This window comes from Rhineura floridana, chromosome 16 (assembly GCF_030035675.1).
Source record: "Rhineura floridana isolate rRhiFlo1 chromosome 16, rRhiFlo1.hap2, whole genome shotgun sequence".
Lineage (NCBI taxonomy): Eukaryota > Metazoa > Chordata > Lepidosauria > Squamata > Rhineuridae > Rhineura > Rhineura floridana.
This window is the reverse complement of record NC_084495.1, coordinates 38622419-38762058: the sequence shown is the minus strand read 5'-3', so window position 1 is coordinate 38762058 and position 139640 is coordinate 38622419. Positions and strand designations below refer to the sequence as shown.

Genomic DNA, 139640 nt, shown 5'->3' with positions numbered 1-139640 from the left:
AATGATATCGGAAACATTTATCATGAGGTAGAGCGCATTGGAAACTTCTCTTTGTTCTCTGGGTTTTCTGACTGGTTTTCTGCATGGCCTGACTGGCACAAAATTATATTTTACATTGTTATGGTACTTGCTTTGTTGATTTCTGTTTGCTGTTGTTTGCAATGTATTCCTAATTTGATGCAATTGGCCTCGGTCTATTTGGGCAAGCTCACATTGTCCTTTTCCCAAAAACCACAACCGACTTACATGGAAATGGCTTTGAGACCGATTTGGCAACTCAAGCAAGGAAATACAGCTACCTGAGAGACTAGTCAGTCTCTCAGGGCTGAAAGGGGGGACTGTTAGGGATAAATTGAAACCCCCCAGTGCTTGCAAAACTATAATTCACTTGTCCTACCTAAACCAGCTTGGGCTTCACGGGAAATAGAACCAAAGTGGCCTTTATTTGACTTTTGATATAAAATGTCGGTTTATTTCCTGGTGACCTGACCCTTACCTACATTCCAGTGGCTCGCATAATAAAAGCCGGTTTAAGCTGGAAACTTCCCTACTATGCATTTCTGTATCACATTTATGCTTATGGCCTTGCTTATAGTTGCTAATGTGCCTTGCATAGGAATGTCAAACGCTATTCCAATGCCCCTCATATCCTTGACTTGTAATACTCCTTTGATATGTAAGCAAAGTAATATCATGTCTGTCTCCAGTTTAGGGGGCGCCCGGTTGCAGCTGGGCCTCCCCTCAATAGTTGCCTTTGTCTGTTCCTGCATAGTGCTTATCTCAAGGACATGCGAAATATGCAGACATAGAGTCTAAGAGATAGTCTTGATGTTTCCACATTGTCCTTCCCCCTGTACCCCTTTACCTCCTTACATATGCCCCAAAGCTATGACAGTTGGCAATTGCTTCTTTTGTATCTTATGACGTGAACCTGATATTGTAAACTTCGGGGTAAGCCTATATAAACTCTTGAACACCAATAAACGAGGTTCCCATGCTGGCCTGCTTCGGCTTGTAAGTATTGGGTCCCCTTTGCAAAGGTTTTTGTCTCGTGTTACTTGACCTCTGATAGTGGGTTCATTTGCACTCAACTCCGCACTCTTCCCGGGTGTAATAAGCGAGTTGGGGTTGACAGGGCGACTTGCGTGTTGGATTTGGACCTAACACTTTGCACAGTGCACACTTGTGGGTCCACAAACAGGGGGCAAAGGCAACAGCCCTCTGCCCTCCCATGCTACCCTCTAGCACCTGCTACTCCAAGGTAGACTGCCTCTGGGTCTGGAGGACACATATAGCCATCATGGCTAGCAGCCACTTCCAGATCCCTCCTCCTCCTCTTGCGTAATCTCCTTCCACAGCTTGCTGAAGACTGGAAGCACCTTGGGCTGCCCCTCTCTGGAGATCCGCCGCCTGGACATAGGGGAACATCTCACCCCCTCTGCTCTCCTGGTCGCTTTGCTAACCACCCCAATACTCTCCAAACGGTGCAAGTCTCTAGCCTCTTCTTGAAAGGAAGCCAAGGCCAGGGAGCTCGGTCTCTGCCATGTCCCTCTGCTCACAGGAGCAAGGGGGAAAGCACAGCAGTGCCGACTCTTAACCATCCATGAGAAGAGGCTGGTTGACTCGAGCACCCCAGCCAAGCAGAGGGTTGTCAGGCAGGGCACTTGGGGGTTCAGGGCTGCCTTGGTGCCCTCTCGCTCTGGCTCCGGCTCCAAGGACGCCCCTCATGGCTTCCTCTGCTGCCAATAAAGGGGAACTGGGTACTGGGGACGCTATGGCAGAGGTGGCCGACTCCACAAAGTTTGAAAGCTGTGTTCACTGGGGGGGGGGGAATGTGCCTGAGAGCCTCTTAAAGCAGGCTTGCTTTTGCAGGAAAGAGGCAGGCCCCTGGTGGGGGTGGGAGATGAGAGGGTGGGGGAAAGATCCAGGCAGCCTTGACCACCTTCACCACCTGGGCCAGAGTGCAGACAGGGAGAAAACACCAAAAAAAACACATTCAAGCAAGGGGAGATCCTCCCAGCGGCCCTCACTGGCAGGAGAGAAGCTGGCGATGCAGAGTTGCACTGCATCACTTTGATCCTGAGCCTACAAAGATCCTTCTTCTTGGCAAAGGACCCCTCCCCCATTGGGGGAGTCAATGCATTGCTGTTCCCCATGAGGCTGACAGCTCTGTTATCTGTTTCTCCCACTAGAGAAGGGAAGGGGTGGGCTGCTGCCAGTGCACTCCTCTTCCAAGGCTGCAGTTGTATTCCTGCTCAACAAAAGATTAGATGGCCTTTCTGGCCTTCCATGGACCAGATCACAATGGCTGTGTTCAGACATAATGCTAAACCATGGTTTAGTGTTACAAGAATAAGCCTCAGGCACGCACCCTCCGCCCTCCTCCACCCTGGGGTGCCTGTGAAGAAACCAGACGCTTTTGCTTCCATTTTAGGTTAACTGTAGTTTAGCAGTACATCTGAACTCAGGATAACTGTGGTTAATATTAGCTATGATAGTACAAACCAAATTCATAATCTATGGTATAATGGTGGTTTGTTTCCACTAGCCACAATTAAGATTAACCACTGTTTGGATGGTTCAGATATAATGCAGTTAATCTAAAATGGAAGCAACAGCTCCTGAACTCCTCAAGGCTGCACAGGAGGAGGAAGGGACAAGTCCAAAGCTCACTGCAGCTCATCCTTGTTACACTTATTTATTGTTTATTTATTAAATGTATATCCCGCCCTTGTGGGAGTCCAGGGCAACAAACAAAAACACTGAAAACACCAAAACATCTCAAAAACAGACATTAAAATATACTAAAACAAAACATCTTCAAAAACATCCTTTTTTAAAAAAGCTTTTAAAATATCTTAAATTAATTAAGTTAGTATGTGTTGGAACTGTTTTAATTTTTAACATTTTAAAATTTTAATGTTTTATATTGTCATAAGTGTATTGTATTTTTGATGTTGTTCTTGTAAACCGCCCAGAGAGCTTCGGCTATGGGGCAGTCTATAAGTTTAATGAAATAAATAAATAAATAAATAAATCTTAAAAAGCAGTTCCAACACAGACGCAGACTGCGATTAGGTCTCTACTTAAAAGGCTTGTTGAAAGAGGAAGGTCTTCAGTAGGCTCTGAAAAGATGGTGCCTGTCTAATATTTAAAAGGAGGGAATGGAACAGAAAGACCCCTGCCTGAAGCCCCGGAGTGCCACTGCCAGTCAGTGCAGACAGTACTGAGCTAGATGGGCCATTGGCCTAACCTAATTTAATGCAGCCTCTGCTGTTCTTCCTGCACATTTCTGCAGAGGGAAGGAAACAGTGTCGTCGTCCCCCCGATTCCTGCCTTTGAAAGGCAGCCTCTGTGGGTTAGGCCAGCAAGGTGTAACGGCAGCTGCCTTGCAGGGTACAATTTCCCCACCACCCCTCACCATCCTTTGACCTGCAAACCCTGATGAGCACATTATTCCACCCCTGAGGGTGAGATCCAGCTACCTGCGTGCTTCATATATAACAGGGGCAGCCGTGGGAAGCCATTTTCTAACAAGTGGCAACATTAATTGGTGCCCACAACCTGAGAGGTCTCCAGAAGAGCCCTGCCAAGGACTCCTTTGGCACAAGCATTTATGGGAGGGAACAACTGCTTAGGACTCCATCGGTTTTGGCAGGAGGGTCTCAGCAGCCAGCCAAGGGAGTAGCATCCATTACAAGAACATTAATTGTGGCATCCATAATGTAGCAGGAGCCTCCGTGCTTTGCTCTTTCAGGCAGGATGATTAATAAAATCCACCTGCGGTTGAAATGGCCCAGCGTGAGAGCCAGGCAGCCTCTCTTGGAGAATCAATAGCGCTCAAGGCAGGAGCAGAAGTGGCAAGCACCAGGCAGGGGCTGCAGGGGGTCCCGCTTGCCCACAGGACGAAGGAGGCCAGAGGCTGCTGCTGCGGGGTGTCACCCTAGCCCAGAGAACCAATGCACCATTCCCTGCCTCTTCAGCTGCAGATCACGTCTTGATTCTGGAGGCTGTGCGGCTCTCAGAAGACGCCCTCAGACTGGGCATATGTCGCTGACATAACCTTCAGCTATCGAAAGCAGTCTTCACCATCCCGGTGCCCTCCAGATCTTTTGGACAACATCTCCCATCTGTATGACACTGGAGACGATGAGAGCCCAGCCATGATGGGAGTTGTAGTCTAAAACCTCTGGAAGGCATCAGGCTGGGGAAGGCTTGCCGGAATTTCTATTGAGTAGCGTAGCGGAATGGAGAGTTTTTGAGCGAGCTGTGTGTGTGTGTTTGAATCTTTGCTAAGATTCTACCTTCCCTGCAAATTAGTCAGAGACTTTAAGCTGTAAAACAAGAAAGAACTACTTTATTCTGGAAGTACATGCTTGATAGGAAAGAGTTCTATATCTAGCTAACCAGCTATGCTGGAGCAACGAGCACTGGTCCCAGTACTCACCCTCATGCTGGTGGAGAGGAGAGAGACAAAGGGAAGATCTCTGCTCCCCTCTGGAGAGAAAGAGAACACTGGGAAGGAACTGGGATCAATATTCCTTTGCTTATCAGCCTAGCAGGAAGGGGAGAGACGGCAGAGGATCAAAGGGATAGGTATAGCCTAGCAATGAAGAGGTCTAGCTCTCTAGTTACCCTTATTAACCCCATGCAGCCTCAACCCACCAAGCTGGAGTTGAACCTCATACATTCCAACGAGGCTGACCCAAACAAAAAGATCTGGATTGGGGCTAGCACTGGGGGTCACACAGCCATGCAGATATAAGGTGGCCATGGCCCGGGAAAAACATCCCCGGCTGCCATTTTTACTCACAACTGTGTTTTGGCGGCCCAGATCAGCTGCTTGGATTAGAACCAAAAGGCAGGGCTGATATTTGTGTCTGCACATGACATAAGCCAGACAATGGGAGGCTGAGCCGAGACTCTCAGCTTCTCAGCAAGCATTTGCCAGCCTCTGCAGCAGACACATGCTCAGATCCTTCCCTTGGTGGGATTTTTTATCAATGGGTGGAGAAACACAGGGAGGCCTTTTTTGTGAATCAACATTGTTCACACGGGCCTCAGCCTTGCAGCTGCCTTGAAAAAAGTATTCTCAGTGCCTCTGTGGAGCAGCAGCCTCCCTGGGGACATCCAGCCCTCCAGCTGGAAAAAAATGGTGGGTCAAGGCCTCCTCTTGCTGCTGCTCTCATCCTCTGGCCCCTCAGCAGACTGGCAGCGGCAGCAGCAGCAGCAGGGTCCTGTCCTGGAACTGAAGACTAGTGGGAAGAGCTGCCATGCTTGCTCTGTTGCTGCAGCCGCCACAGGCCCCCAAATGCTTCTGCTCCCAGCAGCTGTATAATAGGGGGGGAGCACAGAGCCTCTTTTGCATAAGCCTCCTGTTGTCCAGGCAACAGGACACAGGAGCTGGTTGGTCAGGCTAGCTAGCACATCCATCCATCGGAAGGATCCACCTTGCAAATGGGTAGAACCTCCCCTGCATCTCTCTCATGGACCTTGCAGTGCAAATGTCAACAGTGGGGCAGGAGGGGCAATGGGCAGAACAAAGGAGGGGGGAGCAAATGCAGCACCACGGGGATGAGGGGTTCAGCCAAAGGCTCCACAGAAAAGGTGGACTTTGACCTGGAGCCGAAAGGGAGACAGGTGTGCCGGCCAGTTCCGTGCAGGCCAGCTGGGCAGTGCTGGAGACAGACAAGGAGCTGCTGAGTCCCTGGACTGCCCGCCCCTGCCAGAAAGGCCCCTGCCTTTCTCTGCTCTGGCCAGCTGGCCTCATGGCTGCTCCTGCTCCTCCTCATTCAGGCGCTTGGTTCATTTTGCCTTCCTTGCAGTGCTCTTAATCCTGGCCCTCCTCCCCTCCCTGCCAACAGCTGTTACTGCTTCTCTGACCTCAAGACCATCAATCTTCCACCAGCACTGCTCAGCTCTGCCCCAAGAGCGGCTGAGAGTGGGCCATGCAGAAAGGAAATTGAGATTTGGGTGTTTTCGCTGCACTTGGTTGCCACCCGCTCAATATTTCCCCTTCCATGGCATGCATTTCATTTTGATTTAGCATGGCCTGTGTCTGGCTGACAGAGACTCAGAGACTCACTCGTCAAGACTGGCAGCCACAGGGACTGTCCTGGAAAAAAGGCCACCCATAAGCACCACTGATTTGGTCTGACCCACCTTCATCCATGGCAAGTCTGCCAGCACCGGCCCATCCAAAGGAGGAGTTGGAAATGGAAAGCTACCCCTCCCCACAGACTGTCCACAGATCCACAGCCAAAGGCAGCACTGCCTCATACATCTATATCAAGCATTTAGACACTGGGGCCACCGACGTAAAACAGAGCCCCCAAACTAAGACTATCAATGACTACAAGCCACAACTGTTGGAGGCAGTAGCCCTCAGAGTGCCCGTTGCTGGGAATCCAAAGCGGGGAGAGCGCTGCTCCTGTGCCCGTCACGCTTGCATCCGGTTGGCCACGGCGAGAAGAGAGGACTGGACCAGATGGACCCCCTTTGGCCTGATCCAGTAGCCTCTCATGTTCTAACTGGAGTTTCATTTCAAGAGCAGAAGAGCAGCCCGACATCCTCTTTCCAGGAGGGGCAAACTGGCCTCTTCTGGAAAGCCCACAAGGAGGGCATGAAGAGAAGAGCCCCCTGTGATGCATCCTTCCCTGGCTCTCCCTGTCAGGTTCCTACCTGCTCGTGGTTACTGCCTGTCTCTAGGCACCACCAGGGACTCCACCAGTCCGGACCGCACTCTCTTATGGTTTACCTATCCGCTCTAGCACAGATCTCAACAGATCCCCCTGCTAGGCAACCACCAGTAACGTCCCAATACTAGTATTCCCAGAGACTCTGAATACTGGTATTGTTATTCTCTTCACCGCTGCCACCATTTGTTACAGTTCTTCTTAAGGCACATAAGCATATGGTTTTACTCAATACTAATCCGAACTCCACCTTCCTCCTTCTTCACGCTCTCCTGGCAAACAACTCTCTCAAACCCCACCAAGCAATCCACTCTTTCTCTTCTCCCCCCCAGATTCCACTCTCACTCTTCCTTTTATACATTCAGCCATTTTAAACACTCAGCCAATCATCTCGCATTCTACTGCCCATTCACTCCCCCTCTTTCACTCCACTTACCATGTATCTTCTAAAACAACAACACTTACCATATATACATTAATATAGGAACATCACGTTTCCCCCCCCCTTAAACAACAGCAGAGTATTATTCCTGTTCCAGGATTTATACGTCGCGTTAACAAATAAAAGTCTCTATGGGGAAAATGTCTTTCTTTGTTCCTCTGTCTGGTCACGTCACTGCAGTCCCAGCCACTTGCCTGGAAGGTCCATCGGCCAGTACATTGTCCTTGCCTTTTATGAACTGGAAGTCCACTTGATAGTCCTGTAGGGCCCAGGACCACCTCTGCAGCATAGTGTTATGGTTTCTCATAGTCTGCAACCATAACAAGGCCCGATGATCCGTAGTCACTGTGAATCTTCGTCCCCACACGTATGGGCGCAACTTGTTCAGTCCCCACACGACCGCTAGGCACTCCTTCTGGACCGACGAATAGTTTTTCTCCCTCGGCGTCAGCTTGCGACTCAGGTACGCCACTGGATGTCTGGTGCCTTCTCTCTCCTGTAGCAAGACGACTCCCAGCGCCAGGTCCGACGCATCTGTAGCCACGATGAATGGTTTCTCATAGTCTGGTGCTATTAATATGGGTCCTTGGCACAAGGCTTGTTTCAGTAGATCAAAAGCCTTCTGACATTCATCCGTCCATACCACACGCTCAGAACACTTCTTCTTTGTTAATTCATGCAAGGGGGTTGCTATTTCCCCAAAATTTCTCACAAACTTCCTATAAAATCCAGCCACACCCAGAAATGCCCTTACTTGTTTTTTTGGTTAAGGGGATCGGCCACGCTTGTATTGCCTCCACCTTGCTCCAAAAGGGGGTGATTTTCCCACTCCCCACCTTATGTCCTAAATAGATTACTTCCTTTAGTCCAAACTGGCATTTCTTAGCTTTTATTGTGAGGCCTGCTTTTCTTAAGGCCTCCAATACTGTTGTCAGGTGTTGGACATGCTCAGGCACTGACTTGCTAAAAATGGCCACGTCATCGATATAGGCCACTGCAAAATCTGACATGCCTTGCAACACAGTATTGATTAGCCTCTGAAACGAACTTGGTGAGTTCCTTAGTCCCATGGGTAAGGTCACAAACTCATATAACCCATCTGGTGTACTGAAGGCAGTTTTGGCTCTGGATTGCTCGTCTAGTTCCATTTGCCAAAATCCTTTACAGAGATCTAGTGTAGAGATAATGGTTGCTGCCCCCAATAACTCTAACATAGCGTCTACCCTAGGCATAGAATACGCATCTGGGACAGTAATTTTATTGATTAGCCGATAATCAATGCAAAACCTTGTCGTTCCATCTTTTTTCGGAACCAGGACAATACTTGAGGCCCAGGGACTGATGGATTCCCTGATCACTCCTAATTCCAGCATATCTTCCACCTCCTTTTTGATCTCATTCAAAACTTTCCCATTCACATGGTACGGAACAGATCTGATTGGGGCATGAACTCCAGTATCAATGGAATGTATAACTATACTGGTTCGGCCAGGTTTGTTGCTAAAGAGATTCCTATAGGTTTTCAAAACTCTCAGAATCTCTTCTTTTACTTCCTCCTTCACCTCCTCTGACCATTCCACTTGATCTACCCCTCCTTTGTCTTTGCTTTCCTGTACCAAATCTGGAAGTTCAGGCCCACTTCCCTCAGGGAATAAGGTAACTTGTAACACCTTTGCATCCCTGGTATGGTAAGGCTTTAACATATTTACATGAACCACTTTGCTTTTGTTTAATTGGTCTGTGGTAATTACATACGTCACTGTGTCAAGCCTTTCTCTGATGGTATATGGTCCTTCCCAGTTAGCCTGTAATTTGTCATGTTTCCTGGGTATGAACGCCATAACCATATCTCCCACATCATACACACGTTCTCTGGCTGTTCTGTCATACCAGTAACTTTGCTTCTCCTGTACATGACTCAAATTCTCTTTCACTACTTCCATCATTGATGTTAATTTATTGCGGAATTCCAATACAAAATCTACTACAGAAGTTTTGTACTCTCCCAGAGTTCCTTCCCATGAATTTTTTAATAGTTCCAAAGGTCCCCTCACTTTTCTAGTGAACATGAGTTCAAAGGGTGAGAAGCCTGTTGACTCTTGAGGGACTTCTCTGTATGCAAACAAGAAGCATCCCATCATGCCCTTCAAAACTCCATTAAATCTGGTTCTGTATTTGCTAGGTACTATCAATTGCTTCTTGGGTTCACATTCATCCTTTCTCTCAGCAGGCATCCACAGTCTATATAAAATCCCATTCTCACACACAACTTGATTCCTCAGTTTGTCAGTGAAAGGAATCTGTTGGGTCAGAGCTTGTTCCTTTATCTGCTTCAAACTTATATCTTTATGCAGCTCTTCCCTGAATTGCTCTGCTTCTTTCCCAGAGACCACTTGATACATTTTGTCTCCTTCAGCAGGCCTGCTAGTGGTTGCTATGGTGACCTGAGGCTGGTTAACAGATTCCACCCTGTTTGTTTCAGCCCCCCTTAATATGGCTTCTTTTTCTCTGCCAAGTTGCTGTCTGGTCACTACATAGATCTTTCCTTGGGTGCCCATTACATCCCTTCCCAGTATTACTGGTTCTTGTTGCTGGGCATTAATGCCTACTTTATATCAGCCCTCTCGGCCTCTCCAAGTCATATCCACCAGGGCCACAGGCAAACTTTCTGGTTGACCTCTCACTCCTTGGATAGTCACAGTTTCCTGAGGTAATATTTCTTCAGATTTTATTAAATCTGGCCTCAGTAATGTCTGAGCGGCACCAGTATCAAGCAATGCCCAATAATTTGCCCCTTGTACACTCACTTCCTCTCTCAGACTTGAATCAAGGTCTGTTACTTCTGTCCAGTTTATCTGGCAGAACTGAACCTTTTTTGCTGTTTCTAAAGCCTTGGGCTCTGTTTTCACTGCCCTTGGCTGAGCAGGATTACTAATGGGGTTGGCAACCTCACATTGAAAACGTAGGTGCCCCGGTCTACCACATTTGTAGCATAATTTCTCCTCACTTTTAGGGTACACAGATCCACTCTGGGGTGTCCTGTGCCCTTCAGATTTTACTGGAGGACTCACTCTCTGTGGTACCACATCCCTTCTGCCAGCGTTATATGGTCTGGGTTTAAAATCTCTTGATGTTTTCCCCACCCAGCCAGTTCTGTTGGAGGCAAAGTGATCCGCCATCTCTGCGGCCTCCTGCACAGATGTAGGGGAACGGTCTTTGACCAGGAGCCTTATTTCTGGTGGTAACTGATGGAATAATTGATCCAGTATCATGAGGCTTTTCACCTCTTCTACTGACTGAGCTTTGGCACTACTCATCCACTTTCCAAATATATCCATCAATTTTGCTCCCAGTTCCACAAAAGACCTCCCTGCTTGGATCTGACAGTTTCTGAAAAGCTTTCTAAAATAATCAGGCCCCAGTCTGAATCTTTTAAACACTGCTTCTTTGAATTCAGCATAGGTGACGGGCCTGTCTGAGGGGAAATATTGGTATACCTCAGCCAATTCCCCTTTAATCAGGTTTGATAAATACTGCATGTATTTATCTTCAGGTAGCCCCCACAACTGAGCTGCTTTTTCAAAGGTGCTGAGGTAAATTTGAGGATCTTGACCAGGCTCATAGACAGCAAAGTCCTTTGGAGTAATTTTTATTTTTGCTCCATCTCTGTCCTTTCTTGTTTCATCAGAATGAAACTTCTCTCTTTCAAATTTTAACTTTTCTACTTGTAATTCGGCATCCACTGCTCGTTGCTTCTCCCTCTCCTCAAACCCCAATCTCATTCTCTCAGCTTCCATCTTCAATCTCTCAGCTTCCAACTCTCGCTGTTTATCTTTTTCCTCAGCCTCAAAGACCCACTGTTTATCTTTCTCATCAGCCTCTCTCCTCAACTTCTCTCTCAGGTACTCTATATAAGCGGGATTGCTTAAGTATCCTTCTGGGATCTCTTCTCTGACAGGTTGTTTTTTCTGGGCAGTTGCAAATCCTATAAGTGCTACCCTCAATTCATCTACCCCTTTACCCTCGTGAGGTAAATTGAATGTTATGCACTTCTCCACCAGCTCCTCTCTTTTCATTTTTATATATTCAGCCATGGTGTTTGAGTTCACTCACTCTTTGCCACACACTCTTTGCCAGTCACTCTCACAAGTAATCTTGTTTTGTTATTTCTGTTTGCCACACCACTGTTAGGGATTCTCTAGTATTCGTATCTCACTGCTACAGCCAACACCTGTGACGTAGTCTCCTTTGTCACCACGTGTCTTTGGGACTCTCTTTGGTTCGTATCTGGATTCTCTGTTGTTCGTATCCCACCGCTACTGACACCACATGTGAGGCGTCCTTCCCTGGCTCTCCCTGTCAGGTTCCTACCTGCTCGTGGTTACTGCCTGTCTCTAGGCACCACCAGGGACTCCACCAGTCCGGACCGCACTCTCTTATGGTTTACCTATCCGCTCTAGCACAGATCTCAACAGATCCCCCTGCTAGGCAACCACCAGTAACGTCCCAATACTAGTATTCCCAGAGACTCTGAATACTGGTATTGTTATTCTCTTCACCGCTGCCACCATTTGTTACAGTTCCCCTTCAGCCTTGGTCATTACCTTACCCTCCCTTCTGGTCTGTGAAACCCCAGCCAAGGATCAGGCCTTTGGTAAACCAAATTAAGTATTTATTACAGATAACAAAGCTAACAAGATTAACAAGCTTTCTTCTTAAGGCACATAAGCATATGGTTTTACTCAATACTAATCCGAACTCCACCTTCCTCCTTCTTCACGCTCTCCTGGCAAACAACTCTCTCAAACCCCACCAAGCAATCCACTCTTTCTCTTCTTCTCCCCAGATTCCACTCTCACTCTTCCTTTTATACATTCAGCCATTTTAAACACTCAGCCAATCATCTCGCATTCTACTGCCCATTCACTCCCCCTCTTTCACTCCACTTACCATGTATCTTCTAAAACAACAACACTTACCATATATACATTAATATAGGAACATCACACCCCCTCCTGCACCAGATCCCCAGGTGAGAACCCGTAGCCCAGAGGTAGATGGCCCCACACTGACTCGACTGGCTTCCTGTTTCTATATACCCATTTCATCACCACACCTAATTGTCATCTCCACCGCCACCACCCCACACACCTTTCCCCCCCTCAAAACTAAAAAGCCCCAGAAGCATTTGCTTTCTTCCAAGGGAGATGCTCCAAATTTGTGGTAATTTGGGTTGCCTCTCTCTCTCTCTCTCTCATTTTTCCCAGACCTAAAATGCCCTTTTTGACATAAAATCACTGGAGCTCTACCTCTCAGCATTCCATAGAGTTATATAAAGGCATTAGGATACTGAGTGTTTTATTTTCAATCTCTTTGTCTACCGGGCCCAATTCAAGGTGTTGGTACTAACCTTTAAAGCCCTATACGGTCTCGGACCAGCTTATCTGAAGGAACGCCTCCAGCATCACCAAGTATGCCGCCTGACAAGATCAGCCACTCAAGACCTTCTCTCGGTCCCACCAGTGAAAACAGCTAGACTGGTGCAGACCAGAGAGAGGGCCTTTTCGATCGTGGCCCCCACCCTCTGGAACTCTCTCCGTTATGATCTTCGCCATGCCCCCTCCCTGCCAAGTTTTCACCAAGCCTTGAAAACCTGGCTATTCAGGCAGGCCTACAAGATCCCTGGGGTAGCCTAATTTTATTGGTTTTAGCTATGGGTGGGTTCGGTTTCGTTTTATATTGTAGTTCTTGGGTTTTTATGTAGTTTGTATGTTGTATTTTACTTGATCTTGTACGCCGCCTAGAGTGGCCGCTTGTGCAGCCAGATAGGCGGCCTAGAAATAAAATTCATTATTATTATTATTATTATTATTATTTCCTAATAAATCCAAGCATGGAATTGGTCTTTTCTCCTGCCACTTTGCTGACATTTTTATTGAATTATTCAGAATGGCCAATTGTCACAACCAACTAAAGATGTAAAGTTAGGATTCTGGACCAGCACATCTGCCTAAACTGACCTGATTTGCCATTTTATTACCCATACACTCAGTTTGGTGGGGTCCTTTCTGGATTTCCTTGCAGTTTGGTGTAAATGTTTGCTACAAATGTGGCTTCTTTCATGTTCACTCGACTCCAGGCCATTTATGAGGATGTTAAGTAGCACAGACCCTCTTGGGGACCCCACTGCTTATGTGCTTCCATTGTGATGATTACCCATTTATTTATTTATTTATTCTATTTCTATACCGCCCAATACCCAAAGCTCTCTGGGTGGTTTACAGCATAAAAACATCCAGTATACAATTAAAAACATATATCAAACACATTGAAACAATATAACAAAATAACTAAACATAGTTAAACGCATGGACACGACAGACACAATCCTAAAATGTTAAGTATAAAAATGTATTAAATCAGTTAAAATATGAAGCTGTTTAAGATGTTAATGTTAAAATTACTAAAATTAAGATTGTGAGTGATAGATGTACATGTTAAAAGTAGATATTAAAATGTTAAAATGCCTGGGAGAACAAGGTTTTTACCTGGCGCCGAAAGGATAACAATGTTGGCGCCAGGCGTACCTCATCAGGGAGAGAATTCCATAATTCGGGGGCCACCACTCTCTGCAAACAATCTGGTGTGCAGCTCTATAGAAACAGAATGAATTAAATGGCATAGGCTCAGAGTGGGAGAACCTTCCTGAATGGAACACAGCAGGAATCTCTTCCCAATTGCCCCTCATTCCTGCACTGAGTCATGCCAAAAGCACCAGCCTGGCATCTCAGAGACCTGCCTTTGGACTCCAGCTGTGCCCTCACTTCTCATACCTTGGCATCTCTGTTTCTTCTGCTGCACAGAGGAAAGCGATTATCCCAGCCTTTCTAATCTGGCTAAATCCTTTGCACTAACAAACTGTTCAAAAAACCTGCAGAGTTGCAACATTCTGAATGATGAGTGAAAGATGCTGTCCTGACAGTGAGGCAGGCGGACCCAGAGCAGCCTCTGCCATCCCATCGCCTTCTTCCTCCAGGGCACCCACAGCCAGAACAATGGAGACGGGGGTGGGGGGTGGTAATAATAAAATGCTATTTTTATTCATTATTATTTAATTAAAAAACAACTTCCAGAGAGGAAGCGGCAGTGGTAGTCTGTAACTGCAAAGCTCAACAAGTCTCACGTCACCTTGAAGATGAACAGATTGATCACAGCAGATCACAGCATGGACCAGAGTCCTCTTTGCCTGCTGCATGAAGGGGCAGCCTCATCTGGCAGGGAGAGGTTGCTCCAAAGACTCAGGCACAAAAATGGGCACTGCTGGAGCCAAATGGGCATGAAAAGCCAGCAACCCAGATCATTCTGTGTGAAGTTCAATAAGCTTAAGAGTTTTGTGGAAGTGTCAGGATGCAACTCAGAGTGATGGGATTTTCATGGGAAAGAGTACAGCTCCACAAGCTGTCTTTCTGACCTGACCTGTGCTGGACTGATGCCCTTAGGGTTGCTGACCTCCTTTCCTGCTCCTCACTGTCTTCTTCATCCCTCCTCCTCCTCTCTCGCTCTCTCTCTTGGGATCTTGGGGCTGAAGCCCAGGGCCCCATAGTCCGGGGGCTCCCAGAGTGGCAGATGATGGGGCAATGGCAAACAGGCCCAGCATCAGCGCTTGGGCACACAGAGACCAGCACCCCTCACTGCAGAGCCCTTTCTTGGATGGGGACAGCCAGCAGCAGAGTTACAAGGGCTCAGGTAATCACCTGCACACACAGTGTCCTTCTTAAACAAGAACAGGGTGCCCCTTATCTCCAAGTAAATGTGTACATTGTCAGGGCAGTACAAACTCCATTTTATTCCTCTAGTCCATGTGGAGCTGTGAAGTTTTAAGCATGGGATGGGGGAGCAGTGAAGGAAGAGAAAAGAGAAGTTTTAACTGGGCACTTCACAGCTGAAGAAAGACCATCTAAAGCCCCCCCCCCTGCTGCCTGCCATAAAACCATTTGGTCCAGGCTCTAAAATCCCCTCATTCCACAACTGCTTTCACCCCCAGGCCTGCTGGTAAGGAGAAAGGAGTTGGGGGGCAGGACAGGAGCCATTTCCTTCAGGCCTGGCCTCCTCAGCCAGGCCAGGCTAACTCAGGGCCAGTGCCTGGCCTGCAGCCATGAAGGCACAGAGGACATGCAACCGGGCACAACAGCCCTGGGGTAGAAACACACTTGCTGTTCTGCTGGGTCTGGGGCGTCTCCACCTCTCTTTTCTGACCCTAGTCAAACCTCACCCCTTTTTACTGTAAAACTTGGTGGGAGCCGCTTGAGCGCATTTTTTTTTTAAATTCAGCATCTTCAAAGAGATTTCACAACTGATCAGCAGATCAACCGGTTCTCCCTCCAGGTGCGGCCAATGAAAAAGACTTGAGCCCGCGGCCAGTGTGTTTACAGCCCTGGACTTGCTGGCGGGGTCAAATCGTTTCAGACTCTGCCCAACAGTCGGGTGGGGGTGGAGAGGGCTCTTCTCCAGCCCTCCCGCATTTGGGGCTGGGGGTGTTTCCCCGGCGCATTCAGCGGAGTGGGACCCGGAAGAGTTGCCTGAAGGCCATCATCGCTGGCCTGTGGAGGGTGCGGGGGAGGGGTGACCGGCGGAGCCGAAGAAAGCAGCAGCCTCTGCACGAAGGAGGAGAAGGTCCTGATCGGCGTCTCTCCCGCGAGGGCAAAGGCCGGAAGGGGAAGCGGGGCTGCGCTACTCCGGTGAGGCCGCCACGCCGCCGCTTTTCTGGTGGCTCTGCAGACGCGCGCACCCGCGCAAGCCTGGAAGGAGCCACTGAAGGAGAGGCCTCTCTGGAAAACCGGGACAGGCCAAGGAAGGCAAGCGGAGGCAGGGGGCGAGCGGGGCGGGCGAGAGCCCTTCATGGGGCGTAACCGCCAGGTCTCCTTGAGACGGGGCCGGGAAGGCCCGCGCCAACCCAGCACCAGAGGCCAGGCGGGGAGGGGCGGGGGTCGCCGCCGGCAGGACCAATCTGGAGCGGGCTGGCCGGGGGGCACCCGCAGAGCCGAGCAAGGAGAGAGCATACTCGCTTTACGCCGGGGGAACCGGGGAGGCGGCGCGGCTCCAGCCCACCCCTTGGCTTCTCGGACCCAAAGCGGAGGAGGAACCTTTCCTCGGCTCTGCCCGGTGCCCTCCGTGCACGGACGCAGGGCCGACCGACGGCTGCGCAACCCGGGAGCAGGGCCGGAAGAAAGGAGGCTGGGCGGGTGGCCTTGGGGTGGCTGTTCCGAGGGGGCGGCGGCGGCTCGCCCCTTCTAGGGGCAGCGCTCCCGGGAAAGGGAGGGGGCCGCGCGGGGCTTAAGAGAAGGCGGCGCCTTCGCCTGGGCGCGACTCCCCCCGTGGTCACCCCCGTCAGCGCTCACAGATGCGACCTGCACACTCGCGAGCGTCCCAGAGAGAGGGGAAACCTCGCGCTCTGGGAGCCAAAAATAGCTGGGGAGGGGCCGGAGCAGATGCTGCTTGCGCCAACTCACCCGCCCAGTGCGGGGAGGGGGCACTCGTGCATCGAGACGCTGCCGCTCGCAATGGCGGGGGGGGGGTGGACGTGCTCGCCCTGCTGATTGAGGGGGTCCTGCTGATGAGACGCCTGCAGCCCGCCTGAGGGGACGCCCCCTTCTCTCCTGCCTGTGCCCGGCAGTCCTTGAAGAAACTACAAAGACAAGAGTCCGCCGAGAAGCGGTGCCTTTAGCCGCGGGTTTGCCTTGCAATATATTCTAGGTCACTGGAACCTCCACCTCCGGGGGCAGTCTACCTCGCGACACAACCGCAGGCTCGTCTGTGCAAAAGACAAAGAGGAGGCCGCCAATTGTGTGTGTGTGGGGGGGGGGGGAAGCTACGTTAGTGCAGTCGCAGCTTTCTTGCCGACAGTCATGCAAGACAGACGTCACCCCGATTGGGGAGGGGCAACCCTTCCTCGCAGCCCCCTCCCCCCAGGTTTAAGGAAGCCCGATGCCAGCCCTTGAGGGGAGAGGCCGCCTGAGGAAGCGGGACAAGCTGTTTTTCGGGCAGGCTGCCTCGGGAGGATCTTCTCCCCGGAGTATCAAAGGCAGCATCGAGGGTGCCCACTGCCCAGCAGGACGCAGCGGGTCCCGACGCACCACCCTCAGCGGCCTGGGTCCCGGCAGGCTCCCGTCTCCTCCTCCCAAGCCCCGAGACCTGCCGGAGAGACCCTTCTCGGCGTCCTGACATGAGTGCACTGGGACGGGCGCGGGCATCCTCAGCGGCTGCAGCCTGGCTGTGGAAGTCTCCTCACGTGGGGCCCCTTACCTCGCTCCCCCTCCGCGCCCCATTTTTGATACCACCGCCTGGTGAAGACGATTCTGTTTAGGGCTATAACCCAAGACACACTTAGCAGGGAGTAAGTCCCATTGACCCCAATGGAGCTTACTCCTGAGTAGACATGTATTGGATTGCGGCCTAGGTCTGCTTTGAGTTTTGACTAGTATTTTTAATGCTGACTCTGATGTTTTAATGATCTGCCATTCTGACTTTTAAAGCTGATTAACCGTTTTAATTGTTCCTTATTTGCATTTGAGAAGGTGTTCTGTGCTGCCTTGGGCACTATTTTTATACTGAAAAGGGGAGGGAGACGTTTTCTTAAGGAATCAAAGAGCCCCCAGCAGCAGAGGCTGGCTGGTGTGGGGCTCAGGAGCGCCCCTTACAAGGGGGCCAAGCAGGGCTGAGGTGAGGTAGGAATGGGTCTCCCCCACTCCGGAGAGGAGGGAGCCTGCTGCCGTTTGGGCAGGTCCTGAGGTGGGAATTAGCTCCAGCAGGCACTGGCGCTGGGGGGCTTTCGGGAAAGGGCCTTCGCCCTAGCACACACTGCGCGCTGCTTTCTGCAGCAAGCACTGGATTTCCTTCCAGGGAAGGGCCGGAGCAGGAATCGCTCTTTGCCTGTGGGGCTGGTAGGGTAGACAAGTCGGGGGCTGCAGCCATCAAGGTCTGTGCTGTGCTGCCTGTGGCCATGGACGTGGCTCCCTGCTCAAAGCAGATGGCGAAAAGAGTTCGGTCGGCGGCACCCTGCCTGGGGGCACTGTCCCTCTTCTTCGCTCCTGCCTGCCTGCTCCCGCCAGCAGGACAGGAGAGGCCCTCCACCCCCACCGCCCTTGGCCCTCCACAGGCGCCTGCTTTGTCGAGTGAGGGCGCGCATGCTGACAGGGGACAGATGTGGCGCACGCTTATTTGTTCTGTGGCACTTACCGAGCACCCACTTAACCATACCCTTGGGATGGCTCACAAATTAAAGCGGTAACACGCAAGTGCAACTCTTCCGCCTCCGTCGTGCCTGTTGAACAGAAATACTGTTTGCACCCTTGGGCTGCCTTAAACCCCCCCCCTTGAATGTTACAGGCAGATTTTGCTTCAATGCAACATTCATTTCAGGTCAGAGAGGGAATTGGAGGCCCTGCTGAAGTCTCTGGCCACCCCACCCCAAGCAAACTGCAAGCCTCTCGCTTTGCCCGAGGGTCGGCCGCCGCAGGCCTTTCTCCACTGAGGACTTTGCCCCCAATTCAGGAAGCGCTAGCAGAAGATGCTGCAAATTATCCTGATGGAGAGGACAGAATGAAGCAAAGTTCCCCCCTCCACCTCGCGCCCCACACACGGTGGACTGCTGTAGCTACAGCCCAGACAAAAGGCATATGCTCGAAATGCTGTTGTCTTCCTTGCGGGTGGTGCTGCTAGTCTGAGCTGTCAAGCTCCATTTGACGTGTTTGACAAAAGAAGCTTCATGTTCCTTGCCGGCCCAGCCATTTGAACCGTGGCACCCATCCAAGGTCGGGGGGTAGAGAAGAGGAACAGCGAATGGAGCGGAGGTTTCTTCGGAGCTGCGAGCTGAGCGGCTGGAGGCAAAGCACCTCGGGGTGCAGGAGGGCCCCTCCCGGGAATGGCTGCCTGCTGAAGGCGCCCCGGGGTCATCACGACAGCGCTTGGGAAAATCAAGCGAGCCTTGCAAAGGGACCCTCCAAACGCCCTCACTCGAAAGACCCCCGACACTGCCTCTTCCACCCCGTGGGAAGTAAGCAAAGCTGGGCAAGAGTCCGTGCTGGGGTGCCGGTACCGGTCACTGGCAGGGCAGCCAAAGCAGGGCCCAGCACTGCCTACTGCAGCAAAAGGCCGTCTGTGTCCCTCGGGCGGCGGCGTCCTCCCTCGCTGGAGAGCAGAGTCCGAGAGGAGAGACGAGGAGGGGCGGTGCTGTTGCCGCGGTATCCCCCCCTCGGCGCGCGCTCCCTCTCTCCGCCCCCTCCCCACCTGTGCCCACGCGCTCTCCCGCTCACTCCCTCTCCCCAGCCCGGCTGCCTTTTGGCGAGTCTCGCACACCCGCTCGGCCTTTGGCTGCTGCTGCAGCTGCAGTGCTGAGAGCTGAGCGAGAGGCGGACGAGGATGGAGCCGCCGAAGCCGGGAGGCGAGCTCCCCTTCGCGCCCTCCCCGTCGTAGCAGAGGCACCGGATTTGGCCAAGCCTGAAGCGCCGCGGGAGAGAGTCACGGTAAGCCTCTTGCCCCCGACGGGAAAACGGCCTCTGCCCGGCCCGGGGCGCATTCGCGGGTGTCCGACGAAGTGTGCCATTCAAATTCAGACGCTTCTCTCTCCCCCGCCGTTAGTGGCCAGGCACGCGCCGGAGCTGGGGAGCGAGTTGGTCGGGCTCCTAGGCAGCCCACCTCTGGTGGCGCAGGCAGGCAACCGCCCCGCACGCCGCCTTCCCTTTCCCAGGGAGCCGCCACACCCCCTTCCCGGGCAGCCTCGCTGCGTCCGGCGACACCTCGGGGGCCACCGCTTCTGCGAACCTCTGCCTCTTCGCGGACCAAGACCGAGGGGAGGAGGGCAGGCGGGGGCGTTCTTTCCTACCTCCCCAGACTGTTGGTGCCGGAGTTCCTGGGAAAGGCGAGAAAGCGCTCTTTCCTGGCAGCTGGGGTTGCAGAGACCCCGAGCGAGACAGCGCCGCATCCAGCCGCTCCACCTCCGCGCTTCACCCGCTACCAGTGTCTTCCGGGCGGCAGCAGCTCGGCTGTAGGTGCGGACGTCTGGCCCGCGCCCCCTTGTGCCGCTGCCGCGGTGGGCGCGCACCCAGCTGGCCTCTCGCAGCCTCGGGGTTCGCGGCAGATGCGGCGGCGGCGGGGTGCGTGAGTGAGCTGCTCTTCTCGCTGGTTCGGCCTGCGGTGGCAACCGAGGAGGGCCCGCTCAGGCGGGGCAGCGATGCTCCTGCATCACCGTTTGGATGGGGAGCGGCGGGTGCTGGTTCCCGGAGGCTGCTGCAGCCCGGTTTGCGTGCAGGAAGCCTGAAAAGCGGCCCGTCTTCCCGGCGCCCTGCCGAGGCTGCCAGCCCTGATGCAGGCAGGAACTTGCTACTTCCCGCTAGCCCGGGGCGTCGCACTCTTCCCCACCACTCCTCCCAGAACTGCATTCTCACGGTCGCTCCCGGGACCCGTCCCTTCTCCAGCTGCTCACAATCGTGCAGGCTAACGAAAGAGCCGGTTGTCGCGCGCCGTAGGCTGCCTGCAATCAGTGGCGAGATTGGCCGCGCGGGGGAAAGGCAGAGCAAAGAGCGCTGCTGGCGAAGCGGGAGAAAACAGGCGAGGCTAAGGTCTTTATTTATTTATTTATTTATTTATTTATTGTATTTATATACCGCCCCATAGCCGAAGCTCTCTGGGCGGTTTACAGTAAGGGTCGGCCTTGCTCTGAGATCCCCTCGCTCCCTCCCTCTACAGTTTAGAGGGCCCAGGCACTCCTTTCTGAAATCCTGCGCTCCATCTTTCATCTTTAGCAGCAGATTATCCGCCTCTTCTGGGCAGAGAAAGCCAACCACCATTTCACAACAGGTGTCGGTCAGCTTGCCGGAGGTCGCCAGGGGCACCTGGAGGCTGCTATGCCAAAGCTGAGAAGGAGTTTAAAATGCTGCGGTGCTAAGTGAGCTTTTTCGCTGGGGAAAATGTGGATGCTCATGACGGAGGCACAGCAGATGCTTTGGCTATGGAAGGGCTCCCCTCAGTCCCTACCCTCTCCAGTCAAAGGGGTCCAGAGTAGGCCCTTCTCTGCCAGAGAGCCTGGAGAAGTGATGCTAGGGAGAGTAGAGCAGCCTCCCATCAGCCCTGACCAGCACAGCCAATGGTCAGGGCAGTGGGCTTTTTTGTGATGGTGGTCACCTTTTTTTTTCTCCCCCCCCCCACCACGTCAACCATTTTGTGCTGGCACCCACAGCCAGTGTAAGCCCCGGCACCACATTTTTTACCAAAAAAAAAAAAAAGCACTGGTCAGGCGTGATGGGAATTGGGGTCCAGTGGCAGCCTTCCAGAAGGCTGGAGTAGCCATGCCAGGTCCTTGGACAGGCCAGTTGACAGGAAACCCTCAGGGTGATGTGGTGGGTGGGGCACCTGCTGTTCTGCACCATCCTCAACAGCCACTTGCTCATTCAGCCAAGAGGATTCAGACAAGCCCTTAATGTGCCCTTCCTGTTTGGCTCTGCTGCCTCAAGGGTATTGTGGCAAGGGGTGCAGCCTTCAAGAGCCCCAGAATAACGGGTGCCCTTATGTGACATTTTGCTCTGGAGCACCCCCTTTAAGATCTTGAGTGAACAGCATCTCTCACCCTCCGTTCCAGAGGGTTGTTCCATGCAAACTGGAGGGTGGAGGAACCCACATGCCCAGCTTGCTCTTCCTCCTTGCTAAGGGGAAATATTTGGATGGAGGCCATTGCCTTAAGCCCAGATTCTGCAGGTTGAATGGGCTGCCAGGGACTTGGCTCCCTGGTATACGTACATCTAACTGAGCAGACTGATCCAGGGCACTTTCAGGGTTTGTGTGAATGCTGCAGGGAAAGTGAGGCAGCTGACCATGTTAGGGTAACCATAGAAAAGCCATGAAAACAGGAAGAACAGACAGACCAGCAGATGGTGGGGCGGGAAAGGAATTGTACCAGCCTCTTCTGTTCTCAGCTTTAGCTCATCCTGCCTAGAGAATCTTCAGCAGACACCGCCCATTTCTTCCTGGGCCTTTCATTGATTCCTTTAAAAAAGAAAAGTCTTCTGTTAGGCCAAACCTTCTGCAGACAAGACCCTGGTGTTGCATTGGATTTGGCCGGAAAGAGAACTAATCAATGCTCAGAGAGCACAGAGTGGGGAGTCCAGCAGATCTGTCCTTGGTTCTGCCACTAGCTTTCTCAATGATCTTGGGTAAGTCGCTTATAAGAGGCGTCCTTCTTTCATGTCTACATGTGGGTCACTGCAAGGGCCACTTTGCAGAGAAGAGAGGCCTGATAGCGGTGTTTGTAGCAGGTCTTGGGGGAGCACTGGGAGTTTTGCAGTTGCTAGAAAGGGGGAGGGGGAGTGAATTCTGATGGCAGCAGCGGAGCACACAGCAAAGGGCTGGCAAACATTACTTACTATGAGCCATGAACATTGGAGGATCCCAGGCTGGTGTAACAAGAAACTATGACTGTACATTCTGCAGGATGAGGGTGTGTCTGGATCTTCCTTAGTTATGGGCATCTGACTGTCTGTGGTTCATTTTTTCTATCTGGGTTATTTCTCCCCCCCCCCCATGCACACACACATGATGGCGGACAGAAAAAAATAGCATGTTTTTGTAGTATGGGGGGATGTCAGCATGTTAGGCATCTTGGGGTGCAGGCTAGAATCCTGTGATATCTGGGGTTTTTTTACCCCCTCAGCCTTTTGACAGGCTTCCTCTCTTGGTCTCCCCAAAATGGTAGTTTATTTTCCACAACCAAAAGGTGCTCAAATGAGCTGCCACATGGCTATATTCTGGTTTCTGGAGTGGCTTCATTTCTTTGTTTGTAGTAAAAGCAATCAGTTAACAAATGGTGATAATCACAGTTGTTGCATCTAATGGGAGACATTTGCAAAGAGAAAAAACATTCCACTAACATCAGGACAAGATGCTGCTTGTCTGCGTTGGGTGTATTCTAGGATCTGAGCTAATTTTGCCTATTGTTTAGAGGCTGGAGATCAGGTGGATCTGCGCTATGCTCACATGTCCAGAAATAAAGTGGAAATGGCCAGCCTGTCCTTCTCATCAACCACAGCCTTCCTCCAGGGTTTGCTAAATTGAAAGCTGACCAGCTGAGTTTGTATGGAAGACAGTTGGAGGAACTGAACTGACTGCTTGCTCCCTGGAGGCTTTGTGGTTCAGTTTGGGCTGTTCTGGAAAGGGGCAAATGTGCTTGCAGCACTTGGAAAGGGGCAGGCAGAAGCCCCACATCAGCCCCCAATGCAGTTGTGTCAGGGAAGTCATCATATTGTGGTCTTGCATTATTATATTTTTTCCCACAATATGGAAAATTATCTGTGCATCACATGTAAACAATTATTTGCCTGCTCTTGGTTTTTATTCCCATATACAGTTACACCTTTCTTTGGGGTTTGAGTGGTGTGTGCTTGTGTTCTTAGAAAGGGAGGGTCCCTGCTCTTGAACAGCAAAGGATGGACAACTCCACAGCCTTCATGGCTGGTCCATCCCATGGTAGGGCCCTGCAGTGCTGACGGGTGAGGTGAAGTTGCTGTTGTCTTTGGCTTTCCTGGGCAGGGGGGTGGGGGGCTCTTCTGGGAAGTTGGAGAACTCCCTTAGAAGAGATCTCGAGTATGGAGAGCCTTCAGGAAGCAGCTGAGCAACATCCTATTTTGATTTTCTTCAAAAGTCAACAGCCCCATCTGGGAGGGAGCCAGGAGCCTGGGTGCAACATAAAGACAGGCCAGCAGAGAAATGGAGCCAAAGAGAGTGGCCCTTTGCTTCTCCTGCCTGTGCGCCAGTCCCAGCCTTGTCAGGGGCTCCCTTACCAACACCTGGGCCGGACTCAGCAGGCTTCTTGGCAAACAAGACCAACACTCAACCCCCAGTGAGGCGGATTCTTGCCTGACACAGGCAACCTAGGCTTGTCTCCAAGAACATTGATGGTTGCCTTGTGCTGGGCGCACTTCCCCTTCATGTAGTCAGCAGCAAACCCTGTTTTGATTGCAGCTCAAGCAGCAGCGTGGTGCCATTTCATTAATTCTCCCTCAGAAACATCTCTGTATGAAGATGTACTCCCCAATTAAATCCAAGACAGAGGGGACGGGATGCTGTCCTTGCCGCCACCTGCAGGACTCAGGGTGTCAGGCTTAGGCCCTCCCCCTGCCCTCCCCCAGAGCAAGTCTGCTGGGTTGAGCAGAGTGCAGAGAGCAGGTGGTATTGTAGGAGAGGGACTCAAGGCTTATATAGGCTATGGGCCGGGGGGTGGAGGGGGGGACATGTGAAAACATCCCAAACAGGGATAACCAGATGTGCAGTAAGACATGAGCATTGGGAAGGACCACAGATCACTGGCAGAGCACGTGCCCTGCATGCAGAAGGCCCTTGTTTAATCTCCAGCATCTCCACATAGGGGAGAGCTGCTGCCAGTCAGTGTACACAGTACTGAGCTAGATGGACCGATGGTGCTGACTTGCACAAGGCAGGTGCTTCCTGTTTCCAACTCTTCCAGCCTTCAGCCTGAACACAGAAGGCAAACAGTGTGTAAGGGGGCTGGAACACGGTCTCCACACCCCTCACCCTTCAGTGTCGCTATGCACCAGGCGTGCTGGTGCCATGCACAACCTTCCCACATCGAGCAGGAAGGGCTTGCATGTGTCAGGAGCCTACAAGCTGCATGTCTTTCAAAATGGTTCACAGACTTTCCTCTTTTTTTTGGAATTCAAACCATCTGCAGTGCCTCCTAAGCACAATAAATCAGTTTTCCTGTTGCTTAGCGATCTTGTTTGCTCTGCTCTAAAGTCACATAACATCCAGTCCTTTTCTCTGCGTGCCGTATTAGAGGTCCCTGCCTGGAGGTTGTGACGGATATTTGCTTGGTCACTTCATTAGCAAATAATGACCAGGAGGGTCAAAGACTACCACTTGGTATCTTCTGGGCCCTCGCGGAGGTCAATCGCCTGGCATAAGTGGCAAAGGGGAATCTGCATGGTCAGACTTAAGGGAATGGTCAGGAAGACTAAAGGGGACAGTCAATCTCATTGAGACATTGAAGCCATGAGTAACTCTTTGATGGTGGGGGTGGGGTGGGAGGATTGGCCAGATTTGGAGAGAGGGGGACCCTGTGCAGGAGCCCCTAGTGTGCAAGATAAGATCGCTGTGCCCCAAATGAGGAGGCAAGATTTTGATTCTCAACAAATTCTTTGCAACAACATTCTCAGCCTACCTTGTGCAATTTTGCAAGATTAGATTACAAGGAGAGTGTTACTCTATTATTGTGGTTATTATTTATTATAATTAACATTTTCATAGTGGTTTAAAGGGTTCAGAGCACTTCACAGGAATTATGTAGTTCTAGTCCTTATGGCAACGCTGCTAGGCAGCCCTGTTTTGTCTCCATTCCATAGATTGGGGGATGGTGTTGGGGACAGAGTTGAGGCCACGAGAGATTGGCTTGCCTAAAGCCACCCCTGGAATTATTTGTTCATTTCATTTATGAATAGCTTCCCACAAGGTATGTGTTGCACCACCTCCCTGAAGTACTTCTCTGTTCAAACATATTTTGCTTTAGGATTGAAGAAACTTGCGAAAGGGGTTCTGAACTGCAAAGGGCATTTGGTCGTCCATGGGATCAGGACCGCCCTTTTGAGCAGCCTACTCATCCACCTTTAAAAAAGAAGTAATAATTTAAAATTATAACATTGAAAGGGTACCAGGCTCCTGGCAGTCCAGAGAAAGTGCTGCTATCTCTCAGCTTCCTTATCTTGGTGAGCATCCCGGTAGACAAGCCTTTTTCAACCTGCTGCCATGCAGATGCTGTTGGGCTGCAACTTCCGCCCAGCCCTGACCACTGGCCATGCAGGCTGCTGGGAGCTGGAGTCCAGCAACATCAGGGGAGGCACCAGGTTGGGGAAGGCTGCAGTAAACAATAATGGGCTCCCTCCATCTACCCGTCAGTCATTTTCTAGTTCCATTCACGTCCTTGGAGCTTGAGGGTTTTTTCAGGTTAGGCTGAGAGGTCCTGGCTAGCCCAGGGTCACCTCATGGATTTTGAACCAGGTCACCCCAGCCCAAAAGCAGCCCTCTCCCCTCTGTGCCCTGCTGATGAAGAGAGCGAACAGCGCTTTTTTCATTTGACTGACTTCATTAAGAGCCACACTAATGTGCCCCGTGATGAGGCAGCTGGTCGTTCCTGAGGAAACCTGGCAATTGGATTGCTGTGAATTTTGGAGAATTTTTTTAAAGCTTCTGGGAACCTCTGGAGTCAAGGCTGTTTATAATTTGAAAAAGGAGTTCTTAACAGTCATGCATGCACACACAGCAGGGCAAGTCCACTTTTCCAGCCTGTTCCAGGCTGCTGGGGGGGAGGACTGGCACCTCTCTTGGGGTGGCCTCTTCTTGCTGCTGGCCAGTGAGGGATGAGTCCTCCCTGCACATGCCCCCCAAGGGGTCCCCTGTGTCTGGGAGAGGCCTCCGTGCTGCTCCCTGGCCAGACTGGCCCCTTGCACCACCATCAGCCCAGGGCCAGGGTGCCGAGTGACATTCTTTCCCTTTTCCTGTAAGCAGGCATGCCTGGCATTTGCCCAGACCATCCAAGCACAGAGCAAATGGAGCCCTGGCATCAGTGAGGCATGCGAGGAGCTGCTAGCCCTGTGCTGGTGAGCCAACAGCGGCAGTTTGCCAAGGATGAAGCTGCCATGAGGGGCTCTTTGGCAGGGGGGGCACCTTTCCTGCCCCTTTCTGGGCCTTCCTGTGTAACATCTTCCAAGTGGTTTTACGACTCAGCCCGGCCGAATGGAACCTCGAGGCTGTTCCAAACCAGTTCTGCGGATGGGTCCAAAGAGCAGCTGCAGCGACGTGGGAGCTGCATGCCTGAGTGTCCCCAGAGAGGAGGAGGCAGAAGCTGATGCTGCCCTTGCTGCCTCCTTAACTTTGCAAATGGCCAGTCACAGGAAGGCCATTGCTACCTGAGACGCTGCGAAGGGGCAAGTGAGGCTCCCTACTCATGTTGTTGGGCAGGTTCCAAATGGAGGTTTGGGAACAAAACCTCTTGCGGTGAGTGGCAAAGGAGAGGAGAACGTTGGGGTTCCTCCCGGGCTCCTGGCATGTTCCTCACCTGCTTCACAGACCAGAACCTGCTCCTCAACTCTGGTCCTCCTGACACAGGCAATGAGGACTCATTTGCTGAGCTGCACAGAGCCTGGTGGGTTGGGGCAGATTGCCCTTCTCCAGGCCAGAGATCCCACTTGGGCCTTTGGGGACGGACGGACACTGATTTGTTCAGACACTAGTTGGAAATGAAAGCTGTTGGTAACAACCCTGAATGCTCTTTCTCCCTCCCCCCCCTCCCCCCCACCCACTAGTCTCTCGTTCCCTCTCAGGCCCCCAAGTCCTCATTGCCAGCCACCTCGTCTGGACGTTCCCCCATCACCCACAGAATGCTTCCTGGTGCCTCTCTGCAAACTACAGATGGGCCGATTACAGAGCAGGTCTGTGTGAGGATCCCACCTCAGACCTCCACCTGCCAGGTCCCTCCAGTCAGGATCCTGGTTTTTATTTGTTCTCTCACCGGCTCTAGCACAGATCTCGTCCCCTTCTGGCTTATTGTTACTTTGTGTCTGGGTGAACTTGCAGGCCACAACCCCCCTGTATCTTTGTGCCAATAAAGCATACAGCCCTGGCTTGCCCTGGATACTTGATGATACACTATCTTTTCACTGCTGCCACCATTGATACTGTTTCTCCACCTTGGTAATTACTCTGCCCACCCTTCTGGTCTGTGTAAACCCCAGCCGAGGATCAGGCCTTTGGTAAACCAAGAAAATATTTATTTATAAACACCAGGAAATAACAAGATTACTTATGGGATATTTAACAAGCGTATGGTTTCATATATTGTGTTCCTCTTTATGTTTCTAGTCATATATAATCTGCCTCAATACCAGCCAAATATAATACAACCCACAACCAACTCCAAATCCCAAAACTCCACCAACAGAACCCTTTCTCAACTGTCATCCTCTCATTTATACCTTCAGCCACTCAAACGCTCAGCCAATCACAATACAGCATTCTCTAGCATTCTAGCCCATGTACTCCCCCCTCTCACTCAATCCACTTACCATGTATACTTTAATAAACCTGCACTTACCATATTTACAGTTATCAAAATACAGGGGTGTCACAGTCTGCCCTCTGGGCTCCTTAATCCAGCAAAATTGCTGCCCCTTAGTTCTGAGTCCACAATATTAAAAGGACCCCCATTTCATCTGCCCACATGTATTGAAAGGGCAGGGGAAGTGCTTCCTCCCTCCCACAAAGGATGCTTTTGAATTTTTGCAATGGCAAAAGAGTCTTTTAAGTGGTAATTGGAAGTCTGTGGCAAGTGATCCTTGGTTATGCACAACCCAGGCCCATTCACTAACTCCACCAGACATCAGTGGTTTCATTTGGTGAGTGAAATGAAGTATTAAGGCAAGGAGGGGGGACCTCTTTGGCCCTCCAGATGTGGTTGGACTCCAGCTCCCATCAGCCCCAGCTAGCATGGCCAATGGTCAGAGTCTGTGGGGGGGAGCAATAGTCCAGCAACATCTGGAGAGCAATAGGTGCTCCCTCCCAGTATTCAGAGGTTATGGTCAACTGATTGATTCACATTCCTCTGCTGCTCTATGTCTGCTCAGAAACCACACTGGGGGCTCTGTGTGCTCATGTGGTGCTCTAGGAAGCACCGTGGCTGGAATGGAATCGCCACATGCTGTTGCAATGACACTGAGAGTGGCATCTGGTGGTGGGCAGGACCCGCTCTTCAGGCTCTCAAGCCCCTCTTTCTTGTGGTTTTATGGGCTTTGTGGAAAGGCAAGAGTTCCGCCCTTTGGGAAGTGCCACCAACTGTGCTCGGGTCAGAAAATGTCTTGGAGGGTTAATGAGGCTGGGATGGTGGGTCGATGTTTCCTGTAGAGCAGCCACATATTTTGGACTATAACTCCCATCAGTCCCAACATCGTATGGCCATGCTGACTGGGGCTGATGGAACCAGTAGCCCAAAACATCTGGAGGGCACCAGGTTGGGGAAGGCTACTGCAGGTTGACATGCCTGGCTGAGGGGCAGGTGCTGTGCTTGGTCTCCCTTTTGTGGCGTTTGCAGTAGTCAGTCACCATCCAAAGTGTTGCCATTTACTTCTCTCCTGCGGTTCCAGCGAGTGGTGGCTTCTTCCTTTAGCTGTCTCCTCCTGGAGTGTGTTTGCAGCTTCTCAGCTCTTCTGATTTTTCTCTTTATTCTGCAAAGTTGGTCAATGTATTTGGAATTGTATGGAGTGCATTAAGTCAGAGAGATACAAGCGGAGGGCATCAACTCCAGTGACAGCTTTGAATTTTTTTCTGTGGGTCCAGGAAATTGATATTGCTGTGAAGTATGGATTTTAGGTGAGATATTTTGATGGCTTCCATAAGAGAATTTGTAAAAAGTCCTTACTGTATTGATGGGTCAAGTAGTGAATATCCACCACTCCCTTTGTAAGGCTTAAAAATATGTGTGAAAAAGTAAATGCAAAGCACATAACAGAAGCAAATGAAGGAAAAGTAAAAGGCAAGAGGAAGAGAATTCCTGGGGGACCCTTCTCACAATAAGAGCTGTTTTATTGGCATTGACTCGGAGGGGGACCCCAAATCTCCCAAATTGCAGAAGCATTTTATGATAACCCACAAATTGAAAGAAATACCTTATTCATAAAGTATTTATGTTGGCGATTCTAAGGCACTGCACGGCTGAGGCTCCAGTGAGATTTCTGCATAATGCAAAACTGAAGCCCTTCCGTTTTATACTTTAATGAGTGGATTAAATGTCCAAATTTGGTTCAGTGGCTCTTCTGGAATCAGCTGCTTGTTTGGGGAAGTCATTATAATGTTTGCTGAAAGAAGGCTTGGAAGGATCCAGGGGGGCCTTCTTCCACCAGTAGCTCCCAATTCTCACCTGCAGAGTCTTTGGGTGGGACCACCCCCACAGAAGCTATCATTCTCAATGGAAAAGCAATGGATAGGGGCTCTGGGGTGGTGTTCTGTGCCACCCCCTTTGCAGCCACCCCCCCTCACATGCATACACACATGCGCGTTGGGGGGGACAATTGAGGCAACCTCTCAGGGCTGCCTCTCACTCTTCTGCTGGCACTTGGTACTGTGATGCTATGGGAGAAGGTGATGAGCTTTGGCCACCACCTCCTGCTGAGAAGAATGGAAGTCATTCCTCCCAAGAGCCTCCTGTTTTTCCTCTGGGGTGTCTGCAGCCTAGATTGGGTTTAATGGGGCATTTCTACTGGCAGCTGTGGAGCTGGTCATGGTAGGGGCAAGCTGTGTTCCGTCCTAGGAGGACCCGGTCTGGGGAGGTGTGGAGAGTTTGTGTCCTTATTCCTGTTGCTTCTGCTGCTTCTGGGAAGAGCAAGGAGCCTTGGACTCACTAGCTGCCCTGTAGGAGGTGCTCCAGCCCAGGGACAAAATCATGTTGGGGGGGGGGATACCATTTTTCACTTGAAAGAGCAATGATTAGACAACAGGAGCTTTTCTAGTCACCTTCATCTTATTTCTTAATGTTTATTGAGTATTAGTTTTCTTTTATTGTGGCCACTTTGAAGGCCTGATGTTAAAGTTGCATTTATGTATATGTATGTAGTATGTGTGTGTATATACATACACACACACACACACACACATTGTGCACATGTCATAAGAATTACCATGTTCTGAATGACAGCCTTAAAATAAAGTAATTGCAATTTGGGGTGCTTGGTATCCTGATTCAAGTAAAGATTGCAGGAAAACTAGGATGTCATGAAGATTGCAGTGATGCAAGAGCAGGCTCCAGGGTGAAGAGCCACACACAGTGCTGTACAGAGGTCGATCCAGAGCCACATCTGGAAGTAACAAGCAGGTGATCGGTAGGGTCTACACTGACAGGCAGCAATGGCTGTCCAGAGTTTCCAGCAGGCCCTACCTGGAGGTGTCAAGAATCAAATCTGGGCTTCTCTCCTTGCAGAGTGTGTCCTTACCATTGAGCCACAGTCCTTCCCCTTACCTGCTCATTGTTGCAAAAGTTGCTCTATGCACATATCTGGTCTGTTGTTTGTTTTAAGAAAGCTGCTGTCCTAACACACAGTTGGGTCCACCATCAGCAAAGGTGATGGCCCAAGCAGGGTGGACATCAAGAGGCACAGGGCTCTGGAACAGATGGAGAGGCAAACAAGGCAAGGTTAGGACCTTGGGTAAGGACCAAAGTGCTGTCTCAGGATCATGGTCAGTGGCCCTGCCAGTGAGACAGAACAGGCAAGTTCCCTCAGTGGTGTATTGGAGCAACTGACAGGCTTTATAGTCTGGTCCAGCTAGTCAGGATGGAAGATGCACCCACCAATCTGGCCTGGTAAAGGGCTAATGCCTTTTTGTAGGAAGTGGAGCTTCAGGGATTTCCTGATCTCCTGAGGAGTCTGTAATACCGTTATCAACACTTCAACTGTCTCAGATGAAATAGAGAGGTAGAACTGGGTGTCATCTGCAGATTGATGGCACCTCACTCCATATCTCCTGATGACAGCTCCCTGAGGCATCATATAGACGTTAAATAGCATGGGGGACAAGATAGAACCCTACTGAACATCACAGGATAATTGCCGTGGTGCTCAACAGTAGCCTCCCATAACTACTTTTTGGAAGTGGCTCTGGAGGTATGAGCGGAACCACTGAAGTACACTGCCCTCAACCCCCATCTTCTTGAGATGTTCCAGAAGTGTACCATGGTCAAAGCCACTGAGAGATCAAAGAGGCTACATTCCCCTATCTCTTTTCCAACAAATGCCATCAACCAGATGAAGCTGATCTTTGCAACTGATTTAATTTAGGGAGGAGTCAGAATAAAAAGCCAAAGCAGCACTGGATGGGTCTGGGGAGGGGGCCAGTCTTAAGGAACATGCAGGAAAGAGGAGAATGAGAACATTTGGCCACGCTGAGTTTGCAGTGCTGATGAGCCATTTGGGCAGAAATGGAAGAGGAAAACTTGAGGGGTTAGGATAGCAAGTTATATTTAGGTGTCATCACAGTAGAGGCAGTACTGGAAGCTGCAGGTCGTGATGAATTTCTCACCCTCGGGATGAAAATGTCTGGAATAGCAACATAAATATTTTGCCAGCATTCTGCAATTTCCTTGGGTTGATAAGGAACTGACTTTCAAGCAACCACACACTGCTCGCAGTCAAACAGTTCAAGAATTTGTCGCAATGAATAGTTAGTTTCCAGGCAACCCTGTTGGCTGGTGATCTAAAACAATGGTCTATTAAATGCATGCAAAATAAAGTGAATTAATGGAAAGAAGGGGAAACAGGACAGTGGCTGCAAAAGAAGCAAAAGGAAATGGTGTCGTTCAGTCCAGATAAGACAAAGGTATGCTAGTTGGCATTTGGCAATAAAGGTGGTTGACTAAGAAATGGGGGTTCAGCTTGCCCTGGGTGGAGATGCAATCCCCACAAGGGGTGAAGCTTTAAGTATGGGGGTGTGACTAGATCTTGCTTTGCAGATAGGTGTGCAACTGTCAAGGCACATGAGCACCTGGTGGTTGGCTGGTCAGCAGTTGGAGGGGCCACTTGCTTGGCTCTCTTTAGAACCCACTTCTGCTTCTCTGACCTGTGGTTCATGGCCCAGATGATGAGGAGGAGCTGCTGCCTCCTCCCAGGAGCTTCTGTTAGCTTCCCAGCAGAGCGACAGCAGAGGATAGCAGCAGAACATGCTGTCCTACTGGGTGGATCATAGAGGGGAAGCACAATTATCAGCTTCATGAAGCTTATTTTGCTGGTAGGTCTTCAGGTTAATGCATTGTCGCAGTTGCTTGTGCCGGAGGGTGAAGCCAACCAAGAGAAGCGGATGCTGGATTCATCCCCAAATCAGCCTTCCCTTTCCCAGATATATTGTTGCTTAGATTCTTAAGGGGACCTGGGCACACTTCTCATGGAGTGTCTGATAATATCAGTGGGAAATGAGACCACAAGGCTGGTCTGTGCTGGATGCAGTTCTTGAGGCATCAGCATGCCAAGATTGATCAAAACTTCTCATTCATTCATTCTGGGCATTCAGCACTGAGTGACGTCCACTTAATTAATTAATTAATTAATTAATGAAGGGATCCATTGGCTTATCAAACACTTTTCATCAGCTACGCTTACCTTCTCCCCATCCAGAAAGCTGTGCTTCCCAGTGTTGTCCCCAGAACATTTCTGCATTTGATGTTGCTGGGTTCTAGTCCTCTGGATTCTAGCAGCCTAGATAGGGTCCAATTCTGACCATCCCTTCGCTGTTCCCTTTGCCCCACAGTCCTTGCAAGCATATTCCCATCTCTTCAGCCTTCAAATTATTGTAAAGAATAAATTGGTGTGGATTGCTGCTAATGTGTTGAGCACAGAATGTCTATATCTTGGTGTGGAGTCTGGAGCTTTAGTGCAGAGGTCAACTGGTGCTACTGGAGGGCAGGGGCCCCTTTCAAAGGCAGCTACAACTTAGTTGGCTATGCTGACAATCGGTGCTCTCTGGAGCCCTGGGCTGCACAAGGTGATCTTTCCTTCTGCAACTGTGACTGATCTTTGAGTGGAAGTGGCTCTCAGTGTCCTGGCATGATGGTGAGAGACATCGGAAGCCAGTGGAGGCTAGTCCATTAGGGCAACTGGGCATTGCTTCATCAACTTCACCTCAGCCTGCCCTCAGCTAGCCCCCAATTGCATTTTTGCCTACAACCAGTCCAGGGGGGGTGCACTTCCTGTCAGACCATTGGGCCTTACAGCTCAATATTGCTACCAGGTGCCCTCCAGAAGTTGTTGGACTGCGGCTGTCATCCTCCCTGACCGTTGGCCATGCTGCTGGCTGCTGAGGCTCATAAGAGTTGAAGCCCAGCATATCTGGAGGGCACCACGTTGGGTACCCCACTGACCCAAAGGCAGGGGACTTTTAGTCAGCCCTCTCTGGAGGCACCAAGGACTGACTGAGACCCTTTGCATGCAAAGCAGATGCTCTGCCACTGAACTAGATGACCTGCAAGTTCATGTTTTATCATGATAATCATTACTTGGTTGCCTAAATGCAGTGCTGTCTTAAATTCTACCTTATGTCCTTGTGAGCTGTTCTCAGGACTATTTTGTATGGGAAAGCTGCATAAACTTAATAACGAAGAATTATTGTTCTGAATGGCTTGGACTCCATTATCTCCCACTTGTTGGAAGTGGGGCAAGAGCAACTCCAGTTTTGTTCCTTTGTTCATGTTCCAGAAGGGAGATAGAGTTAGGGTCCTCCAGATGGATAGGCTTGACTACCTTTACCTGGGATGCTCTGACTGACTTCCTTCCGTTGTTAGACTGATATTCTTAGGGAAGCTTATCTGCCCCTCTTCCACCCTTTCCTCTCTTCTTCAACTGTCTGAGAGAGAGGAGACACCTTTGTCCAGGGAGGCTTGTGTGGTGCTTTTTCTTGATGTCTTTTGGGCAGTGTTAGTTTGGCCAGGCTGTTAGGTACTATGTATTTTTAGCACTGTTTACACCTAGCTTATTTCCTCTCCCTACTGCTCCCTTTTTACTCTGGATTTATTTGCTTGTTTGTTTGTTTACATGAAGCATTTTAACCCTTTTCTTCAGCCAAAAACAGCCTCCAGAGCAGCTTTCAAATATCAGTAATAACACAATCCTTGACCTCAAGCTTATAATCTAAAAGGCATAATCTAAAAGGAAAAGAGTTTGGGAGTAAAACTCGGGAACTCCTCCTTAGTTGCTTAACTAAGTTATTATAATGACCAGCTGGGATGAAGACAGTTCAGGGAGAGAAGGAGCCAAATGTAGTTGGTTTCTCAGCAGAGCCGAAGGAGCGGCCCTGCTTCCCTTCTCTCCCTTAGCTGGCTCCTGATGGAATGCCTACTGGCCAGTGACAGTTGATTGTGGGAGGAGCCTGGTGGAACTGGTCTCTCAGCAGAGCCGATGGAGCGGCCCTGCTTCCCTTCTCTCCCTCTGCTGCAGCCTAATGGAATGGCTGCTGACAGGTGACAGAATATCATGGATCCTGTTGTATTATTGCATTATTAGAATGGTAGTTCTAAGAAGCTTTTGCCAGAGTAATTTTAAAAAGACCAGGGGGAGACCACCTTGCCAAGCACCCTCTTCCCAACAGATGCCTCTGGAGAAGCCACAAGCAGGGCCTGGAGGCATGGGCCCTCCTTCTTGGTATGTCCCTAGCCTCTTGCTGTTCAGAGGTACACCGCCCCTGAACCTGGAGGTTCCATTTAGCTTTAATGGCTTACCACTATTTATTTATTTATTTATTTATTTATTTATTTATTTATTTATTTATTTATTTATTCAATTTATATACCGCCCCATAGCTGAAGCTCTCTGGGTGGTTTACAACAGGTAAAAAAAATCTGACATACAATTAAAACCACATATTAAGCAGTTTAAAAATAAGTTAAAATATTGATAGAACTCTCCTCTTCTTCCCAACGAATTGTGTACTGAAGAGCTTTTTCTGCTGCTGGAGGCCACCATCCAGCAGGGCCTGGCTGACACAGCAATCCCACCCCACAGTAAGCGTAGCCTTGCTCTTGAAAATGCTAAAAGAGCCTTGAAAAACGAGCAGTTCTCATGGATATGGCTTGTTTTTTCTGCTGAATTTAAAGTGCTTGTCTGTGGCCACTTTTGAGGTTTCTTTTTCCACAGTTCAGCTCAGCTGCACACACGACTCGCTCTGTTGGGGGGCAGCCGTGGCTTCAGAGCCTCCAGTGGAGCAGCTCTGCACTATGGAAGGGAGTTGGGCACCCAGCAGCCTTGTGGCATGCGAAGGGCACCCGTCCCTCCTCTTGGCAAGCAGTGCCACTGCCCAAAGGGAGCCCTGCTTTTGCTTGTGTCTTGGGCCTGGCCAAAGCACCTGAAACCTGATCCTGGGTCGAAATGGGAAGGACAAAGTCCAGTGCTCCAGGAGGACCTGCTGTTGCTCCAGGGTGGGAGCTCCTGCTCAGCTTGATGCTCCTGAGCCCCATGGGGGCTGCAGTGTGCTCCCAGAGCCCCAGACATTGTACCCTCGGCCTGTGAATCAGTTGCACCCCTCCCTAAGGCAGTGTGCAGAGCTAAGGCTGGTGCGGTGGCTCATCCCAGGTGAGACAAGAACCCCAAATCTACCTCAGGGGTCCCTGATTCCACCCCGGTGCCTGTCAACCCCCAATCACCCCTCAAGTGCCAGAAGTCCGTTCATGGGTTCTTGTCTGTGAGGAGATCAGTCTGTGTGAGCAGAGTCTGGCTGTTTTGGCCACCAGGGCTGTCGCTAGGCTGAATGTGCTCCCTGCTGCCCCTGCCACACACCCCTGATCTGCTTCCTGCATTCTGGTCACCCAGAAAGACCCTCGTTTTTTCAGTGGTTAATGTGGGCAGGAGTGGAAGAGCTGACAAGGCTCATTTCCTGCCCCCTCCAAAAGCGAGATGGCAATGGCACAAGGCAAGGTGACATTTAGTGTGCCACAATGAGTTACTCTCTGCCTGTGGGACGAGGTGGTGCAGGTGACAAGGCAGGAATGAAACGGTGAGCCCCGACATGAGCCTGTCTTTGAGGGGAGCTGCAGCTGTGGCAGGCGTGAGTCTCACACACACACAGCTCCCCCTTCCCACCCAGCCAGAGCACCAGAAGATTCGGGGGGGGGAGGAGCACCACCTCCTGCCCTGCTCTGCGGTGACGTTGTTGGCCATCTCCCAGGGGCATGGAGGGTAAGGCTATCAGTAGCTAGTAGCCAGGATGGCTGCGCTCTGCCTCCATAGTCAGAGGTGGTATGCTTCCAAATTCCAGTTGCCAGAAGCTGCAGGGGGGAGTGTGTTCTTGGGCTGGGGTCCTGCTTGCGGGCTTCCCTTTGTGGCATCTGGTTAGCCCCTGTGAGAGCGGATGCTGGACTCGATGGGCCACTGGCCTCGTCCTACTGCTGTAGGGCTCTTGTGTTCTTGTGGCAGGCCCTGCGCTTGGTCTCATCATCCAAGTGGCAATGCTAGAAAAGCCCCCCCAGCACAACAACCTGTGCTGCTGCCAGGTTGCTTTTGCTCTCCTTGAGGCCTCTAGACTTGGGCAGGCAAGGAGTAAAGGAACAAGCCCACCATCTTTTTTGGAAGGAGGCTGTCTGTAAATATCTCCTCAAATTCAAATGCCTGAAAAATGTAGGGCTTTTATGTTTTGGTAAAGAGGTTCTATTTCTTACAAATAGTGTCAGAGCCTGAGGGCTTCTTCCTGAAGTGAGGCCTGCCCACCTAGCCCCGCTCTGCAAAAGAACATTGGAAGGAGCTAACAAAATTCACCCCTCCCCTTGCCAAGGGGAACTGCAGCCGCTTTTGCCCACGGGTCTGGCTCTGGCCACTAGAGAGGGAGCCTGGCCGGGATGCAAGTCGCACCTGCCCTGACAAAGGGGGGGGAGGGGGGACGGAGGGGTGCTGTCCAGGGCCTAGAGCCAGCTATCACTTCTACTGAATTGCATGGCCACCACTTGCTCAGGCCCAGTGATTAAGCATCAACCTCAAAAGTTGCCATAAAGTGTTTTCCAGATAGTTTGCTTCACCTAAGAGTTTACAGTAGCTCCAGACATGTGGTGTTATGAAGTGCCCTTTCATTGATGTGTTAAATAAGCCAATGTGTAGGCTTGCCTCATCATTTTGGATCCCCGTTGTCTGTCTCCATTGAGTATTTCAAAGCTCAGACTCCATTGTAGGAGATACAAAATAGGGGAAACACTTTTTTCCCTTGGCCCCTCTGGTGTCAGAGTAGGTAAGCCTCTGGTTTCACAGAACTCTTCCTCAGCCCACAGCATCACCATCTCTGAACTTAAAAAACTGGCCCTCGTGGCCACCTGCCTATGAGGGGCCAAGGAGGGAGACTTTCCTCTTGCATTTTATTTTTTGTCCTCTGGAACTGGGGTGCCAAACCCTTCTAATGTTAGAGGAAGAGGCGGCAGCAGCAGCAGCAGCTCTAACAGCAGATGCACCAGCTATGAGCGGCACTTTTTAGAATGAAGCTTGCAAAAATTGGCCGGTGTGGGCAGGGAAAGGGAGATCAGGGTGTGTCTTCCTGGAATCCATTCTCCCTTCCTTCTCTCTTGCATGCTGAAAGCTGCCTTGTGCTCTGGATGCAGCATCAGAGTCTGTGGTGGCTGTGGTCTGCCTGTGCTGCAGGCTACTGGGCAAAGGTGCAGAGGCTGTGTTTCCCTCCTGCTGCTCTGCTAGCTGGGATTAGAGCTTGCTCCCTGTGTGCCTTTCTGCTCTGAGAGCCAAGAGGCTCGTTCTGTCTGGAAAGTCAAGGACTGGAACCAAACAGGCACTCGCAGCTTCTTTGATGAGGCTGAGAAGAGGCAGTGGCATCTCCAAGTAAGAGTGCTTCCCAATATTCCCACCTGACAAGCCTTAAACTCCCCTCTTCCGCTTGCTACATGCGCCAGTGGAGCTGTGGCAGAAACTTGGCAGCACCGCATGACTGTCCGTACATTACTTTGCAACCCTTTTGCAGAGAGATATACACACACAAGCAGGACAATACAGGAGAGAGAAACAGGAAGGGTGTGTGTAAAAGTAAAAAAGCAACAGCGCTGATGGCAGAGATGTCCAAGTCTTTTCACTGAGGAAATTAGAGCAGTCCAGATCCCCTTCAAGGCAAAGAACACCAAAGGATCTGCAAGGGCTTTGGGAACTTTTCTCCCTAGAGCAAGTCTGTTTAGAAACAAGCAGAGAGGATAAAGGCAACTTCATTTCAAAGTCTAAACGGAGGATGTTTAGTGGGTTGGACTATAATGTACATAATACAATCTGGCACATCATAAAATGCATTTGCACCCTCCACTAAGTACTGTTGAGTCATCAAGGGATGCTGAAAGGCTTGAGCTGACTCCAAAGGGATGGCAGTGACTGGATAGGGGTGGGGAAGTTTTCCCTCAGTGAAGGTGAAGTCGAGGGAGCAGGTAATGTATGCATGTTGTATTGTTTAATCTAGATCCTCTGTAACGATGAAGCATTCCCCTGATCAGGTGTGCAAACGGACCACAGGAGGGAAGGCTAATAAAAAGAGGAGGCCTGTCCCCAAATGTTTGCAAGCACAGTTTTTTCTTTGCAAGGTGCCTAGCTGGTCACCCCTTTGAATTTCAAGACTTTTTTAAAATCAAGTTTTATACAAGAAATGAAGGCAGCCTCATAATACATGGGACAAACAGCTGGGAAGTCCAGGTAAGATGTGCTTGTCCGGTGAAGTCTGGTCTCTGGAGGATATCTCATTAGCAAGGTGGTGGTGATGGTAGTGGGATGTGGGGGGGGCAAACTGCTGGGGGCAATTGCTGCACTGTGCTCTGAACTGGGATTGGTGTGGGGTTGTCACCTCTGCTCATCCCAGCTGTCTCATCTGGTCCACAGAGGAATTCGTGTTGTGTCCTTCCAGAGGAAGTTTGTGCAACAGCGACTCTCTCATACAAAGAGCTGACAGTCTCTGTTCAAACATTTCCCAGCTAATGAGACACAAGTAGACAAGCAGAGGGCTGGAGGGCAATGGAAAGGCATGGATAAACTGCCTCATGTCTCAGCTACTTGGGACTGGCACCATCCACTGGCCACCTGGCAGAATCTGGTCCTTGAGAAGGAGATCCTGCATTTCTTTTGAGAGAGAGATTTTGGGGAGGGAGCTGTCCAGGAGCACTCCAGACCAATCAGGTTGGCTATGGTGGACTCTGGTGTCAGTGGGAGAGGAGGTCTAGGGTGCCATTTGTAGATAAAATAGGAAATGTGGAGGGGGAGGGGCAGCAGCTCTTACTCAGCTGTGAAGCAAGCAATGGGGGAGAAGTGGCTCCCTGGCCAAGAATGCAGGTGCAGAGTGGCTGCCAGCAGTGCCATGGGGATCGGAACAGGAAGGGCGGGTGGCCAGCCAGCCTGCTAGCCAGCCAGGGAGGTGACTGTGGGCTGCTTGAACCCTTGCCCCAACCTCCTTTCCCTCTGGGCCTCATCTGTATTCCTGTGATGTTTCCATACCCAGGCTAGGATGGAGCACCTCAGCAGTCCTTTTCTGCCTGTTAGGTCCCTCCCCCACTTTCCAGTTGGAAAGGGCCCCACAAACTGGGATGAAGCCAAACTTGGTGGTTTGTGAACATCAGAAGAACCCTGCAGTGCTGGATCAGGCCAAAGGGGGCCCATCCAGTCTAGCAAGCATCCTGCTCCCACAGTAGCCAACCAGATGCCCCAAAGGGAAGAAGCCCACAAGCAGGACCTGAGCGCAACAGAACTCTCCCTCCTGCAGCTACTGGCAACTGGTCTGCAGGTGCCTCTGACTATGGCGGCAGAGCACAGCCGTCATGGCTACTAGCCTTCGATAGCCTTATCCTCTATGGATTTGTCTAATCTTGCCAGGCTGCCTTTGTCTCTTTTTTGATATTGAACTAGCCTGGCAGATTGGAGGGATGTGGAAGATGCAGGACAACAGGGACCTTGTGCATGGCCAGCATGCCCTCTGCCACTGAGGCACAGCCTTCCCCAGAACGTGCCTTAATTTCAAGAAGGCCTTCAGCAAGGCTTCCCATTACATTCTTGTTGGCAAGGGGCTGCTGCTGCTAGGTGGGCTGCTACTGCTAGGTGGGCTGTTAGACAGCCGATGGGCTGCACCCAAAGACTGCTCATCCACAGTTCCTCATCACCCTGGAAAGAAGTGGCAGGTGGGTTGCCACAAGGTTGCCTCTCTCCTGTCCTGGCTTGGCTCAAGGCTCCCACGGAGGCTGGGTTGGAGCAGTGGCACTTATCAGAAGGGGAAGGTCACACCCAGAAGGGCAGAATCATGTCTGATGGAGAGGTTAGGAAAGGCTATGCCAGGCTGGCCTCCCAGGAGTCTGGACAGACCACTAAGGCTGGAACTCCTCACCCAAGATGAGCTGTTGTCTAAGCAGCACTCAGAGGGCCTTTGAAGGCTGGCTGCTCTAGACCTGTGGTTAGCCCTGCCCTCTTTGAGGGGTGGTCTGTGTTTCTTAAAGGGCTATTGCCCAGTTCTGTTCCTACTGTGTGGAGATAGCAAAGAGTGAGTTTGCAGAGATGGGTAAAGCCTTGTCCCCTGGCCTGGATGGTCCTGGAGTAAGGGATTATGGCTTTCTGACCGATGCTGCCTCCTCCACCTCTGAGTCTTCCTCTGACTCAGCGGGAAGATGGAGGCCAGACAACATGGCACTTTCTTGGGTCCAATGCTGCCTCTTTACACATCCTTTGCATGAACTAATAGAGAGGACACTACGATTTCCAGATGATACCAGACAGAGTGGGATAGCTAGTGCTTTTGAAGACAAAATCAGGATTGAAGATAACAGGATGGAGAGCTGTGACAAAACTAACAAAATGAACTTCAACAAATGTAAAGTTCTTCATTTGGGTAGGCAGAACCAGATGCTGCAATCCAGAGTGGGGTGACCGTGGCTTGACATGTGAAAAGGATCCAAGAGACCATAAGCTAAACACAAGTCAGCAGTGCGATGCAGTAGCAATAAAAGTTTAGTGTAAAAGTCAAGCAAAGTGCAGTGTCCAGATTATGAGAAGTAAAAGGGCCCCCTCTGTTCTGCTTAGGTGAGGCCTCCCCTGGAGTGCCCCATTTTGGGCATTGCAGTTTAAGAAGGATGTTGGCAAGCTGGAAGATGTCCAGAGGAGGAGGACAAAGAGGGGAAGGGGGCCTAGAGACCAAGTCCTGTGAGGAGGAAAGGCTGAAGGGGTTGGGTGTGTTAAAGTCTGGAGACCAAGCAAATTAGAGGTGGCAGGCGAGCCGCCTTCAACTCTTTGAAGGGCTGTCAGGTTGATGTGGGAGCAAATTTGTTTTCTTTTTCTCCCGTGGACAGAATCTGAATTAATGAGTTCAATATACAAGAAAACAGATTTCAGCTAAACATTTGGAAGAATTTCCTGGTGGTGCAAGCTGTTTAAGCCTCAGAAGGCAGAGGGCTCTCCTTGGTTAGAAGTGTTGTTAGGCAGAGGCTAAATGGCTACCCATCAGGGATGCTTGTGATAATGGGCTTCCTGCACCTGCAGGGGATTGGACTAGATGACCTTTGAGATCCCTTCCAGCCCTAGGATTCTCTGGCTCTATAGGGCAGCTTCACATGCCCTCTCCCTGTCTCTTCTTCCCTTTCTCCCACCTCCAATTTTCTTCTGACCTTGTGGTAGCTGGTGGGGAAGAAGATCCACTGGGGGTCTATGACGAGATGTGCCTGGCGCCAACACTGTTATCTTTTCGGCACCAGGTCAAGACTTTCCTCTTCTCCCAGGCATTTTAGCATGTGTTTTATATTGTTTTAAATTTTTAAATTGTGTTTTAAATTGTTTTTTAAAAAGATATATTTTAAATTGTATTTGTTTTTAGTTACTGTAAACCGCCTAGAGAGCTTAGGCTGTGGGGCGGTACACAAGTATAATAAATAAATAAATAAATCCTACCAGCTGTTTTTCCCCTGCTAAGAAAGCTCATTTTTCACATTTAGCCCCAGTTGTCTAGACACATCCACCCCCAGTCTGGCCAGGGAAAGCGAGGGACTTGGCACCAGCTGCAGCTGCACAGCTTCATCTTCCCCCTGCAGCTGAAAGGCTGATGGCCACCCAGTGAGTGATGGGGGACATATGGCATAAGAACATAAGAACATCAGAAGAGCCTGCTGGATCAGGCCAGTGGCCCATCTAGTCCAGCATCCTGTTCTCACAGTGGCCAACCAGGTGCCTGGGGGAAGCCCGCAAGCAGGACCCGAGTGCAAGAACACTCTCCCCTCCTGGGGCTTCCGGCAACTGGTTTTCAGAAGCATGCTGCCTCTGACTAGGGTGGCAGAGCACAGCCGTCATGGCTAGTAGCCATTGATAGCCCTGTCCTCCATGAATTGGTCTAATCTTCTTTTAAAGCCGTCCAAGCTGGTGGCCATTACTGCATCTTGTGGGAGCAAATTCCATAGTTTAACTATGTGCTGAGTAAAGAAGTACTTCCTTTTGTCTGTCCTGAATCTTCCAACATTCAGCTTCTTTGAATGTCCACGAGTTCTAGTATTATGAGAGAGGGAGAAGAACTTTTCTCTATCCACTTTCTCAACGCCATGCATAATTTTATACACTTCTATCATGTCTCCTCTGACCCGCCTTTTCTCTAAACTAAAAAGCCCCAAATGCTGCAACCTTTCCTCGTAAGGGAGTCGCTCCATCCCCTTGATCATTCTGGTCGCCCGCTTCTGAACCTTTTCCAACTCTAGAATATCCTTTTTGAGATGAGGCGACCAGAACTGTACACAGTATTCCAAATGCGGCCGCACCATAGATTTATACAACGGGATGATGATATCGGCTGTTTTATTTTCAATACCTTTCCTAATTATCGCTAGCATGGAATTTGCCTTTTTCACAGCTGCCGCACACTGGGTTGACATTTTCATCGTGCTGTCCACTACAACCCCGAGGTCTCTCTCCTGGTCGGTCACCGCCAGTTCAGACCCCATGAGCGTATGGCATGTGAGGAATGATCCAAACGGGCCTGCAGATGACACAGAATGTGGGAGAGCGCCTCCCTTAGGGGAGGGGGGCTCTGGAGGAGGGGCGGAGCTCTCTTACAGGAGTCCGCAACTGAAGCTGCTCTCTAAGCTTAGGACAACAGGGATGTAGGTGTTCCAGCTGTTCTGCTCCTGTATCGCAGGTGGCACCTCAGGGGCAGGGCCGTCACTGGCCAGACTACTGAAGTCTTCTCCGGTTTCAACCCCCACCTGTTGCAGACCACTGGGCCCTTCCCCGAGATCCCAGGTTCTCTTCCTCCTCCTGACCACTATGCCAGGAGCTCTCGATAAGGCTCATGACCAATCTGGAGGGCACCAGATTGGCAAAGGCCGACCTAGAGAAATATGTATTTCCAGCTGTAGTTAGGTTAAGCTGTGTTTATTGCTATAAGGGGGGGCTGGGAATTTAATTGGATTGGTTGGGAAGTGTATTTTGGGAAGCGCCATAGCGCAGTGGTGGAGCATCTGCCTTTTTATTCAAGTAGAGCCGCGATAACCTCCTGCCTGAAACCCTGGAGAGCTTATATATACTGTATAGCAAAGAGGTTGTTCGATTTACTTGTTAATTGTGTTTTATATAAAGTAGAAATTCCCTGGTGTGATGTTTAGTTATGTTATGTTTTCATTTTTATATTTGTTTATTTGTTTTAACACATTGTAAACTGCTTGGATTTTTTAAAAAATATAAGTGGTATAGAAATTGTCCAAATAAATAAAATTAAATTAGCGTGTTACTCGGCTCAGCTGCGCAGAGCTTCCTAACCATGGGGGCCTCTCACTCCCCACATCTTGAGCCCATCCTGAAGGAAGTTGCAGTCTTCCCCATTCAAAGCTGATTTGCATATGCAAATCTCTGAATAATGCCTAGATTCCCTTTGGACACTTTCGTGTGACAGGAGGACTAAGCTGAAGAAACAGCTTCAGGGAAAAGCAGGCAAGTGTGAGACGGGTTCATAGGGAGGGGAGAACAGAATGGCTCTCCATTGAGAATTGAGCAGAATATGAGAGTTGGCCCATTGGACAAAGAAGAATTTGGCCCAGGATCCTAGTTGCCCCCTTTTTTCTGTGATCAGCTACCCTAGGAGGAACGAGCTCTTTAACACTGGCCCACCATCCAGCGTAGTCTAATGCTGTTTTATGTAAATGAGGGTGATTTGCATATACATATATCTGCCTTTTCAGCTACCTTTAAAATCTGAAACCTGAAAGACTGATCTGTGTGATAACTTCTTGGGCAAATATGGTGTATATCAGATTAAATAATGAATGGTTCCAATCGGCATTGATTTGCATGGGCTGATCAAGCTAATTACTTCAGCGTCTGCAGGAACTCGGCAAATGACAGTATTTTTATGCAGAAGGAATGCAAAGCTCGGTTGCTATGAAACTTGGCGTATGCATTGCCAGGGAGCATTGCAACTCTACTCCAAGGGAGAGCACTTTTGGGGAGCCTTGAATGGGGTGGGGGCATTTGGTGGTGAGCTGAAGGCATGCCAGGGGGGGCATTCTTGCCACAGAAGCAGCAGGCTGCCAAAATAGCACTACGGCTGCTGAACTGCCTTTGCCCAGACGGTTAATGCACTGACAAGTTTTTTCTAGTGTTTGACATGAGAATAAGCCCTCCACCTTCCATTAATAATTCATATATCATTTAGCAGACCAGTTTTTGCTTCCTTTTGGTGCATTTAAAAGGTGGCATGATTTTAAATGATTAATGTATGTGGAAAAGCTTTGCTGTATATGTAAAAATTAAATGAAGCTTCAAGGGCTGGGTGACTAGGAGCCATCAAGAAAGGCAACCCTCTGTTATCAATGCACACATAGGGCAGTATCCTGTTCTCTGTCTGCTAGTGCAAGGGCTCCAGTGCTAGCAGATGGGTGAGCTTTAATACTCCACAACAGAGGAGTCCACCACAACCGTGGCACTCACAGATTACACAATCTCTTGTGCAACAAAGTTACCAGCAACCTGCTTATGCATTCTATTGCACAGCCACATTCCACTGGTGCAAACATTTCACCAGTGGAACAATTATACTGCTAAGTGAGTTTAAGATAGTGCTACATTGGACGATGCAACCCATACCGTTTTAGCATGGGAAGATCCCTCAAGGGGCACCGAGCAGAATATGAGTCTCTCAGTGTCCAGTCTAATGTGATGATTGCCACCAGTGAAATGTTGCCTGCCCACTTGCTATCTTCAGTGCTTCTCATTTAGTCCCTTGAGAACAACCGGGGGCCAAGAAGCCCCAAGGAAGGAGTCTGAGGGCTGCAGCCATTTGAGACCTATGATGGAAAGAACTTCAAATGTGCAAGAGAGGCAAAATGTGAGGTCACTTCCAGCAATGGCTGGTCCTTGCTTCAGCCTCTGGATGTTGGTGTAGGAAGTTCTGCTTTAAATCTCTCTTCCTTTTAAGACCTGCGCAGAACGTGGCTGTATAGGTTGACAGGATATGAAAGACAGAAGCAATAAATTATCTGGAATTCCATTAGGTTCTTCATAAAACAAGTTCCTCACCCAGCAACATCAGCAAAGCAGCAGAAAGGGGCAATCTTTCCGGTGACACAGATGGCGCTCTTTGCATTGCTTCCTAACATACATCTTGTCCAGCGTTCAGCCACCAAGTACTGTAGATAAGCCAGAAACTCTTCCTGTTGGGTTTTTCCTGGAGATTATGCTGATTCGTTTTTATTTTATGTGAGTGTTCAGCAGCAGCACACGGGCCCAGCAACAGCCAAGAGCCAGAGGGTCGTTAGTAATGGCTGTTGATGATGCCTGCTTTTCTCTCCATGGCTGTTGCAAATGCTGCTCCAGGCAGGCAAGCAGGGAGGCAGCCCAGTGCTGTTCCCCACCCTGCCCACGCCATGACAAACTGTAATAAACTGGGCTCCTGCTGGGAGGAAGGGTGGGATATAAATCAAATAATAAATAAATAAAATACTAGAGCCATCTTTGCCTTATCTTCCATCAGCTGAAGATGTGGCTTTTGCTTCAGAGCCTAACTGGGGGCTGCAAATAGCTGGATTGGACTGAAATGGTCTTTTTTTGTTTTGATCATGGTGGCATCCCTCAGCTGTGGCTGTTCTGCCCTGGCTGGTTGCAGTCACCCCCAGGAGTGTTGTGGCTAAGCTTGGTAGCTTTTAAGGACATCTTGTCTTTTTGATCCTCCTTTCCTACTCAGTGTGAATGATAAAATTAACTTCTGACATTTCCTGGGAAGCCTGCAAACCGGGATGATTTCCCCTCAGAGGACACACACCTGTTGGCCACTGTCAGACTCTTAAAAGGAAGCTGAGACCTCCTTCACACATCCCCCTTGGAGAAACACTCAGGCCATTTGCACTTTGCAGTTAGTCCCCCGAGGGTGAGGCTCTGTTTCGGGAGAGGGGAGGGGAGGGGAGCCATCGCTCAGAGCATCTGCCTTGCATGTAGAAGGTCCCAAGCGCAGGCCCCAATGGCATGTCCATGTGGGGTGGGGAGAGATTCCCTGCCTGAAACCCTGGGCAGCCACTGCCAGCCAGTGTGGACAATACTGAGCTAGATGCACCAAAGGCCTGCTTTATTTTTTTCATTTTTCATTTCATTTTATTAAATTTATATACCGCCCATAGCCGAAGCTCCCTGGGCGGTTCACAACAATCAGCATAAAATACAATGAAACACATATTTAAAACAGTTATTTTAAAAGCTTAAAATTTAAATTTAAAAACATAAACATTTTTACACATACTAAAATGCCTGGGAAAAGAGGAAAGTTTTAATCTGGCGCCAAAAAGATAGTAATGTCAGCGCCAGGCGTACCTCGTCAGGAAGAGTAGTAGAAGGCAGCTTCGTGTCCTCCTGTGTTTCTCCCAGGGACTCTTTTGAGGGGCAACAATGGAGGCCCACCTTGTCATGTGTTTATTTATTTATTAAATTTATATGCTGCTCTTCCTCCCAGAAGGAGTCCAGAACAGCAAACAAAAACATTGAAAGGCGTTCTAAAACATCTTAAAAACAAAAGACTTTAAAAACATATTAAAACAAAGCATCTTTAAAAAACATCTTAAAAAAAAAAGCAATGAAAGCATCTAAAAAAGCAATTCCAACACAGACGCAGACGGGGATAAGGTCTCTTCCAAGAGAGATTCAGCAGGCGCCCATCGGGTTTAACCTTTAAACAGTCGCTGAAAACTTTTCTATGCCACCAGGCTTATGCAGACAATTAAGAAAACATCATCTGCAGTAGTCAGCTGATGATCTGTGATTCTTTTAAAAATATGCCATTTTTATTGTATGGATATCATTGCTGTACACCACTTTGATTTTTTAAAATGAAGTTGCAGCATACAAGTATTTTAATAAATAAATAAATAAATTTATATCCTGCCCTTCCTCCCAGTAGGAGTCCAAGGTGGCAAACAAAAGCACTAAAAACACTCTAAAACGTCATAAAAACAGACTTTAAAATATGTTACAACAAAACATCCTTAAAACATATTCAAACATCTTTAAAAACATTATTTTTAAAAAAGCTTTAAAAACATCTTTTTAAAAAAGCTTTTAAAAAGTATTAAAAAGCAATTCCAACACAGACACAGACTGGGATAAGGTTTCTGCTTAAAAGGCTTGTTGAAAGAGGAAGGTCTTCAGTAGGTGCTGAAAAGATAACAGAGATGGTGCCTGTGTAATATTTAAAGGGAGGGAATTCCAAAAGGTTGGTGCCACTACTCTAAAGGTCTGCTTGGAAAGTTGTGTGGAACTGACCTCCTGATAAGATGGTATCTGCAAGAGGCCCTCACCTGCAGAGCGCAATGATTGACTGGGTATATAAGGGTTAAGACGGTCTTTCAGGTATCCTGGTCCCAAGCTATGTAGGGCTTTGTACACCAAAACTAGAACTTTGAACTTAGCCCGGTAGCAAATGGGCAGCCAGTGCAATTCTTTTAGCAGTGGGGTGAAATGTTGGCCATACCTTGTCTCAGTGAGCAACCTTGCCGCCACATTTTTCACCAGCTGCAGCTTCCAGACCAACCTCAAGGGCAGCCCCACATAGAGCACATTACAGTAATCCAGCCTGGAGGTTACCAGTGCATGGACAACAGTGGTCAGGCTGCCGTAGTCCAGCAACGGCCACAGCTGCCTCATCAGCCAAAGCTGGTAAAAGGCACTCCTAGCCACTGAAGCCACCTGGGCCTCTAGTGACAAAGATGGATCCAGGAGCACCCTCAGACTATGGACCTGGTCTTTCAGAGGGAGAATGACCCCATCCAAAGCAGGCAACTGACCAATTATCTGAACCTGGAAACCACCAACCCACAGCGCCTCCATCTTGCTAAGATTCAGAGTCAGTTTATTGGCCCTCATCCAGTCCACCACCGAGTCCAGGCACCAGTCCAGGGCTTAGGTGACCTTTCCTGATTCAGATGATGCAGAGAAATAGAGCTGGGTATCATCAGCATGCAGTGGATCAAGTGGAGGGCCATCACTGGAGTCTCCAGTGTTCTGGAGGGCCCTTCATTTCCCAAGTCTGGTTCACACATGAACAACTCCTTCCCTGACCGTCTCTGAGTTGCTCATCCACACTCTGTGTTTGGACTAGGACATTTTAAGACTTATTTGCACACGACAGACACAGCAAAGAAAATCGCGATTCTAGGGCTTGAGGTTTCCTGTTGTGTCCACATGTTGCATTTGTACAAGTTCATTGTTCAAATGGTCTGTGGAGCTGTTTGCTGGTCCTTGTTGTAATGTACGAATGTCCCACAGATAATTGAACAGTCCACCACCACAAAGTTTATTGAGCTGCCTATATCAAGATGAACGTGTAATATTGAAACAAGGCCTATGGCAGCAAGAGCCTGGGCAACCCTGTAGCCTTTTTAAATCTCTACAATGGAGTTTGAATTCAGCTGCAGCAAAAAGTGGTGAAGTTAGGAGCAGCTGGCAAACAATATCAAATTGGGATGGCCCATCAAAGGCTTCCCAATGCAGAGACAGCTTTTTGTCATTGCCTTAGGAGAGGCAGGGAGCCTGCCCTGGGCGTACAGAAAAGAACCCCCTCATCAGAATCAGTTGCACAATCCCTCACCAGCTGCTTCATAACTCTGCTGCCAGTGCCCACTAATTCTGCCACTGCCACTGCTGTGCAAGTGACTCTTTCAACTCCTAGACACACCGACAGGCAGAGACATCTGTGTGGGCTGAGCGGAGGGATTTACGCTCCCCTGATAATGTGTTCCTCACCTCACTATCTGAGTTCTGCCCAGAAGAACATAAGAAGAGCCTGCTGGATCAGACCAAAGGGGTCCCACCTAATCCAGCATCCTGGTCTCACTGGCCAACCAGATGCCCCAATGGAAGGGCTGGAAACTGGGCACTAGGTCAGCACCCCTCCCCTCTAAGGCAATAGACCATGTGTCCCCCCCAGGAGGCATCCTGTGCTCAGCATATGGACGTTCCCATTTCGAACTGTGAAGGCTGACCAGAACATGGGATCAGCCCTGCTGGCTCAGGCCAAAGGGGCCCACCTGGTCCAGCATCCTGGTCTCACAGTGGCCAGCCAGGTGCTCCAAGGGGGCACCTGAAAGTAGGCAGGGCCTGAGCGCAAGAGCACTCTCTCCTTCTGTGAGTTCCAGCAACTGGCATTCAGCCGCACCCTGCCTCCGATAGGGGAGGCAGAACATAGTCATTAGTAGCCCTGGATATTCCTCCATAAATAGGCTGATCCTCCTATAAAGCCATCCAAGTTGGTGGCCATCTCTGCCTCTTGTGGAAGCAAATTCCACAGTCTGACTCTGTGCTGTGTGAAGAAGTCCTTTCTTTTGTCTGTCCTGAATCTTCCCAACAATCAGCTTCATTAGAGAGCCCCAAGTTCCAGGGTAGCAAAGAACAGGGTGGATCTGCCCATTCTTCCGGCAAGGGTGTGATTTTTTCCACATGGACACAGCTTGAGCAGAGTCAGGGTGGGAATTAGCAACCTCTTCCTTGACTTCTGCACTGGCTCTAGCCTGTCCTTGCATCCTCCTACAGCTGACTCTACCTTTTGTGCCTAGATGAGCCACCTTCCCACCAGCTTTAGACTGTTGTTTTTATATGCCTCCTTTTTTCCTTTTTGCATTTTGGCCACTTCTTGCACTAATGCACAATTTTTGGGTGCCTCACCTCTAGGGTGGTACAAATGTGCCACTTAGCATTTGTCCTTAAGATGGGGGTTGGGAAGGAGTGGGAGGAATGATTTAAAGAGGGTGATCTTGCAACTGACATGTGAAGCAAGCCCATCTAGAAAGCCTTCCTAAGAGGCTAGGGCTTCGTTGCACTCCCAGATGAAGTTGTTTTCTAGTTTAGCACTGCTTAGAAGAGCTGCCAGGACAAGGGTATCATCCCTGTGAAGTAAATGCTTGATGGCTTTGAGTTCTCAAACTGCACTGTAGTGTAGTCAAGATTGCCTACTTCCCCTCCAGACATTTTGTTGCTGGAAAGTGAAGATGACCCCTACCCCCACCCCTACTAAGGTTCTTGCCCTCCCCGTGACAGGAGCCTTGGGTACCTGGCTGGCTGTCAGCTACACTACTGGCTCCCCATCGTTGATCACATCTTCTCTCCCTTTCTGGTTCTGTCTTTCCCCTGTCTACTTCCAGTAGGCCCAAATCAAACAGCAGAGCCCTGAAAAGTTGCCAGACTGATGACAAGAAAGTCTGTATGATGCATCTGCAGGCAGGAGTCGGGGTGATTTACACCATCCGTGGAAGATCTGGGCCAATGTGCTTCATTTAGTTAGTGCAGAAAAGTGGACGCAGTCGCTCAAGTCTGGAAGCTCAAACGGCAGCATTAATTGCGATGCGCTTTTGCATGCTGTACGTTTTATGGAAGGGAGGAATTTTACTTGGGGAACATGGGCTGCAGCCAAAACATCAAGAGTGGAAGGAGAAAAGGTGGGTGCAGATTTTAATTCATTGCCCAAGTAATGGCTGTTGAGTTAAGGCAACACAGAAAATCTTGATGGGAGGTTTAAGCATTTGCTGCTTGCAAAAGGTAGGACTATATAATGTTGAAAATCCAATGTACTGGAGAAATTGGTAGCTCTAGATTTTCTGGCTAGGTTTTTAGAAAAATTCAACTGGCAAATGGTTTAAAATACAAGGGCATAGAGCCTGTAGGTTTTGTACTGCTTCTACTGAATGGGGGCTGCTAAAGGGATTCAGTGGAGAAACTTCTAGAGAATGAAGGTTGCTTGGATTTGATGTTTGGAGGTTATGACTTTAAGAAAGAAAGCCCTGTGCTTTTGTTGCATCAGAATAGTAAGTTAGTGATCTATGAAATCTGTTTGCAAGAACTGCAGTTCATTGTCAGTCATAAGAGTTAGGGTTATGTATCCTGCTGATAAATGCAAAATGTGGTGGTTGCATATAGTGTTGATAAATAAAAAATATGTTTCTATGAAGTTGCATAATCCAGCACATATATAGACATACATAATTTCATTGATTTCAGTGGATTGTGAGTGCCCAAGTCTGCATGGGACTGTGGCCAGTTGATGGAATGATGTGATATACTACTGAAAATCTGGTGGATTAGTAAATGTAATGTGAAGTATCTTCACTTTGGACATGCTGATTTGCTGATATGAAATTATTATGGTTTGGATTAAACAAATGTAGTGGTTTATGTCTGAAAGAGCATTATGACAGGATCTAGATTTGGGGGAGCCAGGCTTCAACTGTTGCCCAGAAATAATACTTTTTCCTGGAAATTCCATTTGTTTTTCCAGAGAACTGAAGCTATGTTGTTGTGACCTTGTGTCTTGACTACATCATCCTTATAGACCTTCCTCTGTAAACATTCTTCTCAGCACCATTGGTTGAACCCATCCTCCCCCCATGCAAATGGAAGACCCCTTGGCTCTGCACATAGGAAGCCTTGGCGTATACTATATTAGACCCTTGCTCCCCCTAGCCGGCTACGACTGGCACTGGCTCTTAATGACCCCTGGCTGGAAGAAGAAGTCTTTCCCAGCTATGATACCTTTAACTGGAGATGCTGGGGGCTGAGCTGCCGCATGCAAAGGAGGTGCTGTACTCACTGAGCTATGGACTCCTCCTCCTCTTTTACTAAAGCCGTTCCAGAACCATCACAGACTGGACTTTTCTGTGCCTTCTGCTGCTGTCAATCAGATCAGACAATGTGAAAGAAGTCATAAAAATTAAGTCTAGCTATTTTTTATACTCTTTTTATCAACACAAGTTACTAACCAAGCCCAATACCCTTTAGTTCTATGGCTGTTTCTCTGTTCCCGAGACTTCCACTCATTTCAGCACCTTGGCTAGTTCCCAGGTTCCTCTTGCAAGTTCAAGGCTGCCCTTCTTTCAGATGATCTCCTGTCCCCCTTTGATGCACAGCCAGCCTGGTGTCTCTCTCACTCACCAGCTTGTTCCCAAGATGAATTATTCACGTCAATTTCAGCCCAAACCAGTCAGATGGGTTCTACTGAAGTTACTTGCCCATAGGGAATTTTTGACTGACAGAGAGAATTTCTAGAGGCTAGCGAGGATGAAAGGTTAAGCTTAGAATGGCTCATGGTTGCAATTTGTTTACTCTAAATCTTTTTGACCTAATTTGTTGTAGTTTGGGCTGTAGGGATGCATACAAGATTTTAAAAAATAAGACTTATTTGGATTAGGCAGAGAGACTGGCAATGAGCATGAATCTAAACACAGAGATAGTGCTGCTTTGACCAGTTGGCTTCCTGCTTTGTTTTGAGTGTGAGGCAATTCAGAGTTAGAACCAGAACCCTGGTCCAATGGAAGCAGATAATGGAAGCTTCACACAATTTCCTCCCCTTTTCTCCTTTGTTGCTGGCCTTTCTCTCTGCCCCTGGCCTATCTGACTGATCTCAAGCATGTTACTTGGAGAAAGTCCATTGATTTTGAAGGAGCTTGCTTCTTAGTAAGTACACCAAAGTTTTGTGGTAGAATGTTCAGGGTCTTTGTATTAATCTACAGAGCCTTGAACAACTTAGATCCAGGGTAGCTGAGCGGCCTCCTGAATCTTATATCCCAGCTCAATCACTGAGATCACTTACTGCAGGAGCTTCATTGGTCTGACCCCAAGTTGGTGAACCTCACTTGACATAGACATGAAACCGACCCTTTAGTGTCAATGTTAATTTTAATTTTTTTGTTGCAATCTTGTTTTCACATATGTTTTATAGTGCATTTTATTTATACTCACTTGTATTTTAACCTGTTTTTATTGTTGTACACAGCCCTGAGAGCTTATTGCTAAAGGGCAGTATAAAAGCACAATTAATAAAAATAAAATAAATAAATTAGCCGGCTTCTGTGAAATGCTCTTCCAACAGAGATTCAGCAGGCTCCCATTGGTTTTAACTTTTAAACAGTTGCTGAAAACTTTTCTATGCCACCAGGCTTATGCAGACAATTAAGAAAACATCATCTGTAATAGTCAGCTGATGATCTGTGATTTTTTTAAAAAATATGCAGTTTTTATTGTATAGATACGATTGCTGTAAACCACTTTGATTTTTTTAATGAAATTGCCGTATACAAGTATTTTAATAAATAAACAAATTATTTATTTATTTATTAGATTTATATCCCACCCTGTCTCCCAGTAGGAGCCTAGGGTGGCAAACAAAAGCACTAAAAACACTCTAAAACGTCATAAAAACAGACTTTAAAATATATTATAGCAAAACATCCTTAAAAACATATTAGAACAAAACATCTTTAAAAACATTATCTTAAAAAAAAGCTTTTAAAATGTATTAAAAAGCAATTCCAACACAGACACAGACTGGGATAAGGTCTCTGCTTAAAAGGCTTGTTGAAAGAGGAAGGTCTTCAGTAGGTGCTGAAAAGAAAACAGAGGTGGCACCTATCTAATATTTAAGGCGAGGGAATTCCAAAGGGTTGGCACCACTACACTAAAGGTCCATTTCCTATGTTGTGCAGAACAGACCTCCTGATAAGATGGTATCTGCAGGAAGCCCTCTCCTGCAGAGCGCACTGATCGATTGGGTATATAAGCATCTTTCAGGTATCCTGGTCCCAAGCTGTATAGGACTTTGTACACCAAAACCAGAACCTTGAACTTAGCCCCAGGGCCGGCTCCAGGCATGCGGGGGCCCTTGGGCATCAGCTTGCCCTGGCCTCCCGGTGTGTGTGTGTGTGTGCACGTACGCCCCCCCGCGTGGCCCCCAGCGTGGCCCCCTACCTGTCTAGTCTTTACCATTGCCCTTAATGAAGATGGCAGCTGCGATTTCCCTAAGGAGAATGAAGCCTCTGCTGCCATCTTTGTTGATGACTACGCGCGCACATCTCTGCCATCAACTAAGATGGCGGCAGCGGCTTCAGTACCTTAGGGAAACCACGGCTGCCATCTTCATTAAGGGCAATGCTAAAAAGCCAGCTGACAGGTAAGTGGGGGGTGTGGGGGGGTGCGGATCGTGGAAGGGGAGCGGAGGGCCCCTCAGGGGCCCCTCAGGGGCCCCTCAGGGGCTCCTGTAACTCCAGGGCCCTCAGGCCAGTGCCCAACCTGGCCGCCCTTTAGAACCGGCCCTGCTTAGCCCAGTAGCTAATTGGTAGCCAGTGCAATTCTTTCAGAAGCAGGACAAAGTCCACTATTGTTCCCCTCTCCTCTATGCACAGGCCAGGCCAAAGACACTGTGCTACTCTGCAGGGGGGCAAGGAATCAATACATTCCTCAAAGGTGGACAGTGAAGAGATGGAGGCTAGGAAGGCAAACCAGCCACTTTTCACAGAGCATCTCTGTGTAGGCTATTCTGTATGCATTAACATAAATTGTTGTGTGCAAAAATACCAGAGAGAGCTAGTGTTGGCTTTGGGTCTAAAAGATCTGGATTCAGGTCTCACCTTTGTCATAAAGCCATTCTCTCTTGGCCTCAGTTCCTTATCTGTAAAATGGGAACAACAGTGGGTAAACCAGGCTGTATTTCGAGCACTGGGCAAGTTTAAAATAGGGCTGAAATGAATTCTAGTGGTGGTAAGTTCTCCCTTATAACCCCTCATTATCCCACCTAGGAACAGCAGCTGCCTCCTTGGGGGGTCACAATGGGTCCAGAAGGAGAGCTACTCCCCTCTTCAAAAAAAGGAGGCCAGGATCAGGGGTGAGGGGTGAGTGTTGGGGGGACAGGATCCCTTTCTCAGGGCCCTAGGTCAGGAGGAATTGCTGGCTCTGTTGCTTCCCAGCTGCTGTGGGGCTGCAGCAAGCTGACCAGCTCCTCTGGCAGGCAGGCGCCTGCTTGATGCTCGCAAGAGCATGTCTTCCCTGATCTGGGGCTGAGCCAGGCAGCTTCTTTAAGATTCCGATCACAGGCAGTGCTGAATTTCGAAGGCTTGAGTGCTCAGAGTCTGTCTGTCTGTCTGTCTCTCTCTCTCTCTCTCTCTCTCTGCACAGACGCCGCCATCGCCCTTGCCGGGCAAAAGGAGAGGAGGGGACAGGGCCGGAGGTCATCTGGGCGAAGACAGTGAGTATCTTACTCCTCAAAGTAGCTCCTAAGTAGGCAACAGTCTCTCCTTCTGCTACTGTGGTCTTATTTGCCGGGGGGAATGAGGGGTGTCCAGATCGTAGGCAGCTTTTTCTTCTTGAGGAGAGGGCGGCTGCAGCATCGGGCTCCGGTCCCTCCCTGCACCTGGACCCCAGACTGTGACGGCTGGGTTGTCACTGTGTGAGCTGTGAAGTGGACACTCCACAGCATGATCGATCCCTGGCAATTACAGTCAGATTTATTATAAGGAGACGGAAGGTATAACAGATTGATTTGCCGCCTATTTAACCCCACAGCAAAAGCATAACAGAGGAAACAAAAACAGGCGGAGGAGATTTTAACATTTTTAAATGGCTCTTTCTTCCAAAAATGTGGGAGGGGCCAGGAGGAAACCGTGTCAGTCATGCTCATAGTTGCTTCTCTGGCCTGACGCTTCTGGTCATTCCCAGATTGCTCATAACAAGCAAGCTGGCGTTCCGCCCTCTTGCAAGGAAGAGGATCCACTTCACAGAGCTGCCACTTCTCCTGGCTTTTTATTGCAACGTCTTGTAGTTTTGCAAATGTCGATACTGTAGTTTCTGGGACTTTCCATTCTCAGTGTTTGGCTCTTGTTGGTGTGGACATAAAGCTGGATCATGAGCTCCTGGTGTGACTCTCACAACACGTAGCTCAATCAAACATGTGGAAGATCCAGACACTATTGAGGAGCTTGTGGTGTTTCAGACAGCCTTGTATTGAGCTGTTTAGTTTGAGGTTGGTGTGTTTCATCTTTCTTAGCCTTTCAGCATGGATTTGTATGGTTGCCACCATCAGTAGTGTCCCATTCTGTGAGATTTGGACTCTGGCCTAATGTTGGGGTTGGCCTGAATGGCCTTTGGGATGCCTTCCTCCGGGTAGCTTGCTGATATGGGGACAACATCTCCCCATTGCGCACATTGAGCCTTCCTACTTAACCTTGGTTAGACCGTTCCGAAAGGGTGTGGAAGAATTAAGGGAGATGGCCGTTTCAAAGGACCCCCAGTGCATTCAAGGCTGCCTCAATCTCAGGTTTAGCTCCACTTAGCCCACAGGTCAATCTGGGAAATAAGTGGGCACAGCATGAGAGACACATGCAGAAGTGGTTAACCTGTGCCCCTCCAGATGTTGTTGGGTTCATAGAATCAAAGAATAGTAGAGTTGGAATGGGCCTGTAAGGCCATGGAGTCCAACCCCCTGCTCAGTGCAGGATCCATCTTAAAGCATCTGCTGTCCAGCTGCCTCTTGAAGGCCTCCAGTGCTGGAGAGCCCACCATCTCCCATCAGCCCCAGCCAACATGGTCAATGATCAGGGATGATGGGAGTTGGTGTTCAGCAACATCTGGAGGCCCGCTGGTTACTGCCGCCGCCGCCACCACCATCCCTGGTCCAAGGGAAGGATTTCTGTGGGATCCTTGTACAAACCCCCATATGGTGCTCGCTCGCTCACTCGCTGGTTGTCCTTTCTGCTTCTCCCCACTTTTCTCTGAGTCCTACAATTGGCAATTGCAATGGGCTGAAAGGGGGCTTAATCTTTTAGGTAGAGCAGGATTTCTGAATAATTTCCCTCTGATCCTGAGCTTGGCAAGAGCACAGCAAACAAAAGCTTTAAACAAAGCATAATCACAGGCAAATCCAAGAAGCAATGTTAGTGGCCTCCAGGTCAAAGGGATTTGCATTGATGGAAAGAGGTTTAGCTGAAGGGAAATGCAAACACCTGCAAATTAGCCATACTCTGTTACTGCCTAGGAGAGAGGAATTCACACAGGTGTCATTTGGACGTGCACCTGCACCCAGCAAGCCCTCACCTAAGGAGCCTGAAGCCCAGGATATGGACCTCATATGAGCAATATCATGGTGTACTGTTGGGTCTGTCAGTGCAAGTATACACACTGCCAGGGATTAGCTATCTAACTTGATTTCAGATCAGCCCTGCTCAGTCCCCATTTGTATACTTGCAACCAACCTGTTGGGTTGGGTTGGTCCAGCTGTGACAACATTGTTGTCTCCCTTCATAACATACACACACACCCTGGTATGGCTGGCAATGCCCTGATGGCAGAGAGACTCCAGGCTGGAGAAGAGGGTTTGCTCCAGACAGGGGATTCCCTGCTAGACACACTTTTGCATTGCAGCAGAGGACGCTTACAGCTGGGAAGTTGGCCATGGGTGCCACAAGACAGTGGGGAAGAAGCAGCTGCCTGCCATGCAACTGGAGCATTGTGGCAAGGCTGGCAGGCCTGGGAACAGTTCCAAAGCTCGGCAGCCCATTCCTGGGCTGACGCCTGTCACTTCTGGATCTTGAAAGAGGAATTGGCACAGGCATGCTGCAATGGCACAGCACATGGTGCTCACAACCAGCTATGGAGCCTGGGCTTGAGTTTGGGGTCTCCAATATCCAAGAGATACAGCCTCCCCCAGAGGATTCTGAGTAGAATTGTTGTTGTGTAAATTTGTATATTTCATGGAATCATAGAATAGTAGAGTTGGAAGGGGCCTACGAGACCATCGAGTCCAACCCCCTGCTCAGAGAACAACAGAGCAGAGAACAACAGCAGTCCGAGATGCGTGTGTGCCAGTGTGTGCACTTACCTAAGTGGCAGGCTTTTACCCTACATTAAGATCACTGAGTCTTAAGACTTAGTAAAATAAGAAAAGCTACTTTATTTATAGAAATACACAGTAGATAGAAAGGCATATCTAGTTCTAACTAACTAACTAAGTTGGAGGCGCAACACCCAGGTTTGGGAGTTGCCCTCATGGCTAGGAGAGAGAGAGCAGAGACAAAAGGTGTCTCCTCTCTCCTGGACAGTCGTGGAAGAAAGGAATGGAAAGGGCAGAAGGAGGAGGGGCAGGTAAGCTTCCCTAAAGACGTAACAGTCTAGCGATGGAAGGAAGTCAGAGCATCACAGGTAAAGGTAGTCAAGCCTATCCATCTGGAGGACCCGAACTCTATCTCCCTTCTGGAACATCAACAGAAGAACAAAGCAGGAGTTGCTCTTGCCCCACTTCCTACAAAAATAAGAGCAAGATGGTGCTTGACAGCCCTCAGCTCCTGCATGTGGTGCAGCTGCTGCAGGCTGGATGTGCCTCAGGGCCCACCTGGAATGGCCAGATCTCCAGGAAGCCCTCATGGAGACGCAGCCATCACAGCAGGGCAGGGCAGGGAAAGGGGTGGCGCTGGGGCTGCTCTGGAGCTTCTTTGGGAACTGGCCAAGTTAGGGAAACTCAGGATCCTTCTCCTGGCCCTGGGAGTTTCTGCCTTCTTGTTGTGTGCCTTTTGAAACATGGCCTGCCGAGCACCTTGGCACTGGCAAGAACCATTCCTCACATTCAGCAGCTTTAAAGTTCCCCATCAGAAAGACCCAAGGGCAGCGTGAAAGTGCAGATGCTTCCCTGAGCCCCCCAGCACCAGCAGCACGTGCAATAGAGCTGCAGGGGGGGGGTCGAAATGCTGCTCTCTTGTCCATTCAAGCACCTTCCCCAACAGCTGCTTAGACATCCTCACTGGCCAGAGAGCTCAGCCATAAGCCCTTGAGTGGTCCCTGAATGGTTTTGGCCCCTTCCCCACCTTGAAGAAAGAGCCCCATGCTGGCTGCACATCAGCAGCCCCTTCATCAGTTTTCACTGAAGGCCTCCCAGGACACTGCGGCTGAGCACACACCATACATTTAAAGCACACTTAAATCACACACAGCCCAACAATCCTGGGAACTGCCGTTTACCCCTCACAGAGCTACAATTCCCAGCACCCTGAACAAACTACACCTCCCAGGATTCTTTGGGGTGGGGAGAATTGTGCTTAAAGTGTCAGGTGTGTTTGCAGCCTCAGTGCAGGGTGACAGGAAGGAGATGAAAAGCTTTTGCTGAAAAGCAACATCCCCAGTGGGGAGAAGCAACCGGTGGCCCCTTGCCCCCCCCCCCGTGGCCTCCTACACCTATTTTATCCAGTATGCTCATTAATGGCATGGGGACAGAAGGAGGGGTGCATTGGTAACATTTTCAGTGGCACCAATCCCGGAGAGTTAATAGAGGGAAGAGGCAGGGAAGTGAATTAGGCAGGATGGGACGGATGGGGTTGCCTCTGACCTGGAGGAGGCACAGACCTACCCATTGGGACTTTGCTGCTGCCATGCTGCGGTTTCCAGGGCATAGGTGATGAGGCACAGGGCGCAGGTGGAGTCTCACCTGGCACTAATTAGCTGTACAGAAAAGTGGGTCATGAGGGCTTTCCAAAAGCAAATTAATGAAGAAGTCTCAACTAGTTTTGTGGCATGTCTGACTTAGCCCATCAAAGTCAACAGGCTCTGTTCCCCTCCTGCAGATCAGCTGTGCTGCCCCTTGATTTAACTCCCACCCCACATTTAGCTAGTTGGGCATCAAGTGTATTTATCTATCTGAAACATTTGTACACCAGCCTTCCATTCAAAATCTCCAGGATGGTTTACAATAACTAATAAAAACACAGTAAATTGATGCAAGAAACAATCTCAGCAGAGGGTTAAAAGCTTGGAGGAGGGGAGGTCTTTAGTGCCTAAAAGACTTCAAGGTTGGCACTGAATGAGAATTCCTCAAGTGAGGACCCCCCCCCCCCAGAAAAAAAGGACTTCTGTGGGAGTAATGAAAGAGCCAGGTTTAAAAGTGGCCACTTGACTTCAGGACCTCTGAAGCTGACTTACTGGCAAGGGAAGACAATTGTGAAGTAGACTTCTTAAGACATCTGGGCAGCTCACAACTAGCCTCTTGTATGGTCTGCATACAAAGCCCTCGATCTGAGCTACTCATGTTGATGTTAACTTGCAGCTGAGCTGCAACGTGTGCAAGAGAAGACAGAGTTGAGATCCAAAGTGCTTTGCTTTGACCCAAGCAGCTCATATCAGCTTTGGGAAAATTTATCTCAATTGCCATCAGCATTCAAGGACAGCTTTTTTAGGCTGCGAGGAGATCAGCCTTGAGTTCTGGTGTTTGCCGCCAGGATGAGTAAGCTGGCACGTCTGCTGTTGTGTTTCGTTCTGAGATGCTACAAATGGATTCACAGGATGGTATCTTCTCTGCTGAGACAGAAGTTCTTGCATGAGAGCCAGGGCTGGTTTATCCATCTCACCCAGCATATCACACACACACACACACACACACACACACACACACACACACACCTCTTGCAGGTGGTGAGAGAAGCCCCACACAGCATCCTCAGACACACACACTCATCTCTGGCCTCATGACTGTTGATAAAGAGAGTGGAGTTGGAGGCACTGAGCTGTCCTTGCAGGGGGCTTTGGCCAATGTACCAACAGGAAGAGGGTGGCTTGCCCCAGAGATGTGGGCGTGCATGTGCAGCTCCTTCTGATCCATGGACAGGCTGCCCGATCAGTTGCCATCATGGCTTCTTGTGCGGCCTAGCTTGGACCCTGTCCACTGAGGCCACATCAGGCCCTCCAAAGCTATGACTCACTCCTGCCTTTGCAGTGGTTGCCACCACTCCAGCTACTCACCCGCAGCTTGGCTAGTGGCTAAAGGAAGGCAGCAGCGTAGCAGCAGGGCCACCAGGAGTGATGGGTGCATCACAGGAGCGTTGCCAGCCCCCAAGGATGGGAGAGGCAGCTCAGGAGGTGCACTGACTCCCTGCAGAAGTGGACTCAGTAAAAACTGCCTAGGCGTTGTCTGGCCAAGCACAGGGGTCAGGAGGCTCAGGCACTTCACATCTGAAGCTGGGGACACAAGCCATGCCCAGTGGTCAGCAGCTGCCCACAAACGGGCAGAGCTGAGAACAGCAACTTTGGTCTCTGACAGGGCCATCTGGACTCCTCCGGGCAGGATCCCATCATGTGGCCAGCGAGGTAGTCCCTGCGGCTTGAGACCAGGCTGGCTGGGAGGAGCCATCTGGGGCAGCTCCTGATCTGGCTGCCAGTTCCAGGTGTCTGGGTGGAGAGGCGGCAATGGCTCTCTCTAAGAGCATTGGAAAAGCTCTGCAAGTGGCCTGGCCAAGGATCAGGGGGACTTGTGCCTCCCCTGAGTAGTAAGTGGGAAGGCGGGCTGCTGCTTGCCAAAGTAGCCACAGGGGCCAAAGCTGATCCTGGAGACCCAACTGCTTGTCTATGGACACTCCTAGAGGAGCCAGTCGGAGTCAAGGGAAGTGCGGGGGGGGAGGGAGACCCCTCACTTCTTTATTGTTGTTGCTGGTATCATTCGTTCTTTTTTTTTTTCAATTAATTTTTATTCAAATTTTCAAAACCAAAACAATACAAAAAGAAAAAACATAAATCCATAAATACAATATAATACAATAAAAAGAAAAAATATATAAAAAAATTGACTTCCGATTTGTCGTAGTTCAGCTATAAGTCTATAATATATAACTAGCCTGTATCTTATAGATTATAAAATCACCTTCCTCCAGCGGTTATCTTAATTGGTTACAAATCTCATTAACATCATATCATTTTATTCTTCCACAAAAAGTCAAAGAGAAGTTTCCAATCCTTGAGATATATGTCCATCAATTTTTTTTCTAGATAAACATGTCAATTAATCCAACTCATCAAGTCTACTAAGTCCAGTAATTTCAAATCGCTCTTCTTCCATTATCCGTATTGGTTCCATCTTCCATCTTCCATCTTTACGCGCCCAATAATCTTGCTGTCATAGTCATATAATAAGAGTCTGATAGGAATTTCCTTTTTCACAGATATTTTATTGCTATCAGTTCCGAACGTATCACTGAAGTATTGTTGCAAAGCCGCATCTCTGTTCCTCTTTTTTATATGATACACTAGCACATCTCTTGAAGATTTTTCCATTGACACAAAACAGGGATTAATTCTGTTAGCTTTCTCCATTTCAAGTTCCATCAAATCCTTCCAGTCCAGGAATTTTTTTGAACCGATAATATCTTTATCTTCAATCTCTTCAATTCCTTCAGGGACAGCGCTGAGTTCCAAACCGTAATATTTATCTCCAGGATCCATCACAGCCAGGAAATCCAAATCTTTTTCCATATCCATATTTAATCCAATCTCCATAGTTTGAACCTTGCCTTTAATTTCTCTTTCATCCTTTTTTGGTTTTCCAGATCCATCTTTATTCTCCTTTCTCATAGAATCCTGAATTTCTTTCAGCTCCTGTCTCATTTCGTCAAATTCAATTCTCAACGCTTGACTATTATTTCTCAGTTCTTGTTTTATTGAGTTAATCCCATTCATTATTTTCTGAAACATGTCTAAAGATAAAGTCCCTTCTTGTACATCCATGATCTTCTTAATTGTCATTCTTAAACCCAAAGGAACAAAACTCCTTCAATTTTCAATGTCCCAAGCAAAGAGCAGTTTATTTCTTTATCCAGTTACAAAGGAGTTAATCTTTCAAACCAACTGGCGTCACACTCTAGACAGCCCTTATCTCTTATATGCCCAGAAGTGCAAAAACAGCTTTAGTTCACAGCATCCAAATAACTAGTAGCAGAAAAAATGACCAGATTCGTCAAAAAAAAAAAAGTAGATCAGAAAAAATAGTCCCAGACATATATTACACAAAAGTCTTATAAGTCAAAAAGAAAACCCTCATCCGTTGTAATCTTTATAATGCTATTTTCCATGTCAGCTTTTTGCAATAAAAAAAGATAGGCTATTTTTATTTTCTTCCCCCTTAGTTCCGTGAGTAAAAGAGAAGGAAAGTTTTGGCTCACCCAGGTTTTCTTAATTGCTGGTTCTTTGACAAATCTCTTTAGCTGTGTAGATAAGAAAGTAATAAGCGTAGACAGGAGAATGCTTGCCTGTTAGACCGTTTTTCTTTAAAGAAAAAAAACGGGTCACTTTTTCAGCTGAGCTAGCTAGAAATCCTCGCTCCGTCCGAGCTGCTGGAAGACCTTCTTTCACAGACAATTCTGACGAATTCCAGTCTCCAACAATCACAACAAAGCTGTGTGGGAAATCTCACGTTTCTTCCTTATCCGGAAGAAATTATCCCCAGTCAAAAAAGACCCTTCTGACTGGATTTAAAACTGAAAAAGTTTCATCCAAGACGGGAGCCGTCTCAGAGGCTGCACAGGCGGAGGGATCCTCCTGGGAAGTCCGGTATCATTCGTTCTTAGACTTGTTAGTCGCTTGCTGTCCAAAGGTCTCCAAGCAACCAGCAACACTTGATAAACACATAAAAGTAAGTGCATTATACCATTAATAGCATTCGCACAACCCCCTTGCAGTTCGTAGCACCGAGACATAGCACCATCTCAGGGCACCTTCTCCTTGGACATCCCGACATCGCCCCAGTGAGATGCTTCGCTTAGGACAGGTGGGCCTTTTGCGTTCCACTTTTCCCTGGTCTTTTCTGGCTGACATCATTCCTCAGAGACCGGACTGCAGGCAAAGGTGCCTCTGGGCTGTGGGCAGGTGGAGGCTGAGCCCTTAGGAAGGAGAGGCCCTGGAGACTCAGGCAGTGGTGGTGGATGTGGCTGGGCTTTTGAACCCATGGCCAGGAGGGTAGGGAGAGGTGCTTTTGCCAGAATAGTTTTGCAAAGTCCATCTGGTGCTGGAGTGGTGGCCTCCTGATTGCACTTTGCTGGGGCTTCTTTTTCCTCGCCCAGCTGGCAAGGGCTGTTCTCACAGTGCTATTATCTTTTGTTCTCACCTTGCCAGCATGGTTTGTCCTCTGCTCTGCCTTCACCCATACGTATAAATGAAAACCCACCAGCTTTTGTTTTTATTGTTTTTAATTGCTGTAAACCACCCAGAGAGCTTCGGCTATGGGGTGGTATATCAATGTAATAAATAAATAAACCCATGAAAAAGGTGCCGGTATTTATCAGGGCTGCCTGTGCCACTGCAAACAAACTGGCTTTCTGGGTACCTCTGGATTTTCCTGCCATTTCCACAATGGCTTTTAGCAGATCACAGATGTGCAAATCTTAGTGGCTCTGCTAAAGCAAAATACACAGCCAAGTTTGCTCGTTATTTCTTTCCAGACTTGGGAGAATTTATACACACACCCCATTTTCCATCTGTGCCAATGCTTGGGCTTCCATAGGAAGAGTGCAGCGATGCCATAGTTGCATCTGTCACCAGAGCACCATGTGGTGAATTGGGACCTCCTACGCTTCTTATTCCTTTTGCTTTGTTGCTACCATTATTATAACTCTCTGATGTTTCTGAACTTTGATCTGCTTCATATGAAGAAAGACTCAAGGACAGAGAGGAAATCAAAGTCTTTCAGGCTCATGTTTGCCATTTCTGCCCATCCCTCTTCCCCAGCTCTGAGGTGTTTGATTTGCACAGAACTCTAATTAGATCCACTGATTATGCAAGCCTGGCACAATAAATTAACCTGTGTCATTTGCATAGTTTATGCTGGGTGCTTTCTCCCAGCCAGGGACGGGACAAAGGAAGGGCATCTCTGCCCAAGCGTGCTTGCGTGATGGGGGGGGTGGCAGCGGTAGCCATGGGCAGGCTCCTTTGCCCAGACAGGGGCACAAGTGCTCTGCTGATATCTCCCTGGGGCCGCTGCTTCTTCCGAATCACAAACAGATTAGGAAAAAGAAGATATTATCTTTTCCCCAGATATGCACTGTAGGTGAGTGTGAAAACAAAGCCAGCCTGGAGGTGAAGGATTAGAAGGAAATGAGGGCACTGCCACAGACCATGGCCGGGGTGTGTGTGTGTCACCTTGTGGCACAGAGATGGACGGAGTTTCCTAACTCTGTCCATCTCTCCCAGCATTATCTCCCCTCCCTGGCTGGTCTCCCGACACCCAGCAGAGCCTCTTCATTGAGGTTGCCACAATATGCTGGACACAGACCCGGAAAACTGTGGCAACTCTTTATTGCCTGAGAGGTCATTAGGAACAAGTGGCAAAAGTCTCTCTCACCGCATTTTCTGAACTTTTTTTAAATGTTGGTGTTTTAAATATTGTCAGCTTTTGTGGGTGCTCTTGCCCCATCTTCTGGAGTAAACAGACATTCTAGCCCATTTTAAACACCGAAGCAGCTCAGCCTTCCTCCCCCCTCCTCCTCCACCCCACCCCACCCACATGCACACCCTGATGTGGAGCTGGGTGTTACAGTGTTGGTGTTTGGTCTGCAGAGCTTTGCCCTAAAGATGCAAGGACTGACAGGTCACCTGATTTACGATCCAGTAGAAAGACTTTTAACCAACACATCCCAAGGTAGGCTGTTTGTCATCCAGCTATTAAAGTCACAGGAGCTCATCGAAGACAAAATATTGGCAACCCCATTTTGCACAAGACATGTAATGTGGGGTCTGGATGACAACTTTATTGAACAATGAGTGGGGTGGGGTGGGGTGGGGAATCAATAAATGGAACAGGATTAATGAGAAAAGGGGTCCTGTTTGTAGCTTGGACGAGCTAGCAGAGGGCTTGCAAACCAAGAGGTCCAGTTGGTGTCAGGGCTCTGGCTGAAGAGAGGCTCAGATCCAGAGTGTGGGCATCACTTCTGTTGCCCCAGTCTGTTCGGGGAGTTGTGTGTTAACACAGGTGGCCTGAGGAAGCTGCTTACAGCAACGTGAGGAGAGAATGGGGGAGGGGAAATGAGACGCAGCCTCGCGATATCATCAGCAAGAACTTGTCATCTAAGATCTAACAGAGGAATCTGCAAGGCAGCCCGAGCGCAGGTGGTTTGTTCAGCACCTGCAACCTGGAAGCCTAAAAATACAACATCTCCTGGGAGGAGGGAGAGAGAGCTCTGCAGAGCAGGAAGAAACTGATAAAACCTTCCTTAAAATGTGACTAAAAGCACTTTCTTCAGGCCCAAAGGCAGCATAGCGTCTCCCAGGTTAGCAGCTGATTCGGTGTGTCTTTACTCAAAAGTAAGCCAAGCTGCATTCAGTGGGACTCCCTTTCTAGATGAGTGTATTACCAGGGAGCAGGATGCATGGAAACTCATGAGAGCTACTTCTGAGGAGAGTTTCACTAACTGCGTGAAGTGGGGCAAAAGCACAGGCACCCCAGTGGCCTGGGGCATGTGGGGGGATGTGAGAATCAAGGTGCAGCTCTAGGCTCCTGGAGGCTGTTCCTCTTTAGGTCTCCCCTCCCCACGTTCCCCCCATAGTGCCCTTCCAGCCTCTGGCAGGTGACATTGCTGGGGCAATCGAGTCCCAGATGGTCATCCGTGGAACATCCTGTCCATGTGGCTTTGAACAGAGCTTGATTTTAAGCAAGGGATGAGGCCCCCTGGAGCTCACTGAAGGACACACACCCCCCAATCCCAAGGCTGGATCTCTGCAGAGCTGCCCTCTTGCCAAAATGTCAGTGTGGAACAGGCAGGCTTTGGCACTGAATTAACGGCGGGTGGTTTTTCTTGTTGTGTTTTTCAGTTGCATTTTTGTCTTGTTTTTAGATTGTACTTATGTCTTGTACACCTTTGCAGAAAGATGGGGTATGCATTCATTAATACTAAAAGTTAATACATCGCTATTGTTGTTATTCTCGGGAGAGGATGGCAGGGCCCGCTGCTGCTGCTGCTGCTCAGGTCAACAACTCCCATACCTGGAATACAGGCCCCCCCCGTCCCCTACCAATCCGAGTGAGGAGGGAGAGCCTGTGAATGGACTGAGTGGCCCCTGAGCGAGCCAGAGGTGCTTGAGGCCTATGATGTGGGCTTGTGCAATGATACGTTCTGTTTGGTCTGAAGCTGTTGTCCATATCAGTTTTGTACTGGCAAAATCCTTGATATTTGCAGATGTTGCCGTCCTCCTGAATTATATTCCTGTGCCCTGGCTACATTTGAACATGTTTCTTATAAACATCAATTTTATGCGGATCCCTGTCTCAGCATTTGGATGGCTTATATCAGTTTGTATGTTTAAATTAGGATGGATTATATGGACAGTTATTGCATTCTTAATGTGATCTGACGGGGAGGCTCTTCCATTCCCTTTTCATTCCCCCCCCCGCCAATTTGTGCATCTTTTTCTTTTCTGTCTTTGACAAATTTGATATGAAAACTTGATCCCAAGAAAGAGATGGACCTCTGGCCTGGCTCTCTGAGGTGCCCTGCAGGGCAAAGGGGGAGGGCAGGCGCCCTTTCCAAGCGGGCACAGTGGCTGATCTGAAGAAACTGGATCCAAGGCTGGGAGGGCACCTGCCTGCAACTGTGTCCCCCCCCCCGCTCAGTGCTTGTCCCGTTTTGTGTCTCCTCCGCTGCCCGCAGCCTGCCCAGACATGTGATGCAGGAGGGGCCTTGGGATGATATGGAATGTGGCCAGCTGCCTTCAGATGCCCTCCGACAGGTGAAGATCCAGCGTGACCCCATCTACGGATTTGGCTTTGTGGCTGGCAGTGCGAGGCCTGTAGTGGTTCGCTCTGTGACGCCAGGTGAGCCAAGGAAAGCCAGGAAGTAGAGGGCAGCCAGGAGGGAGGGAGGGCAGGAGGCGTATGCGGGAAGCGTGCTGCCACTTTGTTGAGTCCTCCCTTGGGGAATCTGTGGCTAGTAGGGTTGGGGCCCCACTCAGGTACCAGAGAGAGGAGGAGGAAAGGTGTCGTTAGCGGGAGGCAGGCGGCACAAACGCTTGCCCAGGAGGCAGCCACATGGGACAGGCTGGCTTGCTGCTGCACACAGGCCACAGGCAGGGCTGCCCTCCCCAGCTGCCCCCCCTTTGGCAGCAGCGGCTGACTGCAGAGGCCCTTTCCTTGGCAGGTGGGCCTTCTGAGGACAAGCTCTTGGCAGGCGACCAGATCTTGGCCATAAACAATGAAGATGTGAGTGATGCCCCCAGAGAGAGATTCATAGAACTTGTGAGGTAAGGAGGGGGGGTGAGAAGGGGAGGGGAGGGCACTGAGTCCCCTGCCGCTCTCTACCACCATCACCACCAGAAGCAGCAACAGCAGCAGCAACAGGCTTTGTTGGCCCCAGACACCTCGACCCCACTGTGAGTTGCAGAAAGGGCAAGGCGAAAGGTCATTCAAAGCTGAGCATGCGCCAAGCTTTCATGGGGAGGGCTGGGCCAGGGCACTGGATCAGGCAAAACCCCCCAATAGTCCAGCACTCTGTTTCCACAGTGGATAATCAGAATTATTTGTTTTAATGCTACACTGCCTTGTTTTCCAAGAGGTTCAAGGTAGCTTACAGCAGCAGCAGCAGTAATAATATTTATTTATTTATTAGATTGCTATCCTGCCCTTCCTCCCAGTAGGAGCCCAGGGCAGCAATCATCATGATCATCATCATCACCCAAACTAAATCCAATGCAATAAAACGCAGATTAACAAGTCCAGAAGATGCCTCTCAGAAGCTCACAAGCAGGAGTATAAGAGGCGCCACAGGGGTGGGAGGAGGCCCACGCTGGCTGGCCCTGCCTGTGGGCAGAGGCAGTGACTGTGTGTGTAGGTGCAGAGGTGGCTCTTGCTCTTTGGCCCCCAGGGAACAACCTGAGGGTGGGAGGAGCAGGCTCGGGAAGTCCAAATCTGCTTCCTGTGTTGCAAACGCCCTTGGCCACTATGAGGGCAGGACCCACACAGCTCTCTCTTTTCCCTTCTGTCCTGCAGAAGCACAAAGGAGTCTGTCATCTTCACTGTGCTACAGACCCATCAGGTGAGAGGCAAGACTTGATGTCGGGGTGGAGGACAAGAGGGGGGGAGTCTGCATGATGGTGAAGCACCGTATCCAGTTCAAGGTTCTGGTCCTTATTGTTGAGCCCTCTCATCTCTTTGGCCCTGACTGTGCCACTTATCTTGTCTCTTCTCCTTACGCCCCTCTTGGATGCTTCACTCGAGGTTTCCTCGTTCACCTCTTCATGCCTGAGACTGGCAGCTTCCACTGAATGCAAGAAAAATTAGGCATAATAAAAGCAAGTCAGGAAATGGCCTGGGCCCCCGAGTGGAGATTGCACCTCTAGTCACTGATGGGGGCACAGGCAGCATCCTCCAGCAGCTGCTCTCTGTTCCAGGTGAGGCCCTGCTGGAAAGGGAAAGTGGGACGGGCTGCCCTCTTCCCCCTGCTGAGACTCCACTCCATCACCTGTAGCCGGGCAGCAGGATCCAGTGGCCTCTACGAGGTCCACCTTGCCCTTCAACAGTCTGGAGGCAGTGCTTGATTTCTGCTTGGCCAGTTTCTTGCAGGCAGGGCAGGTTGAGAGGACTTTTTCCTGCAGCAAAGTCTTTACTTGACTGATCCACCCATTACGTTGCAGCATTTCATACAAACCAGGCCTGAGCGCAGGTGGTCTGTGGCCTCCCTGCCCCCTTGCCAAACTCCCTGCCTCTTTTCCCCCTCTTGGTGCTGCGCAAGGCTGAGCAAACGTCTCCTTAGGAGAGGAAATAAAGAACTGGATCCAGGCTCTGGTTAGGAGAGCCACCGCCTGAGCCAGAGGGAGGGTCCTTTGACCTCTGGCCCTTGGCAGGGAACCTTAGCCTTTATTTTATTATTTATTTATTTAATTAAAATATTTCTATCTTGCCCTTCTATTCTACAGTAGGGCTCTTTGCCAGAGCCTGGAGTGTGGCTGTGGTGCCTAGGCCTGAATAGACATACATTCACGCACATGCGCCAGCAGTGGAAAAAGAAGAGAGGGAGCATTAACGTTGGAGGGGGGGCTGCTGTACTGTGTAGGGTGAGCCCCAGTGGAAGCCCCCCACCAAAACTCCCCCTCCCTCAAGAAGCTGGCTGCCTGCCTCATTTGCATTCAGTGCAAGGCAGACGTGCTGGAGCCTTTGCCTGGCCATGGCAACTGAGCAGGGAAAGTGTGCTGGCGCTCTAGAGCCCAGAGCGGTGGAACAGACTGAACTGTCACAGCAACAGCAAAGAAGACGGGCTGTCATTTCTGCCTTGCTGAGCCTTTTGATCTTGGTGAGAGGGATCAGCGTGAGAATCCTTTGGGCTCCCTCTCCCTTTCTTCCTCCCTTGGGGGGAGGGGGAGGAGGAGGAAGAGTCACTGCTGCTGGGTTGAGCCCCATGAAGAGCAAGTGGCCAGCTGGCCCCAGCAAGCAGGCAGGTGGCTTTCCTCCACCCCCCCAGCCAGGCCCGTCTCAGGCCTTCTCAGGAAGGTCCCTGTCAGCAGAGGAGGAGGAAGATTGCAGCAGCTGCCCCTCTCCTCTCAGGATCCCTCTGCCTCACCCTGGCATGTTTCATCCTGAATTGGGCACCAAGGGGACCCGCTTTCTGTGCTCATGTTCCACCCTGAGGGTGAGGCTGCCTTGTGGGATTCCAGTCAGTGGCAGGGGTGGCCCCAGTTGCTTGCCAGAGAACTTGCTTGCTTGGTCCCGCTATTCTTTCAAGGGCCTGATGGCAGCATAAATGAGATCCTCTCTCTCCATCCTCGCAACAACCCTGTGTGGTAGGCTAGGCTGAGAGAGAGACTAGCCCAAGGTCACCCAGGGAGCAGGGATTTGCACCTGGGATCTCAACCCCTCTAGCCTTGGCACCCTGCTGGCCACCCCAATCTGGCCACGTTCTGCACACAGACAGCCTGTTCTGCCTGGTCTCTGCTCATCAAGCTCCTCCTCCTCCTCCGCCCCTCTGCTGTCTTGGGCTGCTTCCCCAAGAAGTCTGCATGACTGGGAGGAGCCAATTCAACAGGGGGCTCTCTGGCACTTCCTGCTGGTGCTGAGGGCCAGCAAGCCAGGCGAGGGCTTGCCCAGATTGCCTGCCTGGACCTTTGGAGGACTGGCCTGGAGAAATCCAGCCATTCTGAGGGCACGGCCATGCGTGGTGGCGAGCACCGTGTGCCATGCAGCCAAACCTTCAAAGACCCAAATTCCTGCCCACCCTCTGCTGCTGGATGCCGCCCACACACAGCCCTCCCTCTGCCCCTTGGACGAGGCGGGCAGGCTGACTTGAGCCCCTTTGTGGCTTGCGAAGGGCTTGGATGATGCTCTTGCTTCATGGCGGGGAGGGAGGGGCGTGGCCTGACTTTGCATTCTTTTTCCAGTCCCCAAAGTCAGCCTTCATCAGCGCAGCCAAAAAGGCGAAGCTGCGGTCCAATCCCGTGAAGGTTCGCTTTTCAGAGCAGGTCACCATCGGAGAGACAGATCCAGTGAGTTCCCCTCCCTGCCGCCTTTCTGCTCCTCTCTGCCCTGCTTGTTCCTCCAGCTGCCCTTAGCAAGTCTCCCACTCTCTCTCTGCGCTCCCATCTGAGGAGGAACTCCAGAACAGCGGGGACTGAATACCAGGCTGTGGTGGCCCAGCGCTGCAGCTCTGTGTCAGGATCAGACTGGAGGCGGGGGGAGGTCCCTTTGACCTTCTGTGATGCCCTGACCCATGTGCTCCTGGTGAGCTTGGAAGGAAGGCATTTCACTGTGCATGTGGATAAGGGGGAAAGGGCGTCTGAAGTCATGGTGGAGCCATGTGATTGGTCCCCATCTGGCTGTGCTCGGGCATGACTGGGTTTGGCAGGGTGTCGGAGCCCTTGGGCCAGGATTGCTCTGGCAGATTCAGCTGCTGATCGGAAGCATGCCTGGCTCTAAGGGGAGAAGAAGCTCAATGGGGTGGGGCGGAGGGATCCTTTGCCTTACCTTTGGATGGCACAGATGGCTCAGAAGGACCTCAAGGATCTGGCGAGAAGGAATTGTGCTGCATTTCCAGCTGCTTGCCTCTGTCCTCTGAATCTGCCAAGGTGCTGGTGACAGAGGCAGGCGGGTGTCCATGTTCTTCTGGGATGATTTCAGAATTGGGGGCTGACTGGATGAAGAATCCTATTGGAGGCTCTTGCCTGCTTCGTGGATCCACTGGAGAGGGGCCAACTGTGGAAGAAAACAGAGCTTCACTTTATGAGCTCTGTTTTGTTCTACAGTTCATGGCCATGATCGTATTGTGGCTAGTACTCTGCGTTGTGTCCGCAGCAACCTTGGTTCGTATCCAAGTCACAGCACCGTGAACTGTGGAAGAAAACAGAGCTTCACTTTGTGAGCTCTGTTTTCTTCCACACAACCAACTGTCCTGCTGGAGAGAGATGGCCTGCCTGGCTGTGGGAGTTAGATGCCAAGGAGCTTTTGACAGGCTCAGCTCAGGCTCTGTGATGAGAGTTGCAAATTCAGTGACAAAGCACCCCACAGTTGAGGCTCTTGTGATCTGCAAGTCACACTGGAGGCTTCTACACAGTGTTGAAAAGTTTGGGGAGGAGTGAGCAGGAAGGGCGAGGCAGGAAAAACTGGGAGCCAAGCAAGCCCACATCTCTCCTCTTCAGCCTAGGATTCGGCTTTGACCTCCTTCCCACACACAGTAAAAGGGACCTGTGGAGGCGGGGGAAGTCCTGGCAGGTAGAGGGGGAATCAACTGTAAAAGTCCAGATAGGTCTGGAGGCAACTGTTTGCTTGCAAGGTCAAATCCGTTTTAAGGGCAGCCTGTGGCCCTGCACGGTGGTTTGCAATGAAGCAGACTGAGTAGGGTGCCTGGATAGATACCTCTCTTGGCAAGAGCTCTGTGTGCGTGTGTGTGTGAGAGAGAGCATATTATGGTGGGCAGCTGATGCCACCCCAAGCAGATGGTCTGCCCGGGCTCTTGCTCTGCCTGGGACCTGCAGGCTTCATCCAAGCACCTTGCAGAGGTAGCAGACCAGAAGGCACCAGCCCAGGGCAGCCACTTTCCCAGCCCTGCAAAAACCCCAGAGAGAATGGAGGCCATTCTCTTCCAAAAGCATCCTTCTATCACAGTAGCATCATCTCTTAATTGCACAAAGATGTGATTAAGCAGCGTGGCCAAAGTGAATCACAAGACACTTGTACAAGGCCTATTTTTAAACAAATCAGTAAAAGTTCTTCTCTGATGGGGACACTGCATGCTAAATCAACATCTGCCTTTGCCAACTGTTGCACAGAGGCAGAGGGTCAGGAAAGGAGAGCAAGCAGTGAAGTGGAGAATGGGGGGGGGTCTAGAAAGGCTCTGGCAAGTGGCAGTGAGACGGAGGCAGCTGTGTGTGCAGATGGAGGGGAGGAATCACCCGAAGGTGTGGCGAGGCTCTGGCAGATTCCTTCAGGGTGAGGTGCTCTTTAGGCTTGGCTGGGGGGATGGAGGAGCTACAGGGGTCTGGCTGCCCTTACACCGTCAGAGCTTTGCTGCGTTGCGAGGCAGAGCACCCGAGGCCTACACCGTCTCTGCTGCGTGGCCAGGTATGCCAGGCGGCATGCAGCTGATCTTGGCAGGGCCCCTGCCTAGCCACAGCAGGGGTGCTCCTTCTGCAGCTGGTTCCGTGAAGCCCTGCGATGTCCTCCTGGCTCCGCCCCTCTCCTGCCCTCCAAGCACACCACTGAGAGGTTGTGGGGCTGATGCAGCCACTAATGTATTCAAGTGTTGCCCTCTTAAGGAGCAAATGGGTGGGGCCCTCACTGCATTGGCCCATGGAAGGGGGAGGCTTCTTTGCCCACTCCCACCCCTCAGCAATTAGCGTGCGCTCCAGCATCTGGAAGTGCCAATTTGTCCACAGACCCCTTTCTAGGCACCCCATTCCTAGAAGCAGAGCTGCCACGAGATGACTGACAGGTCTCTCTCTCTCCTCTCTGTGCCCACCTCCATCCCCCCCCCATTCTCGGCCCCGCTGGTGTTTTTGCTGCCCCGGATTGGGGGTGGGGTGTCGGCCCCTCCTCACTCTTAGGACATGCTGAAGAAGGAAGCGCTCCTCCTCATTCCGAATGTGCTGAAGGTTTTCCTAGAGAACGGGCAAATCAAGTCTTTCACCTTTGATGGGCGAACCACCGTCAAGGTAGGGGGCTGGCGAGGGAGAGGGTTCTGCAGCCTGGCCAGTAATGCCATCCAGTGAGGCCCCATGGTCCCCCTAGCCAGTGCCATCTCTCCTTACCAAGCCCTTAACGGCCTCGCTGGGGCAATCCGTGGTGCTTTTTTTCACCAAAGCTCACCTCCAACCCACCAGCTGTCAAAGGTGTCACTTTTTTCTGGTCAATGAGCTGCCATTCAATTCAATTAAATTAACATGCCAGCTACCTTTCTCCCATGGATGAGACTCACACTTGCAAGCAACAAGAGACGAAATTGAGACAATGGCCACCTAATGAAGTGCCTGCTACCCACTTCTTGCAGTGTGCTGCAACTTTGCTGTCTGTTTCTCAGGGTCAGAGAGGTGCCACGCATAGATATGAATAATCATCATTGGGGCTGCTCTCCCCAATTGAGTGTACTCCTGGGGGGGGCTGCCTCAGTCCCCTGGGTCAAGAAGGAGGGGAGAGGGAGCTGCAGCAAGAAGGACCCCACTCCCCTCTCCTCCCCAGACTCTCAGCCCTTCTCTTTCTCTCTCCTGCTAGGACGTGATGATGACTCTGCAGGATCGCCTCTCCCTGAGGCACATTGAGCATTTTTCCCTGGTCTTGGAGTACTCCAGCCCTGAGCAAAGCCACAAGTTCCTCCTGCTGCAGGACAAGCAGCCCCTGGCCCACGTAAGCTGCCACAGCGGCCTGGGTGGTCTTTCTCTCCCACCCGACCAACTCATGTTGCTCTTTCATGGCTCCTGCCATCCTGGGCACGCAGGGAGGGAGGGAGGGAGGGAGGGAGGGAGAGATCTCGCTGCTGAGAGCGGTTTTTATCCAGGAGGTGGCCAGCCACTTCATAGAACTGCCGTTCCCAGAGTTCCTCCCCTGCAGGGAGAGAGCCAAGGCCACTAAATAGGCAAAAAGCTGGTTTCATTCACAACATCAGTCCTGACTTCAGCCACTGGGCGACCAAGCCAGAACCACAGCTGAGGGTAGCTGGGTGGTTCGGACCTTGCAAAAGGCTTGCCTGACGTGGTCCCCGTTGCTCTGTAGCAAAATCTACCAGGCAGACCCCCCCAACTTGGGTGATGCCACTGAAACAGGAAGCGGTTGGAGGGGGACCACAAATGCGCTCCCTATTGCAGGCCAGGGGACACTCAGGGAGTCCCAGGCGCATCTCTCTGGTGATCCCTATGGTAGAACCAGCCAGATGGTTCGTTTCTCCCTCCCCCACCCCCAGCATCCTCTATGTTTTGCCTTGGCGATCCAGTGCAATGGGTGGATTCCACGCCTGACAGGCTCCCCAGAGCATGCTTTGCACATCAGAGTTGCCCGAGGAAGCCCTGTCCTACTCTGGCCCTTCTGACGGACCAGCTCCCCCTGAGTGCCAGAATCAAAGACATCTAAGGGGAAAGGGAAGCAGCCTCTGCCTTCATTGCTTTCAGGAAAGGGGGGCTGGGGGGTCAATTCTGAGCAGAGCCAAGCAAGGGAAACCAGAGGGAAGAAGTCCTTCCCTGACAAGTGGGTCAACCCCACGGTGAAAAGGTAAGGTCGCAGCCTCACAGGAGCTCATGGGTGGAACTCCCACCTCCCGGGAGGGACTTCAAAAGTCACCTTCTGGATGCTGACTGACTGGCTCCCTCACATGGCCTCCTTCAGCCACAGGAGGCTGTTGCTCAAGGCCAACCTGGTGCCTTCCAGGTATTTTGGACTACAACTCCCATCAGCCCCAGCCAGTTGAAGAACAAGCCGTGTTGCTTGTTGGAAGTGCGACGAGAGCAACTCCCATGTGGTCCTCTGGATGGTCAGACAGACAGACAGACAGACAGACAGAGTCCTCCTGGCTGGCTGGGCTGCCACTGACCTGCGCTCATCTTTCCTGTCCGTCTTCCTTTCATGTAAACTGATGTGTCTCCCGGAGCTCTTCACACCTCCGACTCCCCTTCCTGTTCCTCTCTTCTCTGCTGGCCACCGGAGGAGAAGGAGCCCCTCTCTCTCTGCCTCCTCTCCTCCAGCATGAGGGCAATGCCCAGGCATGGCCACTGCAGCCTCCCACTTGGCTAGCCAGGCAGAAGTGGCACCTTTCCTCCAGTGGGTATTTCTATTAATAAAGTGGTCTTTTCTTATTTGGAAACCAAGTCTAAGTCCAAGTGATTTAAAGCAAGGAAAAAGCTGGCTTTCTCTCCGGTAGAATCACACCCCTGCAGCACAGAGCGCTTGGCAAGCAATGCTAAGCTCAACGCTGCTAATCTACTGAAACTCTCGTTAGCATGCCAGCCATTGGAGAAGCCAGCATTGCTCACAAGCTTGCTCTGCCTTGCCTCGCCTGACCCGCTCCTCCTCCTCCTCATCTCTCTTTCCAGGTGGTGCAAAGGACCCACTACCAGGGGATGAGATGCCTCTTCCGGGTGAGCTTCTTCCCCAAAGACCCGGTGGAGCTGCTGCGGCGAGACCCGGCAGCATTTGAGTACCTGTACATCCAGGTGAGGGGGTGGAGGAGTCCAAAGGACAGGGGCCCTGCCAGGGCGTCATTCCTTCCTTGCACCCCACCCCAAGGCACCCACTTGGACGCCTCCTCCTCCTGCATTGGCATTGTAGGAACCTTGGAGTGGGCTTGCACTGAGTCAGACCATTGGCCTGTCTAGCCCAGTACTCTCTACACAGACGGGCAGCAGCTCACCAGGGCTTTTAGGCAGGGAGTCTCTCCCAGCCCTGTTTGGAGACGTGGTTGACAAGTGATCCCGGGGCCTTCTGCATGCAAGGCAGGTGCTCTGCCACTGAGCAGTGGCCCTTCCCTGTCAGGGCCACAGAGTGGGTTTTATTGGCTTGGCCATTAGCCATCACCAAGTCATGGCTGTGTCAGGAAGCCTCCTTCGTCATGAGCTTCCTGCACTGGTGCCGCTGCCAGCAGATGTGAGGGCACCTCTCCGCTCAGCAGCACTCTCACTCCCCCCTCAGCAAGGAGGTTTGGCTTGTGATGAAGATGCCCAAGATAATTGCCTTTGTCTGCGTCATCCGTGAGGGCAGATGGCAGGTGGAGACGTCAGCCGGTTAGCTGCTTCCCACATGGCTGTGGGCCTCCCTGCAGTAATGCAGCATGGAGCTGGGGGGGGGCTTGGCTGAGGTGGAGCCTGCCATGGAGGATCCTGCGCTGAGTCATCCCCCTTTCTTTCCACCCCAGAGCCGCAATGATGTGATCCGGGAGCGGTTTGGGATGGAGCCCAAGCCAGAGATGCTGCTTGGCCTGACTGCCCTTCATATCTACATCACTGTCTCTGCCACGCGGCCAAGCCAGAAGGTCTCCCTCAAAAACGTGGAGTGAGTTCTGCCGCCACCACTCAGGCGTCCTCTGGATCTGGGCCCTTTGGGGGAGGGGCCTGCAGCAAGGGAAGATCCCTTCTCCTTGGGATTTGGCCAATTCTGGGCCTGAAGGGGGCCTGGGTGGGCTTGGGAGCTGGCTGGCAAGATGTGGGTGGGAGGGGAAGGGGGGAGCCTCGTTTGGGCTTGGAGGCCACAGCTATGCAACATTCGCCGAGCAGCCATGGTCATGGATGGGGCAATGCAAACAATGCTCCCGCCGCCCTTTCCAAACACATGTCCTGTAAGGGCTTGGGGGTGGCAATCCTTCTGGGGTGCTCTGAGAGTCCTTGAGAGCTGCTGCTGCTGGATGGATTCTGGCGCTCCTTCCTTCCTTCCTTCCTTCCTTCCTCACTGAAGTGAAGTGGGCCTGAAGGCTGCTTTACCTCTCTTGCTCCACTTGGTGACAAGCAGCGCCTGTGAGCCCCCTGGCCTCCCCTTCGCCTGCCCACTCGCTGCTCCTGAGTGGCTCTTTCTAGAGGCATTTTGGCAGTGTCTTTGGCTCCCCCTAGTGACTGGTTCTGTGCCCACGTCCTGGACATGGTTTCTGCCTGTGCATCCCCTCCTCCACCCCCCACCCTACCCCCATGCCCTGAACTCTCTCTTTCCAAACTTTCCCTTAATGTCAACAGCCCACAAACCCCCACACTGGCTCTGTATGACCCTAAAACGTATATCGGATATTGAAGTTACTTAGTAACATGTGTGTGTATTAACATATAGTATTTTTAGAAATAGCATTTGTATTAGTGGCATGAAAGAAATGTCCCAGCTTTGCAAATGTTGGCCTCGCTTTGCTTTTTCCTCTTCCCTCCCTGCTTCTTTCCCCTCGTGTGTCATGCTTTTTAGATTGTAAGCCTGTAAGGCAGGGACTGTCTTGTACTAACTGATTTTCTGTAAGCCACTCGGGGAGCCTTTTTGGCTGAAGAGTGGGTACAAGAACACTAAATAAATAATTGGTGGAAGTGTGAGCAGGGAGGATGTGCCTCCCCCTCCCCCACTTAGCCCTCTCCTTCTCTCCTCCTGGGGCATTTCCTGGATCTTCTTTTTGTCCCTGGAGCTGCTCCATGCAGGCTCCCGCCCATCCCACCCCCATCCTCTCATGGCTCCAGTCTCTGCCCTCCTTGACTGACTTTATTGCTTCCTTCCAGGAAAGAGTGGGGCTTGGAGCCATTCCTGCCACCCTCGCTGCTGCAGGGCATCAAAGACAAGAGCTTGCGGAAGTCTCTTTCCCAGCAGCTGAAGGCCCACCAGAACCAGCCATGCGGCACCAAGGCAAGGCGACAGGGCCGGCCAGCAGGGAGTCCATGGCTGGGGCCCAAACCCTGATGGGCTTCCTTGCTCTTAGTGAGCAAGCGTGTGTGGATGGTCAGCGGGATGCACCTTGGGGTCAGGGCCTGAAGTTCAAACCCTCACCAGAGAGAGGCATGTGTGGCTGCCAGGCCTGAGCTGGTCTCGAGTTACTGGGAGTTCAGGCACTGCATCAGTTCAGGTTTTGCCAAAAGGATTCACCCAGCAAGCGTAGGATTTCACCTCCAATAAATTGCAAGAAAATGGTATCTCACCACCCAAAATCTTTTCTGCAAACTGTTTAGAGGTTTTTTTTACAATCAAGTGATATATAAATTTTATTTTTAAAAAATGCTCTGGGAGAAAGGTGACCTCTTTCACAAGTCAAGTCTCCTGGAATGGGACTCCAAGTTGTTTCTACCACCTCCCTTTCTGGGGCAGCCATCGTTTCATTTTCCCCTTCTTCTGTGCACAAGCTGGTGTCTCCTCCTTGGAATAACAAATGACTCCAAAGCCACCTGGAAAAAAACAACCTTAAATTGTAGTTTAGATTTGTGTGCAGTCCAGGGTGTATCAAAAGCACAGCAAGCTGAAATGTAAAAATATTGCATTATCAAACTTTGGGAATTAATATAGTTTTGCTTAGTAAAAATGTTTGTACCACAGCTAATTAGATGCAATTTTAGAGTACACTGTGTGAACATTTTTCTTGCAATTTGTTTTAAGATTTGGATCCAGATGGTGAACTCTCTGTAGCCAAGATTTAGGAGCCTTTACTTACTAAGTATGGGGCCACTCTACAATGTCTGGAAGCATCTATAGGCTGTGCCTGCATCATCAGCCTGTCCAGGGCTTGGTGCAATGGCGCTCTTCTTCAGAAGAACTGCCATCCAACCAGCTGCACCACGAGTAGATCCTCCCATTAAGGCAGCAAAGAACAATAAAGAGGCTTTATTTGTATGACATAAGCTTTTGACTATGGAGTAGAGTCTATTTCATCAAAATGCATGACTGTTATAAGGTGTGTGTGTGTGTGTGTGTGTGTGTGTGTGTGTGTGTGTGTGTGTGTGTGTGTGTGTGTGTGTGTGTGTGTGTGTGTGTGTGTGTGTGTGTGTGTGTGTGTGTGTGTGTGTGTGTGTGTGTGTGTGTGTGTGTGTGAGAGAGAGAGAGAGAGAGAGAGAGAGAGAGAGAGAGAGAGAGAGAGAGAGAGAGAGAGAGAGAGAGAGAGAGAGAGAGAGAGAGAGAGAGTTATATAGAACGGGGGAAGGGGTCAGATGACCAGGGATTGCAAAAAGGAGTCTGAGGCCATTCTACATAAAGCTTAAGAAGCAAAATGACTGTTCACAACAGTTGTTGGTGGCAATACAATCACCTGAGCTTGGTGTGTTCATTAACATCTGTAGTGGGACCAGTTGTGTTCATTCAGACCCAACTGAATTGAATCAAGCTTCCTGAAAAGTTCTAATTCAGCCCTTTCGCACTGGAGTCTTCCCGTGCAATTCCTCTTTGGAGAAAGGGCAACTTTCAGATCAGCAGCAGAGTGTCCTGGGAGACTGAAGTGTTCAGACAGGTGCTCCACAGGCAACCCAGCCAAGACAAGCCCGTGTAGAACAGCCCTTGTCCAAGCCAGCAACTGCCTGGAGAAGCCCATGCCATGCTCAGTGCTGCAGGGGCTGAGCTAGTCTCAGAGGTCCCCGAGGGCTCTGCAGGGAGGGAACCTGAAGACTCTTCTAAGAGCACAAAGGCTTATTCAGGGCTGGGGAACTGTGTGCAGTGGGCAGGCCACATCCTCTCCCCCACCTCTTGCAGGCCGTGCAACCCCCCTTTGACCCAACTGTGTCTTCCCCCGCCCCGCCCTTGGAGTGACTGTCAGGTAGGTCCGTCTGATGGGCCAAATGGAAGAGGTCTGGAGGGAGCCCTTGGGCTGGAGGTTCCTCACCTGCTCTGAAAGAAGGAGCAGCAGCTGAGCCCTTGGTTGCAGGGAAGTGGCTCTGGGTGCCGTGGCATACTGGCACTCCTGCTGATAGGGGTGTGATGTGTCTCCTCAGGTCTCCACAACCCAAGCAAAGCTCCAGTACTTGCGCATCCTGAATGAGCTGCCGACCTTTGCCGGCGTCCTCTTCAACACCGTGGGACTGGTACGGTGGATTCCAGGGAGGGAGGGAAGGCAGGAGAGGACGAGCAGGAGCCTGTGCCCCAGAGTATGTGGGCTGCAGACTCTCAACATCTCAGCAACTCGTACCCAACATTCCCTTGGGCCTTCCCTAGAGACTGGACCTGACAGGCCAGCCAGCCACTCTCTGGCTCTCTTCCACCCCTTCGTTTTCAAAACACACACACGCCCCTCCCTCTGCCAGAGATCTTCTGGGGATCCCATGGATTCTCAACTGAGCCCCTTTGAAGAAAGACGGGGGAGGAAATGTTTCACATGGGCATGTTGCTTGGCTGGTCAAGGGAAGGGATCCCAGGTCTTCCCATCCAAATGGTGAATACACACCTACCGCAAGTGCCACAGCAACAAGCCTCTCGTGACTACCTCTGTGGCGGCCGGTTGTGAAGTTGAGAGGCCGCATGGCCAAAGACAGTGGTGTGCAATGTTGTGTGCAATTGCGGGCAGGAAGGAGCTCCATGAACACACGCCTTTTTGGCAGTGACAGTGACCTGTTACGCTCGCACACCATTGCTCACAATGCAGGATGCCATTTTGTGTGGGGTGAACCCAGTCCTGCCCCCTCCCCAGATGCTTGCAAATGCTGCCCACCTTTCATGCCCCCTCACTCACACAGGTACACCCCAGAGGGGGCCTCCCCTTTCTCCTCATCCTCTTCATCCAAACGGCCCCACAGCCGAGCTGGGGAGGCTTCTGGTCCCGTTCTCCATCCTGCCATCTCCATCTCTAGTGCTGACCCAGACCCCGTCTCCTCCTCTGGGAATGGCAGCACTTGCACTTGTGTTGCAGCACCTACAACAATGCACCTGCATGATTTCCAACCAGCCTTGGCACCTCATGTGAAAGGAGCCATTGTGAGCACTGCAGAGCCAGGATCAGAGCTGCCTGGGAGTTTTGTTCCAGGCATGTCCTCTGGGCTATCCATGAGTGCTGCCTTCTACACAGAAGCAGCCTCTGGCACAGTGGCCTCCGGCCCAGCTGGCACCCAGGGTGGAAGGCAACCAGCTGTGCAAGCAGGGTAGCACAGGGCCAGACCAGGCCAAGGGGGCAGGAATGAGCCACCAACCACTTTCACAGGCTAAATTCTGACAATCCCCCTCCCTCCCTCTGCATAGGATGAGAAGCAACCAGCCACCACACTTCTGGTGGGACCCCGCCACGGGATCAGCCACGTCATTGACCTGAAGACCAACCTCACCACTGTGCTGTCGGAGTTCAGCAAGGTCAGCAAGATCCAGCTCTTCAGGGAAAACCAGGGTGTGGCGAGGGTGGAAACGAGCATCCTGGATGCCAAGGTATGTCTGGCTGCCTCTGCTTTTCTCTCCCTTGTGGAAGGGCAGAAGGAGAAGTCACCTCTGTGTGGGTGAAGACTGGGCAAGTCCCTTGGGGAGGCAGCAACAAACGGGGATGAATTTGTTGGCCCCAACCTGGTGATGATAAATAAATATGTCCCAGCCTTTATTTGCATGTACATTCCACCTTTTCTACAAAGAGCCCGAGGTGGCGCACACAGTTCCTCCCCCCTCTTCTTATCAAACAACAACCTGTGAGGCAGGTCAGGTTGAGAGAGAGGGTGAGCAGCCTAAGGTCCCACCCTTCCAAATATATTCCCTGACAACTGACGTTAAGGGAGCCCAGCATGGATTTGTTGAAATGGAGCTTGATCTAAAAGGAAGCAAATGACTTGAGCTTTATTTCTAGGCTGTGGCTAGAAATCTAAGACTGGGGCTGAATCTGTGCCTGATTCAGGGGGCCTTGCTGTTAGGGAAATATGCAAAGTAACTCAGCATTGGAGCTGCATGTGCCAGTGTGTGTATTGACGTTACACAATTTTACCCTGCATTTAGATCACCAGCAAGGTCTGGGATGAAAAAGGAAGCCAAGAAGCATCTGGGCCACTTCAAGCACTCTGTGGGCATGAGGGCCGCCCAAGCGTCTCCTCTTCCACCAGCAGCATAAATGCTGCCCCTGGAAGTGAAAAGCACCACCTGGAGCTTTCTTTCAGTTGCAAGGCTCATTTTGGGCGGGGCTTGCAGGAGGTTCAAGGGGAGCCAGTGTGAAGCGGTGGCAAGAGTGTTGGACTTGGACCAGGGAGACCCGGGTGCAGATCCCCACGCAGCCATGAAGCTCACTGGGTGACCTTGGGCCAGTCACAATCTCTCAGCCTAACCTACCTCACAGGGTTGCTGTGAGGATAAAATGGAGATGGAGGAGAACCATATGTGCCACCTTGAGCTCCTTGGAGGAAAGGTGGGATATAAATGAAATAAATAAGTAAATAAATATTGTGCTGGGAGCCAATATAGCACCAGCTGGGTCTGCGGGGTGGGAGCGACTGCAATGGTTTTCCTTTCTGCCAAGGTTCTTTCAGAGCCTCTGTTCTTGGAGGTGACCTGATGAGGCTCTTAGGCCTGCAGGACATCCCAGGCTTTTCTCATTGTGAAGAACTTAAGTGTCAAATAATGTTGTTTTACCACCTCATTTGTTTAATTTTTAAATATCAATAATTTAAGATATGCAGACGATACCATACTACTAGCAGAAACAGTAATGATTTAAAGAGGAAAGTACAAAAGCAGGACTACAACTGAATGTCAAGAAGACTAAAGGAATGACAACAGAAGATTTGTGTAACTTTAAAGTTGACAACGAAGATGTTGAACTTGTCAAGGATTATCAATACCTTGGCACAGCCATTAACCAAAATAGAGACAATAGTCAAGAAATCAGAAGAAGGCTAGGACTGGGGAGGGCAGCTGTGAGAGAACTAGAAAAGGTCCTCAAATGCAAAGATGTATCACTGAACACCAAAGTCAGGATCATTCAGACCATGGTATTCCCGATCTCTATGTATGGAGGTGAAAGTCAGACAGTGAAAAAAGTAGATAAGAAAAAAATCAACTCATTGGAAATGTGGTGTCGGAGAAGAGCTTTGCGCATACCATGGACTGCAAAAAAGACAAATAATTGGGTGTTAGAACAAATTAAACCAGAACTGTCACTAGAAGCTAAAATGATGAAACTGAGGTTATCATACTTTGGACACATCATGAGAAGACATGATTCACTAGGAAAGACAATAATGCTGGGAAAAACAGAAGGAGTAAAAAAAGGAAGGCCAAACAAGAGATGGATTGACTCCATAAAGGAAGCCACAGACCTGAACTTACAAGATCTGAACAGGGTGGTTCATGACAGATGTTACTGGAGGTCGCTGATTCATAGGGTCGCCATAAGTCATAGTCGACTTGAAGGCACATAGCAACAACAACAAAAGTTTGATTTCTCTCTTATTCTCCTCCCTGCACACACACACCAGGCTTCCTCCTCCGCAGAGCTATGGAATTCCACCACTTGCAGTCTCTGCCTGACTTCTCCCCTAGCCTTCCCAAGCTTTAGTTTGCTTTCCTCCCCACCGCCCCCCTCCAGGAAAGGGTTCTAGGGGCTAGCTTTTGTGGGCCATGAAGCTTCCCAATTATTAAATGGCTGCTGCTTCCCCTCTTTTGTCTGAGTCTTTATCGACTGATAATTCCCATTCCCGTCCTGTCACCACACCAACCAGTGTCCACCCCAGCTGTGTTTCTCTTTGGCCATGATGAGGCCAGAGAGGGCTGAAGAGTGGCATCACCTGTCGAGAGCTCCTTACACCTGGCAAAGCAGCAAGTTCAGCCAAGAACATCCCTGTTGTTGACTTTCTGCCTTCCAACAGAGAGAGGATGGATCCCAAAAGATCCCTGCTTGCTGCTTCGGTGCTGAGAGTGTGGCTTGGCCCAGGAACCCGATGGCAGCAGGCAAAGGAGTGAACGAGCTTCCCACTCAACTCGTCAGGCATCTTTCATGGTGGAAACATGTTCTGGGCAGGAGAACCAGTCCAAGTTTGCACAGGGCTTGAGCAGGGATGTTTGATGCAACATTGCAGGGGATCTTGGAGCTGGCATCATGGCTGACTGGGGACAGCAAAATGTCTCAGTGCAGCTCCACATGGGCAGGAGAAGAGAGAGCTGGCCCTTACAGCAGAAGCCACCAGCTGAGAGAAAAGAGGCAGCCACACCTCACTGTCCATCCCCTGATCCATGTGCTTGCATTCTAGATCAGCTTGGCTCTGGCTGACAGACACTACAATCTCCCGTTAAGTGCAGTCCTCCACCTCCTTGTGCATGTGAAGTGCAGAAGTTTTCTTGCCCAAGGTTTTGTTTAGTTGCCATGTTTTTGATGTTACTTTTCAATTATATCATGGACAAAGTAATTCACAACATTAAAAAAAATGGGCAGCCCATTAAAAGCAATAAACCCGATGCAAAATTTTTAAAAAATCAGAAGATCAACAGCTCCAGGATCAGTCCTCCATATCTATCAGCTTCCCAGTGGAGAGCATTCCACAGTATGGGGGCAACCACCAAAAAGGTTCTGTTCCATGAGGCAACTGATCTTGTATCCACAGATGCTGCTGCCCTGATCAGGGCTTCACTTGCAGATCTTAAAGCACTTGGGGGTGAGGAATGCGTTCCAGAGTTGTAAGGGCACCCCACCTGCAAGGACCAGAGATGACACAAAAGTCCATCCACTCTTCCAGACCCACAGACCCCTGAGAGATTATTAGACTGGTACCTATAATAGGTGAGATGCTAAAAGCCCTCCAGGAAAAAGTGTTTCGCTTTCCTTGCAGAGCAGCATGTGCAGCCTTCTGCATTAGAGGCGGATGGACAGGTGCAAAGTGACACTTTTCGCTCAGATGCCATGAAGACTTGATGGCCAAAGGGTGGAAGCAGGTGCGGGGGGGGCAGATAACTAGGGTCACAAGCTGACTAATATCAGACCCTTCCTTTGAACAGCTGCCACTGTGGTGATGTGTCTAACAAGCCAAAGTGTGGCTTCCTAGCTGTTCTGTTGTTGTAAATTGGGGGGGTATCCTTTCATTAGCTTGGTCCCCACCACCCTAGTGCTCACTTCTGCGAAGTGCTACATGACAGAGATTGTGCCAGCTTTGGCTTTCAGTGAAGCGGAACAGACGGAGCGACTGCTTTTCTGGTGTGATTAAACTGCAGCATCCGATTCTAAGCGCCTGTGATGTTGGCAGCCAGCTGTGCTCCTGCCTTCTATGGATGTCTGCCGGAATTGCTTGCTTTCCTGTGAGCTGAACTGGCTGGGATAGGTCTGACCCTTACAGCTGAAGCAGCTTGGAGGTACACAGCATCTTCGGCAATGCCAGCAGCCAGATCTGAGCAAAAGGGGGAAGCAGCTGTCCCTGGCTGTGGTGGTGCAATGGCAGGACACAGCGATGGGTAGAGAGACATCAGCTGCCCGGTCCCAGAGGCAGATCTTCCAAAGAACCAAAAAGTGCTTCCTTCAACAATGAAGAAACACAAAGCAGCATTTCAGTTTTGACAGCTCAGGAAAGCACAAGGGTGCTTTGGCGTCTGGGTAAGAGAGAAGAGAGGGAGTAGCAGGCAGATGAGCTTGGAGGTACTGCTGGAAGCCGGGAGACGGGCCAGCAGCGGAAATCTGTGCTTTGCAGCGTGACGCTTGGCATTTGTAGAACCAAATTCTCTGGTTCACCTTTTGAGCGTTTAGCCAATTCTTCTCTCCTTCAGTATGAAAAGGAGTCATGTTTCAATTTTGCCTGTGCATTCCCCCCCAGTTGGTGAAGGCTTCTTGCTTAAGCCAGCCGTGTTAATCAGGGTTAAAACCTTACGCTTTCCAAGCCCCAAGCCCCAGAGGCTCTTGGCTAAAATTTGCTAATGAACTGAGCCAAAACCTATTAGAGACATAGCAATGCAACTTTGGCATTCGGAGGCGTCATCCATTTGGCCTTCCATTCCCAGTTAAAGCCCTGCCCTGCCTTATCCCATGATTGCCTTTGCATCTGGCTGCATCTCACCCCAGGTGGATCCGACAGCTGCTTCACTGTCCCTCAAAGATGCCTCTCAATTTTTCTCTCCCTATTTGAAATGGTGTCCAGTCTCATTTTTGCACACACCCAGCAGAGCTGTGTACACCTGTCTGTGCGCATGTGTGTGTACCTGGGACCACAAATAGCCCACAATGCCATAAGGGATGGACAGGAGATGCACATAGAGCAGATCTGGAAGGATGAACTGAATCAGCAACTGCATGGAAAGACCCATGTTGCAGCAGCCATAGCCTTGCTACTGCAAAGTACTATGGGTCCCAAAGGAGCCAGAATGTTTTGGGTCATGCCTCCTGTTCAGAGGTTTCCTCTCAATGTATCCAAAGGTAGCGCCTCTCCCCTTAATTGCTCACCACCAACTTTCTGAGCCTGGTTTCCTTTGCCCTGGAAGTGAGTTGGCCACTTGTCAGGCTATAGGTGTGCACCTCCCTGTACAAAGTATGACTTGGCCTGATACTGTCTGGAACTCCCAGCTTTTAATCTGCAAAACTTTACTGGATCATGAAGGCTTTGGGCACTGCAATAAGCACTGTGAGTGGAAATAGAAGATGTGGCAATGGAAGAGTGACTGGCCATTGCCAGGGAAGCTCAGACAGGCATGAGCTCTGTCCTTTTCCAGACCTCAGCTGCTGGGGACCCACATCAGCCACCTACTGAGCCCATGTTTTTCCACTTTTCCATCTGGCCCAGGTGTGGCAGTTTTGTCCACGAATAATGGTTTGAGGTCAGTCATGGATTGTGTAAGGATTAATAAACTGAACTTCAATCCAGACAAGCCAGAGTTGCTCACAGTTCTGATAAAGGGGTGGAAATGCTTGTTTGAGATAGGGACCAGAAGGGCCATGTAGTTTGCAAGTATTAGTAGACTTGCAGGCCAAGATAATGGCTAGAGGCACCTCCCAGCTTCAGCTGAGACACCAACCACACTTCTTCCTGGGTGCAACTTATGCCCACTGAGGCTGCCTTTCAAAACAATTTGGCAATCTCGGTGAATGTAGATGGCAGCAGCCTGGCTGGTGATTGGTGCCAGTTACAGGGAATGATTTTCTCTGAGCTCCATTGGCTGGCACTTTGCTTCTGGGTCAGATTTAAGGAAAGGAGGTGGTGTTAATCCTCTTCAGAATAGGCCCATTGAGGTTCATAGATATGACTAATGTAGGGTCATTAATTTGACTGGATCTACTGTGAGTAGGGCTTAGTTGAATACAACCCATGGTGCTTACCTTTTAGGCTTCTTATGGACCGAGTCAAGGATACTTGAGAGTGAGCACTGAAAACCTATTAGAGGCATAAATTCATGGAGGACAGGGCTATCAATGGCTACTAGCCATGATGGCTGTGCTCTGCCACCCTAGTCAGAGGCAGCATGTTTCTGAAAACCAGTTGCCGGAAGCCTCAGGAGGGGAGAGTGTTCTTGCACTCGGGTCCTGCTTGCGGGCTTCCCCCAGGCACCTGGTTGGCCACTGTGAGAACAGGATGCTGGACTAGATGGGCCACTGGCCTGATCCAGCAGGCTCTTCTTGTGTTCTTATGTTATGTTCATAACATAAGAATCTTAAATTTAGCTCTGTTGAGCTTGCTCCAGTGACCTTGTGGGGATGACTGAAATAGACCGGAGTCAGACCAAAAGAAATATAAATGGGAAAGATTTATGTAACTCAAAGCCCAGAAATAATGAAAGCATGAAAACTCAGCAAACATTGAAATGTAAGACTAAAAAGTTGTGTAACAGAAGGGGCAATATATAAATGGAAAAGACCACCTGAACTCTTCTATCCCTGTTCAGTCACTGAGATCATTTTCAGGAGCATCGTTGATCATCCCCCAAGTTGGCAAGGTTAATTTGACAACAAGAAATTGAGGCTTTCATGTCGTCAGCCCAGCTCTGAGGAATGCTCTGCCAATAGAGATGCAGCAATCACCTTCTGTGCTGACCTTTAAATGCCTGCTGAAAATTTTTCTATGCTGCCAGGCTTATGCAGGCAGTTGAGAATATATCTTTCTATAGGACCTGGTCAATTTTAAATTGATTTTAAATTTTTACATGGTTTTACTCTGTGTGTGTGTGTGTGTGTGTGTGTGTGTGTGTGTGTGTGTGTGTGTGTGTGTGTGTGTGTGTGTGTGTGTGTGTGTGTGTGTGTGTGTGTGTGTGTGTGTGTGTGTGTGTGTGTGTGTGTGTGTGTGTGTGTGTGTGTGTGTGTGTGTGTGTGTGTGTGTGTGTGTGTGTGTACACACATGTGCACGTGATGGTTGTAAACACCTTTGATTTTTTTATCAATATAAATCTCCATATATACATATGCACATACACCTTCCTCTTTCAACAAGGCTTTTACGTTGAGACCTTATCCCAGTCTGCATTTGTGTTGGAATTGCTTTCTGATATGCTTTTAAACTTTTAAAAAAAACACAATATGTTTTTAACCTTTTTTTAAAGATGTCTTGAAAGCTTTTAAAAAATGTTTTTAAAGATGTTTTGTTTTAATGTATTTTCAAGTCTGTTTATGATGTTTTAAAGTGCTTTTAGTGCTTTTGTTGGCCGCCCTGGGCTCCTGCTGGGAGGAAGGGTGGGATATATAAAAAGGAGTGCTCTGGCAACCCCTGTGGGGGAAGGGGGCAACTGTGGCAACAGCAGGTGGGGTTGGTGAGTAAAGCAAGCAGGGGTGGAAGCCCTTGGTATTTTTATAAATAAATAAGGTAGAGACAAAGATTGCAACAATTGACACAAGAATAATTAACAGGTAAAAGAAATAATTGACAAATAAAATAATTAACCAATCAACTACCAATATAGCAGTTATATTTCTAAGCCCTAAATTGCATCCTCCTGAAACCTCCACACGTCCAAACTAGTTAAAAGTTTGTGGGATTCCCAGTTTTATACGTTTAACCTAATGATTAAGGAGAGGTAGGGGGACAGATTTTAGCTACCGATCCAGATAGGAATCCAAAGAACTGTAGGCTTAGAGGGAAAATTTTATTGGAAGGCAGGTTGGAAGTTTTCTCAATAAGCGAACTGCCTCTTTCTAGGAGGCAAGAGAGGGCGGGCAGGTGGCCTTGCTTATGGTGACTCTGAATTCCTCCCCCATGCTGGAGCTCCACACCAGGCTGGTGTCTGCTGGGAGGGAAGATTATGGCTTATTTATTATTTATTTATTTTTAAAACTTATATACCGCCCGACTTGCAATAGCTCTCTGGGCGGTGAACATAAATACAATAAAATACAGGGAAATACAAAAGCATCACAATCTAAAATCAAATTTCACAATCTAAAAACTGCATAACTAAGATCAAATTACAAACATTACCATCATTAACAAAAAATTAAAATGCCTCGGAGAAGAGAAAGGTTTTAACTTGGCGCCGAAAGGATGATAGGGTCGACGCCAAGCGCACCTCCTCGGGGAGACTATTCCATAGTTCGGGGGCCACCACTGAGAAGGCCCTTGACCTTGTCACCACCCTCCGGGCCTCCCTATGGGTCTGGACCCAGAGGAGGGCCTTCGTAGTAGACCGTAGTGTACGAGCCGGTTCATAACGGGAGAGGCGTTCCGACAGATATCGTGGTCCCGCGCCGTATAAGGCTTTATAGGTTAATACCAACACTTTGAATCTGGCCCGGAAGCGTATTGGAAGCCAGTGCAAGCGGGCCAGAACAGGTGTTATATGGTCCGATCGCTTTGTTCTTGTTAGCAGTCTGGCCGCCGCATTTTGCACCAGCTGTAGCTTCCGAACCGTCTTCAGAGGTAGCCCTACGTAGAGCGCATTACAGTAATCCAAACGTGAGGTTACCAGAGCATGTACTACTGATGTAAGATCCTCCTTAGTCAGGTAGGGACCTAGCTGGGCTACCAACCGAAGTTGGTAGAACGCATTCCGTGCCACCAAGGCTACATGAGCCTCAAGTGACAGGGAAGAGTCTAGAACGACTCCCAGACTACGAACCTGTTCCTTTAGGGGGAGTGTAACCCCGTCCAGGACAGGCTATGTATCCACCATCTGATTGGAGAAACCATCCACCAACAGCATCTCAGTCTTATCAGGATTGAGTCTCAGTTTGTTAGTTCTCATCCAGTCCATTGTCACGTCCAGGCAACGGTTCAGCACATTGACCGCCTCACCTGAAGAGGATGAAAAGGAGAAGTAGAGCTGCATGTCATCAGCGTACTGATGACAACGCACTCCAAAACTCCTGATGACCGCACCCAGCGGCTTCATATAGATGTTAAAAAGCATGGGAGACAAAACCGAACCCTGCGGGACCCCACATTGGAGTACCCATGGTGTCGAGCAATGTTCCCCAAGCACTACCTTCTGGAGACGGCCTGCCAAGTAGGAGTGGAACCACTGCCACGCAGTGCCTCCAACTCCCAACTCCGCAAGCCTCCCCAGAAGGATACCATGGTCGATGGTATCAAAAGCCGCTGAGAGATCAAGGAGAATCAACAGAGTTACACTCCCTCTGTCTCTCTCCCGGCATAGGTCATCAAACAGGGCGACCAAGGCCGTCTCAGTGCCAAAACCAGGCCTGAAACCCGATTGAAATGGATCTAGATAATCGGTTTCATCCAATAGCGCCTGGAGCTGGTCACTGCTAACCTCATAGACAGTATTCAAACAGAGCTCTGTAACTCTCAACACCTGCACCATGGAAATAAATCACAGACGGATCTTTCCCCCTGCAGGAAGAGCGTAATTCCAGAGTTCTTTCACTGCTGTCTTGCCGGCCGCCACCTCCGTTTGCTTCCTGCTGAAACCAGTTCCCCTCTCATGACTTTTACTTCCCTTTCTAGCCTCTGGTGCTGCTGATGGAGTGGCCGGAGGCCACTAACTTTGCTTGCCTCATTGCTGGCTACTGCCTCCTTCTGGTAGACTCCAAGAGAATGATCTTTGCCCGGCCTGCCAGTCAGCCACTGCCACCTCCACTTATCAAGGCAGGTACGTTTCCACCTCTGCTATTTGCGCCCTCATCTCGCCTCCCCCTTCCCAAAACTACTCAGGGCTGACTCTCAGTTTGGGGGATCTTTGAATGCCCCCCCCACGCGCTGTCATCCTCCCCTTGCTGTGATGGACTGTGGCCTCTCCACTCCCCCCATTTTGGGTGGCTGATGCATTTCACTCAGTGCTAGTCAAAGCAAAGGAGGATCCCGTCCTGTCCAGCATCATGCTAGATTGAGGCTGAGTCAAGGGGAAGATGGCAACAGGCAGCCAACTAGGGTTGCCAGGTTCAGGGCCTGAGACTGATCCTGTATCTTTAGGAGAAGAGAAAGTCAGCCAACTGCAGGTGTTCTTGCAACACTGTAATGGAAAAAACCACAAGGTGGAATTCTCCCTCCTCCCTGCACAACTTTTAAAGATACAGAAGACATCTTGGAGGCTGGGCCTGGCAACCAAGAGGTCTTCTGTATCTTTAAAAGTTGTGCAGGGGGAAGGGAGAATTTCACCTTGTGGTTTTTCCCATTACAGTGTTGCAAGAACACCTGCACTTGGCTGACTTTCTCTTCTCTTAAAGATACAGGATCAGTCTCAGGCCCTGAACCTGGCAATCCTACAGCCAACAATGATGGAGACAGACGGGTGGCTACTAGCTGTGATGGCTGTGCTCTGCCACCCTAGTCAGAGGCAGCGTGCTTCTGAAAACCAGTTGCCGGAAGCCTCAGGAGGGGAGAGTGTTCTTGCACTTGGGTCCTGCTTGCGGGCTTCCCCCAGGCACCTGGTTGGCCACTGTGAGAACAGGATGCTGGACTAGATGGGCCACTGGCCTGATCCAGCAGGCTCTTCTTATGTTCTTATGTTCTTAAAAGATGGGCAAAGTGATCCACGTAGGCTAGGCAATTGGAATGGTCCTGTATTAAGCAGCCCTGAATGGTTTCACCTCCCCACAGATCAAACAGCATTTACAGTGCAAACCTATACATGTCTACTTGGAGGTAAGCCCCACCGAGTTCAATGGGATTTACTCCCAGGCAAGTGTACAGTACTGCAGCCTAAGTAGAAAAAGCAAGACTAATTGAAAACAGGGCTGATGTCATGTATGTAAAACACCCTGCAAAAGCTTCCTGTCACCCTTAAAGAGTTCTTCCAGAAGGGCAATTTGCATCTGGCCAGTCTGCTATCCCGCTCATCCTCATCTTCATGTGTGCTTTTCTCTTCCAAATTCTAATAATTGCAGCTAGACCCAACAAAATGTGCTGCTGGGTTTCTTTACAAGGCTGTGAGTTCATTTCTGCATTGTAGTATATGCTGCCAGGCATAGTCCAAAACGGGGACCCGCCTCTCTCCTTTGAGGTCACACGACAACTACTGTGGGTGAGCTCTGTCTTTAGTTCACTCGCTCCTGGGAATCTGAGATGCTGAGATGTTTACATTCCTGGACTTGTTGCTTTCCTTTTAAGATGAGGTTTGCCAGGTCAAATTCAGCCACAGGCGACAGATCACTAGGATGAATTTCCTCTGCAAATTGACGGACTGAGTCTGATTTCAGAAGAACAGCCATGTTAGTATGTAGCAATATAAAGACGACTCCTACAGCGGCTTCTCAGAGACTAACTGGCAGATTGTGACAGCAGCATTTGTAAGCTAAACGATGCCATCAGATGCATGAACCGGACAGAGGTGGTATACACGCTCACACACACACCCCTTCCGAGAGGCACGTTGGTCAAGGGGAACCCAACCCACGTCAGCAGGTGGACCGCAGGAGACTTGCAGAACCACAGAGCATATCATGAGGCGGGGGGGCTGCAAGGATGCCATTAGTGAACCCCACACTGACCCCCATCACAGTTCTGCACCATCTCACTCTTAACTGGCATTTGCTGTTGCTGTGAGATGGTGCTGTTGGGTTTGGGCCAGGAAAACCTCTTTATTCTGTCCGACGCCTCAAGCCACTTCAAAAGCTTATTCCTAAATTCTGGCCCTGCTGATGGCCCTGTTGCAGGGGAGAAGAGAGAGAATTTGGGACTGCCAGAGAGGTCTCTGCCCATGCTAATGCTTTTAAAGGTGGAAGACCTTTGAGCTTCCCCCATGCCACAAAGTGGGGCCCCTGCCTGTACGCTTGCATCAATTAACCCTCTCTAAGGCCACCCTGAGGTGGTCAGCCTGGTTCTGCTCTGGTCCACTTGCGAGTCCAGGTTGCAGGGAGTGGGCTCACACGGTGGAATGCTCTTCCACAAAAAGAACTCTCTCCCCACAGAAAACTGGCATGGCAGGGAGAAGGGCAGGCTAGACATCCCTTCTCTTTGGCATCTTGCTTTCCGGGTGTGGGGAGGTTTTACTTTCTGCATGGGGGAGCTTTCAGTCATGCGTGCTCCACCTCTCTGCCACGGGCTGAAATGGGACAGCTCACAGCAGGCTGACCACCTCAATGAGGCCTCAAATGTTCATTCACACTGGCCTTCTCTAACGGTGCCTATTCATAACAGCATTGGTGACAACCTACTTCCAGGAATGGTTTAGGCCAAGGTTAGCCAATGTGGTGCCCTCCAGACGTTGATGGACTATGCCTTCCATCATCCTTGGCCATTGTTTGTGCTGACTGGGGCTGATGGGAGGTGGAGTCCAGCAATGTCTAGAGGGCACCACGTTGGCTAACCTTAGTTTGGGCAGTGCCAGTCAGCCACTTCCTGGGTTGTTGATTGTGCCGTTTGATGATAAACAAAAAATGGGGGATTGGGGATTCAGCAAGACTCTGCAGAGTATCTCATCTGAACAACACTAGACACCCCCCCTAGTCTGTGCTTGGAGTGGCTGAGATCAGCAGCACCCCCACCCCCACGCAGTTTGCAGGGCCCCTGGAAGAGCAGCTCACCTGGCTGGCTTCAGAAAGGGAGGATTTGCCATCCCACAATCCAAGGCCCACGGGCTAATCTGGTGGCCGGAGAAGGGTAAATTCCTTGGGCGCCCCCACCCCCTACTAGCCTAACACTGGCAGCGTTCTCATGCCCTCGCTCTGCTCTCTTGCTTTAGATTTTGCCAACGCGCCCACCAGCCACCGGTCTGCATCAGCAGCAATGGGGCACCTGGGAAAGAAAGAGAGCCGGTTCCTGGGTGGCCCTGTCCCCAGCCGCGAGGAATGCAGCCCTCGAGACACCATGGCCGCGGATGCGGAGCTCATCCGCGTTTGCTACCTGCACATGCGAGAGCAGAGGAAGGAGCGTGAGAGCCGGACAGACATCAATGAAAACCTGATCTTCTTTGAGGAGTCCCGGCCCCGGACCAAATCGGATCCTACGCCCAAGAGCTCTGGGCAAGACTGCAACGGGGGCCCCCCTGACTATGACCCGGATGGCCTAGGCCGGGAGCGATGGGCCAACCGAGGCAGGGCGTACACCATGGACAGTCATGGGAGGAGTCGCTCTGTGCAGTTCTTTTGTGACTCTTGCAAGGCGAAAGTGAAGGGCAGGCAGGCAGCCTCTCGCAGGGCTGGCACCTCTCGAGACAATGTGGTGGATCTGATGTCCCTTCCACCACCGGGGAGTGATGAGGAAGAGGATGAAACCACCTCTCTGCTCCCCGCCATTGCTGCACCCCCTCCGGGCTTCCGGGATAACAGCTCTGATGAGGATGACTGTAAGCGTCGAGTGGCAGCGGCAGCGGCGGCAGCAGCAGCACAAGGCCAGGAGCAAGGTCGCCACCTCTGTGGCATCCTCTATGATGAGATCCCTGTAACACTCATAGACAATGTGCAAACAAGGACAGTCAGGGACCATGCCCAAGATCTGGATGATGCCCTGGTCTCTACCCTGCAGGCACTGGAAGCTTTGGCTGCCTCAGAAGATGGCCCACACCCTCAGCCGCAGCAGACAACAGGTACTACCCTTCCCCCATCTCTTCCCAGCGTCTGTGACAGGGTAGGCCACAAGGCCACTGTGGGAGCCACACAGAGCAGGGGCTGCAGCAATCCAAGGGAAGAGAGGTCACCAACCCTGGGAACATCCAAGCTCATAGACAGGTCATGGGAAGGTTTCTTTAGAGGTGGTCATGTGACTGCCTCCTTATCCTGAATCAAACCCTGGCTCTACCTAGCACAGGTGATGGCTCTGCTGGGTGTCACAGGCAGAGAAGGGCCTTTCACAGCCTGCGACTTGAACCTGGGGCTCCTGCATGCAAAACACACAGGGCCTACCATGAAGGTATGTCAGCCACAAGTTGAGTACAATTCAAAAGCTATCACAGGTAGAAGTGAACTTCTCAAGTGGCCAGGGCTGATCATAGAAGCCATGTATGATTCAGGAAGAAGAGGCAACCTGACCTTGAAAAGGGCTGTTCTGAAAGATAAGGAGCAGACAACTTGCCTAGATAGAGGGGCTGGTTCCAAGGATGATTAGGTTCATGGTTATGGAGAGAGGCTGACATCTCTTTGGAACAGAGCAATCCTATGGAGTGTGTTGTGCTCTTCTGTGAACTTTTGAACTTGTATCTCTGGTGGCTTTTGAACTCTATAGAAAAACGAGCGGCCTCTCGTGTATTTGCATGCAATGCATTCTGTTTCAAGATGCCACTATTAGTGTGACCCTCCCCCCCTTGATCTGTTAGGTGAAGCCTCTGAAATCATCACTGAGGAGTGACACAACTTCCCTTCTCCAGGCCAAAACTTGTCTGTGATAGTTTTGTAGAGGTTGAGCAGTCCTCCACTGGATTGTTGTCACACCCAGGAGTGCTCATTTAGCCCTTAAAAGAAAAAAAAATCTGCTCCTTGCATGCAAAGCTCCCCAAGTTCATAAGGCTTTATCTTTTCTTAAATAAATAAAATGATTTCTCTGAAGGCTGCTGAGCCTTCAGACAAGTTTTTACAAGTTTCACATGGGGATATCTACCCTGACCCTTCTCCTTTCCTGTTGTGTGGAGCAGCTGGTTGCTCTGCTGGGGCTGGATCCGGTGCTGGCACGGCTACAGCATAGAAGGCAGGTGTTTTATTAGAAACTGGGAAGGCCCTCACTTGTTGCCCTCCACAACTCCACCCTTCCCACACAGAGAGGCCTTTTTTGGCTCCAGGCCATTCAGAGGATTCAGTGGGAAGTGCTGAGAGACAGACAGAAATGCCTGCTGAGCTGTTTTGGTCAAGCAAAGGCCAGCTGGTCAGCCTGCTGCTCAGGGCAAGCAGCCACACACACCTCAGCAGCGTAGCTGTGGCCACATTGCCTTAGTGGCTCCCATGGCCATGCGGTTCCTGTTGCCATCATCTCCACCAGGGCTGCTTCTTCTGCCAACACGACCAGACAGCGGGGCACTTGCAGGGGTTAGCTGGTCACAGAGAGAGCACAGCAGTTTGCTTTAAATGCTCAGGATGAGAAATGGGCACCCCAGCAGCACCTACGCACTCCTATGCAGCCTGGACAGGCAGCCTGCCCTTTTGTCCCAGAGAAAGGTAGGAATCCCAGAATTGCCCCAATTCCCTGAACCCTGCCTCTTGCATGTCTCTTGAACCCCCACTTCACTTCTTGAAGGGTAAAGAGGGGGTACAGTGCACTTTAAGGGGCAGCCCCTTCGGCACAGCTCCTCTACTGACCCTCCTCCAGTGCCACAGCTTCACCCCCTCTACTGCTCTCCTTGCGTTTCTTCCCCAGGCCTGATCGTCCTGGCAGCCATCACCCCCGAGTCATCGCTGGACTCCGGCCACGAAACCAGCTCTTCAGAGATCACCGACATCTCAGAGATGGTCTCGGCCATGAAGCACCAGAATGCCACCTATGTCCTGGCTCAGCATCTCAACAAGGAGAGCCTCTTGGCCAGGAAGGACCTTCCTTTCCGCATTCAGGGCTGCGCTGCGCAAGCCGTTCTCTCTTCCCCTTGTGCCCTTCTGCCCCAGGAGCCCAGCTCTGCCCCAGAGCCGGCAATCTTGAACCAAAAATCCAACCCCTCCTGCAGCATGAGCAAGCAAGATCCCCCCCGACTAGGGAGGGGCTACACTGTGGCGCTCCCACCCGTGCTCGCCCAGCAGCTCAGCGAGTACAACAGCAAAGGGGTGCTGATGGCGGCCTGCGAGTGCAAAGGTGCTAGTCCTCATGCAGCAGCACCCTTGGAGGTGCCCTTGCACACCACTGGGGCTGCCCTGAGCAACAAACAGGACAAGGTACCCACCGAGGTCCGGCTGAGCCCCAAGCTAGTCCTGGATGCCCACAGTGGGGTCACTCCTGCCATCGTTGCAGCTGCTCTGCAACAAGTGGCTGGCCACAGAGCCTCTCCTTCCCTAGCAGCAACAGCAGCCACCGCCTCAGCAGATCCTCCAACTGCAGACACTGCTTCTGACGGCAGCCACAGCTGCAGGCAACAAGCCAGCGGCAAGCCTGGCCCTCCAGCAACGACACTGGTGAGCCAGCAAACCCCTGATTCTAAGTGCCCCCAAAAGCAGCAAGGCGAGGCCTCTCCAAGGCCCACAGGATCCCTAGGCAGTAAAGCAGATGTCCTTCCTCTCTCCCTAGCAGGTGACGCCAGGCAGGCTCCCAAGGGCTGCCAACCAAAAGGAACCCAGGGGTGTGAGGAGCTCAGCCAGAAGGGCGGGGGTGAGGCTTCCAGCCCTGTTGGCCAGAAACAGGGCCAAGGGGAAAGAGGACAACACGGACTATCCGCCAAAAGCCACAAGGCCGAGGCAGCGAGCGGCCTGAGGTCCCCAGTTGCCCAGGGCGGGAGCCTCTCCAGGGGCCCTGGGGGAGAGGGTCTGAAAAGGCAGGAGGCCGGGCTGGGACCCAGGGTCGAGGGCCCTGCTGTCACTTCTGTGCCTTCCAAAAATCCCGAGAAGGTTCTGGAGGCCGCCGCCCAGGACGCTGACATCCCGGCTAAGCCCAAAGTGCCCAAGGCTTCCTTCCGGCTGAGGAAGCTCTTTTCTGCCACCTTCCCAGCACGGCTCAAGAAAGAGACAGATGAGCGGCAAGCGCAGCTGCAGAAGGTGAGGCAGTATGAGCTGGAGTTCCTGGAGGAGCTGCTCAAGCCAAAGGCCAAGGGGGACCCCCTCCCGCCGGAGTACCTGCTCCCCTTGGCTTCGGGGCACTGTCCCTGCCAGTTAAGGACCAGCCCTGTGCAGAAAGTGCCTGGGATGTCCAGGGAGCAGAGGCGCAGCTGTGACTGCAAGCGCCTCAACCGTGGAGGGGCCAGGCCCCAACTCGGCCAGGTAACGCTGGCAGCAGGACTGGGCAGGCGAGGGAGGGAGAAAGCCCAGAAGCCGGCAGAGGCACTCAGAGGCACCAGCATCAGAAGCCCTTCCAAGGGCAACCGGATCAGGTCCACAAGTCTGGAGTCCAGAGGCTGCCGGTCCGACCCTGAGAACAGCTTGTCATGTCTGGCCACCTGTACTCCTCGCGGAGATTGCATGGGGGCCCCACACTACAAGAAGCTGATGCGCCGCTACAGCGTCAGCGAAATAGACAAGGCGGAGCAGACTTCTCTGGCCTCGGACATCTACCAGGGCGCTTATCCAGCCAAGCAGAAAGCCTTGCCAAAGGAAAGCGAAAGCAAAGCCCAGGACCTGCCCCCAGCCGTGGGGATGCAGCCCTCCTACGTCCAAATCGCAGACCAAGAGAAGGCAAGTCAGCAGGAGCACCCCGTGCTCTCTCTTCAAGAGGACGTGTACCCAAGCCACGCCGGACTGCCGGAAGAAGACGTGGAGGGCGAAAAGTGCTGCTCCATCCGGTATTGCTTCTACTACAGGAAGTGCGACGTGGCTGACGACGGGAGCGAGAAGGATGAGCTCTCCTATTCCATCCCCATGCAGATCCTCCCGGGCATGAAGCTCGACCATCAGGCAGTCCCCGTTGTAAGCAGGACCCTCCAGGTTCTGGATGCCACCGCCTGCAGCACTCCCGATGACAACCAGACTCAGGAGATCGACCTGCGGACTTCCACCTTTGAGGGCAGCCTGGCGAAGATCCATGCTCTGCGAGGCCACACGTACACCTTGCCTGACGGATTCCTGTCCGTGCAGATAGACACCAGTGAGCTCTTGACCATCTTGAGGCAGTGCGTGGTGAACCCAGATGTTCGGGAGGGCAAGCCCTATCTGTCCCAGCTCACCGAGTACAAGCAAGAGCTGGCCCTCAAGTTCAAGGAGTTCCGAGCCTCCTGCCGGAGGGTGGCCGCTGTTGACAAAAGCCCAACCCGCATGCTCTTGGCCATCACCAGCAGCTTCCAGGTGCTGGGCAGCCTGATTGAGACGTTTGTGCGGCTGGTGTATGTGGTGCGGTCAGAGGCTCAGCGCCAGGCATTGCTGACCAAAGTGGAGGAGGTTGTGAGGAACTACACTTTCTTGCTGAGGGCAGCTGAGGAGTCGACGGCCAGAACTGTGTGCCACCGGGGGGACCAGGCAGCTGAGCCGCTGAGCCGGCAGTCAGTGGCCTCTGTCATGAGCACATTCACACGCTCCTTGAAGACACTGATGAATAAGTAAGGCAGCATCCACTGGGGGTGCAGTTGCACCTTTCCCGTCATGTTCGCCTGCCAAGAGCTCCTGCCCATGAAGACCGTGGGCAGCTGGTGAGCCTGAAGCAGCAGCCCAGGAGTCAGACTCACTTGCTGGCAGCACTGCATGCTTCTGATGCTGCCTGCCACGTGTGCAGAGATCCACTCACCACAGGGCTCTGTCCTTCTGGGCTGTCCCATGACAAAGGCTGCCGTCGGCACTCTTGGCCTCGTGGCTGCTCTGTTGAGCCCGCCTGAGAGGACGGGCCTGAGCCCACGGATCCACGCTGTTGTCCTGGCGGGACGAGCCTGGAGCCACTGCCCCCAAAGTCTACCAGCCCAAGAGTCAACTACCAGTAGATTGAACTGAAGGCAGCCAGGCCCTGGGCAGCTGTCATGTGCCCAGCCTGCTGGCGACTGCTGGACAAGCAAAGGAGCGAGAGGAATGGGGGTGTCAGCTCTTCCAAGGGAGGTGCCTCACGTGTCTGAGCAAGAGAGGAGGGGCTGCTCCCTCTTGCTGGGCTGAGATGGCACAGCCAGGAGCTGAGCAACCGAGAAGGCTTTGCCCAAGAGTTCACTGCAGGCCGGGTCCAGGGCCACTACCAGTTCCTCCCTTCCCCTTTTCCTAGAGGTGCCGCTTCAAGATTCCAGTCCCATTTCCCCTACGCCCCTAGCTCTGTTCAACACTGTGTGACTGTTAGGCAGGAGGCAAAGCTGCTGAGTCAGGCCCAGGATTCCAAAGGAGGGGGCAACTGCTCCCGTGATTGCGCTGTCCCCTCCATGAAGGGGGGGGCAGTTCCTGCAAACACTTTTCTGTCCCAACTGGACTCTTTGTGACACTAGAGAAATGTCATTTAGTGCTGGCTGGGTTTCTTTGTTTGAATGTACAGTGAAATGGTGCCTAACTGATCTGTTATGCTACTAATGCCCCATCAGAGATGCAACCTCCATATGTACCCAAGCAAAGCAGCTAGAGGGGAGCAGGGGGGCCTTTCTCTCTCCCCAAAACAGAGGGGAGGTTCCTAATGTTCTGTGTCTACCTTGAGGGCACTGCAGACCCCACTCTGCTGTGAGTACAAAGCATCAGGCAAAGAGACTGTCCCTCACTGAGGCAGGCAGTTGCTCAGGGAGTGGCCCTGTGTGCAGCATCAAGAACCAGTTCTAGCTCCCAGCACTATGGATCCGCTCCTGTCTCTAGTTTTCTAATACGAGGTACATTTGCAATAGTTCTTTCTTTCCTTTAAGATTTATGGAGATGCACACTGTGCTTTTAAACCCTCCTCCTCCACCACTGAGTGCAATATGCTCTTTGGACTCTCAGATCTGGAAGAAGGGCTCTCCTTCTGCCACACCTAGCAGGGCCAGGGAGTTTTCTTCCTAGTCCGTCGCCGCCAGGCAGCCAGGGGCTCCCCCTGCCTTGCCCAGGGCTGCTCCCCACACCTGGACATGGAGGATACTTTTTAAAAAATGTCTGTACATAGTATACATAATAAAGATTATATATGTATAGATATATGAAAGTTATATATATAAAAATATACAAATTTATGTCTTGTTTTACAAACAAATTAGAGTAAATATATTAATCTTAATATCAGAGTTGCTGTTTGTGATTTTTTTGTGAAATTCCTCCCCCAAATTAAGCAGATTTCATGAAGACAAAAATAATCACAGCCCTTCACAAAGTTTATGAGGCAGGAAGGAGAGTGGGATGCATCTAAGAACGGGATACAGGCCAGAAAAGAGCAACTTAAAAGATCCAAGACCTTGGAGTATTCCTCTCCTAAAAGGAAGAGTGAAAGTATTTAGGGATCCAGAGCAAGGCCAGGGCAACCATGATCAAGGCAGATAAAAGAGGAGTGATGTGGATAAAGAGCTGCTCCTCCCTCCCACTCTTACCATCAGGCCCAGTGCAAGCACCCAAGGGGGCTGACTGGCTCTGCTGTAAAGCGGGAGGAACGAAAGTGTAGCAACCCACCTTATTGGGCTCCATCTCCCAGCAGCCAGTGTGCCCAATGGTCAGGGATGATGGAAAACGGAGTTCAGCAACATCTGGAGGGGTACAGGCTCCCCAGCCCTGCTTCCAAAAGCAACTAACCGGCATTTAGCCACTCACTCTGGTGCTCTGCAATGAAGCCCTGCGCTAGGGGAGGCTGCGGCTGCTGCCGCCACCTTTGTTGCCCTAGAATGCCTCTTGGCCCCTGGGGCAACCCTGCTCCTCAGAGCAGGATTCTGGGCGGGTTTGCGCCAGGCTCGACTTGCTTGTGAGTTCCAACTGTTTGTGGCACCGAAAAAACTTAAAATAAATTTATTACGGAGCAAGTTCTGTGGATAGACCGTCAGCCCTTCTAAAGGCGTTAAGCCTTTTAGGTGCCACAAGGCTCTTAGTTGCTGCTGCACAAAACCCCTCTTGGCAGCGGACAAAGGTTGCGCTCCGCCATCACGGAGACAGAGAAGCAGGCGGCGCTGCGAGAAAGAAAATTAAGAGCAGGCGGGAAGGGAGTTCTGGCATGGCAGGGAGGGAGAAAGAGCCGGGGGCATCCTCACGGGCCCCTCCGCCCTCGTGGCCAGCGCACGGCTCCTCTGCCTGTGGCACCTCTGCCTGCTGCGCAGAGGGAGGGAGGCAGGGAGTTGTAGCCCCCCGCCTCATTATTGCCGCTGCCCCTCCTCCCACCCCCGCAAAACTGGGCCTCGCTCTCGAGATTTCCACGCGCATCTCGCGATTGGGGACCGGTGGCCGGCGCCCATTGCTTCCCGCCCTTCTGAGCCAATCGTTCTCTCGGCTGGCCCCGTCTCTTGCCAGGAGCCGCCGGAAACCCGTTAGCGAGCGGAAGCGCAGAGCAAGGATTAGCCCGAGCCCCGCCTCCGGCCAGCTCGTCCAATGAGAGCGCGGCGTAGCGCGCCCCCTTCCCTCTCTTCCTCCGTGTCTGCGCGCGAGCGTTGCCATGTGACCCATGGTGAGGCGCCAGGGGGCGTGTCGCGCCGGCTCGCGAGGTGATAAAGGGGGAAGCGCTAAGATGGCCGCGTAGCGCGCGTCCGCCGGCGGCAGCAACGGGGGTCTCTCTGCGCCTGCTCTCCTGCGGCCCCTCCCCTTCCTTGCTGTGAGCGGAGCCGCCGGAAGGCGGAGGGTGCGGCCGCTGCTGGATCCCGGGAAGGAGGAGGCGGCTGTGGCCGGCCCCGGGGAGCGGCGCGGGGAGGGGCGCAGGGAGGCGGCGGAGGCGGAGGGGGCGGAGGAGGTCTCGGAGGCCTCGGCCGCGTCGTGGTCCCGCTGCCGGCAGCCGCGGGAGCCTCGTGGGAGCCGGGCCGCGCCGGAGTCGGCCTCGTTCTTCTGCCCGTCGCCGTCGCTCGCCAGCAGGATGCCCAACATCAAGATCTTCAGCGGCAGCTCCCACCAGGATCTCTCGCAGAAGATCGCCGACCGCCTCGGCCTCGAGCTGGGCAAGGTCGTCACCAAGAAGTTCTCCAACCAGGAGACGTGGTGAGGGGGGGGGCGTGGCACGTGGCCGCCCTGGCGGGGCCTGAGCACGTGTCGCCTGCGGCGGGCGGGGTTCCCTCCCAAACGGGGCCGGTTCTTCCAAGGCGGCTTATCCCTCCCCCCGCCGGAAAAATGAAAGGGCGCGGGGCTTAATCCTACCTGTGTTTACTTCAGAGTAAGCCACGGTGCATCTAGTGAGTCTTACTCCCAGGTGAGCGGGGTTAGGATCGCAGCATCAGCCTGTAAGGAGCTATTTGGGCCCTTCCTGCAGAGCCCTGGGTGGTATTGCAGGTGGCCCCGGCCTGCCTCTGCCTCCTGCAATGGTCCGGTGGTGGGGCCTCGTGGAGGACTGAAGGACAGGCACACTGACCCCAGGGAAGGCCCTGGTCAGGCAGGGGTGCCCCGCAGCTGCCAGAGCCTGCTCTGAGCACAGACGTAGGGTAGGGAAGAGGCGGACGCATCTGAAAGCAGGGAGGGGCCAAGATGGCGGGTCTTGCGGGTGCGGGGGATTCTGGCCCTCTTGCCCGGAGAGGATCCTGGCTGCGTCTGCGTCTGCTGTGCTCCAATGGGTCTGCCGGGCTGGGTTCTTAACCTGTGGGCATCTCTCTCTCCCCCTGCCCAAGCGTGGAGATTGGCGAGAGCGTTCGTGGTGAGGATGTCTACATCGTGCAGAGCGGCTGCGGGGAAATCAACGACAACCTGATGGAGCTCTTGATCATGATCAACGCCTGTAAGATTGCTTCAGCCAGCCGCGTCACAGCCGTCATCCCCTGCTTCCCCTACGCTCGCCAGGACAAGAAGGACAAGGTGCCCCGGGGGAGGGCTGCGCTGGGCTTCATTACAGCAGGCGGTCTACTGGCTGGTGGACTTGAGGGTTTATGGGGAGAGTTGTGGCGCTTCCAGGTGCGCTTGTTCCTCAGAACCAGGGAAAGTGCAAGCAGAGGTTCTGTGCTGGGGAAGCTGTCCATGTCTCGGGCTCGCTTGGCTTCCATGGACCCCCCACTTTGCCTGGGTCTGTCAGCCTCAGCTGAAAGGCTGGCATAATGTGAAGCTGGGTCAGGGGGATTGGGGGGGACCACACCCCTTGCTACGATAAGCTCCACCTCTGGCGGCAGAGGGGGCAGTAGGAGTAGGGCAAGGACTGGCTGTGCCACAGAGAGAGCAGGAGCAGGGGCCCAGCAGGGGTGACAGGACAGAACCTGCAGGGAGCCGGGGTGGGGCCCTGGGATGTGGCTGGCCTCATACTCCCATCACCCCTGATAACTGGCAATTGAAGCTGTCACTAAAGCTCTGCAGGATGCTCCTTTTACCTGCCCACTGCTGGCTGTAATAGGGGGAGTTTCTTGTCACGCTGATAGTCTTTATAGATCTATGAAGGCCCTGAGAGCCATTCCTTCGGCCGCTCGGTCTGCTGGCTCTGGACTGGAACCTTTTGCACAGTCTAAATGCAGGCTCTATTTCCTACATCCCTTTGGCTTCAGTTCTTTCTTCAAATGGGGCAAGGGGTGCCGAAAATGGGAGTCCAAAAGATGCAGGCTCCAGGTTAATGTGTCTTCTTTTCCTTTCAGAGCCGGGCCCCAATCTCTGCCAAGCTGGTGGCAAATATGCTGTCGGTCGCTGGTGCAGATCACATCATCACCATGGACCTGCATGCCTCTCAGATCCAGGTTTGCACAGCAGGTGGCACTCTTGGAACCTGGACTCCCAGCGGGAGTCACAGCTGGGATGGGGGGTGCAGGTTCCTGCTGTCTGACAGGTGTAAAATGGGCCTTCATCGGAGCCCCTCAGGCCCTGGGAGGCTACTTTTTTCTCCTCTGCTGGCTGCTGCTGTGCTTGCACCGGAGGGCTGAAGGACCAGCCAGTGCACAGGGCAGCCTCTGGAGAAGGTGGGCTGGCCTACCCAGATGGGGAACCACGCTATCCTTACTGAGACAACCTGACATCCAAGATCAGGTGTGTGGGGAACCTGTGGATATTGCTGAACTACAACGTCCATCATCCTTGACTATTGGTCATGCTTCCTGGAACTGATGGGAGTTGTAGTTCAGCAATATCTGTCAGCCAGTCCGAATGGTCCCCATGCCTGACTTCTGGAAGAGGCAGATGAGCACTCTGGATTTTCTCTGTGACGTAGGAGTGTCCCTGTCAACAGAAATCCATCATGCCATATACCGCGGTGCGTCTAGCAAAAGGCAGGTTACCAGTTGATCTCGCCTCTAATATGTTGTGGTCTCGGTTCCCGGGTTACTAGGGTGATGCACCTGTTCTGGGTGAAAGTCCTAGTGATACATTTTGGGCAAGGCTCCTTAGCAGCTCTCTCCATATCTGCTGCTCATAGAAATGGCCACGGGTTCCTTCCTTTCCTCCTGCCATTAAAGTGATCGGAAAGGGTGCCGCGAAGTGAGTGTGTTCTGCCAGGCCTGCCTGAGAACTTGGCTTCCTCTTCCAAAGGGCTTCTTTGACATCCCTGTGGACAACCTCTATGCCGAGCCAGCTGTCCTGAAGTGGATCAAGGAGAATATTGTTGAGTGGAAGAACTGCACCATCGTCTCGCCAGATGCTGGAGGAGCCAAAAGGTGACTGGGGAGATGAGGAGCTCCAAGGCAGAAATGAGGCTGCTGTGGAATTGAGGGAGGTCTTACAAGGCACTGTCCTGTAACACCATCCCCTGTGCATTCTCTTACTTTAAAATGCTGCTTGGCTATCAACACACATCTCCTTGCCTTCTGCTTCTCCTGGGACGCCAAGCGAAGAAGTTGCCTCTGCCCCCACTTTGTCTTGATTGCCTCACATAAATGCCACCCAAAATCTTAGGCATGAAAGCAACCTCCAGAAGGTTTCTTTGCAGCTAGTCATTGGTTCCAGGTGTTTCCCCCAGACGTTCTGGGTGAAGACGAGCAGCCAGGCTGAAGCCTCCCGAGGTGTCCTGGAGCCAGAGAGCCGTACCTGTGATGGCCTGGCCAAGGGTAGTTCGAGTTCCTTAACTGTTTCATCTTAATACATACTCAGAGATGTAGGTTTATCAAAGGCAGGTATATGCTAAGCAATTACTCTGAAATGTTTTCATCAAACAATGGGATGATAATTCGGTCATTTTAATGAACTTGTGAAATCATTCAAGAGATGACCCAGCTCCAACTGTTCAATTAATCATGCTATTTTTGTCAGGATGTGCCAGAATCGCCCCCACCAAACAGGTTTTTAAGTTATACTACTAAGATTGCTTGTTCTTCTGGTTAGTTTTCTTTTTCAGCAAACAATATTAACAGAATACGCACATGGATTTTTTAAATGGTTAAGTATTTCAGTTTTTAGATACAGTAAGGCCCCACTTTTTGGTGTTCCGTTAAAACGGCGCCAGCGGGACGATGAGCTGGAGGGGGGACTGGAGCTCCCTGCACTCCAGCTGATCGCGCCGGAGGAAAGTCAGCTGTTGCGTGCTACAGCTGATCTCCTCTTCTGGCACGATCAGACTCCCCCGCTTGAGCTGATTGCACCGGAGGAGGTGACACACAGATTGCCTCTGATAGGGCAGGGTGGCAGCCTCTCATCACGTTGCAGTGGGTTATGTCCAACTCCTACTCTACAGAAGCCAGCGCTCTTTGGACATAAGTCACTTGGCATTTTGTGCTCATGGTTCCTCTCTCCCCAGAGTGACCTCCATCGCTGATCGGCTGAATGTGGACTTTGCCCTCATTCACAAAGAACGGAAGAAGGCAAATGAGGTTGATCGCATGGTGTTGGTGGGGGATGTGAAGGACAGGGTGGCCATCCTGGTGGATGACATGGCAGATACCTGTGGCACCATCTGCCACGCAGCAGACAGGTGAGTGGCTTCCCCCATCCTGTGTTCATCCTACGCTGGTCCTGGAAGTGGGTCGCCCTTGTGGAACTAACTTTTTGTTGAGCTTTTTTCCATCCTTCAGACTCCCCGCCCCCCAGTGTTGTGCCTGAGGGGATCCTTAATTTAAAAAAATCTGGTTTCTGAAAATGAGGGTGGCTCCTTTGCTTGGGAGCAGGGTGGGTCAGGCCCATTATCTCAGAGCTGCATGCCAAGATGCTCTCAGTTTACAGACTCCTTCAGAACGGAATCCCAGCCTGTTCCCTTATCGGCAGTGCAAACTTGTCTTTTTCTCTTTCCTCCATGCAGGCTTCTTTCAGCTGGAGCTACCAAAGTTTATGCCATCCTGACTCACGGGATCTTTTCTGGGCCAGCCATTTCCCGAATCAACAGTGCCTGCTTTGAGGCAGTCGTAGTCACAAATACTATCCCCCAGGAGGACAAGATGAAACACTGCCCTAAAATCCAGGTAGGTGGTGGGGCAGCTTGCAATTTGCCTGTTCAGAAAAGGCCGCCTGTGGCTGAGGTACGGAGGAGCTTGAGCTTCCAGGCTTTTGATGGTCTCTTTCTTGTCTCCATCCCCCCCGCAGGTGATCGACATTTCCATGATCCTGGCGGAGGCCATCAGAAGGACTCACAATGGGGAGTCTGTCTCTTACCTATTCAGCCATGTCCCTTTATAACAGTCGGTGCTGCTGCTTGTGTGGCTTTTTTGAAAAACCAAAATTTGTTTTAAGGTTCAGTAGAAGATTTTGCTTGTTTGAGTGCTGCCCTCCTCTGGGGCTTCCCAGAGCTTTGGAGGGAGAGTCACAGTCCAACCGCTCAGACCACCATCCATGGGCTCTTCAGTAGTTTAGGTTCCTAGCCAAATTGTTAGAAACTGTTTCCAACCAGAGGAGGGTACCGCAGATGCTGCCAATTGCCACACACTTTTTACTGGGGGGCGGGGAAGAGGCCTGGGCTAAGAACTCACTTTGCATGCGGAAAGTCCTGGATTGTGCTGTAGAGGGAGATCAGTAGCCACTGCTTGGCAGGAAGGAACCTTCCGGAGGGGGAGAGGAAAGGGCTTCTGTGTTCTGTGCTGCTGCTGGCAGACAGGCCCTCCGTCGCCTTGCTTGGACCCTTCCTTGCAAAGCCTGGCTTTCCTGACCCGTTTTGGGCCTCCATGGTCCCACTCGCTTCAGAGGGGCCAATCCGGGTCGTGCTTGTGAGTGTTCCTCGCTCTTTCCCCACAAATTTCTTTTTTAAAAAAGTTTTCTATGTCGGACCTTGATTTGTAGCATTTCTGCCCAAGAGGGTTGGTGCACCTTCAGATGCTGTGGGGAGGATTCTAATGGGCGCACACATGCTTGGCCACTTTTGGTAGTGAGGAGTAGGTTTATTTTGGGGGTACTCCTTGTTAACTCTGACTTGACACTCCCAGAACAGGGCTGGGTGAACTCGGGCTGGTGGCTAGAGCTGAGGGCAGCAGAGACTGGAACCCAAAAGCATTGCCTTATTCACCAGTCTTGGAAGAGAGAGAACACAACGGCCCGGATTCTGGACAATCTGGTCTAACGCGGAAGGGGGATGGTTCGAGGAAGCTGCTTGTCCCTCCATCTCGGGCTGAGAGCATGAGAAGGCTGGGCTGTGTAGGTGAGGGGTGGTCCCTTTGAGACACTGGCGATGGTGTCTTTCTAATAACTGCCCCCGTCTTCCTGGCTTTGGTTCCAAGGTAATTCAACTCTTCCTTTGGGAGTGTTTTTGGTTTTGTGTCTGTCTCTGTGTGTTTGCTTCTGTGCTTTGGGTCCTTGGTGATGCCTCTCTGGCCGTCGCCGTCTGCTCCACCCTGTGCTGAAGGGAGAGGGGCAAGATGCATTTAGAAGCAACGGATTCAGCAGCGTTTGTGTTACTCAAGACCTCAATGAAGGAATTAAACTTTTATTTAAACACCAAGTTCCTGGGTGCTATTCAGATATTCTAGCAGGCTCTTTGGCATGTGGCCATTCCTCCATGGGGGGCACATGTCCCCCTAAAGGGAGTCTGGAAGTGGGGGGCCAAGGCTGGGGTGAGTGAGCATCATCCTGCCTTGCAGGGGTGCAGGCACAATCTGCTTTTCGCAGGCTGAGGACAAGGAAATAGTGGAGGGAAAAAAACAGATGTAGGTGTCTTGCTGAAAGCTTTCCCGTTTGTTGGAGAAGAGGAAGGAAATGAGTTGGTGGTATAGCAGAGGGTGAGGCATCGAAAGCAGAAACCTTGCCGACGGGCATAAATCAGGATCTCTTCTAGAGTGCATTGTTGGCTGTTTCAACTGGAGTAATAATAATAATAAATAATAACATTTAATTTATGTGTCGCCTATCTGGCCGGTGGCCACTCTAGGCAACGTACATACAATAAATTACAACAAAATAGAATACAAAAATACAGTGTAACAGTATAAATTATGCTAGCAAACAATATATGGTAGGCAGTATTTAAATCATAAGGACATTAAACCTCCCCAGAAGTCCCAAAAGCCTGTTGGAAAAGCCAGGTCTTTAAGGCCTTGCGGAACATATTCAGGGAAGAGACGTGCCGAAGATCTTGTGGGAGGGAGTTCCAGAGGGTGGGGGCCGCCACTGAGAAGGCCCTCTCCCTAGTTCTGGAAAGTGGAGCAAAATGCATGTGGAAACTCGTTCACATTTCTCATCAGTGTGGTTAAAAGACCTCTCCTGCCCCACAGGTGCTTGTAGTGGAAGAAAACCAGTGGACGGTTCTAAGGATTTGGGCAGCCGAAGGTGGAGTGAGATTAGGCCAGGGTACCCCGTCCCTGGGCTAGTGCAACTGCCAAGGCTAAGAACATTGGAGCCTGGCTGCTAGATCAGGGCCAAGGGCCATCTAATCCAGCATCCTGTTACCACAGCGGGGCTTTGGGAAGCCTGCAAGCAGGACCCGAGTGCCCCAGCAGTTTCCCCACCTGTGGTTTCCAGGAACTGGCATTCAGAAGCATGTTGCCTCCAACAGTGGAAGCAAAACAGCCGTTGTGGCTAGTAGCTGTAGATAGCCTCCTCCTCCATGAATTCTCGTTTACAATCGTCCAAAGCGGTGGCCATCACTGCTCTCTGGCAGAGAGTCCCATTGCACTCTGAAGGTCACTCCTGAATCTCCCTACATGCAGCTTTCCTAGATGACTCCCGAGTTCTGCTATTGTATGAGGGAAAACTACCCCCTACCTACTTTCTCCACATGCTGCATAATTTTATACCCCTCTGCTGTGCCACCCCTTGCCTCACTCTCTTCCTAAACTAAAAAGCCCCAACTGTTGTGACCTTTCCTCATAGGGGAGATGCCCCAAACCCCTCTATCATTTTGGTTTCCCTTTTCTAGCTCTACAGAACTGAGATCAGGACTCTACACAGTATTCAACCTGGGATCTCACCATAGATTCGTATAGGCCTGACTTGGATTTCTAGTGTGGAGCTTGTCATTTTCACAGCTGCCACACATTGGGTTTTGAACTCTCAGCCGTGACCTCGAGGTCTTGCTCTTTGTCAGTCACCCCAGTTCAGACCTCATGAACGTCATTTTTTTTGTCCTGATGTTTGTGACTTTACACTTGTTTACATTGGGTGACATTTGCCATTTTACACCCATTCCTTCAGTTTGGAGAGATTTGGAACTATTACTTATTACTTATTTATTAGATTTATATCCTGCCCTTCCTCCCAGTAGGAGCAACACTTCACAAACCCTTTTTTGTTTTAACAACCCCGAACAATTTCCTAACATCAGCAAACAGCTATTTCTCTGTTCACCCGACTAAACCATTAATGGACGAGGTAAAGAGGTCTTGATACTGACGCTTGGGTGGGCACTTCACCCCCCACTGTTGGGCAAACTGTCCATTTATTCTCTTTTTCCTGTTTCTTAACCAGTTTCTGATGCATAAGAGAACTCGATGAGAGCTGAAATTATGCCACGCGTGTAGTTGGTACTTTTACACAATATCAACTGGATCTACCCCTCTATAGTTGCTCACACTCAAAAGCATGGGTCTTGTTGCTCTGGTCCTACCCAGTTTGCTCTCCCTGTGGGCCTTGGGTTCTCGCCCTCACACCTCTCAACCCACACACTGCTGTTTCTAGCAGCCACCTCACATACTGAGGAGGTAGCCATCTGGGCATTGGAAGTGGAAGTTAAACAGGCCTGTTGGTAAAGGGTACTCCAACCTCACACCTTTTCCATCACTTGTGGAAACAAAGGGGACTTGTTCTGAAACATCTGCGGGGATGGAGGCTTCAGCACTGACTACAGCACAGGTAAGCTTACAAAGTGGTTCAAGAATGTAGGTTGGGAGAATAGTCTACAGTAGTCTTGTCTGGACAAAATCGGCTCCTCTTTGGGGGGGGGCAGATACAGTTGGTGTAGAAAGCACTAAAAAAGTCAAGTTTTTCATTTTTATCCCATCCTAATATTTAAAGTGTGCTTGACACACAAGGTCCTTTTCTCCCATTGAAGCACAGTTCACTCAGAAAACCGTTAAAAGAACTAATCTTTCATGTCCCTGAATTCCAAAATAAGCTGGTTTATCACATATATGTTGCATCATTTTATCTGCGTGACTGGGAGCCTCCTAAGAAACAATAATTTTCTCTGGCCAAAAACAGTCATGTTTGTGCGATGCTCATAAATACATGATGACCCTAGATAAGCAGTTTCCCATTTTTTTCCTCAAGGACCACTTGAAAATGGCTGATAGTCTTAGCAGACCAACTAACAGTTTTCCTGCCTGTTGCAGCAATTCTGCTCTGCTAGATGCTGAGTTTTGTTTTTATTGCTGCTGTTATTGTATTAGAATTGGCATTCCGTAGAACTCAAATTAATACTGTAAAACAGTGTAAGAAATAAAAAGCAATAAAAATAGAAATTAAAAACCAGTAAGAATATTTAAGGCAATCAAGCAGTAGACCACCCGGACAAAGTTTCACAGACCACAGTTTAAGAACCCTGGACTAGATGAAAATCACAAATGAGGAACTTGGGGATGTGCACCCCACTATAAGTTTTGGGTGACCCAACGACGTTTAGGGCCAGACATCATTCAGTGCTAGTGTAGCTCATGCACTGGTAACCTCAGGCTCGGACTACTGCAACATGCTCTGTGTGGAGCTGCCCTTGGGCTTGGTTGAGAAGCTCCAGCTGGTGCAGAATGTGGTGGCTAGACTGCAGATGGGGACCCATGGCTAATAACACACCATTGTTAAAACATCTGCACTGGCTACACGTCTACTGAGCCATGAGCCACGTTCCATTTACAAAGCCCTGTACCACTTGGGTCAAGGGTACTTTTAGGGACAGCCTAAAGCCGTATCCCAGCTTCATCACTGAGATCAACTGTAGGAGGGTTGCTGGTTTCCCCCCAAGTTGGTGAGGCCCATCTGACATGAAACCGAGCCTTCAGTGGTGTTGGGCCACTCCTGGGGAATGTGCTTACAGTAGAGATTTAGCAGGTGTATATTGTTTTAACTTGCAAATGCTTTGCAGCCAGGCTTTGGCAGACAAGAAAAAATATGTTCTGTAATAGTCAGCTGGTGATCTTTTAAAATTTTTGTGTGGTCTTTAATTGTTTTCTGATTGTTGTAAACTGCTTTGATATTTTTATGAAATTGTGGTATGCAAATATTTTTATAAATAAATAAAAATAGCAGGCAGCTCTCTAGGTGTGGATGTGTGATTTGCAGTGTCCCAAAGTTTTCTTGAGGTGTGGGCCACCACCCTGATTTTGCCCCTCTGCCTAATTTGGTTAGTGTTGGCTTGGGTATCTTTTGCACCCAAAGGAAATGTAGGGCAGATTCAGTTCAATGCCATCTCAAAGAGGACAGTCTCCTGGATGTGCAGGTGGATTATTTGTGGTGGCCCAACTCTTAGACTGCGGTGTATACCCCAGTCCCTTGTTTTTCTATTTATATATTAAATGTATAAGTTGCTTGTCTTCATAATAGTGAACCCAAAGCAGCTCTGTTGTTTGTTATGTGCCTTCAAGTCAACTTATGGCGACCCTATGAATCAGTGACCTCCAAGAGCATCTGTCATGGACCTGTTCAGATCTTGTAAGTTCAGGTCTGTGGCTTCCTTTATGGAATCAATCCATCTCTTGTTTGGCCTTCCTCTTTTTCTACTCCCTTCTGGTTTTTCCAGCATTATTGTCTTGTCTAGTGAATATAATGAGAAGACATATGTCCGAAGTATGATAACCTCAGTTTCAACATTTTAGCTTCTAGTGACAGTTCTGGTTTAATTTGTTCTAACACCCAATTATTTGTCTTTTTCATAGTCCATGGTATGTGCAAAGTTCTGCTCCAACACCACATTTCACATCAGTTGATTCTTCTCTTATCCGCTTTTCTCACTGTCCAACTTTCACATCCATACATAGAGATCGGGAATATCATGGTCTGAATGATCCTGACTTGAGTGTTCAGTGATACATCTTTGCATTTGAGGACCTTTTCTAGTTCTTTCATAGCTGCCCTCCCCTGTCCTAGCCTTCTGATTTCTTGACTATTGCCTCCATTTTGGTTAATGACTGTGCCAAGGTATTGAAAATCCTTGACAAGTTCGACATCCTCATTGTCATCTTTAAAGTTACATAAATCTTCTGTTGTCATTACTTTAGTCTTTTTGACATTCAGCTGTAGTCCTGCTTTTGTGCTTTCCTCTTTAACTTTCAAATCATTACTGGTTTCTGCTAGTAGAATGGTATCATCTGCATATCTTAAATTATTGATATTTCTCCCTCCAATTTTCACATTTCCTTACACCTTACAATCAATTACGGCTTACAAACAATAAAACAATTAAAACCAATATAAAAAACAGTACATAAATTCAAAAAGCAATGGACAGCCTACCCCACAAAGGGCATATTCTGCATATTCTGGTTCTAGTTGGCATGGGTCCACCCTCCTTTCACCCAAGGTTGGGTCCACCTTGAAGTGCACACTTTCCTGGGTGTGGCTGAAGGATTTTTGGCACCCAACGCTTTCTGTGGGGCGCACACCCGAGTTTGTTGTTGTCTGTTGGGGTCGTCCCGCGTTGCTGAGCGCTGCAACTTGAGAGTATTGTGGCTCTTGAGGGAGACAGCCCAGGCCCCTCAACGTGTGCTTTGGGGTTCAGCGATGGGTAGACCTCAGGACGGGGGCCCTTTCAACGTTTGTTCGCCTCGCTGCGGGAGCAGGAGCCAGTAACCTCCGTCGCGGGTCTTTGCGCAAGCCTTTGCCCTAGGCGCAGAGCGCCTGCTCTGGGAATGCTCCAAGTCCTGCGCCTGCACAGCGCCCCCCCCGGCCCAAGCCGGGGCGTGGATCGGCCTGCGCCTCTGCTGGGAAGGCGTCGCCAGCCCCGCTTCCACCCCAGCCCAGGGAGTGGCGCCCCCTCCACGAGGAGTCCGGGCGCCAAGCCAAAGGATGCGGCGAGTTCATCCCTGGCTGCGGAGAGCAGGGCGGAGCCTCTTGGAGAAGTGCGGCCGGCCGGCCGGCAGGCAACAGCTCGTCCCTCCGGGAAAGGGAGCGGGGGTCTCGCTCTGCCAAGCCCCCTGGGGCACTGGGAGGCAGAGAAGTAAGTAAGGGAAGGGGTCTCCGGGCGTGAGGCTGCGTGGATGGGGCCCTGGCTGCGCTCCTTTCAAGCATGGACTTCGGGAAGATGCAGGAGCCGAGGCTGGGGGGCCTCCAGAGGTTACGGTACAGGGGAGGCGGAGGCGGGGAATGTGCCCTGCAGCCGGATGGGGCTTGCAGAAGGGAGCCAGTAGTTAGTGGCAAATTCAGAAGCTCAGGGTCCCTCCGTGTCTATCATAGCCATGCCCCCCTCCCCGGTTTTGTTTGTTTGGCTGTGGTTGAGAATGAGATCCTTGCTAATGTCTAGTAGCCAATCAGCGTGAACGAGGAAAGTGCTAGCACCGAGAAGAGTCTTCCATCCGCTGACTCGCCTCCTTTCACTCTGATTGGCTCCAATCAGCAAGGAAAGACAGGAAGCATGTCAGAAGACTCTTCTAAGTGGCTAACACACTCCCCTTTCATGTTGATTGGTTTGTAGGATGCAAGAGACAATGGGACCCTGCTCCCCAAAAAGTAAAGGGTCTAAAAAAACCCTGAGACCCCACAGGACTACTTCCCTGGAAGAGACAGCATCCGCGCAGCTGCGGGAAGCTGGGTCAGGAGAGCCAGGCGCCCAGTTTGCAGGCCCAATGGCTGCTCAGTGTTGGAGGCCTCCCCTGGCGAATCAAAGTCCATTTGCCAGCCCAGCTCCAACAGCTCATGAATTCCTATTAGGCCTGATGCATTTGCACGCCGCAGAAGGAGGTGATAGAGCAGAAGGGTGCATCTTCGAAACAAGCACACAGAATTAGTCTGGCTGGGAGGAAGAGAACGGTTTTAGTCTAGCCCAGCCCCCTTTTCCTTGCTGTGACAGCTGGGGTGTGTGAGAAAATATGACACGCACACTCCACCCACACTTTGCAGTGGTACAGCCCATTACACTGCCTCAGGACTCTACCACTTCATCCTACTGCATTTGCAGCCCAGGACGTGGCGCTCAGCGAATGGCACACAAGTCCAGCCAATTGATTTTCCTTGTTATCTCTTCATAGGAATCAAGGAAGCTGCTGGCCCATGTAGCTCAGTATTGTTAGCACTAACTGGCAGCAGCTCACCAGGACTGCAGGCAGGGGTCTTCCCTTGACCTACAGCGGGATGCAAGGATTGAACCTGCATTGCCTGCCCAAGCTCTTCTGGCCGTTCTCTTTTCCAAATCTTGCAGTCACGAATAAACAGTCCCAGAGAGGGACGTGGGGCAGCCATTACCAGAAACTGAGGAGATGGAAGAGACGCCCCAAAGAAAGCAGGAGGGCTCCACCAGCTATGCAGTGGGAGCTGCTTCCGGCTTCCTCACTACACTGGTGACCTTCCCCATCTACAAGACCATCTTTCGCCAGCAGCTCCACGCCCTCTCCATCACGGAGGCCGTTCACCAGCTGTGCCGGGAGGGCCTCGCCCGCTTCTACCGCGGCATTTCCCCGCCACTCCTAGCCAAGACGCTGCAGGGAGCCTTCATGTACGGCCCCCACGATAGCTTCCTTCGAACCTTCTCAGGCCAGTCCTCTGGGTCTTACTCGCTGGGAGACCGGGCCACCGCAGGAGTCTTCTCTGGTTTCTTGGAAGCCTTGGCCCTTGGCCCCTTTGAGAGGGTCCAGAATGTGCTCCAGGACGGGCGGAAGGTCCACAGGTTTCCAACGACCGGTAGCATCTTGAAGGAGTTCAGCTCCTACCCCCTGAAGGACAAGCTGGCGCTGGGCTACTGCAGAGGCCTCAGCCTTGTCCTCCTCCGCAACAGCTTGGGCTGCTCCCTCTACTTCTCCTTCAAGGATCCCCTCCGCGACAGCCTTTCTGAGAGGGGCTTGCCCGGGTGGCTCCCTGCCCTGCTCTCGGGCAGTGTGAATGGCACCGCCATTTCATTCCTGCTCTACCCGCTCAGTGTTCTCATTGCCAACATGCAGTCTCAGGTCGGGAAGCAGGAAGCCCTCAGGCTCCATGCTGCGGCAGCTGCTGTCTGGAGGGGTCACGGCAGGAGAGTCTCGCTGCTCTACCGGGGGGGATCCCTCCTTATCCTCCGCTCCGGCCTAACGTGGGGCCTCACTACAGCCATACATGACTTCCTGCTGGAGGCCACGAACTAGGAGCCCCAGCCGCTCCTTGAGGGCCGCCCAGAGCCATGGCACTGGAGCCAGGCCTTGCGTTGGGGAGCTGCTTCTGGGCCAGGCGGGGAAGGTCACCATCACTAGACAAATGTGCAAAATATGAATACGGGGCAGGGAAGAGAACCTACATGGAGGAACATCGTTCAGTCGGGGAGGGGGGAGGGATCCAAATTCCTAGGCATATCAGTGGGGGAGCAGAGGAGAAATAAGGTGGAGGAAAAGGCTATCAGTGGCTACTAGCCATGACAGCCGTGCTGTGCCTCCACGCTCAGAGGCAGTATGCTTCCGAACACCAAAGAGTGCTCTTGCGCTCAGGTCTTGCTTGCAGGCCGCGTCCTATAAGGGGCATCTGGCTGGCTGTCTGGTGTGAGAACAGGATGCTGGACTGGATGGGCCCCCTTTGGCCTGACCCAGCAGGCCCTTCTTGTGTTCTTAAGATACAGAAAGTGCTGGTCTCAAAATCCTCAGCAGAAATCTGAGGCTGTGGAGCCTGATGAAAACACACCCATGCACATGCACACTGGGATAACCCTCCAGCCAGCTGCCCTCCCCTAGATCCAGTACATGCCTCTGGCTGCCGCCCTAAGCTCAGTCAGAAGAGACTCCCATTGAACCCAGGACTGCCTCTGAGGGAACGTGCAGTGCCCTGGGTTGGGAGGGAGGCTGCAAGGAGGGCAGATGGGGAGCAGTCCTAGAATGGGTGCCCCTCCAGGGCTGGGTTTGTCTGTCTTCCTCCCAACTGAGAGCAGCTTTCCCACGGAGGATGGATCAGGCCCACCCACCCTGCAAGTGTCGTTCAGGCAGCTCAGATGCATGCCTGGGATGAGGGGACAGGGCCAAATATTGGGCAGAGGGGACCCAAAGTGCAGGGGGAGCACCACTGCACAGCTTGCTCTTTGTGCCCTGCGCAGGGGTGTTGATTAATTGAAGCTGCACTGCTAAAAGCAGGAGGGAGCAAGTGCCATGGAACTGGGACTTGCTTTTCAGTAAGCAGGAGGCTTGTGCTATCAGTGAATCAAGGAGACAAGGAACAAATGATATGCCGATTGAACTGATTTGTATATTGATTACTTTGATAAACCAAACATATTTGACTCTTAAGAAACTGGGCTTTACTTAGTGATTTTTGAGATATGAACCATTAATTGCTGAAAACATGCTGTAAACTTTTTTGAAATGAACTGAATCTATTGATTATGGGCATGAATTAAATAAATGCATTAGAATGAACTAGATGCTGATTTGTTTGATGAATTAACTGCAGCTAGCCATGGTTGTCCATTATTATTTTATTTAGTTATAATTTGTATTTAAAGAAATTCAATTCAGTGCGCCCTCAGATATGCGCCCTCAGAGCGAGGGCGGAGCTTTATGGAATGGGCGTCACAATAGAAGGGAGGAGATATCCCGTCTGCGGAGGCGGGGCTTGATTGCAACAAGAAGCCACCGAGGGTGAGGTCTCGGTCCGTGTAACTCCGCCCACTGGCTCTCCGCTGTAGAGTTAAGGAGAAAAGCAGCCTAAAGCTTCGGCTTCTGGTCGACGGCACCAGCAAGCGTGGCGCTCGATGAACGAAGACTGGTGCGTGTCCGTGACAATCCCGCACCCCCAAAAAATCTAGGCTGGGGGCTGCGCGAAGGCGTCGGACACAGACAGGCGTGGGCTAGAATTTCTGCAAACCTCAGCTGCCGAGTCTTCAGCACGGAGGGAGAGACGCTGCCCCGCCTGGGCACCGCTGCCTTCCCCGTGCCGTCCACGCCAGGCTGCACTGGCCCTTGACCCTCGTGCCCTTCGTTCTCTGGCGAGATCATGCCAGAGGAGACAATGAGGCAGCCGCTGCTCAGAGGAGCGGCTCGTGCCTTGGAAGGCGCAGCAAACATTAATACAGGCCTACCTCGCAAGGCTGTTGTAAAGGTTTATGTGATTTGCCCAGGCATTTTAATATTTTTAGTATTTTAGTATTTGTATTTAATGTTTGTAAAGATAGTTATATGTTCCATCTTTTTTCTCTAGTTACTGTTGATTTGTATTTAATATGGGTTTATTATGTTAATCTTACTTTTGTTATATGTTTAAATTGTTGATTTGATGATCAGGTGGTTTTAAATTGAATGTAAATATATATTTTTATTCGATGTACACCGCCCAGAGAGCCTTGCTATGGGCGGTATAAAAATGGAATTAAATAAATAAATAAATAAAATAGCTAATGCTAACTGCACGTGGAGCGCTGGCAGCACGAGCAGCCAGATCCTGTTTACTCAGAAGTTACATGGGAGCTGCTCTCTAATAAATTTGCTATACACAAGGGTTGCGCCCCCAAGTTAGGAATAGGGAAGCTCAGCCTTGTTGTCATTTCGATCAGATACAGGGTGTGTGTGCATGTATCTGCCTTGGTTACAAGGCACCTCAGGAGCCATGAGGCGGCGCCCCGTCAGAAGGAACCTGAGCCCCCGGTGTCGTTGCTTGTAAGCAAGCTAGGACGGCCCTCCCGAAGGGCGGGCGTTGTGTGGCCCGGTACTCGGGGCCGCCACGCCAGAGTGTGCGTTGGTAGGTCAGGCACGACGGGGCTCAGCGCATCTCGTCGTCGGGGGTGGGGAAATCCCAGCTGGTTCAAGGGGCGTTGGGGAGAGGAAAGCACGCTTCGCACCAAGGCGAGGGTTGGGGGTGACTCTGAAGGGAAAAAGAGGAAAAGACGCCGGATTTCCGGGGTCCCCCAACAAAGGGAGGTGGAGGTGCAAGACCCTGTTCCTCCGGCCGAGCGGCTCGCACTTGGGAAGACCCAACCCGGTCGGCCGGCCATGCCTACCTCTGCCCGAATGGCGCGCCCAGCCTGCCCAGCCGCGCCCTCCTAAGGAGGCCGACCCTCTCCTGCCTCGTCAAGTCCTGGGGCGTGTAGTTCCCTCCGGCGCGGCAGCCCAGCAAAGCAGGGGGAACTACACTTCCCGACGTGCCGCGCGGTCAGGCCGGAGATATAAAGGCCGCCCCAGACACGTTGGCTTCAGAGAGCGCGCAGCCGAGGAGCTTCAGACGGGGAGAGTGGCGTGCAGGTAGTGCAGAGGTAAGTGGGAGGTGTTTCTCCCCCCCACCCCGTCCCCGCGGCAGCAACGGCGAAGAGAGGCTCGGCCCTGCCTTGCGAGGGGGGCGGTAATGTCTTGTTCGGTGCCGCAGGGCGCGTCGCGGGCGGGGGCCGCTGGCGTGCGAAGTACCGGCCGCCCTTTTCCTCCCTTCCTTTGTTCTTCTGGGCGTGGCGCTTCGCCTGGCTCCCGGGAGGGGTGTGGGGGTCCTGTGGCGGACGGTGTTTCGGCCGATACTCCCGCCGACGGTGGGCGCGTGGTTTCCGGTGCTGAGCTTTCGCGGGCTGCCCTCGAACGAATCTCTCAGGAGCGCTTGGCTGGCGAAGTCCCCTCGGGGTTGCTGGGCTCGGGCCCCGCAGAAGCGAGGCGGGCCGTGGCTGGCAAAAGGGGCCGGGTGTGTGTGTGTTGAGCGGTTCCTTCGCGAGCAGCCGTCGGCAGGGCCTCGCCCTTTTTCCGCTCGGGCGCTCGGAGTACTCAAACGCACACTTCGGCTGGGAGGGACGCCCTTGTGTGCCGCTGGTCCTCTCTCTCTCTCTGTCCGTGGCCCCGTCTGTGAGCCACACACGCGCACACACCACACTAACGGAAGGCTTGGTGGCTTCCTGCAGTCTCAGAAGTATTGCTTGATTTCCTGTGGCCAAGATGTGTGACAAACCGGACCTCTCTGAAGTTGAGAAGTTTGATAAGAAGAAGCTGAAGAAGACCAACACGGAGGAGAAGAACACACTCCCTTCCAAGGAGAGTAAGTGCCTAGGGGCCAAGCAGGCTGTGGGAAGGAGGACGGGCCCGGTGGGGATATCCAGAGTCCTTTGCCGCTGGGCTGCAGGAGACCAAATCGGTTGCACTTGGGTGCAGGCAGGATCTTTGCAGCTTGGGAAGCGCAAAAAGAAATTGCTGTGTGGCGCAGGGGAAAGGCCCCGCAGCCCGGGGCAGCTGCAGCTTCTGGCTGTGCCTCTCTCCGCCTGCCTGGTTGGGGACAGATTTTGGGCAAAGTCTGGTGCTGTTGGTAAAGCCCTTAGGAATGTGGGAAGCGGCCTTAGAGCAAGTGAGACCGTTGGTCCGTCTAGCAACAGCGGCTCTGCAGGATCCAGGCAAGGGGTCTCTCCCAGCCCTTCCTGGGGCCGTCTGCATGCAAGGCAGGTGTTCGTCCACTGAGGCAGGGCCGCCGGAATGGTGCCGTTGCAAAGCCCAGGAGTGACACTTTGGCTCAGTCCAGCCTCCTCTTGTACTTACCTGTCCCAGCTCCGGCAGGAGGGCGCGTTCTGCAGCCTCCTTGCTGTCCCTCCCCCCACCCTGTTCAGCACTATGGTTGAAAGGGCATTTGTTCCCGTATTGCTGGTTCTTGGGGAGGAGGAGTATCAAGTCCAGTCCAGGTGCTGCTGCTGCTTTTCATTGACTTCATCTTAAAGGAATCTGGCCGTCAAAGGGAGTCCAAGCATGTTTGGGCTTCTTGGAGCCCCAGCTGAAGGCTGGCTTTGCATTCTGTTTACTCGGTTGGCAGAGCAAGCAACTCTGGGCCCCAAAAGAGCAGGCATTTGGCAAGCTCTTCTGGTTGAGCAATAGCCGTGGCATGCGCTGATAAAGTGCAACAATGAGTGCGCCGCCTTCATCTGAAGTTCCCTTCCTTTACCGAAGCGCTGTGCTGCTTCAGATGCTCCGCTGTTTGGAGTGGAAGCCTTTGCGGAAGGGGCCCATGCTGTCCCATCCAGGGGTGGAGTGCTGAGCTTGGTGTATCTAACCTCGCCGCACCCAGCATCACCTGGAGCGGCACAGGCTCCCCCAACGAGCTCAGCACCCCACCCCATTGTGCACCTGACTGGAATGACTGGGTCATTCAGGATCAGGGCAAATGCGCATCTCTCTGCCACTTTGTATCACATTAGGCTCCTTGGAACGGACTTTGCCTCGTGGCAAGAGGCTCCAGGCCTTCACTGGCAGGCAGGTGACCTTGGAGAGCTGCTGCAGGCACTAACAATTCCTCCTTTCTCTTTCAGCCATTGAACAGGAGAAAGAGTGCGTGAAGTCCTCATAGAGATGGCCCTCCCTGCATGGAAGTGACCACACTCTTCCTCCTCCCCCGTTTTTTTGAATTAATGGGTTTTTTTATATTATGTCTGTTGTGTATATTGAGAAATGCAACATCTTTCCATTGCAACCTATTCTCCGTAGCAGCTACAGCTGGCTCCCTCCCCTTCCCAAGCACCCTCCTGTTCTGGTACTGCCAAAGGGGAGCGCAAATGATGCCCAGAAAGAAAGGGTTCTGGGGCCCACAGGGCTCAATTTCACCCTGCCCATTCCCACATCTCTCTCCTCTCTTCCCAAATGGAGTCACTCCTGCAACTGGGCTCCACCAACCATATTTGCCCAGACAGCTTTCTGACACTTTACTTGGTTTGTCTTCCTACAAATGAAATGGAGAAAAATCTATTAAAATAAATAAAAATGAACTAAAACTTCAAGGTTGTCTGTCTTGCGTCCTCCTCAAAACTGCAGCACCCTGTCAAAACGTCTGCTTCTGCTCTGTGGAATGGGCGCATTTGAATGCTAGCAAGGGGTAGAGAGCGCTGCGAGAAGACTGGTGCTGAGGGAAGACTGGTTCGTTCAACCCTCTTAACTGCCTCTGCCCAGATTAATCCTCCATGCGCTTGTGTGAATCATCCCTAAAGCTGAGCGGCAAGGGCTGCTTGCTCTGTTTCCTCCCTTTCTACTTTCCTGGTGGGAGATGTTGGTACTGGGGTCTGGGTGCTTCTGCAGAGTGATTTCCTCAGCCGGCCCTCCCAGGCCACATCCTCGGTGTTTTTGTGACCCACTAAGTTCTGGGGTCAGAGTTCTGCTGATGAGACATGGGTAGGACTTGGGGTGAATTGCTTTGAGCAGGGTTGGGGAATTTGGAGCCCTCCAGGTGTGGTAGGACTCCAGTTCCCGTGAGCCTCAGCCACCATAACCAATGGTCAGAGAGGGTAGAAGTTGCAGTCACACAGTCTGAAGAGTTGCAGGTTCCCACACCTGATGCAAGGCTGCCGTTTCTCTGCTGGATGCCAGGGAGGTTTTGGCAGTGTTGCCGCAAGAGGTGGCGATGGCTACAGGCTTGGACCCCTTTTAAAAGAGCTTTTGACTTCATGAACTTAGCTATTGGCCCCATCATAGTTGGGTTGTAGTGCGAAGAGGATATATTGCTTCTGACTATGTAGGTGCCATGTAGAGGCCTATATTGCCTTCATGATCTCCTTGTGAGCTTTCTGCACGCATCTTCTGGCTCCTGGGCCAGATGGCCTTGAGTCTGATGCAGCAGGACTCTGGGCGCAATGTCAGGCTTGGGTGTTTGCAACTGGTGACCAATTAGGGCTGTTTGATGGATGTTTGTGTTCATGCAGCTCTTGTGACTAAAAGTAAGCGCTTGTTCGCAGAAGTGATTTTGTTGTGTGGGTTTTCCTGTGCATAGGATTACTTGTCTTGGGGCGGGGGAAGTGACCCCAATAGCCAATGGCGGCTGGACCTGCATCTCCAGCAAGTTGCATTTTAGCTCTGTGTTTTTTTTTGGGGGGGGGGGAATAAGCTAACAAGCTCCTTGCTGAGTGTGCATTCTAATTACTCCAGCCTCTTCCCAGGTTGGGTTGGCTCCAAACTACCTGTGGTTATTTTTGCTTTTGTGCAAGCTAATGGGCTTGCAGGAGATGCCAAGAAACTGAAGTAAGAGGAAGTGAGTGAAGGAAGTGGGAGAGCAGAAACTGCTGCTTTTAATAAAACTTCCCCTCAGCCTTCATTATGCAAGTACAGCCCCTTGCTGATTTCCTTGGTGGCTGCACCGCCACACTGCTTAGCCCACCTCTGCATGATGGGAGGAAAGATCCAAGCATTGTTCTCCACTAGAAATGAAGGAAGGTGGCTTGCAGCAAGTCCGAGCGCTGGTCCCTCACTCCGTGTTGCCTATACCCCTTCTGGGGCTAACCCCCCAAGGGCTAAACACCAGCGGCGAATGTGACCAGACAGGCCACTGAACGTGCACGTGGACTGGATGGGAAGTTTTAATCCTCTTGCTCAGTGGTGCAGTGGGGGGGCACTTAAAGCAGCTGGTGGCCCAGCCCTACCTAGAGATGCCTTTGTTGAGTGAAGATGGAGCATTCTGCATGCAAAGCAAGTGCTCTGCCACTCAGCTACTGTGTAAATATCCAGACCTTTAAAAATGTCACCATGGTGTACAAGGGAAAGAAAATGGTCCTGCTGGGAGGAAGGGCGGGATATAAATCAAATAATAACTAAATGCCTGAGGGCCATCAATGGCTACTTGCCATGATGGCCACATTGCCTCCAGTACCAGGGGCAGGACATCTCTGAGTACCAGTTGCTGGTGGATATGAGTGGGGAGGGCAATGCTGCTGTTGCGCTCAGTTCTTTCTTGTGGGCTTCCCTGTGGGCAGCTGGTTGGCCACTGTTACGTTCCGAACTTCTTAGGTACCCTCTTAGACCAGCTTGCAGGGGTTGCAAACAACACTTCAGAGCCGTGGCTGTCGTAAAGGTTAGTACTTGCATTCTGTGCAGTGGAAAGTGGAGGGAGCATCCCTTGTATTCCTGTCGCTCTCTGATCATAGGCAAGGAAGGAACGGGCCCTCTAGAATGTCCAGGCTCTTCCAATGTCCTTGCCAACACTTTCCTCATTTTATTTATTTATTTATTTAATTTATATACTGCCCTAAGCCCAAGGGCACTCTGGGCGGTGTACATAACAATAAAACAATCAAAAACTATATAAATACAATAATACAATGGAATCAAACCAAACAGACGTAAACAAAAATAATCAAAGCAAGATACATCAATAAATATTAGTAGTACGCGTTAAAATGCCTGGGAATATAAAAAGGTTTTCACCTGGTGCCGAAAAGATAGCGTCGGCGCCAGGCGCACCTCATCAGGGAGACCATTCCACAGTTCGGGAAGATAGGATCTCTCCAGCCAGGCAAGCAGGCAGGGTGGGAAGAGGTGGAGGCGTGCCCAAGCCTATCTTGATGTACACACATGTCTGTCCTGCCACATCTACACAAGCCTTCAATGAAGGGTCTGGGCATTACAGAGGCGGAAAACGTACTGTGGACTGCGCCCCTGCCACCACCTCTGACTAGACTGTAGGGGCCAGGCAGCAGGGGAGAGTTTGCAGCCTTGGGCCAAGAGGCAGCGGGCAGGAGTGACGCAGGCAGCACCAAACAGGCCACCTCCTACCATGAGCCAGTGAGTCAACCAACGCCCCAGGGCACGCAAGACAGAAGAGTACCAAGACTTGGCTGTGAGGTGAGAGCCCTACAGGAGGAGTCCTCATCCAGCTCCCTGGAACACACAGCCACAGTTATCCCTTGAGGGGCAGAAGGTGCAACGGGAGGATGAGCAGCACAAGTGGGCCACTTCCAGGGTGGCATCAGCTGCCAGCAGGGCTGATGCATCATTCAGTGGCAAGTGAGCAATACCAGGCAATCTGCTCTCCTCTTGCAGTTTCCTCCCACTCCCCCCTCTTGCTGGGGCAGGCACTGGGAATCTGTGGGGGTTGAGGTGGACAGTTTGCAGGAGGATCCAGTGCCCCATTTCCAGGGAGCCACTGAGCTGGGGAGCGCAGAGAGACTTGAATCATCAGGCTGCCCTTTCAGCAACTAAAAAAGCCAGAAGTGGAAACCAGACAAACGCTGTGGGTCTTCTCGGCTTTCGTCCCACGAAGGGCTTGCCTTGCCTGCCATGATGTCACGGCAACTGCATTTCTGCCTGCCTGCCCTCATGCCCAGGCTAGAGCAAGACCAAGACTGAGCATGGTAGCAGGATCAGGGCCAGGACAAGAGCAATCACGTGGCAGACGATCCCGCCAAGGATCCACTGCCTCACCCAGCAGATGCCTTGGCCTGCAGGCAGCTCCCCGTAGCACCCTGACGGCTGCTTCCCCTGTGCAAAGTGCCCCCTTGGGAGTCCTCTCCCTCAGCACAATTGAATGATGCCAGCATCACTGTGGGAGGAGCAGAGTGGGTGAAACTGCCAACAAGGACAGCAGGTGTTACTGTGGGCACCAGGACTGTGTGGTACCCCTGCAGGCCTTTTCAGCCACCCGTGGATGCCCTGGCACCAGAGAGGAAGAACAGAGTGCCACAGACACGGAGTGCCAGGGAGAGTGGCAATGTTGCAATCCTGGTGTGGCTGGAAAGGCGGGTGTCATTGGCCACCATGGACCAAGGCCTTTTGAAAGGCCATTGCTTTTGGCACTTCTCCCTGCCTCTTTTGGAATTAGCAGCTGGCAGCAAGTGGGCGGTAGGGAACGTGAGCACCATCCTGGGCCAGGAAGCAGACGCAGAATCTGGAATCTGTGGCTGGGATGCTGACTCGGCCAGGTGCAGCTAGGGTGAGGTCAGGGGGACAGCAGGGCGTTAAAATCACACCTCATCAGCTGGTCTCCATGTACAGGTCTCCATAGCTGCTCTGCTTTCAGCCCCTTGCCATTTGCTCATGTAAATTAAAATGCATCACGTTAATCTACTGAATTGAGTCGCACGCATCAGCCGCAGCCCAAATGTTGCGCCACCCACACTGCAAGTGAAATTGAACCAGGTGCTTCTGCAATGTTCACATACGGGGTTTTGGATTTTTTGTGTGTGTGTTTACATGGGGTAGCTGTGCTGGGAGGCCAATTTCCCACCTTGTTCAGACACCTCAACCCTTGAGGTATTGTTGTTGTTGCTGAATCTTTGCTGCTCTCTTACATTTGTTTTATAAATGTAATGGTTTTATAACTGTATATTCTGTTGTTGAAACCACTCTGGTAGCTTATGAAAGGCAGGTAAGAAATCTTGCGGATGAACAAATACCAGAGTGCTGCCAACTTCATGGGATGGGCAGCTCTGGGCAGGGCCATTTGCTGCTGAGAGACCAGGCACTCTGGCACCTGTTACAGACTGTGGGCAGGTGGAAGGGGGGGGATAAAAAGAAGGTGGAGCAGGAGTGCCATGTTAATTCATTCCCTCCCCCCAAGTTTGCAAAATGCCTTATACCTAGTGCCCTCCCGGTGTTTGGGGCTACAGCTGACTGATGGTGGGGCTGATGGGCGTTGTAGTCTAAAACATCCAGAGGGCACCAGGTTGGGGAACACTGCTTTAAATCACTAGCTATTCCTTAGAGATCTCTGGCTAGTTGTCTGTGAGCAGAGGCAAGAGGGTCCCCTCCCCCTGGGGGGCTCTCAGTGCTGCATCTGTTACAAGCACTCCAGAGCTTGTAAATCAAGGAAACCCTGCCCTCACCCCCAGGAAAGGAGGCGCATCTCTCCCCACGCCCCCCCCAGCATCAGCCACTCCCCTCCCCTGTGCTGCATTCATGCTACTGAGCTTGAGCCGCCTCAGGCATGAGCTGTGGAATCCCAGCAACTGAACCACTTCAGTTGTCACGGCATGCGCTCTGGGCATGATCCATTGTTCAGCAGCCACCTGCACATTCAAGGAAAACCCGCTGGCTGCTGAAGATCGGCAGTGGGGGCGGGGGGCAGACTTTGGGAAGGAGCTTCGTGGCAGTGGCCTGCCACGGCTTCCTCCAGGACTGTAGGTCAAATGAGTGGGCGGCTGCCCCATCAGAAGGCACTGCTCTGAACATGGGGGAAGCTCATCAGCCAGCTGGCTTTTGAGAGGCCGAACCCAGTTGCCAGTGGCCACTGGTGGGTCTCAGCAGAGCAGGGAGGCCGCCACCCCCAAAGCCACACGCCTTGGGCTGGTCACTCCAAAAGGCCAATAAAGTGTGAATCACCCCAAGGGCTGCTGAGGGAGGAACAGAGAGGAAGCTGCCATAGACGCAGTCAGACCAAGGGCACAGCTAGCTCAGGTCTGTCTACACTGACTCCCAGCCTTACCAGGAGTGGCCGTTGGGGCTGAACCTGGGACCTTCTGCATCCAAGGCAGAGGCTCTGCCCCTGAGCTACGGCCCTTCTCCAGGGATATAGCTCCACCCCATGACAGTATTGGAAGGGCTCATCGTGGCACACAGCGGCTAAGGGAAGAGAGATGTTTGGGGGATGGAAGGCCAGTGGCAAACCAGGACCCGTCGGCGGCAGAAGATCAGTCTCCTTCCGCCTGGCGTCTGCCTCTACACGCCTTGCAAGTTGCCACTGGCTCTGTTTCCTCAGGCGACACCAGATGAAGAAATGATAGGACCAGACCGTGAACTCTTGGGAGGGGAGTTGCCAGATTCCTCCTCAAGGCCTGTTGGAACTGGAGCTATTATGAAATGCAGCGAGAGGAGCCGAGGCTGCGGGAATGTGGGCCCGCCAGCCATGGGGCGGTGTGCGGAGCCGTGCAACCGCCAAAAGGACAGGCTGCAAGTCCTATGGCAGGCAGGCCAGCCGGCCAACCTGCAGCCCATTGGGCCTCCCCTTCTTTGTTGGCTGACTTGCAGCGCCTGCGTTTCATTCTCACCTCATGCGTGTTTCTGAGCCCTGTGCCTCCTAGAGGGGCATTTGTTCCACAGGAGGAGGCAGCTGCATGGCTTTCGTCTGCGGAAGAAAAATCTCTTCTTCCACGGTAAGGGAGTTTGGAGGTGAATAGGAACAACTGTATGAAGCGATTTTCCTGGGATCTTAACAGTTTCCTCATATATTATCTCAGTAATCCTTACAACATCCCTGCAGGGCTGGTCAGGATCACAATCTGAAGGGAGTATAGCTCAGTGACAGAGCCTGCTGATGGGCAAAGGAAACAGGACTGGGTGAGATGGACAAACAACCCTGACCTGGCTGCTGTCAGCCACTTCCTCCATTCCTGCCAGCAAGGGGCCAAGGGACTAGTGGCTTTCTTAAGGCCATTCAGCAAGAGGTGGGATTTAAATTTATTATTATGGAGAGATCAGTATGCTTTTCACCGCCATGCTAAGCTGCAACTGATGCTGAGAAAGCATGGCTGGCTTTAGCTATTCTGGGCCTTCCTGAGAAACAGGCAAGCCCAGGAACAGCACTTGGGATGCTGCTCACCCGCAACAGATCTGGCTGATGCGGCCGCCATTGCTGACACATGCATAAGAACATAAGAAGAGCCTGCTGGATCAGGCCAGTGGCCCATCTAGTCCAGCATCCTGTTCTCACAGTGGCCAACCAGGCAGGTGCCTGGGGGAAGCCCGCAAGCAGGACCCGAGTGCAAGAACACTCTCCCCTCCTGAGGCTTCCGGCAACTAAACAAGCCTTTTCCCCAAGCCCTCAAGGTGCTTACCATAGTAAAACAGGGAGGCGTCTTTCAATAAATAATGGAATGTGTTTGAGCAGGGAAGGAGCAAAGGAGAAGATGCCCCCCTGGCCAGAAATTATGCCACAAATAACGTTAGGCCGCTTGGTCCCAGGGCCCCTTGGACAGCCCCAAGACTGACCTGCAGCACAGTAGAATCATAGAATTGTGAAGCTGGAAGGGGCCTATAAGGCCATCAGGTCCAACCCCCTGCTCAATGCAGGAATCCAAATTAAAGCACACCCGACAGGTGGCTGTCCAGCTGCCTCTTGAAGGCCTCCAGTGTTGGAGAGCCCACCACTTCCCTAGGTCATTGGTTCCACCATTGTATCGCTATGTTAGGAAGTTATTCCTGATGTTCAGCCGAAATCTAGCTTCCTGTAACTTGAGCCCATTATTCCATGTCCTGCACTCTGGGATGATCAAGAAGAGATCCTGGCCCTCCTCTGTGTGACAGCCTTCTTGTACTTGAAGAGTGCCATCACATCTCCCCTCAGTCTTCTCAAGGCTAAACATGCCCAGTTCTTTCAGTCTCTCCTCATAGAGCTTTGTTTTCAGTCCCCTGATCATCCTTGTTGCCCTCCTCTGAACCTGTTCCAGTTTGTCTGCACCTTTCTTAAAGTGCCGTGTCCAGAACTGGACGCAGGACTCTAGATGAGGCCATTCTTGTAACACTGACAATCCAGAAAATGTGATCCCCCAAAACAAAAGCAGTCTGGCAAACAAGTGTGAGAACAGGACCCAGCATGTGCTCCAGAGTGTTTGGCCAAGCCCCCCTCAGACCCTCCAGCTGCAGATGCTGGGAGCAACCCTGGCTCTTTGGACAGTCCCTGGGCAGGGGGAAAGGGCAGCCACCCTCTTCATTGAACAGGAAGGGGGAGCTGTCTTCTCTGCCTTATTCCCTTTTAAGCCAACTCAGCATCCAGGGGACTCCCTGGAGGTTCAGTCCTTTGCCCTTTTGCACATTTTCCAGATTCCAGAAGCCCGCCATGACAAATGCAAACCTGCCACAAATAGCTGAGCACATTCTTCACCCAGGACTCCTCCAGGGAGTGTCCTCTCGCTCCTCTCTTACGGGGCAGGATGGAGCCAAGGGGCTTGGAAGGGGCAGCTGCTGGCCACGCCGGAGAGGCTTCCTGCTCCACCAGGGGTGTTTCAGGAAAAGCAGGTCCAGAGGGCCTAGAACCACCCAAAATGCATGCATCTGACCCAGCATATGCCTGATTTGCACTAGCCCAGGCAAAGGTTTGGGGGCATTTACGAACAATCACAGAACCTGTATAACCACCTTAGCGGCAGGTCCTGATCCAGTGGCAGCAGTGCCATGCTGCAGGCATTCTGGGTGCTGGAGATGCTGAGCCCAACTACAAGAAGAGGGCGCACAGGCAGAGAGGTGTGGCATTTCTGTGACCAATACCATTTCGCCTTGTTCAAAGGGCTGTGATACACACTCAGCCTCTTCAGACCTTAGGACGGGGAAGAGTTGTGTTTTTTAAAACAATGCAATGGTGCCCACTTAGAGGGAGGGGAGGGATGTTCTGTCGCTGGTCACAAGCGGCATGTGTCAGGCCAATTGGTGCCAGTAACACCAGCTGTGCAGCAGATTTGCTCCCAGGGAGAGCTTGCTCCTATGCCTCATTTTAATGGTCTGAGCGCCCAGCACCCCACCTGGCGCCTGGTGGTGCAGGCAGCAGCACAGAGCAGCTGGGCAAAAGGAGCGTCCTTTCTAGGCGGGCGTTTCAGCCAAGAAATATTTGCTGTCTTCATGGCAGGGCTTGGCTCCCGCCCTGCTCTGGAAGGTCAGGAGACTGGAGGCCACTCCCTGAGGCAGGAACAAACAGAACCAACAGGCCAGGGCTGGGCTGTTGTCGGAGGCACAGGGAGGCAGCCAGGAGCCCCAGGCAGGGTCTCCCTTGGCCACGAAGCACTCCTTGCAGCCCTTCTCGGTCTCAAACGTGGAGCGGCAGAGGCTATATGCATAGGAATCATGGACCCCGGCTGAGAGCGATCCCACCGTCAGAGCTCTCTAACGTCTCCAAGGTGGGCAGCACCTTCTGCCTGCAGATCTGTCGTGTGATATGCCATTGTAACTTGGGCCAGCCTGCCCACCAGCCTGTACTGCAAGATGGGCGCAGCACTCTGCTGGCGATCCTCTAGTGTTTGTGCGGCCAAAGTTCCCCGGCAGGCTTGAGGGCCCTTTGGCGCAACACTCCCCTCCCTTGTTTGCTTTACCTCTGAAGGGGAAGCCACCAGAGTCGCCAAGGGCCGGAGCGGCACCTGCCGCGTGCTGGCGCCCCTCTCGCCCTCTCCTCGGGGCCAAAGGAGCCGTAGCGACGATGGTGCCCCAGGGACCACCTTCTGGCACATGGGTCCTGCCAAGCAGCCACGTACCACAAGGGAGTCCCCGCAAACCAGCCTCCGGGCTGCCGGCGCCCTCCTGTCTCGCAGGCCAGGCCAGCATCCCTCCCCAAGAGGAAGCCGGCGGTGCACCTCCAAAGCCGGCAGGCTTCCTCACAACAGCCGCCAAAGTCCTTCCCTCCAGCACATCCTGCAGGAAATGCCGAGGAGCCCCTGTGGAGCCGCAGCCGGCGGAGCCGGGCAGGGCAGGAGGAGGAGGAGGGCGGCTGCCTCAGCTTGCCTTGCGAGCGTGGCAAGGGCGAGGAAGGAGGGCGACGCTCGGCAGCTCTGACTGGGTGGCTTGCCTCCGAGGGCCGCCGCGCCCCGATCCTCGTCTGCCTCCAGGACGCCAAATGAACGTACCCACCCCACTCCCCGCCCGATGGCAGCCCTGCGTAGCCCCGCTGACTCCTCGGGCGTCCCCCCCGCTCCGGATACCCACGACCTCCCACCGGGCCCCCGCAGGAGAGGCACAGCAGAGAAGGGGAAGGAAGCCAAGCGCCGCCTGCCTGCCTGCGCGCAAAGGGCCGCGCCCGCGGGGCTGCTCCCGGGCCGAGGGGCGGCGGGGGCGCACCTTCTTGCCGGTCCCTGTGCTGGGGGCGTGGCTTGATGGGGGGCTCTCCTCCGATTGGCGGCCGCAGCCGCGGAGAGATGCCGGAGAAGCACGCCTGGGTCTCCGAGGGCGATGGGCGCATGCGCGATGGGTTCGCCCTCGCTCGGGCCCGCCCTCGCTCGGGCCCGCCCGGCTCCAGCCGCTCCTTTGATCTGCCGGTGAGCGCCGAGCGCGGTGGCCGCGCGTTCGAGACCCGTGCCGGGCGGGCGGTGGCGGCAGGTGCGCAGCGCGGGGAGATGGCGATGCATGCTCCGGCCCCCGCTTCTGTCTGCCGGGCCGAGGGGCGCGGAGCTGATCCGGGGCCTGGGGATCCCGGCCTTGAGTCTCTTGCGCGGGGTGGCGGGGATGAGGACGGGGCGTGCCTTGCCTCCTTTCCAGGGGGCGAGCCGCCCTGCTGCGCTTTGGAGCCCTCGTGCGCAGTCTGCGGAGCGGGACCCTGGCCTTCCGCCCTGGTATCGTGGCCGGAGGGCATCCCCGAGATGGATCCGGGAACATTGGAGCGCCCATTAGGGGCCTCGATCCATCGCCCCCCCCGCCTGCTCCCTGCTCTGCTTGCAAAGGGGTCGACCCTTTCAAAAGCCATCCTGGGCCTTTTCTGGTGAAAGCCTTTAAAGAGCCTTTCTGGTGCAGGGCAGGTAGAAGTGCACTAAAGGGTAAATAACACAGCAATTGCTGCAGCCGCTCTGACTCGCTCTGGCTGTCGCTGAGGGGGTGGGGTGGGGTCAGTGTGCTAGCTGCCGCTCCCTCCGCCTTCGCACAGCACCCGGAAGGCCCCCACCTGTTTGGCCTTCGGAACCACTGGGCCAGAGCACGGCACTGTACGTGGGGGATGTCGCAGGGGGAAGCGAGGGGGGCAGGGGCCGGCCGGGCTTCAGGCCAAATTGGCTGCTGGAGTGGGCACCCACATCCAAAGCGGACGGTCCCTGCCTTGCCTTTCAGGGAGGGTGATGCGTGTGGGTAGCCTTGATCAGCCTGCCCTGGAGGCAGGAGTCGTCTCCCAGCAGAACAGCCACAGCTCAGGGGGCCCACCCTCAGCCCCCTTCGGCACATGCCACCTTCCTCACTTTAAGGCCATTTCCATGCACCCAGCACAGCTGGCCTTTCCTGTTTGAAAGCTGCAGCCGCAGGCATGAATTCGTATTGCCTTGTGTGCCAGGCCACACTGCAGGGGTCTGTTGAGGGGGCCCTGCCTCCGCGCACACCTGAGCCCTCCATCCTGAGGACGTCAAAAGAGGCCTGCTGGGCCAGGCTGGAGTTTTCTGCCTAGCAGCATTCTGTCCAAACAGTGGCCAACCAGTCGCCCCTGGGAAGGGCCATGGCCCAGTGGCAGAGCACCTGCCTGGCATGCAGAAGGTCCCAGCTTCACTCCCTGAAATCTCCACGATGGACTGGGAAAGACTTCTGCCTGAAACCCCGGGGGGGGGGGCTGCCAGTCAGTGTAGACAGTACTGAGCTAGATGGACCCAGGATCTGATTAGTTGGTATAAGGCAGTTCCCTATGAAGCCCGCAGGCAGGGCATGGGCGCAGGTGCCCTCTCGCCCACCATGCTGCTCCCGGCAACTGGCATGCAAGGACATGCTGCCTCTCAAACCTGGAGGCACCAAACAGCCATCATGACTGGTAGCCATTGATCCTCCCCCCTCCTCCTCCTCCTCGTCCTCCATTAATTTATCTAGTCCCCCTTTAAAGCCACTGACCATTTCTTGTGGCAGTGAGTTCCACACATGAATATGTGTAGAACAAGGGGTGGGGAACCTCAGACCCAGAGGAGGAATGCAGCTCCCCAGACCTCTTTGCCTGGCCCTTGGAACTCTCCACAGGCCACACACCCCAGCGGCCCTCAAGTGTTTCCGCCTCGCTGTAGCAGGGCCTTGAACTCTGACGTTGCCTCCTGCATGCCTGGGTGGGGGATAGAGGAGGTGTCTGTGGGTATGCAGAAACGTGCCTTCTGTACCAAAGTACAGTTTGCATTTGTGGTTCCAGCTGCTTTCTCCAGCCCTGCCCATCACTGGCACGTGGCCCTCAGAGAGTTAGAAAGGACTGTGGCCCTCAGGCTGAGAAGCCTCCTCCCACCCCCAGTGTCTAAGAATTGCAAGCAGGCAATGCAACGTAGGAAGAGCAGCCCTGAAGCACAGCACGTGCAGCCTCTCCACTCTCCTGCTGCCGGCTCTCGTCCTATGCCTGCCCTTTCCTCTGCTGGAAGAGAGTTGGGCAGCTCGCCGCCACCCCTAGGGCATGGCCGGAGGCTTCTTCCCGCTCGCTCACTCCCTCGCTCTGTGGTTGCCTCATTCTAGGTCTCGCCACTGCCGCCATGAGCGGGAAATCGCTGCTCTTGAAAGTGATCCTCCTGGGCGACGGTGGAGTTGGGAAGAGTTCCCTCATGAACCGCTATGTCACCAACAAGTTTGACTCTCAGGCGTTCCACACCATCGGGGTTGAGTTCCTCAACCGGGATCTGGAGGTGGACGGGCGCTTTGTGACACTCCAGATTTGGGACACGGCCGGGCAAGAGCGCTTTAAGAGCCTGCGGACTCCCTTCTACCGGGGAGCCGACTGCTGCCTGCTGACCTTTAGCGTAGATGACCGGCAGAGCTTTGAGAACCTGGGCCACTGGCAGAAAGAGTTTGTCTGCTATGCCAACGTGAAGGATCCCGACCACTTCCCCTTTGTGGTGCTGGGCAACAAGGTGGACAAGCGAGAGAGGCAGGTGAGCCCCGAAGAGGCCCAAGCCTGGTGCATGGAGCATGGGAACTACCCGTACCTGGAGACAAGTGCCAAGGACGACACCAATGTGGCCGTGGCGTTTGAGGAGGCAGTGCGGCAGGTGCTCGCCGTGGAGGATCAGCCGGAGCATTGCCTGCTGGGCCACACCATTGACCTGCGCTCCAGCCCCAAGACGGGCTCTTCATGCTGTTGAGAGCAGCCAAGGGGTGTGAGGGCACATCCTAGGGCAAGAGGCACTGGGGGCCAGGCTGTCACCCGGAAGGGGCCTGTTGGCGTGTGCAAGAGGCAGTGCTTGGAGTGGGCCTCTCCGTGCATAACCAGCTGCTTGCAGCTTGGCAGATTAGCACAGGGGTGTGGGAGGAAGGGAGTTTCTTGTGGGCAGAGCAGAGGGGTCAGGTCTGGGCAAAGAAGGCCTCCTGCCTCTCTCCTGGGGACACGTTGCTTTTTGCTGCCTGCCTGGTTATGGGAAGCACAGTGTTGTCCCACCCGCCCTAGAGCATCTTTGGCAGAAGTTGGACTTGCAGCGAGCCATGCACAAGTAGCCACACTCTGGTCCTGTGAAGAGGTGGGCGCTGAGGGGGCTGTGTGTGTGCATGTGCAAATATTGTAGCTTTGCTTGATGGCTCTGGTGCTCCCGAGTGTCAAGGAGCCTATTTCTCGCCTGCCTCAGGGGGATCATGTGTCTATTTACGATTGATTGATTGATTGATTGACTGATATCCCACTCTTCCTCCCAGCAGGTATCTAGCTGAGCTTTTGCCATTAGAGGTACATGCCTTCTGGTTTTGCTTCACCTGCAGGGTGGACTGCCAGATGTTCATGCGAAACAAGGAATTAGGGCCCTTCCAGTTTGTGTTTTTGCAGGTGTTTTCTGCAATATGCCCCTGACACAATAATAGTACATTAGTGAATACTGGACTGTCTACACAGCATTCCGCTTTACTAGTTCTGCGATGCTTCCCCAACGTTACTGCATTACTGCCATCTGGAGGGACACTCTTGTGCCAGAACACAGGATAAAACATCAACTGGAGCATTCGTGGTATAAAAAGTTAACAGGATTTCAGCAGGAAGCTGCAGGGCATGCACTTATGGGAAAAGAAGCAGTGTCTCCAGCCCAAAACGTTTGCAGGTGCAAGCAGTCTTGAAAGTGGGATTGCATATAACGGCCCCAAATTATGAGTACGAATGATCATAAATGCCCAATGACAGGGATGTTTGTAGGGGGCTTAGTTCCACACCGTGCAGCTTGAGCGCTGGTTCCCAGAATACAGGAACCTAAGGAAGCTGCCTTATACGAGTCAGACCATTGGTCTTTCTCGCTCAATAGTGTCTACACTGACCGGCAGCAGTTTCCCCAGGTTTCCAGGGAGGAGACTCTCCCAGCCCTACCTGGAGATGCCTTTGGGGGGGGGAATTGAACCTGGGACCTTCTGCATGCAAAGCAGATGCTCTGCCACAGAGCACTTCCCCTTCAGCACCTGTACAAAGCGAAGTAGCGGGCACACTTAGCTGGCACCCTTTCAGTCCAGGTCTTTGCTCTGTAGCGTCAGAAACACATTCAAGTCTCCATCTTGAGTGAGGCTCAGGGTGGGTTTAGCTCCCATGAAGTCACCCAGCAACAGGAGGCACAAGTGGCTTCTCCAAAGGAAAGGGGTCAGAAGACACCCAAGGCCAGCTGCTGCTGCCTTTGAGCTGTTGCGGGTGCTTTTGGCCAAGCTGTAGCGGGGGGTGCAGACTGACATGCCTTGGCTGCAGTGTTTCTACCTTCATTTGGAAATAGGGGCTTCAGCAATGGGTGGGAGATATAGATATGTACAGTATGAGAAACGTAAAGTGTGAGCCATAAACTGGCCATCTGGAGCCTTTGTCCCTGACGCACTGCTGAGCTCAGGTCAGTGCCCTTTCCTCCACTCTGCTGTAATGGAATAGAAATGTAGAGTGTGGTGTGTGATCTCCTCTGCACCTGCCCTGTGGGAGCAGCATCATCCCAACAGGCCCCCAGCTCCACTCTGAGGGTTTTACCACCTTTCACAAGGCAGTAGTTGCCACTTGCCTGAGCGCCATTTATCTGATGCTGTCTCCAGGCTGAACACCATTCTCTGGAGTGATAGGCGGGTGCCCTCTGCAGGGACTTCTGGAAATTGTAGCCTACCATTCCCCAGAAAAATATGCGCATGCAAAGCTGCCACAGGGTGAGTGTAGGTGGGATGGACACCTTGGTTGAGCCCAGAGAAGCCTTCCAGGAGGGAGGGAGCAGTGCATGGGTTGGCTTTAATGGCCACGCCCCCAAGAGACCACCTGCCTGTCTTATCGTTGTGCTTGGTAATTGGCCACCTGCCTTTTCCCGTGAATTGGTGTTTTTCAGCTGGGAGTCCAACTGAACTGGCATCCAAAGTGGCCCCAAATCCCTGGCACACTGAGCGATCCCTTTGCCTGTGCAGGGCCCAGGGCTCCATCTGGCCTCTGGCATTTCCTGCAAAAGGAGGCAATTGCTGTGGTGCAGTTCTGGGTCTGAGAGCCAGTGTGGTGTAGTGGTTAAAGTGTTGGACTAGAACCTGGGAGACCAGGATTCGAATCTCCACATAGCCATGAAGCTCACTGGGTGACCTTGGGCCAGTCACTGCCTCTCAGCCTCACGAAAACCATATTCATAGGGTCGCCATAAGTCGGAATCAACTTGAAGGTAGTACATTTACATTTAGTTCTGGGTCTAGCAGAGGCTTGACTGTGGAGTGTCTGTGTGTGAAGGTGGGTAGGCCTCACGTCATGTGCCTAGAGCAATGCACAATAACCATACCCTGCAATTCGTTTTTGGCATCTGTAGTGACGAGGTCTTTTATTTAGGTTACAGTCCAATATTTCATTGGACCAGTGTATTTTTACATTCATTATTTTAAAGAAAAAGACATTATGTCTAGCTCTGTAAATGTTTGATGACTTATTTCAAAGCGCAATAGGTACCCCGCTGGAAGACCCACATTTTGCCTTGCCATGTTCCCACCTGTTGCTTCACTTGCCTAGCCATGAATCTGCTGGCAGTGCAAATCTTCCTGCACTCAAAAGAAACTAAAAATGTAAAGAGGCAAAACTGCCATGTATTTAATCCAATAAAATGTGGATGTATTAATTAATTAAAGGGGTGATAATTTCCCCTCCTTGTTATTTTGTCCCTAGCAAGAACAAGTGACACAGATCCATGGCAAGTGGGAGCTACTTCTCACCAGGTGTCCTTGAATTTGCCTGCAGGTGTATCTATCCCCTGTGTGGGACACCTCTTGGTAGCCCCCGAAAGCAACAGGGGAGGGGTCTTGGCTCATTGTCATCCACCTTGTGGAGGGCAGTAAGGAGGATGTCAGAAGCCGCCCATGTACTTCAGAGGGTACTTAGGCTTTTGCTGCCTTTCCTTATGGACTAGTCACTCATCTCACCTCTCGGGAGACTAGAGGGTAGGGGGACCTGAAGGAGGACTAACAGTCTCCAGCTCTGAGGAGCACTCTTGGTCAATGTTGAATTAAGTCCTCTGGGCCCAGGACAGAACAACCCACCACTGATAGACAGTTCAAGAGCAAAAACATCTCTGGAAGGTGAAATCCAGCCCCTCCCTCCC

General features: G+C 51.5%; 5 protein-coding genes across 9 annotated transcripts; all 5 read left to right on the top strand.

Moving 5' to 3' along the window:
• The first annotated feature begins 19835 nt into the window (after positions 1–19835).
• Positions 19836–101011, top strand: FRMPD3 (FERM and PDZ domain containing 3). The gene is made up of 15 exons (XM_061599073.1): positions 19836–20753; positions 68372–68535; positions 68858–68960; positions 69706–69751; positions 72087–72191; positions 74745–74852; positions 75409–75540; positions 77217–77336; positions 78035–78171; positions 79362–79485; positions 81549–81638; positions 82786–82965; positions 92373–92517; positions 95548–96390; positions 98148–101011. Exons 2-15 carry the CDS (start codon positions 68388–68390, stop codon positions 100958–100960), a joined length of 5094 nt encoding a protein of 1697 aa, XP_061455057.1. The 5' UTR covers positions 19836–20753; positions 68372–68387; the 3' UTR covers positions 100961–101011.
• Positions 101012–103946: 2935 nt separating this feature from the next.
• On the top strand, positions 103947–110218 carry PRPS1 (phosphoribosyl pyrophosphate synthetase 1). Of its 2 annotated transcripts, none has more exons than XM_061599071.1 (7): positions 103947–104449; positions 105070–105253; positions 106015–106113; positions 106898–107022; positions 108099–108272; positions 108597–108756; positions 108878–110218. In XM_061599071.1, exons 1-7 carry the CDS (start codon positions 104328–104330, stop codon positions 108968–108970), a joined length of 957 nt encoding a protein of 318 aa, XP_061455055.1. In that variant the 5' UTR covers positions 103947–104327; the 3' UTR covers positions 108971–110218. The 2 variants fall into 2 exon arrangements, with proteins under 2 accessions (XP_061455055.1, XP_061455056.1); XM_061599072.1 differs by lacking the exon at positions 103947–104449 and adding an exon at positions 104580–104657.
• A 5360-nt stretch (positions 110219–115578) lies between these two features.
• SLC25A53 (solute carrier family 25 member 53) lies at positions 115579–119323 on the top strand. Its single transcript, XM_061598448.1, has 2 exons — positions 115579–115862; positions 116890–119323. The coding sequence occupies exon 2, from the start codon at positions 117118–117120 to the stop codon at positions 117973–117975; it is 858 nt and encodes a 285-aa protein (XP_061454432.1). The 5' UTR covers positions 115579–115862; positions 116890–117117; the 3' UTR covers positions 117976–119323.
• Positions 119324–120945: 1622 nt separating this feature from the next.
• On the top strand, positions 120946–123530 carry TMSB15C (thymosin beta 15C). The gene is made up of 3 exons (XM_061598837.1): positions 120946–121055; positions 121680–121813; positions 123066–123530. The coding sequence occupies exons 2-3, from the start codon at positions 121714–121716 to the stop codon at positions 123101–123103; spliced, it is 138 nt and encodes a 45-aa protein (XP_061454821.1). The 5' UTR covers positions 120946–121055; positions 121680–121713; the 3' UTR covers positions 123104–123530.
• An 8609-nt stretch (positions 123531–132139) lies between these two features.
• RAB9B (RAB9B, member RAS oncogene family) lies at positions 132140–139125 on the top strand. 4 transcript variants are annotated; one of them, XM_061598840.1, is made up of 2 exons: positions 132140–132335; positions 135601–139125. In XM_061598840.1, the coding sequence occupies exon 2, from the start codon at positions 135618–135620 to the stop codon at positions 136221–136223; it is 606 nt and encodes a 201-aa protein (XP_061454824.1). In that variant the 5' UTR covers positions 132140–132335; positions 135601–135617; the 3' UTR covers positions 136224–139125. The 4 variants fall into 4 exon arrangements, with proteins under 4 accessions (XP_061454824.1, XP_061454827.1, XP_061454823.1 ...); XM_061598843.1 differs by lacking the exon at positions 132140–132335 and adding an exon at positions 133401–133463; XM_061598839.1 differs by lacking the exon at positions 132140–132335 and adding an exon at positions 133411–133524.
• The last annotated feature ends 515 nt before the right edge of the window (positions 139126–139640 follow it).

Excerpts from the sequence above, each read along its gene's own strand:
- FRMPD3 (XM_061599073.1), top strand. The coding sequence starts at position 68,388 with ATGCAGGAGGGGCCTTGGGATGATATGGAATGTGGCCAGCTGCCTTCA. Across the intron at positions 81,639-82,785 it reads TCTTCAACACCGTGGGACTG|GATGAGAAGCAACCAGCCAC; the intron begins GTACGGTGGATT and ends CCCTCTGCATAG. Across the intron at positions 96,391-98,147 it reads TCAGCCGCAGCAGACAACAG|GCCTGATCGTCCTGGCAGCC; the intron begins GTACTACCCTTC and ends TTTCTTCCCCAG.
- SLC25A53 (XM_061598448.1), top strand. The coding sequence starts at position 117,118 with ATGGAAGAGACGCCCCAAAGAAAGCAGGAGGGCTCCACCAGCTATGCA.
- PRPS1 (XM_061599071.1), top strand. The coding sequence starts at position 104,328 with ATGCCCAACATCAAGATCTTCAGCGGCAGCTCCCACCAGGATCTCTCG. Across the intron at positions 104,450-105,069 it reads TTCTCCAACCAGGAGACGTG|CGTGGAGATTGGCGAGAGCG; the intron begins GTGAGGGGGGGG and ends CCCCTGCCCAAG. Across the intron at positions 106,114-106,897 it reads TGCATGCCTCTCAGATCCAG|GGCTTCTTTGACATCCCTGT; the intron begins GTTTGCACAGCA and ends CCTCTTCCAAAG.
- RAB9B (XM_061598840.1), top strand. The coding sequence starts at position 135,618 with ATGAGCGGGAAATCGCTGCTCTTGAAAGTGATCCTCCTGGGCGACGGT.
- TMSB15C (XM_061598837.1), top strand. The coding sequence starts at position 121,714 with ATGTGTGACAAACCGGACCTCTCTGAAGTTGAGAAGTTTGATAAGAAG. Across the intron at positions 121,814-123,065 it reads CACACTCCCTTCCAAGGAGA|CCATTGAACAGGAGAAAGAG; the intron begins GTAAGTGCCTAG and ends TTTCTCTTTCAG.